Below are 144,179 nucleotides of genomic sequence, written 5' to 3'. Positions count from 1 at the left end.
CCTGGCTTGCTTAATATCATTGTAATTTACAGAAAAAAAGAGAAATTTCCACTTCTCATCGTCTGTACATTAATTCTTAGATATTAGATACTTAGCAGCACTGAAAGTGCTTGGTTCAGGCCTTCATAAGTACAATGTACACTTCCACCAACAGAAAGCTTCCTGGGTCCTTATAAAGGAGTAAGCTGATGATGTCACATGTAGGAAATGAAGCAGAGGCAGGGAGACCAAAGCGAGGCTTTGGCTAACAGGAAGAACAACAGGAACAAAGCAGACTGGAGAGGTCACAGAGCTAGATACAGAGAAACAGTAGGTCTGGACAAAAGGGCAGGCCACAACCGTGACAGATGGACACCAAACACGGTTTTGGACTCGCTAGAAAAGATTTGGTCGTCTGAACTGGTAAACTCCCTTACGGGTCTAGAACTGTCTAAATTGTGGGTCAATGGGTATAAACGGCTGGGGAGAGTTGGTGGCGGGAGGGGAGTTCAAGGGGATCGCCAGCAGGGGGGGTCCAATGTGGTGGGTTCTTTCACCGGGGGTGTCCTTTCGCCGAGGGGGGGGGTTGCTGCACCCGGGGGGCAGGGCGCATCGGCGATCCGCCCCGGGTGTCAGCCCCCCTAGGAACGCCACTGTGGAGGACGTGACGCCCCGTCCCAAAAAAAGGCTTTGGACTTATTTGCTGAACCTGTTGTCCAAGGATGTTCTGTTTTTGTCTACTATTTCTTCTGGACCAACTGGCCTCTTATTGTGTCAGGCTGTACATTTTGTGGGAACTGCTGTCCATGTCGCAAAGGAGCAGGGGAAAAGAAGGAAGGGAAGGAATAGGGAAGGGGAAATTAATTTTTTTTCAGGGGTCGGTAGGTGTGTATGTGGTATGTCTGGGGTTTGAATGGTTGTATGGTTGGGGGTGTTGGGTGTTTTACTTAAAAATCTTACAGTGACTGGCTGTTAGGTGCGCCTCTGGATCAGACACAACCAGAAAGCGTGGGACTTTTATTGGTCACTTACTGCTTATGTATTGTACTGTATTTGTGCGCTTTAGTGTGTTTTGTTGTGCAGTTCTTTTGTCTCGGCCGTTGGCCAGTTTGTTGTTTGTATAAATAAAGGTTTAAAAAAAAAAAGAAGCAGCAGCATAGTTTAGATTAGATAAAAGGAGTGGTAGGATATTGGGCTGCTGAGGCAACACTGCTGCGAGACTCATCCTGAGAGAGCAACGCTTTGCACATGCCGAACCCTTACGGTTCAAATTACACTGGCTGCCTGTTCAGGAGCGCATTGCCTTTAAACTCTGCTCCTTGACCCATAAAATTATCTATGGGTTTGCCCCGGAGTATATGCACCCCTTGATCGACCTCCCGCCCAGGAATGCCAACCCTGCTGTTCGTTCCTTCCTCCACCTTCACTTCCCAAACTGTAAGGGTGTCAAGTACAAGAGGATCTTCGCCTCGTCTTTCCGCTATTGAAGTCCTAAGCGCTGGAATGCTCTCCCGCAACACCTTAAAACTCAAGCGGACCACGCCCTCTTCAAGAAGTTGTTGAAGACCTACTTCTTTGGCAAGACCTACTCTTCACTTTATACCGCTGCTTGATGCACCCTCCCTGGCTCCTACCCTGCTAGTTCACCCTGTTAGATGCTTCTCCCCCTGCATACTCCTTGTATGCTCTTCTAAGTTTTCCTATTCTGTATTTTATTTAATGTTTGTAAGCCACATTGTGCCTGCATGAGTGGGAAAATGTGGGATATAAGTGAACAATAAATAAATAAATAAATGCATCATCAAGTGGGATTGAAGAATAGCAAGAAAGGGAGCCTCAATATTGCCAGGAGAGGGAGTTCCAGAGATACCACGGAAATGGTACTTTTCTTTATTTAAAAAAATCCCCAAACTCAAGGACAACTATTTTAAAGCTTCTAAAGCTTACAACAGAACTGACATCTCTGGCCTTGGGTACGTAAAAATGAAAACTGTTTACATTTCATGTCGGCCTACAAATGTGGAAAAAAAAAAAGAGTGAGATGTATTGTAGGAAATAATACTCATGTGAGGCCCCATCACTTTCCTGTAGTGCGCTCAGGTTTTACCGAGTACCTTTCATCTGAGTCAGCTGAGCCAGCCTGGGTTTTACCTCATGGCATTTCAGATTTATAATTACACTTTTCCCTGAGAAAAGCAGAAACTACAAGTTCATAAATGCAACGAATTAAAAACCAGGGCTAGCTGAGACTGTCCAAATGATATAGTGCAAACTGGTGCCCGGATAGAAATTACTTCCCAGGAGGCCAGGGACAGGAAGTTTGCTGAGAGCTGATACAGCCTTGGAAGGGAAAAGGAATTGGTTGGCAGGCAGAATAGGGACTTCCTGGTCATAGATTGTTCATAGTGTAAACACATGTACTTATCCAAGCTCTTTTACAGATCCCTCACTGTGTGCTTCACAGTCAGGCAAAAAAAAAAAAAAAAAATCAACCCCACTGTATTTATTTACTCCCTTATAAAGCCACTACAATCCCAGAAAATCTACAACAAAAATAACTAATAAAAGCCAAAGTAAACAAACAATCTGGTCTTGATAACTTTCCAGGCTTCCAAGTAACCCTGCAGCGAAGAGTAAACTCCATTATCCTTTGGTTATTTGCAGGCCAAGTCTCCATTTTTCACAACTCAACCACTTCTCCTTTCTTAGAGACTAGTAAAAAAGGCCCGTTTCTGACACAAATGAAACGGGCGCTAGCAAGGTTTTCCTCATTTAGCAGTTGCCGTGAGGTGCGATGCCCCCCCTCCCGGCACCATCCCACCCACGGCGATGCATCCGGCCGCAGCCATCCGACCCACCGTGCCCATCGCACCCACCTTTGCGTTGGTTTGGCGGCGGGGGACCCAGAACCCCGCCACCATAAGTCCTGTGTGCTGACTATGGCGTCATCGTCGGCGTTGGTAGCAGTGCAGGGCGGAGTTCTGTGCGTCTGACGTCATGCACGTGCAGGACGTCAGACGCACAGAAGCCCTGCCTCCACAGGCTAGGAACGCCGAAGATGACGCCGTAGTGAGCAGACAGGGCTTGTGCTGGCGGGGGTTCGGGTCCCCCGCCAGCAAAGCAACGCGAAGGTGGGTGTCTCAGGAGGGGGTTGTTGTGGGGGGGGGGGGTGCTGGAGGTCCTTGTGTTCAGCTGCAGCTTTAGGGGGGGGGGTCAACCGTTTGTTTAGTTGATTTTTTTTTCCTGCCTTCGACGTCATGACGTTTGACGCGAGAGCGGGGCACGGGTCTGTGGGGTGGCTTCACCACCATGAATCCACGAACCGTTCTGGGAGACTGACTGACTTCAGTGACGTCAGTGTCCTCAGAACGCTGAGGTTGCTTTTTATTATAGTAGACTACAAAATACAAGTAGGTTACCTGATATTATAGTGGACAATGGTAAGAGGATCACCATAAAGGACTCCAAAGCATAAGGTCACCAAACAGATGAAGAGGAATCCAGTTAAACTAATATGGAAATATAATGTTTAATTTTTACAAAATATTTCTAAAAAGCAAGGAAAAGACCTCAAATCGCCCAACCGCTTACTTTCAATTTTCAGCGGCTTTAACTGGGGGTGTGGTGTTCATCACTGGTCATAAAAACCTTGCTTGAAACAATTACTGCAATTTTTTAAGTTATTCCCCTCCCCCAATTTTTTTTTAACAAATTTATTCTTTTTTATTCTTATTTAGAAATATTTTTTAAATATATTGCCAAATCTCAATGCTAACTTCAAATCCTATTTGGTTCAGTGGCGTACCAAGGGGGGGCGGTGGGGGTGGTCTGCCCCGGGTGCACGCCGCTGGGGGGGGTGCCATGTGCCTGTCTGTTTCGCTCGTTCCGTGCTCCCTCTACCCCGGAACAGGTTACTTCCTGTTCCGGGGCAGAGGGAGCATGGAACGAGCGAAGCTGACAGGCACGCGGCACACCCCCAGCAGGTAAAAATGCACCCGGGGGGGGTGTCCTTTTGCCGGGGGGAAGTGTGGCCTTTCGCCGGGGGGGGGGGGGGGAGGTGGCCTTTCGCCAGGGTTGGGGGGGGGTCGTGCTGCACCCGGGGGGGGGGGGGCATCAGCCACCCTAGGAACGCCACTGGTTTGGTTCACAAAAACCTTTACTAATACTTATGAAATGCTGTGAAGCAGCTATTTTCAAACATAAAGTAAAGTTGAGCATTTATCTGTTGCCCGACGGTGGCCCCATCCGTTTCGCTTACAGGCTTTTTCAAGGGCTGTGCTTCGACAAAGAAAGCATTGAAAATGTTTTTTTCCTCTCTGTTGTTCTGATCACCTACAGTCCTGCCATTGGGGAGGGTGGGGTGAGGTTTCATTATCACAGGAGTGGCCTAGTGGTTATTGCACCGGTCTTGCAATCCAGAGGTGGCCAGTTCAAATCCCGCTGCTGCTCCTTGTGATCCTGGGCAAGTCACTTAACCCTCCATTGCCTCAGGTACAAACTTAGATTGTGAGCCCTCCTGGGACAGAGAAATACTGTAACTCACCTTGAGCTGCTACTGCAAAAGGTGTGAGCAAAATACAAATAAATAAATAAAATAGTGAGGGACTGGCAAACTCTGTCAGATTCCAGAACCTGCCTGTTCCTTGTGATTGAAAACACAATACCCCCCCCCCCCCCCCCCCCCACTGGAAGCAATGCAGTTGGAGGACTCCTGCTTAGCTTGGTGAGAAGGGTGTGTAGAGCCAAAGACTACCAAGGAATGCCTGAGCAGGCCCCACATTAGTGGATTTTAACCTATGTTAGTGCTTACCACAGCTTAGTAAAAGGATTCCTGACTTACTGCTAACATGTCACTCAAATTATAGTACTGGTAGTTCACAGTTTAAAAAATATATATTTTATTGAGTATAATTGAAAATACAAAAATATATAGTTAAAGTCAGGTATAAACAAGTCACAAATGTATAATAGTAACAAGAACAGTACAACAAGTACTACAGAGAAAGCATGAGTACATTGAGAGGGGCTTAATCGAACGGGGCGCCCAAGTTTTCATGAGGGCGTCCTCGCAGGATGGCCCCGTGAAGGGGCGGCGAAACCTTTATTATTGAAACAAGATGGGCGTCCATCTTTCGTTTCGATAATATGGCCGGGGACGCTCGAATCTCAACATTTAGGTCGACCTTAGAGATGGTCGACCTAAATGTTGAGATGGTCGACCTTAGAGATGGTCGTCCCCGGTTTTCAGCCGTAATGGAAACCGAGGACGCCCATCTCAAAAATAACCAAATCCAAGCCCTTTGGTCATGGGAGGAGCCAGAATTCATAGTGCACTGGTCCCCCTCACATGCCAGGACACCAAGCAGGCACCCTAGGGGGCACTGCAGTGGACTTCACAAATTGCTCCCAGGTGCATAGCTCCCTTTGGGTGCTGAGCCCTCCAACCCCCCCCCCCCCAAAACCCACTCCCCACACCACTACCATAGCTCTAAGGGGTGAAGGGGGGCACCTACATGTGGGTACAGTGGGTTTCGGGTGGTTTTTGGAGGGCTCACATTTACCACCACAAGTGTAACAGGTAGGGGGGGATGGGCCTGGGTCCACCTGCCTGAAGTGCACTGCACCCACTAAAACTGCTCCAGGGACCTGCATACTGCTGTGATGGACCTGAGTATGACAGTTGAGGCTGGCAAAAAAAATTTTTAAGTTTTATTTTTTAGGTTGGGAGGGGGTTGGTGACCACTGGGGGAGTAAGGGGAGGTCATCCCCGATTCCCTCCGGTGGTCATCTGGTCAGTTCGGGCACCTTTTCACGGCTTGGTCACAAGAAAAAATGGACCAAGTAAAGTCGGCCAAGTGCTCGTCAGGGACACCCTTCTTTTTTCCATTATCGGCTGAGGACGCCCATCTCTTAATCATGCCCCAGTCCTGCCTTCGCTACGGTGCTGACACGCCCCCGTGAACTTTGGTGATCCCCACGACAGGAAGCAGTTGAGGACGCCCAAAATCGGCTTTCGATTATGCTGATTTGGGCGACCCTGAGAGAAGGACGCCCATCTCCCGATTTGTGTCGGAAGATGGGCGCCCTTCTCTTTCGAAAATAAGCCTGTGAGTGTATATCCAGGATCAAAGTATAAATACTCTCGGATAACAAAGTGGCTTACCTTTGTGAGTTATGTACTAGATAAATAATTATGTAAAGTTTTCCATTTTAACAACTTAATGAGATTTCTGGAAAGTACAACTTAAATTATTTTCATATTTCTTATACAATACAACCCAATTCCACCACATTTGTAAAGAAAGAGGTGAGTTATCCTTCCAATGATTAACAATGAGTTTAAGGGCAATAGATATTAGAAAATCAAATAGAAATTTGTCCGATTCATCAGACATTTCAAGTAGGATAATTGATTTCCATATAATAAGTTTCAAGGAGATAGTAGTTGACAAGTGAAGGATATCAGATATTTTACTCCAAACCTTGGACCAAAAAATTTGGAGATTGCTACGTTCAAATAACATATGAGAAAGTGTACCGATTTCTTTGGAAGATGGCCAACATTGATCCAACGGAGATTGACCACTGGCCCTTGCTTTCCTGGGAGTCCAAAGTGAACGATGATAAATGAAATATAAGGATTGAGTGATTGAAGTGGACATAGAGACTGTAGAGCCATGGATCCAAAATGAGTTCCATGATTCTTCTGGTATGTGGGTGTTCAAATCCTTTTCCCATACTTGTTGAGTGGCCAGGCTATAGTTTCTTTTATTTAACTTAAATATCTTGTCGTTCACAGTTATACTACCACTAACTGTCCTGATAACTGCCTTCACTCTGTGTAGAAAGTTTCAGTAAATTGCCCCAGATTTCAGGACCCTTCTCCACACCCCACTTGACCTCTTCCTATACCCCTTATTAAGAACCTCTGGTCTAGGGTAACTCTATAGGATTTTGACTGAAGGTTGTAGTGGGACTAGAATATCATTTATTGAAAGCTGTGTGAGGGGACAGGACTGTTCTTTTACAAAGCTGGAGGAAAAAGAGGCCTTCGCGAGCCCTCGTCCTGTGCGCTAAGCCCACTTTCTACCACAGCAGTAAAATGGGCGATTTCTCATTTTTTAAAATTAATGGCCATGCGCTAATGTTCCACAAATAACGGATCAATGGATCATTGACAAAAAAACCCATCCATCATGTCAATGATTACACCAATCACCAAAGCGTTTTTCAAATAAATCTCCCTAAAGCGAGTAGTGGAGTGTTGACCCTGTGACAGATGAGACTTTTTCCCCCCATCTCTGCATATATATATATATATATATATATATATATATATTTAGTTTATACGGTGAACTATTGGTTCATTATTTGTTGAATTGTTGTTTTGATATGAATGGACTGTATTGAGAGCCTTTTGATGGATTAAGTATGCGCTAATGTTGCCATTACCGTATGCCCGTTAAAACAGATTAGTGCTTGATCGCTTACCGACACCTGTTTTGTAGGCGGTAAAGGTTCATGTGCTAATCGTGGGCTAATCGGCGCACAGTGCGCTAACTGATCAATGCTGGCATGCCCACTCTCCATCAAGACACCCCCCTCGGCCATAAAAATAAATTTTTTTTTTTTAGCGCGTGGTTTGCGTGTGCTAATCTCAGATTTATCAAAGAACCTCCTGCGGTATGCCCTTTTAACCCGTGGAAAGTATCCACTAGCACTTTCTGCAGCTTAGTAAAAGGACCCCAAAAGAGAACAGTAAAGCATCAGTCTCGGAGGGGTGAGTTTTAGACTGTTATCAGCAATCCAGGCTGCGATCTTCCCCACAGAATGATGCAGTGCGCAGCTGCTGTGGCACCGAGCCAATGGAAACATTCATCCGCTTGAGCTCATCCCGTTTGCTTATGTTCCAGAGATTTGATTCATTGCAGAGATACTTTTCCTCTTTTTTTTTTTTTCCTGTTACTGTCTTTCATCGTCTTAAATCCCTGTTAGTACTGCCTTTAAAATATCTTATACAGGTTGTATACAATGGAGAAAATATTTAGATTGATTCCTTTTATTGATCTGACAGATGGAAGATCGCTTTTGACATCAGAGAAATCTCTACACAAATAAAGACACACACGCCCTTAAATGTGTTCCCTGCTGAAATACATGCAAACTCACAAAATGTAAATATTGCTTCAAGTATCATATGTCAGTTAAACCTGGACACATGAATGGTTAAGTGAAGTGAAATCTTACAGATTGATAGTTGCAGCCCTGGACTGTGCATTACAGAAAAGATGTTTCACAGCAAGCCTAGGAAAAAATGAGCAAAATGGACACATGTAGATTCTGGAAACAGTTACTCATCTTGTGTAAACTGCTTAGCTAATATTTTTATTTCTGTTATATTAAATAAAAGTGGAATGCAAATCTTGGCTGTGAGGTTCTAAATGGCAGATAAATTCAATGGGCCTGATATTCAGCCGGCTGTGATCAGCATTTTGCCGACCACTGCCAGCGTCATACACAGAAATTCAAAGCTAGGCCCTGTCCAGGCTCTGGCACTGAATTTCTGGATATAGGGGTCCAGCAAAAACATAGCCATTAAAGTGTGATATTTGCTGTCTGAGGATGTGTTAACACTACTACTACTACTACTACTACTACTATTTAGCATTTCTATAGCGCTACAAGGCATACGCAGCGCTGCACAAACATAGAAGAAAGACAGTCCCTGCTCAAAGAGCTTACAATCTAATAGACAAAAAATAAAGTAAGCAAATCAAATCAATTATTGTGTACAGGAAGGAGGAGGGTAGGTGGAGGCAGGTGGTTACAAGTGGTTACGAGTCAAAAGCAATGTTAAAGAGGTGGGCTTTCAGTCTAGATTTAAAGGTGGCCAAGGATGGGGCAAGACGTAGGGGCTCAGGAAGTTTATTCCAGGCGTAGGGTGCAGCGAGACAGAAGGCGCAAAGTCTGGAGTTGGCAGTAGTGGAGAAGGGAACAGATAAGAAGGATTTATCCATGGAGCGGAGTGCACGGGAAGGGGTGTAGGGAAGGACGAGTGTGGAGAGATACTGGGGAGCAGCAGAGTGAGTACATTTATAGGTTAGTAGAAGAAGTTTGAACAGGATGCGAAAACGGATAGGGAGCCAGTGAAGGGTCTTGAGGAGAGGGGTAGTATGAGTAAAGCGACCCTGGTGGAAGACGAGACGGGCAGCAGTTACCTCTTCAGACAAGCTTACCCAAATAACCCAACTTAATTCTTCAACTTAAACCACACTACCCATACTCCAATCCTCTCCCACACATCCCTTCCTATTGCCCTACTCTTTACAACTGGATCATCTCTGTGATACTTGCACCATACCTTGTGTTATCTCTGTTGTACTTTGTACAACACCTTGTACCTTACTTTGTGTTATCTCTATGATACTCTGTACCACATCCTGTAAGCCGCACTGAGCCTGCTATTGAGTGGGAAAGAGCGGGGTATAAATGCCATAAATAAATAAATATCTGGGTTTAAAAAAGGTTTGGACAAATTCCTGGAGGAAAAGTCTGCTATTGAGATAGACATAGGGAAGCCACTGCTTGCTCTGGGATTGGTAGCATGGAATGTTGCTACTCTTTGGGATTCTGGAATCTTGATACTCTCTGGGATTCTGGAATCTTGATACTCTTTGGGATTCTGCCAGGTACTTGTGACCTGGATTTGTCACCGCTGGAAACAGGATATTGGGCAGTGGTATGCTTGTAAATGTTTAACAACAGACTCTCTCCCCGGTCCCCCTCTGCGCCCCCCCCCCCAAATTGCAGAGCTGGCTATAGCTGGGGAGAGAGCCTGGAAAAAATTAAATGATCCCAGGTTCCAATCTAATTCATGTTTAATGTGCGATAAAATGCCATAAATAAGTAAATAAATATAAACTTTTAATGTTGAGAACCTGATTCTCAAAGTGAACATATTCCAAACACTATAATGAAAATAAAATGATTTTTTTCTACCTTTGTTGTCTGGTGACTGTTTTTCTGATCATGCTGGCCCAGTATCCGATTCTGCTGCTATCTGGCCTCTTAACTCCGTTTCCAGGGCTTCCTTTCCATTTATTTATTTCCTTTCCTCCTTTCTTCTTCATTTCTGGTCCTCAGCTTCTGCCTATTTTCTTCATCCATGTGCAGTTTTTCTCCTCTCTTCCTTTTCCCTCATCTCATCTCCTTCCTCACTCTTCCCTCCCCTCCATCCATGTCCAGCATTTCTTCTCTCTCCCCTCCTCTCCCCTGCCGTCCATGCACCCATACCCAGTGACCCTCCTTTCCCCTGCCCTGCATCCACCCATGTCCAGTGACCCTCCTCTCCCCTGCCCTGCCGTCCATGCACCCATACCCAGCGACCCTCCTCTCCCCTGCCCTGCATGCACGCATAGCCAGTGACCCTCCTTTCCCCTGCCCTCCATCCACCCATGTACAGCAGTGACCCTCCTCTCCCCTGCCCTGCATGCACCCATACCCAGTGACCCTTCTCTCCCCTCCATCCACCCATGCCCAGCGATTCCCTTCTTTCCCCTGCCACCCCCTCCCGAGTTGTTCAGCGAATTCTCCTCCCTCCCTCCCTCCCTCCCTCTGGATGCGGTCCCTCACCGACTCCTTGTCCTTCGAATTCTTCGGGGCAGGCAGTCTTGCCTGACCGCTGCCAGTGTTGACTCTCCCCCGCTGCCGGATCCCGCTTCAAAATGGCCACCGAGACTTCAGGAGAAGTCTCGCAAGGCCGCCTATGGAAGTCTCGGCGGCCATTTTTAAAGCACGAACCGGCAGCGGGGGAGAGTCAGCGCTGGCAGCGGGCAGGCAAGACTGCCTTCCCTGAAGAATTCGAAGGAGAAGGAGTTGGTGAGGGACCGGATCCAGAGGGAGGGAGGAGAACCAGCTTGCGCTTTTTAACAACCGGCTCGCAAGTCAGAAGAAAATTTAACAACCGGCTCTTGCGAGCCGGTGCAAGCCGGTGCGAGCCGGTTCCAGCACACCACTGGACTCACAGAAACAGAAGCCTGCGCGGCCACATTGATGATCTGCAAGGGCAGGCTTCTACATGGAATGTTGCCAGTGGAGGAGTAGCCTGGTGGTTAGTGCAGTGGAACATGGAATGTTGCTACTATTTGAGATTCCATTGCTACTATTTAAGATTCTACATGGAATATTGCCAGTGGAGGAGTGGCCTAGTGGTTAGAGCACTGGTCTTGCAATCCACAGGTGGCTGGTTGAAATCCCACTGCTGCTCCTTGTGATCTTGGGCAAGTCACTTAACCCTCCGTTGCCTCAGGTACAAACTTAGATTGTGAGCTCTCCTGGGACAGAAAAATATCCAGTGTACCCAAATGTAACTCACCTTGAGCTACTACGGAAAAGTTGTGAGCAAAATATAAATAAATAAATGTTCTATAATTACACCTGCAACTTTTCAGAACACCCATGCCCCCTTTTGAGATAGGCATCATGACTTATAGCAGGGATGTCCAACCTCAGCCCTCACCAGGTTGGGTTTTCAGGATTTCCCCAATGAATATGCATGAGATCTATTTGCATATAATGGAGGCAGTTCATGCAAATAGATCTTGTCACAAACCTGGAGTGTTATGTGCGGAGCCAGACACACGCGCGGCCACAGCGCTGTTGATCCCTTTCCCCCAGGGCGCCTACAGTCTGGGCGCGTTTACAGTGACGTCAGATGCCTTCAGCTTAAAACCAGGAACCTTGCATTGCTTCTTTGCCTCAGCTACAACCTTGTTGGATAATGCTGGTGCGTTACTTCTTGCAGACTTGTCCTGATTTGACCTCTGCCTGAACCTGACCTCGATTTCTGATTGCTGCCTGCCTAGACCTCTGCTTGGTCCTGACTGTGCTTCCTGCTTGCTGACCGCCTGGATCTCTGCTGAGACCTGACCCTATCTGCGGTGGCTGTCAGCCTTGCTCCCTTGCTGCCTAGTCTGGTCCCCTTCCTGGTAGTCCTTCCTACCCAGATCCTCCAGAAGTCCTGCCGGCCGCCTGCACCCAGGGGCTCAACCTCTGGAGAACAGCGGCTATCGCAGGTGAAGCACTGAGCTTTCCGACTGCCTATTCTAGAACTGATCCCACACCTTTGGGCCTGGAACTTCTGCTCTAGGATCTGCACAAGGGCTCATAACCGGCCGGCTGTGCCCAGGTCGCTGGCAACAGCCCAGCACAGACAGTGACAGATCTCATGCATATTCATTGTTATACCCTTGTGAGTAATTTCTTCAAAAAGCTACAATATATATTAACTAATCCCATTAACTTGTCTGAATTGTTTTAACTGTATAACAGTTATTTATTAATTATGCCATCTTAAGTTCACAAATCAGTAAAATCTCCCATATCCTCCCTGCTTCACTCATCACACATTCATACCATGCATCACTTTGTTACATTATTACACTATATACACTTTATGAGTGATTCCAACAGTTTACTAGCCACAGAAATCCTTCATATACATAAACAATACTATCTTAACACTGTTATCTTAGTAGTCTCTTATCTTTGAGTCGTCTTCAAACTCCTACGGGAACTCAATAACCTCGTTCTTTCAAGTTTTTTTTTCAGAACATTAGATTTCCATCATATTCATTGGGAAAATCCAGAAAACCCGACTGGATTGCGGCCCTCGAGGGATGAAATAGGACAACCCTGACTTATAGACTAGCGTGCAGCCAGATATGCACATAAATGTTAATGAGTGCCAATTAACATCAATAATTGGTTATTAGTACCCAATTATTGACAGTTAAGGGCTTGTTACTCAATTACTTTGCTCACCATATAGGATCCAGGGGATAATGTGTATAGTATAGTGTTGTATAGGTCTAATAGCGCTATAGAAATGATAAGTAGTTAGTATCATTTACTATGTACATATTGTCCCAAAAGCTGGAGCAAAGTCACAATTAAAGCAGCCAGACCAGGCATAGGAGGTAAAATATAGTAAAAGTGTTTTATTTAAGGAGACTTGTCCAGAGTGAAAAGTTTTTCTACTACTAATCATTTCTATAGTGCTACTAGACATATGCAGTGCTGTACAGGTACTTTCTCCATTCCTAAGGGGCTCATACTCTAAGTTTCTTTTTTTTTTTTTTTTTTTGCACCTGGGACAATGGAGGGTTAAGTGACTTGTCCAAGGTCACAAGGAGCTGCAGTGAGAATTTGAACCCAGGTTACCAGGATCAAAGCCTGATGAACTAACCAGTGGCATTCCTAGCATGGATGGCACCCGGGGCAGATCTCCGATGCGCCCCCCCCCCCCCCCCCCCCGCCTGCAAAATGACACCTTCCCCCCCCCCCCCCCCCCCGGTGAAATGACACCCCCCGGCTGCACGCCGCTGGGAGGGGGTGCTGCGGCGTGCGCCTGTGGGTTCCGACTTTGCGAACTTCACTCGTTCGCTGCAGCTCCCTCTGCCCCGGAACAGGAAGTAACCTGTTCCGGGGCAGAGGGAGCTGCAGCGAATGAGCGAAGTTCGCAAAGTCGGAGCCCACAGGCGTGTGCCGCGGCACCCCCCAGCGGCGTGTACCCGGGGCGGACCGCCCCCACTGCCCCCCCCTTGGTTCGCCACTGGCACTAACCATTAGGCTACTCCTCTGCTCCAAGACTTGATATACCACCTTTCTGTGGTTTTTGCAACTACATTCAAAGTGGTTTACATAGTACATACAGGTACTTCTTTGTACCTGGAGCAACAGAGGAGCTGTAGGGGGAATCAAACTCAGTTCCCCAGGATCAAAGTCCACCGTACTAACCACTAGGCTACTCCTCCACTCCATTTTCTGGCTAACAGTTCACCTTTTTTTTCTTCTATTTTATTTTTGAAAATAGCCAACTTTTCCTTTATTCGATGGCTTGAGTTTGCGCTTTACCACTTTTGTTCTAACAGCCCCATTCCTTCACTGCATTTGCCTTCTAGAGTTGTCAACTGACCTGGTTTCGAGACAGTTTCAGTCTCAAGAATGTCTGACCTCCCCCACTCCCCCCCCCCCCCCCTCCACCATTGCATTTGAGTATTCTGTAGTTCTGTTTTAAAATAAAAATGGACTGCAGATACCACATTGCACTGGAATGGAAATTGGAGACCCAAGACTAGCTTCCTTTAGAAATTGGGGTCATCAGTTAGGTCTGCTTTCCTCCGCAAATCTCACTCCCGCTTTCTAATGTTGACATTTGTACATGGAATTGGGGTGTCTTCCTGCCTTAAAAGGGTTTTGGATAAGGCATCATGCTGACTTCCTCTTCGGGGAAACTGTCAGCACTGCTCAGGGAAATTCTGGATCAGGTCTCCTGATTTCCTGTTCTGACCCTCCTCCCTTTCATGAGCATTATCAAAGTTATCCTACTCGTTACTGGGTGGCAGAAGAATTTTAAAAACAGGATGGTGCCACAAAACATGTTCATAAATAGGGGCAATACAAAATTATAAATATTTTGGGAGGAAAAAAAAAGTAAAATGAAATAAAGAGCCAGGGTCAGCAAAGGGAGGAAACAAACAGAGAAACAGGAAGGCTGTCATTAAAGGAGCTTCTGGTTCTACAATAGGCTTTCTTATCATTTTTATCTGCAGCACAGTTCTCCTTCCTGTCTCCTCAAATAGATGGTTTTCTTCTCCTTTTCCTTTATTTTGTCATATGGCAGGACTGTGCACTTTCGGATCTCAGAAGAGACTGGTTTATGGGTTAGGCAGTACAATACCTGTAGCATCCCCTACCTAGGCTGTCTTTTTCTTTGAGTCCAGCTTCTTGCCGATTACAACTGCAGTTTTCAAGTGTCAGTGAGACTTATTTTGTTGCTCAGACTGTTGGTGTACAGTATATTGAGATTACAAGAACCCTGAGTCTGTCAGGGTTTTAAATTTGGTAGTGCTGTCTACTGGAGCTCTGATGAAGATATTGCATGCCAAAACACGGCCGCTGTTGGGTTATTTGATTAAGCTCATCCTGTATACTACATTGGAAAGTGATTCTTTATATGTCTCCTGAATTTTGTGAATAAACTGAGCCTTTGGCCACTCTGGAACTTTGTCTTAGGGCCTTCCACTTTTTTCTGCTGGTCAGCATTGTTTTAAATACTGTCTGCAAACTGGCAGGACCGGCTGAACGCCATCGTGTCAGACTTCTTACAGTGCATTTCCAAACATTGGAATCTTTAATACTAGATGAATCTTTTTATTCAAATCTAATTAAGACTCCTGACGCAGGCCTATTAGGCCGAAACATGGCTCGTGTCGAGTCTTGGATGATAATAAACGTTTGATCCTTTCACAAGGTCTGGCTATTGTTTTCAGACACCTTCGCCGTGTTTGTCTTGTTGACTGCGAGGGTTTGTTCTTCTGTTTTCTTGTTGGCTTCATTGCCTGTATGCAGAAAAACAACGGGGTTTGACCTCAGCATTAACCATGAAAGGTTTTGTAGACGTGGCCATGAATTAGAACTCATAAACTGGTTTAAAAACAGCTTTCATCCTGACTGCAGTTAAGCAGTTCTTGAGAGCCATTCTTGATAGCTGGTCAAGCAGCCTTTTTAGGAAAGACTCTGTAGGGAGCAATTTTAACTAATGAACCAAACGGAAGGGTGGAAGGAAGTGATGTATCAAGATATTCCAATGTATTGTAAAACGTGGTTTTAATAAATCAAGTCCCGAGTGGGTGGGTCAGTTCCTCTTTAAGATGATTGTGAGTTTTCCAGGGGGAGGGAGAAAATAGGAGGGTGAACAGAGGGGGGGGGGAATGTTAGGGGGTGGGGGGAACAGGGAAAGGGAGGGGGGATTGGAGAAACAGAATAAAAAGTGAAAGCAGTAGGCCCGATTTGTTTGATAGTTGATTGGAAGGGAATTACATGACTGGTTGTACATATTGAATATCTGATGTTGACAAAAGTGTACACTGTTTTCAATAAAAACCGTTGAAACATAAATCAAGTCCCGAACATGTAAACTGAACACAGTCTGTGTTTCGGCTCTACAAGCCTTCTTCAGGAGTAAACTGCTGAGTCTGGACAAAATATATAAAACCAAAGCTGTGAACTATCAATATGCTCCTTTCTTTCTTTCCTCCAGAGACAGTTCGTTTTACCCTTACGTCCTTACATTGTACCGTTCCCTTGGAATTTTGTAACTCAAGTGCATGACCCTGCGTTTTTAGCATTAAATCTTAGTTGCCAATTATAGGACCAGGGATTTGTCTAGGATTCAGAAATCAGTCTGCCGGTGGAATTAGTGCAAAGCTTCTTAGAAAAAAACAGGCTTTTTTTTACTTTACTAAAGTGTGTTAAATGTTGCAGTTGCTGCGGCTTAACACAGGAAATTACTGAGTGATAACTGCAAAACTAACGCAGCGAATGTTGGGAGTGTTCCGGCATTTTGACCTACATGTTCTAAATTAAAATTGTATTTATTTATTTAGATTTTGCTCACACCTTTTCCAGTAGTAGCTCAAGGTGAGTTACATTCAGGTACTCTGGATATTTCTCTGTCCCAGGAGGGCTCACAATCTAAGTTTGTACCTAAGGCAATGGAGGGTTAAGTGACTTGCCCAAGATCACAAGGAGCAGCAGTGGGATTTGAACCAGCCACTTCTGGATTGCAAGAGTGGTGCTCTAACCACTAGGCCACTCCTCCTAAAATGCCTAGTAGCATGCAGTACCTGCTCAAAGTTAATTCTGGGGGCACTTGCAGGCAGATGATCAAAAGCAAACGCCGGCGCTAGAGGCTGTTAGCGCCATACTAGCGCTGGCGTTTGCTACCGCCCCATGATCAGAGCCCATTGCTCAGGGCAGGGGTAATCAGGGCCTGGTGGTCCCATGGACCTCCAGCCCCTGTATTCGACAGGTTCGGGCTTTTGACAGCCCAGACCTGTCAAACAAGTGCAGGAGGATTGTGCTGAGCGCATGCTCAGGCACAATTCTCCCGCACTTCTACCCCATGATCAGAGATAATTGCGCTGCTTAAATTTGCATGCATTATCTCTGATCGTAGGTCTAATAACGCCCCGCGCTGTTCCAGCACTATTTTAGAGCTCTGTTTGGAACAGCGCGGGGCTTTTGATCATCTGCCTATTAGCGCCTTCTATTAGTAGGCAGCAAGTGGGCCTGCGCTGACTGCAAAATGTTGGGAACACCCATTTCTGCCACCAGAAGCACTTAACACATGTTTTGCTGTGCGTTAACTGCTAGAATACAGCAAAACTTGTAAACATGGTTGTGTGCTAGCAGTTACTTTGCAGTAAACTGCCCTTTCCTCCTAATTCTGTAAAAGTGGCCAAAACTGGCAATCGCGCAAATTTGGACGCGTGCCCAATTTGCACATGCAAGTTAATTAAATAACAAGCTAATTAGTGCCAATAATTGGCTTTTCAACAAACAATTATTGGCATTAATTATATTTAATTGAACTTTACTCACATAAATTTGGGCATGGGATTCATGCCTAAAAGTTACGCACGATCTGAAAAAAAGAGGGCACGGAAATGAGAGGTCATGGGCATAATGTGGGCGTTCCTAAAATTAACACACATTGTTATAGAATAACGGGGTAACGGGGATATACACCTAATGTAAGCGTGTACATTTGCACCACATTTCAGTTGGTGCAAATGGCCTTGCCTAAAGTTAGGTGCGATGCCTTTAGGTGCACTTAACTTTAAGCCCGGCTTATAGAATAGTGCTTTTTTCAGCATAGATGTTTTGTGTGTATATATAGAATCTAGCACTGTATGTGCTTAACATAGTTTAGTACAAGAGTCCCCAAGAGGCTTTGCTAACAACCAACACCTCTCTCTCTCTCTCTTTGGAAACCATAAACCTGCCCTCTTTGATCTCATTTCTGCTAGAAATGATTAGTCTGAAAACTGCAGAGGTGTAAATGATTGAATCCATACCGACTACATTACCAGTTGGTACGTCTGGAGCTTAGTAGCTTTTGCAACTTCAAAGCATTTTGTCCTCTGGGTTCTGTATGATTTTCCTTTTCATTGGAGATATTCCTACACTGTGATGGAAAGTTTAAGCGTAGAAACAGAGAAACATGACGGCAGACAAGGGCCAAATGCCATCCTCAGTAACCACTAACTCTTCCTTTCATAAGGGATCCCACATGCCTGTCCCAAGCTTTCTTAAATTCTGACACAGTCCTCGTCTCCACAACCTCCACCGGGAGGCCGTTCCACACATCCACCACCCTTTTGGTGAAAGAGTATTTTCTTAGATTCCTCCTAAGTCTATTTCCTCGTAACTTCATCGTATGCTCCCTCATTCCAGACTTTTCCTTCATTTGAAAAAGGCTCGCCTCCTGTATATTGACGCCTCTGAGGTATTTAAAGTCTCTATGTATTCCCTCTCTCTCGCCTCTCTTCCAGTGTATACACTTTCCTTGTGTTTATGCAGTCATAACACCTACAGCAGCAGGGATTTTATCTGTGCAGTGAGGGTGGGGTGGGGCTGTGTTGGCCTGGTTGTTTCTATTAATGATAACATTTTGTGGTATTTCAGCTTCTATTGTAACCTATGAATTCTTATATTTCCTCCACACTCCCTGCAATTTGACCACTTCTATCAGAAGAAATTTCAAGCATGCAATAAGCACTGCTCATAGTAATCCTAGACCACTGTGCTTTCAGAAAATCTGGATGACAGCTTAAGTTGGTGGTGCATCAAAAATTTGCCACAGCCATAAGACAGAACAGAAGAACAAATTAAGCACAGGCTAATTATTAAATAAGAGGATATTGTACTTCTAAGCTCATATTAGCTAATCAGCGCTGTTAATTGGATATTGTAAGTAGTGTACAATGCCATACTTTGCATTGCTATTTGAATATTTTTACTGCTGTAATTGTCTATTGCTCTTGTTTGATTTATTCTTACTGTACATCGCCTTGAGTGAATTCCTTCAAAAAGGCGGTAAATAAATCCTAATAAATATTCTTCATGTGATAAAGTGCAATTCAAACATGTGTGGGATAAACACAAAGGAATCCTGTTTAGAAGGAATGGATCTACGGAATCTTAGCGGAGATTGGGTGGTGACGCCAGTAATTGGGAAGCAAAACGGGTACTGGGCAGACTTCTACGGTCTATGCCCTGATCGTAACTGAATAGATATGGATGGGCTGGAGTGTAAATTTTAAGGGGCTTAGATGTTAGCTTCAGAACTTAGTACAAGAACAGTGCTGGGCAGACTTCTATGGTCTGTGCCCTGAGAAAGGCAAGGACAAATCAAACTCGGGTATACATATAAAGTATCACATACCATGTAAATGAGTTTATCTTGTTGGGCAGACTAGATGGACCATTCAGGTCTTTATCTGCTATCATTTACTATGTTACTATAACTTTCTCTTGGCCATGTGGGTGGGAGAAAATGACCACCTGCAAGTACATAAGTATTGCCATACTGGGAAAGAACAAAAGTCCATCAAGCCCAGCATCCTGTTTCCAACAGTGGCCAATCCAGGTCACAAATACCTGCCAAGATCCCAAAAAAGTACAAAACATTTTATACTGCTTATCCCAGAAATTGTGGATTTTCCCCAAGTACATTTAATAATGGTCTTTGTTAAACTCCGCTAAGCTAACCGCCTTTACCACATTCTCTGGCAACGAATTCCAGAGTTTAATTACACGTTGAGTGAAGAAAAATGTTCTCCAATTCATTTTAAATTTACTACTTTGTAGCTTCATCGCATGCCCCCTAGTCCTAGTATTTTTGGAAAGCCTAAACAGATGCTTCACATCTACCCGTTCAACTCCACTCATTATTTTATAGACCTCTATCATATCTCCCCTCAGCCGCCTTTTCTCCAAGCTGAAGAGCCCCAGCCGCTTTAGCCTTTCCTCATAGGGAAGAAGTCCCATCCCCTTTACCATTTTCGTCGCCCTTCTCTGCACCTTTTCTAGTTCCACTATATGTTTTTTGAGATGCGGCGACCAGAATTGAACACAATATTCGAGGTGCAATTGCACCATGGAGTGATACAAAGGCATTATAACATCCTCATTTTTGTTTTCCGTTCCTTTCCTAATAATACCTAACATTCTATCTGTTAATGCTGTGGTACAAAGTTTTTAAAACTAAGTGGCAAAGACTATGGAGATTAGTTGATAAAATTTGCTTATTATATTTTTATTTTGCCTAACACTAACCTGCAATTCCTCCTTTAAACCCCAATCTTTAAGTTCCCAAAGCACAAAGCAAAATAGCGTTCACTTACCAGAGAAATATCCTCTTCTCTCAGAACTTCTCAGAAAGAAAGTTCAGTGGGACCTTTCCTCTTTATATAGTTTTGAATCTAAGGGGCCTTTTTTAAACAGACTCTTTGAAGCTGACTCGGCAACCTATGCAAGTATTCTACTTCTCCACACCTTAATTAACACTTAATTGAGGTCACTGGATGAGCTACCTCTCCAGCAGCCAAGGAACAGAAAATAATTGCCTCTTAGAACAAGAGTTTTTGGCTGTTTAGTTTCTACCTCTAGAAAAGGGTTCAGTTTAACAAAAGAGAGAGATGAGCATGCCAGGACTGCGGAAGCACAGAATCACTGTGTCCACCTCTTTTTGCATCCAATCTCACACAAAAAAGGCTATCTGGATGCTAACCCTCTAACACAACCTTGTTGTGTGCGCAATTTTGCGCAAAGTGCACAAAGTTGTGTGCATAAGTTATAGAATAGTGTTAGCTATTAATTAGCTGCTAATTGGCATTAACAACCATTATTGGCTATAATTGATATAGATTGGTGCTAATTGGCAGTCATTAGCTGGATCTATCCCCGCCGCTTCCCCATGGGCTCTGTCCCCGTCCCCGTTACCACGTGTCCCCATCCCCATGTCATTCTCCACTCCAAAGTGATTAAAGAAGGGAAACGTTCACAAAATAGTAAAAGGATACAACTGTAGCTGGCCCCCAGCAGTCCACAGTGTAAACAGTTTCAGGGGAAGGCGGTAGAACTAGAGGACATGAAATGAGATTGAAGGGGGGGGGGCAGACTCAAGAAAAATGTCAGGAAGTATTTCTTCACGGAGAGAGTGGTGGATGCTTGGAATGCCCTCCCGCAGGAGGTGGTGGAAATGAAAACGGTAACGGAATTCAAACATGCATGGGATAAACATAAAGGAATCCTGTTCAGAAGGAATGGATCCTCAGGAGCTTAGCCGAGATTGGATGGCGGGGCTGGTGGTTGGGGGGCAGGGATAATGCTGGTCAGACTTATACGGTCTGTGCCAGAGCTGGTGGTGGGAGGCGGGGCTGGTGGTTGGGAGGCGGGGATAGTGCTGGGCAGACATACGGTCTGTACCAGAGCTGGTGGTGGGAGGCGGGGCTGGTGATTGGGAAGTGGGGATAGTGCTGGGCAGACTTATACGGTCTGTGCCCTGAAGAGGACAGGTACAAATCAAGATAGGGTATACACAAAAAGTAGCACATATGAGTTTATCTTGTTGGGCTTCATAGGGTCTTTCAGCCTCACTTCCAGCAACTCAAAAAAACACACCAATCACTCTGGCAGTTACCATTATAAATATAATTTACTGAGTGGATTATAATTAGAAGAAAAAAATTCCAAAAATCATATACAAAAAAAAAGAAACAGAGAAAAAAAATGCTGGGTACTTGACTCAGGTAATCTTCTCATAATAAAATACCTTATACAGGGCTTGAAGAAAAGAGCAGAACCCAATGCCACCCCACAACTGACCCAGCCCAACTCCCACCCAATTATACTTGGGCTTGTTCAGTTGTGGGGGGGGGGGGGGGCACCCAATACTTTTCAAGGCTTTGTATCTAGGGCTTGAATCTATCCTCTTTCTTGCTTTTGACTTTCTCTTCCTAGTCTCATCCCTTCTGCCTGACTGCCACTTCCATCCCTTTTTTTTTACCACTTAGTGCTTCTCCCCTCCTCCATGCAATGAAGCTATTATGTAGTAAATCTAAAAGAAATTAGAGAAAATATTTCTTCACTCAACATGTAATTAAATACTTCCTGACATTTTTTTCTTGAGGAAAAATGTCAGGAAGTATTTTTTCACGGAGAGGGTAGTGGATACTTGGAATGCCTTCCTGCGGGAGGTGGTGAAGATGAAAATGGTAATGGAATTCAAAAATGCATGGGATAAAACACAAAGGAATCCCGTTTAGAAGGAATGGATTCACAGAAGCTTAGGGGAGATTAGGTGGCAACACCGGTAATTGGGAAGCAAAGCTAGTGCTGGGCAGACTTCTATGGTCTGTGCCCTGAAAATGGCAAGAACAAATCAAGGTCAGGTATACATATAAAGTAGCACATCAATGAGTTTATCTTGTGGGCAGACTGGATGGACCGTACAGGTCTTTATCTGCCGTCATCTACTATGTTACTGTTTCAATCACATCCAGGGTATAAAAAGGTGCCCGGATTGAGTAGCTACCCAGTGGAGGGATTAAGGCATGACCCCTCTATAATTTATTTTATTTTATTTATTTGTTACATTTGTATCCCACATTTTCCCACCTATTTGCAGGCTCAATGTGGCTTACATGGTACCGGAGACGCATTTGCAGACTCCGGTGTAAACAAATACAAAGTGATGTTGTGGTAAGATAAAGTTCATGTGACACAGCCACATTAGGGAATCGTACAACAGAAGAGTTGTGTTATGTCCATTACGTACTTTAGTTTTGTTGTGTTGCAGAGATCAGGCATTTATGGTGGATTGGTAGGATATGCCTTTTTAAACAGGTTAGTTTTTATTTTTTTCCGGAAGTTTAGGTGGTCGTACTTGGTTTTCAAGGCTTTTGGTAAAGCGTTCCACAGTTGTGTGCCTATGTAGGAGAAATTGGATGCGTAAGTTGATTGTAGGGAGAGGTTGGCTTAGATTTGAAAAGGTAGAGACCTAGGGCGGGATTTGCTTAGAAGAACCAGTGTATTTTGTAGTATAACTCAAGGGGTGAGTGGACCAATATGGTGCATCTCATGTTAGCTTCTGGGAAGTCTAGTCAGAATATCAAGAACTGAATCCCGGTGCAACCCTAGCACCTAGGGCAGAGTTTTCTGAGAAGAGTTTTGAGAGAACTTTGGTAATTATGAACTCGCACAATATTTTCAAGAGAACAGCACAGGAGTTTGGGCACCATCCAGCTCTTTATGAAAACAGAACAGCAGCAAGTCCCCAGAAAAGGTGATGGGGAGTGTGGGGAGGTCTCAGGATGGAGCAAAGTCAAGATAGTGGAGGTTGGCTGGTGGAAGGAGGTGGTAGGGGGCTGAGATGGATGGGAATGGGGTTATGAGGATTGGCATTGGTGGAAGACGGTAGGAGGAAGATGAGCTAGGGGACAGGTAGAGAAAGAATTGGGGACGATGGAGTGGAAAGTCCACAAGCAAACTTTGTTTTAATTACACTAGTTGCTCTAAGTACACCTGATTGGTTGGACTGTCAGCATTTTCAGAGGGGGATGCTTTCACCTTTACCCAGGGCACCAAGCTGCTTTGTCTGGTGAAGGACCTCACTCTGACGTCCACGTTGTTTTCTGCCACAGTGGCCACCACTTGAAAAATAGTGATCACTATTCTACATTAAAAGGCAGCTTAGAGGGTCCAGGGAGAGTTGTTGTTAAAGAGATATTAGTCTACTATTTAATCACTGAAATCTGTCCTGTATGTGCTGAGTTGAATTATGGAGATTGCTGCTGCCTTAAAAAGGCACAGGGGGATGTGATGCCTGTCACCAACATATCTAAAGCAGTTTAATTAAGAAATGGTTTACAACAAGCAGCTCTGCTTTCCTCCTGAATTAGTTTCCCTGAGGTAATTCTGCCTGATTAATTAAATTCTGTACTTCTTTGGACACTAATGGATTTTAACCACATGGCTGCAAGGAAGAAGGAACCTCTTAAATTGTATTCCAGAGAGATTCAGCCTAGATTACTGGTGGAAAGAGCACAAGATAGAAATGTTTCTATTCCCAGTCAGTGCAGGAAGTGCTACAGCAGAAAAGTGATTTGGGACAGTTTGGGAGTAAAAAAACAAAACAAAAAAGTCATAGATACGTATAGAGGACTCAGTACTGAACAGTAGACAGCATAAGAACATAAGCTTGCCAATTCCACAAATTCACCATGCTTTCCATGAAACATAGTAACATAGTAGATGACGGCAGAAAAAGACCTGCACGGTCCATCCAGTCTGCCCAAAATAAACTCATATGTGCTACTTTTTGTGTATACCTTACCTTGATTTGTATCTGATTTTCAGGGCACAGACCGTAGAAGTCTGCCCAGCACTAGCCCCGCCTCCCAACCACCAGCCCCGCCTCCCACCACCGGCTCTGCCACCCAATCTCCGCTAAGCTTCTGATGATCCATTCCTTCTGAACAGGATTCCTTTATGTTTATCCCACACGTTTGAATTCCGTTACCGTTTTCATCTCTACCACCTCACGCGGAAGGGCATTTCAAGTATCCACCACTCTCTCCGTGAAAAAATACTTTCTGACATTTTTCTTGCCTGCCCCCCTTCAATCTCATTTCATGTCCTCTAGTTCTACCTCCTTCTTTCCATCTACAGAAAAGGTTTGTTTGCGCATTAATACCTTTCAAATATTTGAACGTCTGTATCATATCACCCGTTTCTCTTTTCCTCCAGGGTATACATGTTCAGGTCAGCAAGTCTCTCCTCATACGTCTTGTAATGCAAATCCCATACGATTCTCGTAGCTTTTCTTTGCACCACTTCAATTCTTTTTACATCCTTAGCAAGATACAATATTTCCTGAAGTTACATCTGAACTTTATCTCCTTTCACCTTTATCCTATGCCCCCTTATTCCATCCTTTCAATTGAAAGCAACTGTCCTCCTGTGCATTTATGCCATGGAGGTGTTTAAACGTCTCTATCATTTCTCCCCTCTCCCACCTTTCTTCCAAAGTGTACATATTGAGACCTTTAAGTCTGTCCCCATATGCTTTATGACAAAGACCACTGATCATTTCAGCCTTCTGGACTGACTCATCCTGTTTATACCTTTTTCAAGGTGAGGTCTCCAGAATTGTACAGAATATTCCAAATGAGGTCTCATCAGTCTTATACAGGAGCATCATCACCTCCTTTTTCCTACTGGCCATTCCTCTCCCTATTTGCCATCGTCTTGTCTATCTGTTTGGCCATCTTAAGATCATCACATACGATCATCATACCCAAGTCCCGCTCCACTTTCGTGCCAGTGGCGTAGCCACAGGTGGGCCTGGGTGGGCCAGGGCTCAGGCCCATCCAACAGTAGCACATGGTAATGAAAATGCTGCCCTCCACAATACTGGCACCTTCGCATGCTCAGTTTTCAGCGCATGCCTGCTGCAGACTACCAAGGTGGAGATGTAGAGAAGCAGGTTTGGGGGGAGGTGTGCAAGTGAGACTGGGGAGAAATAAAAACTAAATAGTGTAATTGTTAAAATCTGTAAGTGGTTCAAAGTTTTTTTTTTTTCTCTGAGCTTGTACACCTAGAGGAGAGCATGACTGCAATGATGTTTGCATAATTGTCAGGTAACCCGAGGCTACAGCTAAAAGCCATTTAATTGGCTAATGGTTCCAACAGTAGTTTCAGAGGAAGTTTAGCTGACGTGTAGTGTAGAAGAGCTGGTAAGTGTTTGCTTTTATATAAAGGATTCTCCTTGGCTAGGAAGAGTCTGTGATATGTGAAAATATATTTTGCTTTAATGAAATTGCTAAACTTTAGTCAAAGACTTATCAATGATCAGAAAAAGAAAGTCACCAGACAACAAAGGTAGAGAAAAATCATTTTATTTTCATTTTAGTGTTTGGAATATGTCCACTTTGAGAATTTACATCTGCTATCTTATTTTGCAATGTATAGCAATTTGTTTCTAAGAATATTGCTGACAATTCCTGTCATTGTAGCAAGTGGTGAGCGATCATTTTCACGGTTAAAAATCATAAAAAACTAGTAAAAAATGCCCGTTTCAAAAGGGAAGGAAACGGGCGCTAGCAAGGCCATCCCCCACCCTCCCTCCCTCACTGTTCCAGACTCTGCCGTCCCTCCGTTTTCACCCCCCTTTCCGTGACCCAGTCGACCCCCCTTCTCAGCGAAAACCATCCCCCACCGCCGTCCAGTACCTGTGCTGATGGGGGACCCCAACCCCCGTCATCCAAAGTCCTGTGCTGGTAGCTGGAGAAAGAGGATCCCCCTGGAAAGTACTGGCTGAACCCTATGGACTTATGGTGAACTGTGTGTTCAAGGAAGAAAAGCAGGCTGGGACCCCTGAGGAAGGCCTGCTGGCCGAAACACGGACCGTGTAGGGTCCTATTAAACTTTTCTGGCGCTCTAACTCCCTTGTTTTTGGTCTGTTTTGGGTTGTCTTCTGCCTTTTTTGTGTTTTGTTTTGTCTTCACGGGAGATTTGGACTTCTCTTTTTGTATGTGTGTCAAAATATTTCATCATTTTGACTTCAAAAATCTTACATTCCTAGATTGTCTTAAAATTTCCTTTTAGTATTCTCACCATAAAATCATTGATGCAGTGTTATGATTTAGTAAAGTGCTGTCCCAGAGAGGTGTCTTTTTCCCCTTTAAAAGTTCTCTTGCTACTTGTGTCAAATTTCACTTTCTATTTTCACACCTATGTTTGTCATGGATGAGATGTGTGACTGTACCAAAACCACAGCTGGTTTCCCTTTGAACTTCTGTAAAAATAAAAGGTTAACAGAAGTGGGAAGCAGCACTTAACAACACAGGAAGTAGGGTGACACCTTCTAACGTCAGAGCTTTTGTTCTGCAAGTCAACATGCCTGGTGTGCTGTAGATTAATGCAATCTCATTAAGCAACTTCAGCGCATCTGAAAATAAAATTTTGCATTAAAGTTTCCTTAAGACCCAACTTAAAACCTTTTCCTTTAAATGTCAGTTAGAATGTTTGATGTCATTCGGGACCATGATTAAATTGCAAGTTTGAACAAAATCAGCCAAATGATTTTAGTGTCCCAGATATTATCTGAAAGATTTACAGAATACAATTTTAGATGGTTTTTCTCACTAATCCTTAACTCTAGGAGGGAATTTTAGTATCAGCGGATCCCCCCAATTGTAATGGACACCTGCAGAGAAGACCTGTATAATTCTGGAAGTTCAGATGCTATATCTAATCTGTAGGGTGAACTAATATAGTGTTTTCCAAGTCCAGTCCTGGAGTATTCCTTGCCAGTCAGGATTTCAGTATGCAAATCTCTTTCATGCATATTCATTGGACTTTGGAAACACTGATCTAATGCAAGGTATTCCAGCTAACAATTAATCATTACTGTTTGTCTAATTTATTTTGCAAATTAAAAGATTTGGGGGGGGGGGGGGGTTCAGTCACGTAAACGAGCAGAATAAGATGCCCCCCAATACTTGTTTATATTTGATTTTAAATAAGTTTACATTATTGAAGAAAGAAAAAAGGAAGGCAGGCAGATGGGTTATTTTACTAAGCTGTGCTATGTGTTAGCACGAGCTTACCACAGTTTAAAAGGATTTACTGCAGAGACGCGCTCAGGTGTCCTGTGGTAAGTTCCCAATCAGCACATGATACCTGGGGGGGGGGGGGGGGGGCCTCATGAAATGTAAAAAGGAAGGACTTGGGGGAGCAAGAAGAGCACTAATCTGGAATGGATGGGAGAGAAAGAGGGCACCTGGCTAGATGGATGGGAGGGGACAGAGAGAGGGGTGGATGGCGCCGATGGAAGGGAGAGAACGGGCAGACCGGATGCTGGATGGAAAGGGGCAGAGAGAGGAAGCAGAAGCTGGATGGAAAGGAGCAAGAGCGAGGGGGCATACGCTGGATGGAAGACAGGGAGAGAAAGGGTAGCACTGCAGATGCATGTGTGGCTGGATGGAAAGGGGCAGAATCCAGATGGAATGGGGCAGACCAGATGCTGGATGAAAAGGGATAGGGGCAGAGAGCGGGGCAGACACACTGGATGGAAAGGGGCAGAGAGGGGGAGCATACGCTGGATGGAAAGGGACAGACGCTGGATAAAAAGGGACAGGGGCAGAGAGAGGGGACAGACTCTAGATGGAAAGGGGAAGAGAGAGGATGCAGATGCTGGATGAAAAGGGACAGGGGCAGAGAGAGAGGAGGCATACGCTGGATGGAAGGGAGAGAAAGGGCAGACGCACATGTGCAGCTGGATGGAAAGGAGCAGAGAGAGGGGACAGAGCAGATAAGTAGAAACCTGAGACAACAAAGGTAGATAAAAATGTATTTTTGTTTTTTTAACTTTATGATAAAGTAGTATTGTAGTTGTGTTAATAAACATTTATAAATAGAAAATGGAAATAAGGCCTTCCGAAAAACCCCTCGGCCAAGTTAGATGACGTCACAAACTTTAGACTGGTTGCCTGACTCCATCCCGCTACTAGTCAAAGTTATGGAAGGACTGGTCACCTGACATCTAACGGAATACCTACTGGCGCCTCACTCAGTTCTGCACTCTTCCCAATCAGGCTTTAGACTGCACCACTGCATGGAATCAACATTCATCTCACTAGTAACCGACATCAACTAAAAATTACCAAAAGGAACAAAATTTTGATACTTCAGGTCAGTATAGCCAGTGCCTTTGACGTATTGGACCACGACATTCTCCTTTACCTCCTGCACAGCATTGGGCTCAAAGGTCCTGTGCTGAGTTGGTTCTCCAGATTTTACCAAGTCAAGATAGTCAACCAAATATCCCCATCTTGGTCACCAGGCTGCAGGGTACCACAAGGCTCACTACTATCCCCAACACTATGCAACATCATGATGACCCCCCCTTGGCAACATACTTGAGAAGAACTGTCTAAAGACACACATCTCTGCAGATGACATAACCTAACGGACATCATGACTATGATCCAGACTAGTCTAGACGTCATGGTGTTATGTTGCAACTCAAGCCCGGTAAGTTTAATGCATCTAGGTACAATAGGGCTCGCACATGCGCAGAAAGCTCTATTAGAGCTTTTAAAAGGCCGGGTCAGCAACGTCACCCTGACACTTCAGCTGTGTGGATATGAGATGTGAAGTCCAGGAGAAGTAGTTACTACTGTATCCAATGCAAGGTTATGATTTAGATGGTAAGCTCTTTTGAGCAGGGACAGACGTTCTTCTTCATGTTCAATTGTAAAGCGCTGCGTATGACTGGTAGCGCTATATAAAACTACTACTACTATTTAACATTTCTAAAGCGCTACTAGGGTTACGCAGCGCTGTACAATTTAACATAGGCCAGTCCCTGAAAGAGCTTACAATCTAATGGACAAATGTACAGTTAGTCAAGTAGGAGTCATCAAATTGGGGCAGTCTAGAATTCCTGAAGGTATAGAGGTTAGGTGGGCTTTGAGTAAGGATTTGAAGATGGGTAGGGAGGGGGCTTGGCGTAGGGGCTCAGGAAGTTTATTCCAAGCATAGGGTGAGGCGAGGCAGAATGGGCGGAGCCTGGAGTTGGCGGTGGTGGAGAAGGGTACTGAGAGGAGGGATTTGTCCTGTGAGCGGAGGTTTCAGGCGGGGACGTAAGGGGAGATGAGGGTAGAGAGGTAATGAGGGGCTGCAGACTGAGTGCATTTGTAGGTGAGAAGGAGAAGCTTGAACTGTATACGGTATGTGATCGGAAGCCAGAGAAGTGACCTGAGGAGGGGGGTGATATGAGTATAACGGTGATTTAATAGTAGTAGTATTTCGTTCTGACAGTTCCTCTGTATACATCCATATGCTGCACAATCAGGCGTGTTTCCACAGCTGAGATTACATATACAAGCTACCAACAAGGAGGAGGTGGCTGAGGCTAGTTAGTTTGGTCATCAAATATGGCGGCTCGGGCGGCTTCAACGTCTTAACGTCATGCCTTCTCCTGTCTTTATTAAACCTCCCCGTCCCTCTCTCCTTTGACGCAGCTTCCTGTTTCCGGTAAGGCGGGATGCCTCAGAGGGAAAGAAGTTGTGTCATAGGAAACGGGGCACCGGAGAAGGAAAGCTGTGTGGGATTGTTGGTGGGCGACCTCAGGTACGAGTTGACCGGGAGGAGGTGAAGGTGCCGTATCGATCTGCCGATGCGCGCGAGGGCAACAGAGAGCGCGTGACTTGGTCTCTTTGCGCTTTTGTTCTTCTGTAGCGGTCAATAAAGATTTTTTGGGTGTGGATTGGGTTTGTCACTCTGAAAAACGACTGCTAAAGTTAGGCTAGAATCGCGGGCAAGACTTAGACGTTTTCTTTTCTTGTCTCAGGTCTATGTATTTGCATTCCTGAGCGTTTGTAGCCATTGCTAATCATGACCTGCTGTCTCACCCTCTTAATGCATGATTTGCCTGCCACTTTCCTTTCCATTGTTTGTTATAAAATTAATTTGTAGTAATTTTATGACAGGAGTCCTGAAAGATGCGTGAAGGGTGCCTGTTTGTGCAGATAATATATATATATTTTTAATTTTTCTTACATTTGTACCCCGCGCTTTCCCACTCAATGCGGCTTATATATTATATACAGGTACTTACTTGTGGGTTATTGTGTTCTTTTATACAGTAAGTACTCGGAGCCAAGTCTAATAGTATGCTGATCTGGACACTACTCCACATATAGATGTGCGTGTTATGTAAAATGCATAAATAACTCTCTTTGCATTGAGTGAACTATGCCCTGAGAGCTCCTGTGTGCAGTGTGTGTATAAATACACGCATTTTCATAAAAGCCTTTTTCTATACGTAAAAACCTTAATATAACTATCCATACAGCATCGTAATCGGAGGTACTAGGCAATGTAAGGGACACTAGGAAGCTATCTCTGTACTTACAAGAAAATGCACAAAGCAGTGGAAGAAAAAGGGCACAACTTACTAAGATTTGTTTCTTATAGAATGGGAGAGAAACCCTAGTAAACCAGGCCAAAGTAACTTATCTAAGGCCATGAATGATAGGATTTAAACGCCAACCTTCAGGTTCCAAGACCATTGTCATAATCAAGCTCTCTTTACAATAATCTTGAATTTATTTCCCCATATCTTCTTTCTCCAGCCCCTTCAGTCGTTGTGTGTCCTGAAATTAGGAGTCCAGAAGAATGGCGGCTAATAAGAGCAAGAATCAGAGTTCTTTGGTCTTGCACAAAGTAATCATGGTTGGCAGTGGAGGTGTGGGCAAATCAGCGCTGACACTGCAGTTTATGTATGATGAGGTAAGAGAATTTTTATTTTTAAAACATTTTGTTCAGAACCTAAGGTTCACCCACATTGTTAATGTTTGCTACATTCATATCTTGCATGCCTAATTAATGATACCATGGTCACTGAAGAACTGTGAAATACAGGTGGGTTGCTGACAAAAGCCAGTGTTTTATTCTTGTTAAGATGTTCTGGTAGGGACTAGACTGCTGACTCTGTGGCAATGCTGTGCATGGCCATATGACTAATCTGGGTTCAGTCCTGGCTGAAGACTCTACTCTCTGGTCAGCTGCTGTGGAAGCAATGCTCCTAGCCCTTTGAGTAGTAAGAGGAATGTTCAGGGAGGATAATAAAATAGTATAAGAAATAAATAGATGTTTTGCTTTGGTCTTTTTACCAAAGAGGTTGCTAGGGAAATTCTCACACCAGAGCTGTGCTTTGAAGATGTTTATGAAGAAATGAAGTAAATCACATTTTTCCACTTCTGTAGTAGAGGTATATTGACAAGCTTAATACAGTAGAGTCTTGATTATCTGACGTAAATGGGACCAGCCTGTTGTCGGATAATAGATTCAGAATGCAGCAACAAGACATAGAAGGTTGCAAGCGAAGTGACCACATCACACCATTTTTGCAAAAACTTCATTGGCTACCAGTACAATACAGGGCTAAATGTAAAACTGTCTGATCTTCAAGGCCCTGAAAGGAAATGGCCCCAAGTATCAGAAGGATAGGATGATACTTCACACACCGCCAAGGACACCAAGGACTTTCACTAACTACACCCTCTCCAAAAGACATTACACAATGTGATACCCGCAAGCGAGCCTTCTCTGGAGTAGCCCCCACACTCTGGAATGCATTGCCTGAAAGGCTTCGCTTAACACAAGACTATCTCTAAGTCAGGAAGCAGGTGAAAGCTTGGCTGTTCAACCAAGCCTTTAATGGAAGAAGTAACTAACTAACTTGTTAGTCTCACTCACACACACACAAGGATTGACTCGGGCTGCACATACTGCAGCGGGACATGTTTATCCACGCCTAGCCTAACTGAGATAATATTTAACCATCTCTCTGACCTCATGTGCAACTTTCTTCAAATCAGTCACCTTACTTTCAAATTCTTCCTACTTTCTTACTCATCTATATGTTACAACTTTGCCTTACCCTTCACTACCAATTATAATGTACATATTGTGTTGTCATTGCAAGTAGTATACCATGCCATATTTTGTATTGTTACTTGAATGTTTTTACTGCTGTAATTGCCTATTGCTCATGTTTGATCTATTCTTACTGTACACAGCCTTGAGTGAATTCCTTCAAAAAGGCAGTAAATAAATCCTAATAAATACAGAAAACAATAGGAACCCCTCAATGCATAGAAAATATACTTTATGCATGAAGAACAGGCGTAGGGTATCTTTAAAATATTGTTTTAATGCTAATCGGCAACAACAACAACAAAAAAGAAAAATTGTACAGCAGGCAATTTGAGCACAGATACAATACTGTACAGGTACAGAACCAAGCAAGGGAAACCATATTTATCAACTGCATATATTGAAATGCAGAGCCCCATTTCACAGGATCACTGCATTTTCAGCCTTACTTTGTCACGGACACAGGATGATGAGCCCTTGGACAGCAGCCATGGCAGACAAGTACCCTGGGCTGCCACAAGACAGGAGTTAAAGCAAGAACCAAGGCAGGACTAAGCAAGGCAAAGCATGACTAGACAGAAAACAAGGGACAAGGCACAATAGACAAGTCAAGGACAGGATCCAGATGAGGCAAGGCAGCGGGTCTAGAAATGGAACCCAGACAAGGCAAGACAAGGAACTAGGTTAAAACTGTGTCCAGACAGGCAAAATGAGGGCAAGGTAAGAATTGGATCCAGACAGGAATGGACAAAATGAGCAAGACAGGTAAGACTAGGCACAGAAGGGAAGCAAGGCACAGGAAGACCTCTTGCGTTTTTTTTTTTGTTTGTTTGTTTTTTTTTTAGGAGGCAGGAAATATCTGTTTCTGTCAATTCTGAATGCTCAAATGAGCTAGATTGTTTTTTTCGGGTGTACCGCAAGATTCATTTTGTGCTATGATGATTAAAACATCTTTCTGTTACCTCTGTGTAGACTCAACTGTTTTCAGTTTACTTATAAAATATATAAATATGACATTCAATTTTTGGTGGAGCTTGTCTGTTGATGATAAGTTAGTTATTCTTTATTTGAATGTTGTTTATCGGTGGTTTATATGGCAAAAATACAGATCTTAATTCTGTCTTCCTTTGTTCGATAGTATTCTTCCTGACGTAGTCATTGGCAATGTATCAATCCCAATTGTTAACTGTATTAGAAATCTAGATGTCGCGTTAGATTCTAAGCTAACAATGAAGATGCTTGTTGGGAAAGTAATTAAACAAGAATTTTACAGACTAAGGTTGACTAGGTGTCTGCGAGATCTTGTTACCTTCTTGAACTTCCTGTTTAATTATTCAGAGTATTGTTGTTCATGTTTTGATTACTGTAAGGGTCTACTACTGGGTTTGTGTGGGAATATTTTAAGCCTTGCAGGTTGCTCAAAACGCAGCAGCCAGAGTCCTTTATGGCTATTCCTAGTATATGCTTACCGCTCCTATTTTAAAAATGTTACATTGGCTCCCTATTATACAGAGGATTGCTTTTAAAACTTTATTTTGCACTTTGAAAACTAATAGTAATCTGGTTTCCCCTATTCTATCCTCTTCTTTACAAGCATACCAACCTGTAAGAGCTTTGAGGTCTTCTAACGCCAACCTTTTGGATGTGCCATCTTTTCAGGTTATCAAGCTAGATGAATATTGCAAGTCTTCTTTTTAGTTTGACTTGATATATACCGCCTTTCATACGATCAAAGCGGCTCACAATAAAAATCATACAATTTATAAAAACAATAGTAAGGGGCCCAAATTATGGAACGCGTTGCCCATGTACATAAGGTCTTTGACGGCCTTGGATCAATTTAGGAGGGAGCTTAAAACATTGTTATTCTTAGAAGCATTTACAGGCAGATGATCAAAAGCCCCGCGCTGTTCCAGATAGCGCTGGAACAGCGCGGGGCTTTACCGCACCGATGATCAGAGATAATGTATGCAAATTTAAGCAGCGCAATTATCACCGATCATGGGGTAGAAGTGCGGGCGAATTGTGCCTGGGCATGCACTCAGCACAATCCTCCCGCGCTTGTTTGAAAGGTCTGGGCTGTCAAAAGCCCAAACCTGTCAAACACAGGGCTGGAGGTCCATGGGACCACTAGGCCCTGACTACCCCTGCCCTGAGCAACGGGGCTGGAGGTCCGGCGGACCTCCGGTCTCCCCGACGATCCCACTCCCCCAGTTTCAGGGAGGGCTGGAGATCCGGTGGTTCTCCAGCCCCCCCAACCCCCCAGAAAATGGTCCCTGGTGGTCTAGTGGCCACCGGCCAAACCCCCTCCCAGCGAGCGACGGGGGGGGGGGGGCCCAACCCCCCCCCCCCCTCCCAGCGTTGTCCGACCAATCCCTGGTGGTCCTTGGTGGAGGAGTGGCCTAGTGGTTAGGGTGGTGGACTTTGGTCCTGGGGAACTGAGGAACTGAGTTCGATTCCCGGCACAGGCAGCTCCTTGTGACTCTGGGCAAGTCACTTAACCCTCCATTGCCCCATGTAAGCCGCATTGAGCCTGCCATGAGTGGGAAAGCGCGGGGTACAAATGTAACAACAACAAAAAAAAAAGACAACCCCCCTCCTGGCCCCCTACCTTGGTTGGAGGAGGGACGTCCTGCCTCCCTCCTCTTCCTTGTGTTGACGACGCTGCAAAATGGCAGCGCCCCGTGCATCCTGGGATGCGCTGGGCGGGGCTACAGACCATGTAAGGGAATCGCTCCCTTACATGGTCTAGCCCCGCCCAGCGCATCCCAGGATGCACTGGGCGTGGCTGGGCGCCGCCATTTTGCGGCGGCATCAACACAAGGAAGAGGAGGGAGGCAGGCTGCAGCTCTCCTCCAGCTAAGGTAGGGGACCAGGAGGGGGTTGTCCTTTATGCTGGACCATCAGGGATTGGTCGGACAACGCTGGGAGGAAGGGTAGTTGGGGTGGGCTGGAGGTCCGCTGGACCTCCAGCCCCCCCCCCCCCCCCCCCCCCCCCCCCCGTCGCAGGGTGGGAGGGGGTTTGGCTGGCAGCCACTAGACCACCAGGGGCCATTTTCTGGGGGTTTGGGAGGGCTAGAGACCCACTGGATCTACAGCCCTCCCTGAACTTGGGAGGGGGAGGTGGGATCGTCGGGGGGACCAGAGGTCCGCTGGACCTCCAGCCCCCTGTTGACAGGTTTTCTTTGGGGGGGGGGGGGGAACGGGGGCCTGCCAGTATGCAACTGCATGCTGGATTGGGCTCACCATTCCTCCCCAATGATCTGCAAACCCTATCGCCAGCTCGAAGCTGGCGTAGGGTTTGCCGTGGCCAGCAACCCAAATCATTGGCGATGAATGCGCTGAACCCTGTTTAGCATGCTACTTGCGAAAAGAGCCCTCGAGTGTGTTGTTTCACGCGCTCGAGGGCTTTAATCATGGGGCGGTAGCAAATGCCGGTGCTAGTATGGCGCTAACAGCCTCTAGCACCGGCGTTTGCTTTTGATCATGAGGGTATTAGTGACCAGCAAACCTCTGTTTAGGTATGAGTCTTATCTGATTTGGTAAACTAGTGAGTAATGTGTAGTTGATGTTGGTTTGCTTACTGTGTGTGGAGTCCTTGGTGTAGTGTGTATGTGATGGTTGTTTTTGTTGTTTTTATTTATTACTACACTAGGAAAAAATGCCCGTTTCTGAGCGGAATGAAACGGGCGCTAGCAAGGGGCCCCCTCCCTCCGTCCCTTGAAGCTACTTGCCTTGTTCGCTGTGGGCCGTTTTGGCCCTCGAGTGTCAATAGCTCCGCCCTCGACGTCATGACACGCGTCATGACGTTTTGACGCGAGGGCGGTGCAGACACTCCAGGGCACACCGGATATCTCGCGCGCCTCAACTTTCGTGGAGGCTTCAGAACGTTGGGGTTGCCTTTTATTTATATATATATATATATATATATATATATATATATATAGATTTGTACCCATCATTTTTCCAATAATAACTTTGTTCAAAGTGGGGCTTACATAGACTATTCTGTCAAATAATATTTAGGTTCACATCATTCTTATTGATTAAATGGGACAGATGTGGCCGGAGCTACCTTTCTGCTTCAAAGAAGGATTCCATATCATCAAGCTGATCAATCCATAGACTGGTGGGTTGTGTCCATCTACCAGCAGGTGGAGATAGAGAGCAAACTTTTGCCTCCCTATATGTGGTCATGTGCTGCCGGAAACTCCTCAGTATGTTCTCTATCTCAGCAGGTGGTGGTCACACACAGCAGCAGCTCTGGCTAGGCCTCCAAGCCTAATCCTTAGGTTTTGTTGAGGCCTGGGGTTGAGGGCTCTTTTGAGCAAGTGCAAACCTGGTGGTGCCAGGTCCCTCCTTTTCTCCCCCCTCCCGCTGGCTCCGTTTAAAAAAAAAAAAAAAAAAAAAAAATATTTTTAAACGTCTTTAAAGGCGTTTAATTCGACGTTTCTTTAAACGTTCATTGCAGCTACTCACTGGGACACCAGTTCGTTACAGCTCGGAGCGGCAAGCAGGTAATTTTACCTTTTTATAGCGGGCAGGGGGTTCCCCGATTCTTCTCGTGGCAATGGCGTCGGAGGGCGAGGGCGCAAAGGGTCGCTCCCCGGATCGCTGGAGCGCTTCTAGAGGGGATGCGGGGGTTTTACAACCTGATTCGCCCTTGATGGGTGATAGTTTAGTGACCGATGAATGTCCCGGTCGTTCCTCCGGCGTGGCGGTTTTTTCCCGCCATAAACGCCCATCCCCCGCTCCTCGCCTCCGCCATCTTGGCCGGCCACGCGGCTCGGACGGCTTCTTCGGGGCCGCCCTTGAGGTTGGAGACATTAATGCCATGAACGCCCTTAATTTGGGCGACGGCACAAAAGCGGCTAAAGTTAAGCGCCGTTCTTCCCGCGCGGCTCCTTCACGGAGTTTCGCGCCGGACGCCATTTTGGATGCGCAGCATGTCTCTCCCCCGCTATTGCGAGCGCCGGTTGAGAGTGCGTCTAGGGCTGTTGCCCAGGCTGCGGAAGTGCACAGTCTGGGGGGTTTCTCCCCCGAGTTTGTTTTGCTGCTGCATCAGGCTTTCCTCATGCAAAACGCTGCCCCTGCTCCCTCTTCTGATAAAGAGGTTGAGGTTCCCAGAGGTAAACGCCCTCGGGTTGATTTCCAGGCCTTGGAGGACTTTTGTCTCCTCCGATGTAGATGAGGGCAGCGTGTCTGAGGTCTCCCAACGATCCTTTGCGGATTCCTTGGAGGAGATAGATCCCCGCTCGGATGGAGCGGATGACCCCTCTGCAGCGCGGCTTTTTAGCCCAGAGGATTTGCCCAACCTGTTGTTACAGGCCATGGACACTTTGAAGATTTCCTCTCCGGAGGACGTCTCTCCCTCAGCCCCTGTTGGCTCTGCCATTATGCTGGGGACGAAGCGCCCGCCTAGAACCTTCCACGTGCATGATGCCATGCACACCTTAATTGCGGCTCAATGGGATGTCCCGGAAACGAGCCTTAAAGTGGCTAGGGCTATGTCCCGCCTCTATCCTTTGGCTGTGAGTGAACGTGAGGCCTATCTGTGGCATACCGTGGATTCTTTAATCACTGCGGTGACTAAGAAAACGGCGTTGCCGGTGGAAGGTGGCACGGCCCTAAAGGACGCCCGAGACAGAAGATTGGAGGCGGCCTTAAGGTCGTCCTTGGAGGCAGCTGCTTTAAGTTTGCAGGCCTCAGTTTGCGGCTCCTATGTGGCCAGGGCGTGCCGGACTATGGTGCAGCGGGCTTCCCCCTCGGATCATTCCTTGAGGGCTGATTGGCCGGCCCTGGAATCGGGCTTAGCCTATTTGGCAGACTTGCTGTATGATGTCTGGAGAGCCTCAGCTAAAGGCATGGCTCAGACAGTCTCTGCGCGGCGGTGGCTTGGCTGAAACATTGGTCTGCTGACCACGCCTCTAAATCCCGCCTGGCTAGATTGCCTTTTAAAGGCAAGCTGCTCTTTGGGGTCGAGCTGGACAAAATCGTGACCGATCTCGGCACGTCTAAGGGCAAGAAATTACCAGAGGTCAGGGCTCGGGTTAGTACTCGTCCCGATACCTCCATACCGCCCGGGCAAGTCGGGTTCCTCTGCCCCCTCTTCCTTCAAGAGGAATTTCTCCCCCAAGCAGCATTCCTTTCGCAGAGACCGCCGTCCCGGAGGTGCTCCCTCCGGTCCTCCCCCAGGGTCTCGTACCCAATGACGGGGCCTTGGTCCATGCCCCAGTGCAGATTGGAGGACGGCTGTCCTCGTTTCTGGGCGAGTGGACCACTATAACTTCAGACGCGTGGGTGCTGGAAGTCATCAGAGACGGCTACAAGCTAGAGTTCTGCCAACCCTTAAGAGACGGGTTTGTACTCTCTCCCTGCAAGTCTCCGGTCAAGCTGTGGTAGTGCAGCAGACCTTGGACAACCTGATCCGCCTGGGTGCGGTCGTTCCGGTGCCAAAAAATCAAATTGGCAAGGGACGTTACTCCATTTACTTTGTGGTTCCAAAGAAAGGAGGTTCTGTCCGGCCTATCCTCGACCTCAAAGGGGTCAATCGGGCCTGGAAAGTGAGGCACTTTCGCATGGAGACTCTCCGCTCTGTTATAGCGGCAGTGAAGGCAGGAGAGTTCTTGGCTTCCTTGGACATCAAGGAAGCGTACCTGCATATTCCCATCTGGCCTCCTCTCCAACGCTTTCTGCGTTTTACAGTCCTGAGACGACACTTCCAGTTCAGAGCCCTCCCTTTCGGGTTGGCTACTGCTCCGCGGACCTTTTCCAAAGTAATGGGGGTCATAGCGGCCTTCCTGCTAAAGGAAGGAGTACAAGTCCATCCTTATCTGGACGACTGGTTGATCCGAGCCCCCTCTTATGCAGAGTGCGGCAAAGCTATGGACCGGGTAGTTGCTCTTTTGAGCTCCCTGGGATGGATCATCAACTGGAAGAAGAGCCAGCTGCGCCCGACTCAGTCCCTGGTGTATCTGGGAGTTCGATTCGACACCCAAGTGGGCAGAGTGTTCCTGCCAGACAATCGGATTGTCAAGCTTCAGGCTCAGGTGGACTAGTTCCTAGTAGCCTCTCCTATTCGGGCTTGGGACTACGTGCAGCTGTTGTGCTCTATGACGGCCACGATGGAAGTAGTGCCCTGGGCCAGGGCTCATATGAGACCACTACAGCTATCTCTGCTGCTGCGCTGGACTCCGATGTCGGAGGATTATGCTGTGCGCCTTCCCGTGGACCCAGCAGTGCGCAAGGCGCTGAGCTGGTGGACGCAGACAGACAAGTTGTCTGCAGGATTGCCTCTGGTGACCCCGGAGTGGATTGTCGTCACGACAGACGCCTCTTTGATGGGCTGGGGAGCCCACTGCTTGGGAAGGACAGCGCAGGGGCTCTAGTCTCCTGCAGAGGCAAGTGGTCTATCAACCTCCTGGAACTCAGAGCCATTCGCTTGGTGTTATTGGAGTTCATCCCGGTACTCGTGTTGAAGCCTGTACGGGTCCTGTCGGACAATGCCACGGCTGTGGCCTATATCAACCGCCAGGGAGGTACCAGAGCGCCCCTCTAGCCAAGGAGGCTATGAGTCTTTGCCAGTGGGCGGAAGCGAACCTGGAGCAGCTTTCAGCGGCCCACATTGCCGGAGTCATGAATGTCAAGGCGGACTTTCTCAGTCGCCATACCTTGGAGCCCGGAGAGTGGCAACTATCTGCTCAGGCGTTCTTGGACATCACGAAGCGCTGGGGCCAGCCGAGCCTAGATCTGATGGCGTCATCGGCCAATGGCCAAGTGCCGCGCTTTTTCAGCAGAGGACGGGACCCTCGATCCCTGGGAGTAGATGCTCTTCTCCAACAGTGGCCGACACAAGAGCTCCTCTATGTGTTCCCGCCCTGGCCCATGTTGGGCAGGGTGCTAGACCGGGTGGCAAAGCATCCCGGCAGGGTAATCCTGGTGGGTCCGGATTGGCCCAGACGTCCCTGGTATGCGGACTTGTTCAGGCTCTCAGTCGACGATCCTCTGCGGCTGTCAGTGGAGCAGGGCCTGTTACATCAGGGTCCCGTGGTGATGGAGGATCCCTCTCCCTTTAGTCTTACGGCCTGGCTATTGAGCGGCAGCGTCTGAGGAAGAAGGGCTTCTCAGACAAGGTCATCGCCACTATGCTGAGAGCGAGGAAGCGCTCTACTTCTACTGCTTACGCCAGGGTTTGGCGTATCTTTGCAGCATGGTGTGAAGCGGGCTCACTTTCTCCCTTCACTGCTCCAATTTCTTCAGTGTTGGCGTTCCTGCAAGAAGGTCTGGAGAAAGGCCTGTCGCTCAGTTCCCTTAAAGTCCAGGTAGCGGCTCTGGCTTGCTTCAGGGGCCGCCTGAAGGGTGCTTCCCTGGCTTCGCAGCCAGATGTGGTGCGCTTTCTCAAGGGAGTTAATCACCTGCGCCCTCCTCTGCACTCAGTGGTGCCTGCGTGGAATCTCAACCTGGTGCTAAGAGCATTGCAGAAGCCGCCTTTGGAACCCTTGTCGAGGGCATCTCTGAAAGACCTGACGTTGAAAGCAGTCTTTTTGGTGGCTATCACTTCAGACAGAAGAGTTTCCGAGCTCCAGGCGCTCTCATGTCGAGAGCCTTTTCTGCAGTGCACTGAGGCAGGAGTGACTATTCGCACAGTGCCTTCCTTCCTGCCCAAGATTGGTTCTCGCTTCCATGTGAATCAGCAGCTCTGTCTCCCTTCCTTTCGTAGGGAGGACTACCCAGAGGAGTACTCCGCTCTTGAATATCTGGATGTGAGACGAGTCATCATCAGATACTTGGAAGTGACCAATGATTTCCGGAAATCGGATCATCTGTTTGTCCTGTTTGCAGGTCCTCGTAAGGGTCTGCAGGCTGCTAAGCCTACAGTGGCAAGATGGGTCCAGGAAGCCATTGCAGCGGCTTATGTGGCCGCGGGGAAGGTGCCGCCTATCCAGCTGAAGGCTCACTCCACGAGAGCTCAGGCGGCCTCGATGGCAGAGGCCGGATCCGTCTCCTTGGAAGAGATATGCAAGGCGGCAACGTGGGCTTCGGCTCATACATTCTCCAAGCATTACCGTTTGACTGTGGCTGCACGGGCGGAGGCCCGGTTTGGAGCTTCAGTGTTGAGGTCAGGGATTTCTATGTCCCGCCCTGGGTGAGTACTGCTTCGGTACATCCCACCAGTCTATGGATTGATCAGCTTGATGATATGGAAGGTAAAATTATGTATAATCATACCTGATAATTTTCTTTCCATTAATCATAGCTGATCAATCCATAGCCCCTCCCAGATATCTGTACTGTTTATATTCTGGTTGAATTTTAGGTTCAAGTTTAGCCTTCAGTTACTTCAGGAGGACTTCGTGTTCAAGTTCTTCTTTCACTTGGATTCTTCAAGAGTTGAGACGACTTTGTGTTACAGTGAGCTGCTGCATTCCTCTCCCCTCCGTTTTACGGGGCTGGATTGAGACATAAATTCTGCCGGCACTCCCTCCCGCTTCGTGCGGCTGTAGGGCAGCTTTGTACCCCTCCCGCTTCGGCGGTGTTAGGGTCAGTCAGCTCCTCCCGCGGTTGCGGTTGCAGGATAAGCCAGATCCCCCCGCATCGGCGGGTGTGGTGTCCCTCCCCCGCTCCGCGGGGATGAGCTGGACGGATTCCCCTCCCCCACTTGTGTGGGGATGAGCTGGGTTAATTCCCCTCCCCCGTTTCGGCGGTGGTGAGCTGGGCAGAGTGTCCCTTCGTGGGTGTAATTCTCTAAGTGCTGAGTCCTGCGGATGGAGCTTTGATATCGACATACTGAGGAGTTTCCGGCAGCACATGACCACATATAGGGAGGCAAAAGTTTGCTCTCTATCTCCACCTGCTGGTAGATGGACACAACCCACCAGTCTATGGATTGATCAGCTATGATTAATGGAAAGAAAATTATCAGGTATGATTATACATAATTTTACCTTTTCTGAAGAAGAAAGCTTTAAGGTATTTTCAAAAGTTAATGTAGTTATTAACGCATTTTAGGATGTCGGACGCGTGTTCTGTGTCTTAGTGGATAAATGGGTGAAACTCGTCGCATGTGTTGTATGGTACTTTGTACCTTGGTGTTGGGAAAATGAAGGTGTAAGTAGTTTCTTGTGCTTATGATAGCGTTTCGATCTGGTAGTACTAGATAGCTCATATGATTTGTCACTTCATCACTGTGAATGTACTTATTGTTAACCGCCAAGGAATCTATGGATTGTGCAGGTTATAAATGTTTTAAATAAATGAACAGGAATACAGTAGGTGTACAATACAGTATTGCATAAAACTCATTGTGCACAAGAGTCTTACCATGGTTCTGTTTCTGCAAAAGCATGGCCTTGGATCAAAAGTGGATTCTTGCATCCCTGGCAGGAAAAGCAGGCTCTCGGGTCACATACTGCAGGTCCAAAAATTTCTGCAAAAGCATGGTCTTAGATCAATAATGGTTCCCTAGCAGGAAAGCAAGGTCTCAGCTCAAAACATCTTTAATGTTCACTTTCTTGAGCACTTCCTTTTTCTGCAAAATGTTTCTGCTCTATAGACAAAACAACTTTTTCCTCTTTTGACTGGCCAAGAATTGATGCCATGCTGTAAAAGTAAGGTGTCTGCTGAAAACGTCTTGTACTTTTCCCTTGCTGCATAAGCAGAGTCCCAGGCTCAAAAATTATGGTTCCATTGTATAGAACCATTTTTATTTTATTTTTATTTTTCTTACATTTGTACCCCGCGCTTTCCCACTCATGGCAGGCTCAATGCGGCTTACATGGGGCAATGGAGAGTTAAGTGATTTGCCCAGAGTCACAAGGAGCTGCCTGTGCCTGAAGTGGGAATCGAACTCATTTCCTCAGTTCCCCAGGACCAAAGTCCACCACTCTAACCACTAGGCCACTCCTCCACTCCATGTGCTTAAAAAAACAAAAAAGTTTTCTCACTGGAAAAGTGGGGTCCTAGACCCAAAAACTCATGCATAGAAGCATGGGCTCAAATCACAAACGGGAAGAGAAGCCACTCGCTTCACTGCAAGGTTCCCTTGAAGAGATGCACGATGTTGGATCTAAAACGTGGCTTCCTTGCAGCACATGAAGCTGGGAAACAGGAAGAGAAGCCACATGCTTCTAAAGGCAATGCAATGACGTCACCGGGTGGGGTCTGTCGTTTATTGCCGGATGGTCGTATTAGCGAAGGTCAGATAATCGAGACTGTACTGTAGTAGCAAATTGACAGGACCGGATGGCATTCATCCCAGAGTTTTGAAAGAATTCAAATATGAAATTGTTGCCTGCAGTCTGATCTAACGTTAAAATATGGCACCATATCTGATGGCTGGAGGGTTATATGTATAATACCTATTTGTGAAAGAGCTCCCAGCAGTGACAGACGGTCGTTGCTGACACCAGTTCTGGGCAAAAGGGTGGCGGTTGTCAAGAATAAAATCACTGAGCGTAATGGTAAACATTGATTGAAGGGGTTCAACATGGATATAGCAACAGGAAACCACGCCTTTTGTTAGAATTTTTTTTGAAAGTATAAATATGTGGATGGAGAAGAGCTGGTCAACTTTGGGTGTCCTGCTACACAAAAGTACATTAATCTTTCCATCTTGTCTAAAAACAAAATGTGTATTTTGTAGTCCCAGCTCCTGATCTGACCGTGTCCTGCAGTCAAAGGTAAAGGAGGGTGGGACTGCCTGTGTTTCAAATAGTATGGGGTTGTCTCCTGATTTTTGGAGGAAAGAATGGGAGGCTGTTTCTAGTGGCTAAGAGCCTTCTTCGTGTTGTCTGCCAGAGGAAGTCGGTGTAAGAGGAGAGGTGCTGCAGAAGCCCAGGGGGTTAGGGGGACGGTATCAGGAGAGCACCCTCCCTTATAGCTGGGTAGGTCCTAGTGAGAGGAGAGCAGCTTTAATCCATAGGTAGGAGTTTCTGAAAGGAGAAGCAGATAGCTTGACTGTTGACTTAACAGTGGGAGGTGTGGTTTTGGCAGGGCCTGCTGATTAGCACTTGAGTAGGTGAGATATCCGGGGGGGCTGAGCAAATGGATGCAGTGGGGTCTATGCGAGTGTTAATTCCCTCAGGATGGTGCATGCCAACTCGGCCACTAAGAGGCAGAGTTTGAGGGATTAGTCTCCTGGTGCTTCCTGAGCACGTTGACGGGATTTTGTATTTTACTCTCCGTGGGAGGAGAGTGCTTCCCTAGGAGATACATAGGGGCTCATTTTCAAAGCACTTACATTTACAAAGTTCCATAGGTTACTATTTGTAAGTCTGAGTGCTCTGAAAATACACCTCATAATGAGGTGGAGATTGTGGAACAAAAGTTTTGGAAGTCAAGGGTAAGCTAAAGTGTTCAGACCCATGAACTGTGAAGGGATGAAAGGAATCTTGGAGGTATACCTTAACAAAATCTGTGGTGAGGAGATCTATTGGAGGGGGAGCTCCTACTCAGGGCCCCAGAAGAGAAAAATGGAAAGGAGTTTAGAGGGATAGCTTTTTGTCTAAGGACTTGAAATAAGGAAATGTTTTTTTTTTTCTGACTGGGTTGTTAATTGAGTTTGCCCTTTATAATTTATTCTTGTTTTTTTGTTCAAATTTGCCATGTATATGTTTTATGGAATCATCAATAAAGGTATTTTATCTAAAGATACCCTTTGGTGTCCACATGTCTTTATAGAATACAGGATGATTATTATATCTCTGTACCTCATACCAGCATAGATGTATTTGCCTCCTCTGTCCCACCTGGATTCTTGAGATTGGAACACTAGTTATTTGTCGTTTCCAATCGTGTGCCAATGCTTTCCTTTTTTTTTTTTCTTCTATGTAGCACCTCCAGAATTACTCTGTACTCTTAGCAAGAGGCAGGCCTCACTTGGATTTTCAAAAGAAAATTGTCAAAATTCTTGTATGAAAGACTTTAGAATAGAGAATGACGTGGCGACAAAATTTGTCCTGCCCCGTGAGCTCTGTCGGATCCCATCTGCACAAGCCTCATTCTGATTTTACATTTAAATCATTTTATTAAAGTATAAAAACGAAACAATATTCTGTATAACTGTCATTTTATAAATCACAAACAATACAGAACAAGGGTCAACAGTTTATTTATTTATTGTGAACATTTGTATCCCACATATTCTCACCAAAGCAGGCTCTATGTGGCGTATTTTACTAAATATGCCCTCCACTATCAGGAAAACTGATCAAGCCAAATTACTACAGAATGCAACATAGAAAAATCATGCTAACAGGATACCTCGGTCACACACACACAACAAAAATGCCAAATATATAAGAGCTGACCAAAAATGATAAACACATACTAACCTAAAACCACAAAAAGTCACACTACAGAAATAAAAAGATATGCATTTCCTCCTATACAGTGTTAGGAGATGCAACTAGGACATCTGCCCCCCTGGCCAGAGAGAGCCCTAAGCCTATCCCTATCCCCTCCACCTATGTCCAGCATCACTCCTCTGTGTCCCTATGACCCCCCTCCCCCCCACAAGTCCAGCATTCTGCATTCCTGTTCACCCCGATGTCTAGCATCTTCCCTCTGTGTCCATATACCCCCTCCCATGTCTGGCATTGGTCCTCTGTGTCCCTTCCTCCTCTGCAGGCCCAGCACCGCTCTCTCCCTTCCCTCCAGCCCTGCCTTTCTCCCCTCTCTTTAGCTCCCCCTTTGGGTCCAGTAGCCCCCCTCCCTTTCTGTGGATCCACTCCACAAATTCTAGAGTTTGGTTAGGAGCTGACTCCATACCTCTTTGAAATTCTAAGTCATTCAGGATTTTTACTTGTTGCATACATAGACTTTTCTTTAAAAAAAAAAAATTTTTTTTTTTTTTTTTTGAAATATTGGTCTGTGGATACAAAAGGTAAGACCAAGATGACTGCTACCTCTTATTGCCTCTGTAGTGCTCTGCAGAGCTGCACAGATACACACAGGAGACCATTCCTGCAACACAATCCCCGCAACACAAAGTTTATAATCTAGTGGGGATCAAAGGACTTGTTGAACTGGTCCAGAAGACCTGGAGTCAATTCTAGGTTTGGAGTTTTGTTTCTCTACTCATTTTTGGGAATGAAATAGATGTTTTGGAAGATCTGAAAAGTCTTGAGTGACTTTTAGAAAGATGAAACCTCTTTTCCTTTCTTCTTACAGTTTGTGGAGGATTATGAGCCGACCAAAGCTGACAGTTATAGAAAGAAAGTAGTTTTGGATGGCGAAGAGGTGCAGATAGACATCCTTGATACAGCGGGGCAGGAAGACTACGCAGCCATCCGTGACAATTACTTTCGCAGCGGAGAAGGCTTCCTTCTGGTTTTTTCAATCACTGAACATGAATCGTTTACAGCAACAGCAGAATTCAGGTAGGTGATATGCTGTTGCCAGAGTATTTTCTTCGGATAAATGTACTTGGATAAAGTGTTTTTCAACACATCAAATTCCACCCAGTTCCACATGGGAATACATTCACCAAGGCTCAGCTTTATGCTTGAAAGGCAGGTCACGGGACAGAAAAAGGGAAGCATGACATGCATTTCAAGACTGAGTCATCGTACCTCTTCCCCCTCAGCAGCACATGCTGAGAAAACAGATGTTTTCCCAGAGTTGTGATGTCAGCTAAGTTAAGGTGCTTAGGGCATTCAATTATGTAGTACAGAGATCAGCAACTTATTGTTTTGTCTGATGCAAAACAAATGGGCAGTAAGGCTGTTGTGATACCGTGTTGCTGCTCTCTGCCATTTACAGTGCGATGGAAAATGCCAGCATTGTGAGCATTTTCAAGCTTGAGAGCCATATTTGCCTGTTTCAGGCATTGCAAGGTTAGAGCTGGTCTGAGTTCTGCAAATTGCTCACGGTGCTGGCATTTTTTAGGGATTATTGGGCTGGATTAGAGGGCTACATTACTCATGCAGGAGGTGACTGATCTGTTATTTATTTGGTGTCTTTGACTTGCCATGAATGCATATTCAAATTTGATGCTCAGCAGTTGCATGTATAGGAACAAGAATATGACCACGGTCATAGCAACAATGAAAGACGGAAGGACAAGACACGTCGTTAAGCTAAGTACATTTACATAAAACTAATGTAAATTTGAGAAGGAAGAGTTGAGTATAAGAATCTAAACAATTCATACAGACTAGGAGGTTTTTAGCTGATGATGAAGAAGGCCTAGCCCTCCTTTTGCAAGTGAGCAGGTGCTTCTCGAGGCATTTTCCTCCTTAGAATTGTCTCTTGCTTACCTAAACTGGTTTTTGTAGAATTATATGAAGTAAGAACAAGAATAGCCATACTGGGTCAGACCAGTGGCCCATCCAGCCCAGTATCCTAACAGTGACCAATCCAGTTCACAAGTACCTGGCAGAAACCCAAATTGTAGCAACACTCCATGTTACTAATCCCAGGTTCCGCATGTCTGTCTCAATAGCAGACTATGGACTTTCCTATAGAAATTTGTCCAAACATTTTTTTTAACTTGGATAAAGCACGCTAACCACTTATCACATCTTCCGGCAACAAGTTCCAGAGCTTAACTATTTGAGTGAAAAAATATTTTCTCTTATTTGCTTTTAAAAGTATTTCCATGTAACTTCAGTGAGTGTCCTCTAGTTTTTTTTTTTTTTTTGAAAGAGTGAAAAATTGATTTTGTAGACCTCAAATATTTCTCCCCTCACATGGGTTTTTTTCCAAGCTGAAGAGCCCTAACCCTACTGACAACTCTCCCATGCTACTCATCCATGTTGGTACAAATGATACTGCTAAGTATCCTAGTGAACATATCATACGAGACTTCATGGCTTTGGGTCAGAGGGTGAAGCACCTAGGTGCGCAGACAGTGTTCTCGTCTATCCTCCCTGTTGAAGCTAAAGGCCGAATGAGAGAAGCTCGCATTCTGGAAATAAATGCGTGGATGGTGCCGACAAGAGTGCTTTGGTTTCCTAGACCATGGGATGACTTTTCCAAGAGATGGGAGTAACTAGCGAGATAATTAAATTTGCTGATGACACAAAGTTATTCAAAGTCGTTAAATCGCGACAGGATTGTGAAAAATTACAAGAGGACCTTACGAGACTGGGAGACTGGGCGGCTAAATGGCAGATGATGTTTAATGTGAGCAAGTGCAAGGTGATGCATGTGGGAAAAAAGAACCCGAATTATAGCTACGTCATGCAAGGTTCCACGTTAGGAGTTACGGACCAAGAAAGGGATCTGGGTGTCGTCGTCGATAACACACTGAAACCTTCTGCTCAGTGTGCTGCTGCGGCTAAGAAAGCGAATAGAATGTTGGGTATTATCAGGAAAGGTATGGAAAACAGGTGTGAGGATGTTATAATGCCGTTGTATCGCTCCATGGTGCGACCGCACCTTGAGTATTGTGTTCAATTCTGGTCGCCGCATCTCAAGAAAGATATAGTAGAATTGGAAAAGGTGCAGCGAAGGGCGACTAAAATGATAGCGGGGATGGGACGACTTCCCTATGAAGAAAGACTAAGGAGGCTAGGGCTATACAGCTTGGAGAAGAGACGGCTGAGGGGAGACATGATAGAGGTATATAAAATGAGTGGAGTGGAACAGGTGGATGTGAAGCGTCTGTTCACGCTTTCCAAAAATACTAGGACTAGGGGGCATGCGATGAAACTACAGTGTAGTAAATTTAAAACAAATCGGAGAAAATTTTTCTTCACCCAACGTGTAATTAAACTCTGGAATTCGTTGCCGGAGAAAGTGGTGAAGGCGGTTAGCTTAGCAGAGTTTAAAAAGGGGTTGGACGGTTTCCTAAAGGACAAGTCCATAAACCACTACTAAATGGACTTGGAAAACTCCAAAATTCCAGGAATAACATATATAGAATGTTTGTACATTTGGGAATCTCGCCAGGTACCCTTGGCTTGGATTGGCTGCTGTCGTGGACAGGATGCTGGGCTCGATGGACCCTTGGTCTTTTCCCAGTATGGCATTACTTATGTACTTATACTGAGCGATGATGATGGTCATCTATCAAGGAAGGGACGGAGTGTCTTAAGCAACATTCTGGCTAAAGTACTAAAGAGGACTTTAAACAAAAATTGATCGGAATGAGTAAAAAAAAGGTCACAAAGCCATAAATAACTCCAAGGAAGGTAGGGCATCAAATGCCCCTATAGAAGAGGAAAAAAGAGTAACTTCTTGAGAGCCTTGTATACCAATGCCCGCAGTATGGGAAACAACTTCTAGATTTAGAGGCTACGATGATGGAAGCAGACTTGGATTTAGTGGCAGTCACGGAAACATGGTTCACGGAGAACCATGACTGGGATATTGCTATATGTGGCTATAGTCTATTCAGGAAGGACAGATTTGAAAAAAGGGTGGAGGAGTGGCATTATATGCTAAGAATGATAGTAAAGTGATGGAACTGCAGGACACGGGTGCAGAAGAAGCACTGTGGGTTAAACTGGAAAGAGGGAAAGGAAAATGGATCTATATCGGAGTAATATATAGGTCACCCTCACAGAGGAAATGAACAGAGACTTAATTGAAGACATCCACAAGATAGCTAGGAAAGGGGAAGTGTTACTGATAGGTGACTTCTATATTCTGGATGTTGATTGGGGTGTCCCTGCTGCGGGGTCATCTAGAAGCAGAGCTCTTGGATTCCCTACAGGAAGAATTGTTTCAGCAGTGGGTAACGGAACTGATGCGGGATGGAGCTATTCTGGACCTGGTGCTTGCAAATGGAGAGAATGTTTCTGACGTCAAGGTGGGAGACCATTTGGCCTCTAGTGATCATCGAATGGTGTGGTTCAATATTAAAAGAGGGGAGAGGGCTCGTTCGAGATTGAAGGTCCTAGATTTCAAAAGAACTAACTTTGCTGAGGTGGCGGAATTTCTCAAGGAACAGTTAGGATGTTAACAGTTGAAGGAAGTAGAACAGCAATGGACAAGACTGAAAGGAGCTATATTAAAAGCAACTAACCTGTTAGAAAATTACATAAAAGTAAGAGGAAAAGAAGGCCACTCTGGTTAAGGGAAAGGAGGTAAGCCTTCACACGTTATAAAATGACTCAGAAAGATGAAGACGGGTGAGAATACCTGGATAAGTAGAGAAGCTGAAAAAGCTGTCAGGAAAGCAAAGAGGCAAATGGAAGAAAAGATAGCTAATATGGTAAAATTGGGGGATAAGACCTTTTTCAGATATGTAAGTGACAGGAGGAAGTGTCATAATAGCATTGTGAGGATCAAAGCTGAGGGAGAGAAATATGTGGAAGATAATTAAGCAGTTCAACTTTATCCTTATTTCTGCTCTGTGTTCATGGATGAAAGTCCCAGGGTAGGACTGCAGAAAACAATTGCTAAAGGGGATGGATATATGGTAGACCAAGACCCGGAGGACTGTTCGTGAGGAGCTAGCTAAACTAAAAGTAGACGGAGTGATGGGGCCTGATGGGATACACCCAAGGGTGCTCAAGGAACTAAGTTCTGGTGGCTCTGCTGACTGACCTCTTCAATGGTTCCTTAGAGACTGGAGTGGTACTGGAGGACTGGAGAAGGGCGAATATGGTTCCTTTGCACAAGAGTGGAAGTAAGGAGGAGGTCAGGAATTACAGACCTGTCCGTCTGACCTCGGTGGTGAGTAAGCGAGTGGAAACGCTACTAAAGCACAGAATTGTGAGATTTCTCGAACTGAATGGCATGCAGGACCCGAGGCAGTATGGCTTCACTAGTGGCAGGTTGTATCAGACGAATCTGACTGACTTCTTCGACTGGGTGACCAAACAGTTGGACGTGGAAGGGGTGCTAGATGTGGTATACTTAGATTTCAGCAAAGCCTTTGACACAGTTCCGCACAGGCGACTGATAAATAAATTGAGTGCCCTCAGTATGGGACCTAGAGCAACTGGTTTAAAAATTGGTCGAATGGAAGGCGACAGAGGGTAGTAGTGGTAAATGGAGCTTGCTCTGAAGAAAAGGATGTTGTCAGTAGAGTACCGCAGGGATTGGTCCTTGGGCCAGCTCTTTTTAATGTCTTTGTGAACAATATTGTGGAAGGGCTGTCTGGTAAGGTTTGTCTCTTTTGTGGATGATACCAAACTCTGCAAACCCTGTAGGTCTCCAAACTTTTGTGGATGTGGACACCCTGGAGGGTGTGAATGACATGAGGAAGAACCTAGCGAAGCTTGAGGAATGGACCGATATTTGGCAACTAAGATTTAATGCTAAAAAATGCAGGGTCACAAGAATCCGAGGGAATGGTACAATATAGGGGGTGAAGTGTTTCTGTGTACAAAGGAAGAGCGGGACTTGGGTGTGATTGTGTCTGATGACCTTAAAGTTTCCAAACAGGTAGAAAAAGTGATGGTCAAATCCAGAAGGGTGCTAGGGTGCATAAAGAGAGTGATGACCAGCAGGAAAAAGGAGATGATAATGCCCTTGTATAAGTCTCTGGTTTGGCCCCATTTAGAGTACTGTGTGCAGTTCTGGAGACTGCACCTACGGAAAGATATCGACAGGATGGAGTCGGTCCAGAGGGTGGCTACAAAATTAGTAAGCGGTCTTGAACACAAAAAATATAGGGACAGGCTTATGAACCTCAACATGTATATGCTGGGAGAGAGGAGATATGAGTCGTTTAAATATCTCAAGGGCATTAATGTACAGGAAGTGAGCCTTTTTCAACTAAAGGAAAACTCTGGAACTAGGGGGCATGCGATGAAGGTAAGAGGGAATAGGCTTAGGAGTAATCTAAGAAAGTATTATTTCATGGAAAGGATGGTGGAAGCATGGAATGGTCTCCTGGTGGAGGTTGTGGAGTCAAGGATTATGTCAGAATGTAAGAAGGCATGGGATAAGCACGTGGGATCGCTTAGGAAAAGGAAGAGTAGAGGTTACAGAGGATGGGCAGACTGGATGGGCCATTTGGCCTTTATCTGCCGTCGTGTTTCTATGTTTCTAACCTCTTTAGCCTTTCCTCATATTGGAACAGTTCAATTCCCTTTATCATTTTGATCGCTCTTCTTTGAATCTTTTCTAATTCCGCTATATCTATTTTTGAGAGAGAGCGACCAGAATTGATTGCAATGCTCAAGGTGATGTCGCACTGTGGAGCTATAGAGGCATTATAGTATTCTTGATCTCCTTTACCATCCCTTTCTTAATAATTTCTAAAGTCCTAGCATCCTGTTTGCTTTTTTGTCCACAGCTACTACAACTGGGCAGAAGATTTCAGTGTACTATCTACAATAACACTTAGATTTTTTTCTTGGGTGCTGACTCCCAAGTTAGACCCTAGATTCAGGTAACTATGATTTGGATTATTCTTTGCAGTGTGCATCACTCTGCATTTGTCTACATTGAATTTCATCTTCTATTTGCATGCCCAGTCTTTCAATTTCCTAAGGTCTTCCTGCAATTTTTTACAGTCCACATGTGTTTTAACAACTTTGAATAGTTTTGTCTCATTTGCATATTTAATCACCTCGCTTGTCGTTCCAATTTCCAGATAATGTATAAATATTTTAAATAGTACCCGTCTCAGTACAGATCTTTGCGACGCTCCACTATTCACTCTCTTCCATTGAGAAAAATGGCCTTTTAACACTACCCTCTGTTTTCTGTCAATAACCAATTCTAATCTACAACAGAACATTCCACTGCTTTGTCTGGAACAGAAGTCAGGCTTACCGGTCTGTAATTTCCTGCATCAGCCAGGAACCCTTTTTAAAAAATCGGCGTTACATTGACCACCCTCCAATCTTCAGGTACTAAGGATGATTTTAATGACTGGTTACAGATCAAACAGTAGATCAGAAATTTCATGTTTGAGTTCTTTCAGTACTCTAGGGTGCATGCCATCCAATGGTCCAGGTGATTTACTAGTTTTTAATTTGTCGATTTGGCTCAGTACGTCTTCCAGGTTTATTGAGATTTCTCTCAGTTCCTCCACATTGTCACCCTTGAAAACCATTTCTGGTTCACGTAGATCCTCCTTACATCTTCCGTAAAGACCGAAGCAACTGCTATGGCCTGAGTGCCCCTTTGTTCCTTCATGATCTAATAGTCTCATGGATTCCCTCACAGGCTTTCTGCTTCTGATGTACCTGAAATAGTTGTTACTATGAGTTTTTGCCTCTGTGGCAAGTTTTCTCTTCATATTTTCTTTTAGTCTTCTTTATCAGTGCTTTTGCAACTAACTTGGCATTGCTTATCTTGCTTCTTATATACTTCATTCGGGTCCTTTTTCCAGTCTTTGAAAGATGTCCTTTTGGCTCTAATAGCTTCTTTCACTTCACCTGGTGGTTGATGATTGCATTAAAAATATTTAAACATTAAAGCTCTATCTCCTTTTTAAATATTAGTGCCAGCAGCCTGGTTCCATCCCGGTTAAGGTGGAATCTATCCTTTCGGAACAGGCTTCTTTTCCCCCCAGAATGCTTGGAGCTCTGCCTGCCTCTTGGGTCCTGCACATGAAAACAGGAGCATTTCTGGAAATGCTACCCTGGAGGATCTGGATTTTAGCTTTCTACCTAAGAGTCTAAATTTGGCTTCCAGAACCTCCCTTCCACATTTGGTCTATCATCTTCTCACTAGCAGGCAAGTGACCAAGTGATCCTCGCATCCACCAGCCACCCAACTATCTACATGTCTGATGATCAAATTACCAACTACAATAGCTGTCCTAACCCCTCTCTCATGGGCAGACACTCCTGGTCACTCATTCTTGGTGTGTGAGGCTATTCTTCTTGGAGTAGTGGCCTAGTGGTTAGGGTAGTGGACTTTGGTCCTGGGGAACTGAGGAACTGAGTTCGATTCCCACTTCAGACACAGGCAGCTCCTTGTGACTCTGGGCAAGTCACTTAACCCTCCATTGCTCCATGTAAGCCGCATTGAGCCTGCCATGAGTGGGAAAGCGCAGGGTACAAATGTAACAAAAATAAAATAGCTACTATTGGAGATTCTACATGGAATGTTGCTATTCCACTAGCAACATTCCATGTAGAAGGCTGCGCAGGACGTATGTGCAGGACGTCAGACTCGCAGAAGCCTGCGCAGCCACATTGGTGAGCTGCAAGGGCCGACTTTTACATGGAATGTTGCTAGTGGAATAGCAACATTCCATGTAGAATCTCAAATAGTAGCAACTCTTTGGTCCTGAGGAACTGAGTTCGATTCCCACTTCAGGCACCGGCAGCTCCTTGTGACTCTGGGCAAGTCACTTAACCCTCCATTGCCCCATGTAAGCCGCATTGAGCCTGCCATGAGTGGGAAAGCGCAGGGTACAAATGTAACAAAAATAAAATAGCTACTATTGGAGATTCTACATGGAATGTTGCTATTCCACTAGCAACATTCCATGTAGAAGGCTGCGCAGGCTTCTGTTTCTGTGCGTCTGATGTCCTGCACGTATGTGCAGGACGTCAGACTCGCAGAAGCCTGCGCGGCCACATTGGTGATCTGCAAGGGCCGACTTCTACATGGAATGTTGCTAGTAGGACTCTGGGCAAGTCACTTAACCCTCCATTGCCCCATGTAAGCCGCATTGAGCCTGCCATGAGTGGGAAAGCGCGGGGTACAAATGTAACAAAAATAAATAAAAAATGTATCCCCTGTTGAACAGGTCCTGGCTACAGGATTACTTCTATTTCACCAGAGTGATGCTCTCCTTTAAGGAGACCTCCCTCCTTCAAGGCAGCACAGGAGCAGGCCAGACTGGCGGTGGGACTTCTCTACAGTGTCCCTGTAGGTCTCCTTTATAAATTGACTATAAATGAAGATTTAACTAGGCCTTGCTGTGTCTTCTTAACTGTTAATGTTTAGAGTTTAATACTCAATGTTTAGAAGGCTTGCAGCTTTTACACGTGTGAATACCCTAACTGGGTAAATAGTGGTTTTTGGAAAGCTCTTAATACATGTAAAAAGTGCTACATACCAATGTTTCTAAGGGGCATGTGTGACGTTCCAGTTTTACAGTGGCAATACATACATAATTTTATTAAAAAGTATGGATATCTGTATTCATGCTTTCAGTGAGGCAGGCGTTGTCAGGTAACTGCATTCTTGGATCTGTGGAATTGCACTTACCTCTCTGGAGTTTAGACTCCCCTCCAATATTTACTATGGCGTGTGCCTGACTCTTTAGACTGTGCCTAAACCATCAGTTTTGTAAAGTTTGGCGTTCATGCATGCAAGTGCTGACATTACACACGTAGGTTGCAAAGTTGGAAATAACGTGTCATACCCCAAGTGGTACCACTTTCAATGTCTCTTACTGAGTGGCTGTTCTGCTGCACTTGCCAGCATTTGAAATTGTATTCTTGCATGTTTTTATATGTGTTTTATGAAAGGCTCTTTATTAAAATAAAAAAAAATATGGACATCCAAGCTGGGACATTCATACTTTTCCAATTGCCCATCTAGATGCTGTTCAGGGAGCGCTGCTTTCCTTATTAGTGATGGTCTGCGGTGTCTCTAGCATAGGCCCACTACAAAAGCAAAATATTTTGTTTCTGTTGCCTTTGAATATGCAGCATGCATGCACTGGAGAAAGTTTCATCCTGTTTTGGTAGGCAGGCTGTATGGGAAGGTGGTATGCTGTGAGTTAGATGCATTATGCATTCAGGTGTCCATTTAAAATCTAGAAAAACAATAAATTGTATTGTTCCTTGTCATGCAGTTGTTGCCTTCCATGCTATATCTGATTATCCAAGGACAAACAGGATAGCATTTTGTCACAACGTGGGTGATGTTACCAACGAAGCCTGGTGTGGGGAGCGCTATTCCAGTTTAGAGTTTCTGAAAGCTTTTGAGTGACTCACCTGCCGCTGTCGCACAGGACTGCTTCAGCCTCCCATTTTTCTGCAGAGCCAATCCGGGTGCATGTCGCTGGAGCTTGTGTCCAGCATTATTTTAAAAATTTCAACTAGAGGACGTGAGTTGAAGTTTCAGGGTTGTAGTTGCAGGAGTAACGTTAGGAAGTGCATGTATGGAGAGGGTAGAGGATGCCTGGAATACCCTCCCGATGGAGCTGGTAAGAATAAGAATGATATATAAAAACGGGGAGGGGGGGGGTTCTGTTTTTGTTTTAAATACCTTCTCCTGTTTTTGGTACTCATTGATCCATCCCTACATTCCTTCCTGTTTTACTTTTGCACGGCTGTAAGGGTTGTTTCGTTTGTTTGTTTGTTTTTTGGGGGGGGGGACGGGACGGGACAAAAACAGTGACAGAATTCAAAAACATGGGATAAAGAAAGGATCCCTATATAGAAGGAATCGCAGCAAAACTTAAATGACCTTTACACAACAAGGCATCCAGGGGTGTAACCTACACAGAGCGACGTCCCTTCATCTCTGAGCACTCTAGAACCCTTATCCACACTCTTATCACCTCTCGTCTTGATTATTGTAACCTGCTTCTCACCGGTCTCTCTCCTCTTCAATCATTCCAAAACTGTGCTGTGCGACTCATTTTCCGCCAAAGTTGCTATGCTCACATTAGCCCCCTCCTTAAATCACTTCACTGGCTCCCTATCCGTTTCCGTATTCAGTTCAAACTTCTCTTATTGACCTATAAGTGTATTCACTCTGCTGCTCCCCAGTACCTCTCCACTCTCGTTTCTCCCTACGCCCCCCCCCCTCGAGTACTCCGTTCTGTAGATAAATCTCTCTTATCCGTCCCCTTCTCCTTTATGGCTAACTCTAGACTCCGTTCCTTTTGTCTTGCTGCACCCCACGCCTGGAGTAGACTTCCTGAGCCTGTGCGTCTAGCCCTGTCTTTGGCCGTTTTCAAGTCCAAACTTAAAGCCCACCTCTTTACCACTGCTTTCGACTCCTAACCACTACTCACTTGCCCTGTCCTTCAACCTCACCTATTATTCCCTTACCCTTAATTGTTCTGTCTGTTTATCTGTCTTATCTAGATTGTAAGCTCTTTGAGCGGGGAATGTCTTTTTTTGTGTATGGTGTACAGCGCAGCGTATGCCTTGTAGCGCTATAGAAATGATAAATAGTAAAGCCTAAACTCTAAGGCACAGAGGGGTGGGACCTCCATAGGGAGGCAGGCACAACCACCCTGTCGGGCAGATTAGATGAACCGTACCAGCTTCTATTTGCCATCATTTACTAAGTTACCAACAGAACCTGACACAGGAAATGCTAGTCCAGCTTTAGAGTTCTAGAAGCTTTTTGATATAGGTTCACTGTTTTCATCTCCACCACCTCCTGCGGGAGGGCATTCCAAGTATCCACTACAATTTTTTTTTCATGGAGAGAGTGGTGGATACTTGGAATTCCCTCCCGCGGGAGGTGGTGGAGATGAAAACAGTAACAGAATTCAAACATGCATGGGATAAACATAAAGGAATCCTGTTCAGAAGGAATGGATCCTCAGAAGCTTAGTGGAGATTGGGTGGCAGAGCCTGTGGTGGGAGGCGGGGCTAGTGGTTTGGAGGTTGGGCTAGTGCTGGGCAGACTTCTATGGTCTGTGTCCTAAAATGGCAGATACAAATCAAGGTCAGGTATACATATAAAGTAGCACATATGAGTTTATCTTGTTGGGCAGACTGGATGGCACGTACAGGTCTTTCTCTGCCGTCATCTACTATGTTACTGTGTGCTGTCTCACTCCTCTGGACTTATTCCTGCACAGAGATCTTCATTCACTATTACTACTTATTTCTACAGTGCTGTACACTAAACACACATATGACAGTACCTGCTCAACGGAGCTTACAATCTAATCAAGACAGACAACAGGACAAATAAGGGGATTAGGGAATTCTCCGAGGACAAGTAGGCTAATATTATCACAGTTGGATAATGCGACGCCTCGTTGCCCGGTCCGGAGCTTGTATTGTCTTATCTACTTGGCCTCAAATCATGTTCGAGAGCTTTCACTTCTTCTCCTGACTTGCTTCTATCCAGTATGCAGGGCCTCTTAAATCCATTTGACATTCAACTGTCCTTTCCAGGCAACGAGGAGAGGGAGTCTACAGAAATTCCATTTGACTTTTCTCTGCTGCTGTCCAAGAATGAGCCTCTATATGAGAATATTTCATATCCAAAGCTCATCAAGATAGCTAAAGAAATTTCTATTGCTGCTTCAGCAGCTCCTGCTCACGCTGTCTCCTGTGTCAAAATGGCTTCCGAGACCTCCAGCGGTAGTCTTGTGAGACTGCTGCTGGAAGTCGTGGCAGCCATTTTGAGATTGGAGCCGGTCTGAGCAGGAGTGAGTGGGGCTCGTTTCTTCCACCAATGACATGGTATTCCTGGGAGAGTGGTTGCTGCCTATAAGTGGGTCCGGGATGGGGGTTCTTTCTTGTTGGGGGCTGGGGCAAGGTTAGTTTCATTTTCGACTTCAGTTTCTGCCGATCCCTTGTGGCCAATTTGGCTGAAAATGAAAATCCTGGTTTTGGTCGGGTTCTAATTGCTAGTTTTGCAGATTGGGGTATTGGACATTCAGGCACAGAGGTTATAAATTGTAGTACTTTTTGGCAAAATTGAATTTATGGACAGGCTCACAGTATATGTATATAAGTGCCCTCATCTTGGCACCTTCAGCATTTATTAGAGATTATGTTACATTTGTAGATCCTAGAAGATATAAAGTATGATTTGTGAGTTAAAGGAGGTTACTTATGAGTCACTGTACCTTACAAAGTTTTCTTAATTGTAAGATTGCCATTGCTTATCTTCAGATTGAGACCTCAGCTAGTGCAGTGGATTTTTTGGTATAAAGTTCTATATTCGTACCAAGTTTTGATTGTAGATATTTGTATGAGGCAGAGTCGGGGAGAAGGTGTCACTAGTAATATCTGTATAAACCTGGACTTTACAGCAGCAAACCCTGGCTTAAGTTAGGCGCAGGTGTTCATTTATCAAGTACAGATATAATATAAGTAATGTGACTGGATCACGTTATCCAGAATGAGAAAACAAGGGCACCCAGGCTATAAATTAAGAAAGAAACAGCAGTGGTATGTGGGCGTAGTGAAAATTTGTAAAGCGGCCTCCTCCTGTATGGGGCCCTTAAGGAATCTAGAAATACAGTGGTGGAAATAAGTATTTGATCCCTTGCTGATTTTGTAAGTTTGCCCACTGACAAAGACATGAGCAGCCCATAATTGAAGGGTAGGTTATTGGTAACAGTGAGAGATAGCACATCACAAATTAAATCCGGAAAATCACATTGTGGAAAGTATATATGAATTTATTTGCATTCTGCAGAGGGAAATAAGTATTTAATCCCTCTGGCAAACAAGACCTAATACTTGGTGGCAAAACCCTTGTTGGCAAGCACAGCGGTCAGACGTCTTCTGTAGTTGATGATGAGGTTTGCACACATGTCAGGAGGAATTTTGGTCCACTCCTCTTTGCAGATCATCTCTAAATCATTAAGAGTTCTGGGCTGTCGCTTGGCAACTCGCAGCTTCAGCTCCCTCCATAAGTTTTCAATGGGATTAAGGTCTGGTGACTGGCTAGGCCACTCCATGACCCTAATGTGCTTCTTCCTGAGCCACTCCTTTGTTGCCTTGGCTGTATGTTTTGGGTCATTGTCGTGCTGGAAGACCCAGCCACGACCCATTTTTAAGGCCCTGGCGGAGGGAAGGAGGTTGTCACTCAGAATTGTACGGTACATGGCCCCATCCATTCTCCCATTGATGCGGTGAAGTAGTCCTGTGCCCTTAGCAGAGAAACACCCCCAAAACATAACATTTCCACCTCCATGCTTGACAGTGGGGACGGTGTTCTTTGGGTCATAGGCAGCATTTCTCTTCCTCCAAACACGGCGAGTTGAGTTCATGCCAAAGAGCTCAATTTTTGTCTCATCTGACCACAGCACCTTCTCCCAATCACTCTCGGCATCATCCAGGTGTTCACTGGCAAACTTCAGACGGGCCGTCACATGTGCCTTCCGGAGCAGGGGGACCTTGCGGGCACTGCAGGATTGCAATCCGTTATGTCGTAATGTGTTACCAATGGTTTTCGTGGTGACAGTGGTCCCAGCTGCCTTGAGATCATTGACAAGTTCCCCCCTTGTAGTTGTAGGCTGATTTCTAACCTTCCTCATGATCAAGGATACCCCACGAGGTGAGATTTTGCGTGGAGCCCCAGATCTTTGTCGATTGACAGTCATTTTGTACTTCTTCCATTTTCTTACTATGGCACCAACAGTTGTCTCCTTCTCGCCCAGCGTCTTACTGATGGTTTTGTAGCCCATTCCAGCCTTGTGCAGTTGTATGATCTTGTCCCTGACATCCTTAGACAGCTCCTTGCTCTTGGCCATTTTGTAGAGGTTAGAGTCTGACTGATTCACTGAGTCTGTGGACAGGTGTCTTTAATACAGGTGACCATTGCCGACAGCTGTCTGTCATGCAGGTAACGAGTTGATTTGGAGCATCTACCTGGTCTGTAGGGGCCAGATCTCTTACTGGTTGGTGGGGGATCAAATACTTATTTCCCTCTGCAGAATGCAAATAAATTCATATACTTTCCACAATGTGATTTTCCGGATTTAATTTGTGATGTGCTATCTCTCACTGTTACCAATAACCTACCAATTATGGGCTGCTCATGTCTTTGTCAGTGGGCAAACTTACAAAATCAGCAAGGGATCAAATACTTATTTCCACCACTGTACATCTTGTCTCAGAATAATTAGGACATAGAAAGGAAGTCAACATTCTGAAAAGTGTGGCTATTAAATAACCTTTAGTTCTTTTTCAGTGTAGGGATTCATGGTTTTTCGTCTTCACTTTTTGTCTATATTCCTTTTTCTTTATATTTTTTTTTTCCTGCCCTTACCTAATATACCGCTAAATTCCTCAAATGGGTCAAAAGCACTGTGCAACACTAATACTTATTAAGTAATCACAAATATAGTTTGCACTGATCTCTGACCAGTTTTTCTTTCACCCTTCTCTCCCTTTTGCATCCGCTTTGGCATCGTATCTTAGTGCTGGAATTTTTTTTTTTCTTCTTCCTTGCTTTTCTTTTCTGGTTACCGACGAGATTAATTTGTGATGCCGGCCCAACTTACCTCAGCCATGGCTTAAACCATCTTTGATTTCCCTCCCTAAGGTTGTAAGCATTTGTTACAAACGCACGCTTTCTCTTCCAGCCAAATTCTCCCCCGTACCCATCCTTCGTCCATCTCTTGTCTCTTGTAACTCAGAAGAATGGATACGTCTGGAGGTAATCCTGGCTGGAACCTCAGAGACAAGGGCTGGATAAACCAAAGCATAAAGGAGGAAGTGGTGGAGGGGGGGGGGGGGGGTTGAGCAGGGTGGAAGAGGTATGGGGAGAAAAATGATTTATGGAAATTGTTTGACTAATTGTAGTTTGGAATGTTACGGGAGCCACTGGCTCCAGCGTGCTGTTAAATTGATTGTTTAATAAAAATTTATAAATTAAAAAAGAAATGTGTTCTCTTCTTCCAGCCCCACCTCTCGTGCCATTTGCCTATTGCTCCTTTTCTCTGCTTTATCTTCATTCTCTCACTTTGTGTCCCTATACCTCATTCACGTACTCCCGGGCTTCTTGTTTTCTTGATCCTTTTCTTCCTCTTCAATCCCTTTAATCCCCTCACTTTCTCTTTCATTTGTCACATATAGAACGCTCCGCTAGGGATATACTATTTGCATGTAACATACTAAAATTCCCCCACCATTTTTCATTGTGGTTTTTTTTTTTTTTTTTTAATTCATTTTGAAATGAAACAAGCATATTTCATTTTGTGTTTTTGTTTGAGTGAATGCACACATAGCGCTCTCTTCACTCAAGCTGTTTTTTCCTATGCTGAGAAACTTTGACCCCTCTTTCCTGGAGATTACGCTTTTCTTTATCATTGTTTCCAAGTTCAGCTCTCCTTAACTATTTTTGAAAAATGTGATCATAGCTTCCTGGATCAGTGGGTTGTGTGTTTGGCCTGGCTGTAACTTTTTTTTTTTTTCTTCCTTTTTGCTTCCAGGTCGATCAGAAATGGTGCTGTGAACCCCAGCACAGACAGAGTCTCCTTTTTACACACCTATACTGGTGTTTTCCTTACATTTAACTGCCTTCATACCGTTCCCAGCCATCATAACATCCTGGATCAGGTGCTCCACACTCTATTCCAGAACCTGATACATCCTGTCTGACCACTAAAGTGTGGTTCCTGTGCAGTGGCTGGGCTAGGACCACTGTCTCGACAGAATTCATGGCCCAGTAAGCAAAAACTGGACTTGGTAGGCCAAACCCAGTCTTTCACTTAACAGTACTTGAGTTGGGGGGAGGAGAAGAGAGGCTGATATTTGGAAATGCTTGGTTTCCTACCAGGCAGGTGGTAGGGGTAGCCTAATGGTTAGTGCAGTGGGCTGAGAACTTGAGGGGGGGGGGGGGGGTTCATTCCCACCACAGTCCATTGTGATCCTGGGCAAGTCACTAAGTCATGGTAGTATTTTCACCACGCATTGATTAGCACAGGCTAAATGCTAGAAACACCCGTAGGAATATATGAGTATCTCTAGCATTTAGCACATACTAATCAGCGCACTCTAAAAATGCTACCACGTTGGTAAAAGACCCCCCTCCCCGCCCCATAACCCTTCATTGCCCCAGGTACAAAAACGTAGATTATGAGCCCCCTAGAGTCAGAGAAAGGAGCTGCATGATGCATGTAAACCGCTTTGGTTGCACCACAAAAAGCTGTGTTATTAAATTCACTACCCTGTACCCAGGGGTGGGCAACTTGCAATCAGTGAGTGACATGCGGCCTATGAGACCACGGAAATTATACCGAGAAAACAACCCACAGAAACGTTATTAACCAAAGCTTGTTGTTGGAGGATGTAACAATGGGACAAGACTTGTTTGACAGTGTTGGCAACCGTTTAGAAAGACAGAAGTATACCATTCTGGCAATAATTTATGTTGTCATCACATTGAGTTTTGTTGGTCGTGAATTATATGATGTGCTTGTTAACTTTTCTGTGTGTGGCTCACTCGGGACAGTACTATGACCCTCAACATATAAGGTTGTCCACCCTTGATCTACCTTCTACCCTTTAACTATGCTGGCTAAAAAAAAAAAACCAACATCTTCTCTTTGACTTTGGCACTGGTTTTCTTTCACTTCCTAAAGCCGAACAGGTCTCTGGAATTTTTAAAAATCTTTTAGTTCCATGCTATGCTGGTATTTCCCTGATATGTCTGTATCCTTCACATATAGTATTGAAACTAGATTGGAGGGAGGAAAAGTTCAAAAACGGCATATCCCATGAGGAAAGATCTGTGGTGTTGGGATGTTACTTTTATATCCGATGGGTTGGTTTGATGAGAAAAGTGACATATGTGAGGACAGAAAATGTGGTGACCTAGACGTATATACGTGGCTTGTAGGTGAGAGAGAGCAAGTCCAGAGACAGGCAGCTTAGACTGCAGAGGAATGTAAGCAGATTAGCGTTAGTTATTAACAGAATGAACAGCGGTTACCAGGGTAGTATTTTACAGTGATCAGTGAAGGTCTGTGTTCCATCATGGAGGGTTTGAAGACTGAATTTAAAACACATTGTGAGACACTTGCTGTGTTGTCACCCTTGGGTTAACTTCTACAGTAGAGGATTTTGAAACATGGAAACATAAATACAAAATACAGATCTGTGCAGAAAGTTTTGCACATGAGTGACTACTGGATTAACAGCAAAATTCCCTCGCCCAGCCCACGCCTGAATACCATATGTATGTATGTGTAAAAATATATTTTTTTGGCATTTTATGGAACATGTAAAGCTGCTTAAAGCTCAACAGGGAAGGAGGTCATATAAATCAGGGATTCTGCCTTAAGGAAGCCCATGTGATTTTGAGCAAATTGTTTCCCGTGCTTTTCCCTACAGAGTCTTTATCTTTTGAAGTCACTCAGCATGATATCTTCTGGGCAGTGCCCATGAGGTTTAACCCGTTCTTTGTCATACATTTAGTAGTAATTATTACAAAACTGTCTGGTCTGTAAGATCATGTCTCTCTTACATATCTGTACAGCACTGTATGTGCCTTATAACCCTATGTAAACCATTAAGTAGTAGCAGCTTGGCAAGATGGGCTTACTGCTAATTTCTGTGCTGTTTACCAGTTAAAATCATCTACATGCAGCGCTAATACATTAGAAAGTTTGGGATGCGTTTTCTAGAGCAGCCATGGTTGAACAATGTGCAGTGACAAAGCATCGAGCTTCATGGGCACTGTCCAGTCAGAAGATGATATGCTGATTGGACTTCAAAAGACTCTGTCGGGAAAAGCATGGTAAACAATTTGCTCAAAATCACATTCCTTATGGCGGAAGATTTATACGTCCTCCTTCCCTCTTAAGCTCTGAGCAGCTTTACAATAATGGTTGATCTAGAGATACTTTATTTGAATCACGTTCCTTAGAATGCCAAAAAATATTGCACTGTTGATGCAAGTAGTAAAAGCAGTTAACATAGCTGTGCTTTAAATTAAAGTCCATCAGAAGAGTCAGGGAGTTTTGAATTACAGGATTTGAACATAGCCAGGGATGGAGCAAGATGCACCCACTTGGGAAGATTGTACTCGGGCACGTGTTACTGTAGGGTAGAAAGCACAGAGTCTGGAGCTGGTAATGGAGGGAAAGGGGACAAGTAAGAGCAGCTTGCCCAGGGAACAGAATTCACAAAGAGGGATGTAGGGGGAAATAGGCGAGGTAATTTGCAGTTGCAGAATGAATGTCCTTGTTGGCGAGAAGTTTGATCTGAATGTGAAAGCATTTGGAGAGCCAATAAAGAGAAGAGAAGTAATATGATTAGAATGACGCTGGCGTAAAAGTTGTTCCACGGCTGAATTCTGAGTAGACTGAAGCAGAGAGGAAGTTCCGTGGCAGGAGGAGGCTTCAGCTAAAGGTATAGTTTGTACAAAGTGAATAGTCGTCATCCCGTCTGCATTATGCAAGCTTGTAAACATAATATAAGATCATAGAGTTGCCCGCTTGGGCAAAACCAATTTCCATCTAGCTCAGTATCTTGTTTCCAGGGGTGGCCAGTTCAGGTTACCAGTACCTGATAGACTCCCAAAAAGATTCCTTGCCACTTAACACCAGGGCTAAGCTGTGGGCTTTTTCCAGTTCTACTTCAATATTTTATTTATTTAGATTTTGCTCACACTTTTTTTCAGTAGTAGCTCAAGGTGAGTTACATTCAGGTACTCTGGATATTTCTGTGTCCCAGGAGGGCTCACAATCTAAGTTTGTACCTGAGGCAATGGAGGGTTAAGTGACTTCCCCAAGATCACAAAAAGCAGCAGTGGGATTTGAACCACCCACCTTGGGATTGCAAGACCGGTGCTCTAACCACTAGGCCACTCCTCCACTAGCAATATTCCATGTAGAATCTCATATAGTAGCAACATTCCATGTTCCACTGCACTAACCTCTAGGCTACTCCTCCACTAGCAACATTCCATGTAGAAGCCTGCCCTTGCAAATCAGCAATGCAGGCTTCTGTTTCGGCAGGACGTCAGACTCACAGAAACAGAAGCCTGCGCGGCCGTGTTGCTGATTTGCAAGGGCAGGCTTCTACATGGAATGTTGCTAGTGGAATAGCAACATTCCATGTAGAATCTCAGATAGTAGCAACATTCCACCTAGAATCTCAAATAGTAGCAAAATTCCATGTAGATTCTCAAATATTTAGATTTTGCTCACACCTTTTTCAGTAGTAGCTCAAGGTGAGTTACATTCAGTTGCTCTGGATATTTCTCTGCCCCAGGAGGTCTCACAATCTAAGTTTGTACCTGAGGCAATGGAGGGTTAAGTGACTTGCCCAAGATCACAAGGAGCACAAATGTGTCCAAACCTTCTTAACTCAGCCACGTTAACTGCTTTCTGCTGTATCGCTCGACCAAGTTCTAATCTAGTCCACTGCCTTAGGTCCCAACTCTAGTCTGCTCGGTTTATGATGTGTGAGCCCCTTAGTAAAAGGGTCCCTTGGTGAGCCCTCCAGGGACAGAAAAATAGCTAATGTACCTGAATGTACACTGCTTCAATAGCTTCGGGCTTTCAGGCAATATATAAATACTACAACTAGTTCTTTACTACCACATGCACTGGCAGTGAGTAAACAGGAGGAAATATTTTACTATGTAACTTCATGGAGCGTCCCCTAGTCTTTATACCTTTTGAAAGTGTACCCATTCCACTCCATTCAGGATTTTGTAGACCTCTGTCATATCTACTACTACTACTACTACTTGACATTTCTAAAGCGCTACTAGGGTTACGCAGCGCTGTACAATTTAACATAGAAGGTGTTTATTTTCTCAGAATCTGCCTTTGCTAATCAAGCAGCGGAAGCAGTGGCCCGTCTCATCTCTCTGGGCAAAGTTACATATGCCCTCCAAATATCTAGCTTTCCCAACCTTGAATCTGCTCATGGCAGTTCAGTACAGGCTCAGCCGTAGCTAAGTCTGTAATTAAAGAGGAACCCAGTTTCAATTAGTTAAAGAGATACAGTGGTGGAAATAAGTATTTGATCCCTTGCTGATTTTGTAAGTTTGCCCACTGACAAAGACATGAGCAGCCCATAATTGAAGGGTAGGTTATTGGTAACAGTGAGAGATAGCACATCACAAATTAAATCCGGAAAATCACATTGTGGAAAGTATATGAATTTATTTGCATTCTGCAGAGGGAAATAAGTATTTAATCCCTCTGGCAAACAAGACCTAATACTTGGTGGCAAAACCCTTGTTGGCAAGCACAGCGGTCAGACGTCTTCTGTAGTTGATGATGAGGTTTGCACACATGTCAGGAGGAATTTTGGTCCACTCCTCTTTGCAGATCATCTCTAAATCATTAAGAGTTCTGGGCTGTCGCTTGGCAACTCGCAGCTTCAGCTCCCTCCATAAGTTTTCAATGGGATTAAGGTCTGGTGACTGGCTAGGCCACTCCATGACCCTAATGTGCTTCTTCCTGAGCCACTCCTTTGTTGCCTTGGCTGTATGTTTTGGGTCATTGTCGTGCTGGAAGACCCAGCCACGACCCATTTTTAAGGCCCTGGCGGAGGGAAGGAGGTTGTCACTCAGAATTGTACGGTACATGGCCCCATCCATTCTCCCATTGATGCGGTGAAGTAGTCCTGTGCCCTTAGCAGAGAAACACCCCCAAAACATAACATTTCCACCTCCATGCTTGACAGTGGGGACGGTGTTCTTTGGGTCATAGGCAGCATTTCTCTTCCTCCAAACACGGCGAGTTGAGTTCATGCCAAAGAGCTCAATTTTTGTCTCATCTGACCACAGCACCTTCTCCCAATCACTCTCGGCATCATCCAGGTGTTCACTGGCAAACTTCAGACGGGCCGTCACATGTGCCTTCCGGAGCAGGGGGACCTTGCGGGCACTGCAGGATTGCAATCCGTTATGTCGTAATGTGTTACCAATGGTTTTCGTGGTGACAGTGGTCCCAGCTGCCTTGAGATCATTGACAAGTTCCCCCCTTGTAGTTGTAGGCTGATTTCTAACCTTCCTCATGATCAAGGATACCCCACGAGGTGAGATTTTGCGTGGAGCCCCAGATCTTTGTCGATTGACAGTCATTTTGTACTTCTTCCATTTTCTTACTATGGCACCAACAGTTGTCTCCTTCTCGCCCAGCGTCTTACTGATGGTTTTGTAGCCCATTCCAGCCTTGTGCAGGTGTATGATCTTGTCCCTGACATCCTTAGACAGCTCCTTGCTCTTGGCCATTTTGTAGAGGTTAGAGTCTGACTGATTCACTGAGTCTGTGGACAGGTGTCTTTCATACAGGTGACCATTGCCGACAGCTGTCTGTCATGCAGGTAACGAGTTGATTTGGAGCATCTACCTGGTCTGTAGGGGCCAGATCTCTTACTGGTTGGTGGGGGATCAAATACTTATTTCCCTCTGCAGAATGCAAATAAATTCATATACTTTCCACAATGTGATTTTCCGGATTTAATTTGTGATGTGCTATCTCTCACTGTTACCAATAACCTACCCTTCAATTATGGGCTGCTCATGTCTTTGTCAGTGGGCAAACTTACAAAATCAGCAAGGGATCAAATACTTATTTCCACCACTGTATAGTGTATTAGTATTAATTAGCATTGATACATTACCCAATAATGAGGATACCAGCAATTCAGTCAATCATACAGTGGAACAGAATCACACGACACATCAGCCTTCGGTGGTACTCTGTCTCTCCTTCTGCGTCTTACACTTCTCGGGGTGCTTCCTTTATACTGTCTCAACCCAATGGATTCCAGTGGGATCCAGCTTTGTCAGCAGAACTTGCTATTCCTTATCAGTTGATAAGGAACCGATAAGGGTGACTTCATTAGGTCCCAGGTTCCAACTATACACAAAAGGGGTGCAAAGCACAGGTGGCGAGATGACTTCATCAGTCATTCTGCTCTTCTCAGCTATTCTCAGCTCCCCCTCCCTCTGAGTACTCTCTAACTATGTACATTTACCCCCTTATCTACTTTCATTAGCCCAAAACATCTTTCATGACTCTTCACTGATGCCAGTCCCAGGCATGTTTATAAGAGCAAAGGACCCCCTCCCGTGCCAGCTCCCTGAGAACTCAGTTCAGCTTGTGCTGCAGAAAAATGTATTTTGTATCAGAGATGACTTTGGATTTTTAAGAGAAGCCCAGCTCTTATTATGAGCCATTTGCTTGTAGAGGCCTAGCTCTTTAGCCTGAGCCATTGACCTGTATTTTACTGCGAGCAAGGACGGCCATATATATACAAAGGACAGTCCCTGCTCAAAGGAGCTTACAATCTAAAGGACAAATGTACAGTCAGTCAAATAGGGGCAGTCTAGATTTCCTGAAAGGTATAAAGGTTAGGTGCCGAAAGCAACATTGAAGAGGTGGGCTTTGAGCAAGGATTTGAAGATGGGTAGGGAGGGGGCTTGGCGTAAGGGCTCAGGAAGTTGATTCCAAGCATAGGGTGAGGCATATCTCCCCTCAGCTGTCTCTTCTTCAAACTGAAGAGCCTTAACCTCCCTTAATCCCCTTAATCATTTTGATTGCCCTTCTCTGTATCTTTTCCAGTTCCACTATGAGCAGCTCTTTAATCTCTTGAGTTGTGGCAACCAGAACTGCACAGAATATTCAAGGTGCAGTCTCACCATGGACTGATATTGACATTCTTTGTTTTGTTCTTTTCCTCCTAATAATTCCTAACTTGTTTTTTTTCTGGCTGTTGCCTCGCACTGAGCAGACCAATTTCAATGTATCGCCCACAATGACACCTAATGTGGAACCTAGCCATCATGTAGCTGTAATTTGGTTTATTCTTCCCGTTGTGCATCATCTTGCATTGGCGAATCTTAAATTTCATCTGCCATTTGAATGCCTGGTCTTCAGCCTCTCAAGGTCCTCCTGTAATTTCTTACATCCCACCGTGTGATTTTTAAAAATTTTGAATAGTTTTGAGTTATCTGCAAGATTTGATCACCTCAACATTGTTTCCATTCGCAGATAATTTATAAATTGTTAAAACAAGGCTTGACAGACTCCAGGCACCACGTTGCCATGGCATCGAAAATTTGCACCCTGGCACCTGAGATTTCTTGCCCTGAATGATGTGTTTGGTCATGTTTCAGAAAGCAGCATGTTTCCTGCTTTCTATATAAGCTTTGAGCCATGTGAGAATTCTCGTGATTTTTAAGTCTCTGGAGACTTGAAACTACAAAACCAACGGTGCAGCTGAAGTGTACAGCTGTTTTCAGGTGCACAAAAAAAGTCAGCTGGGTGAGAGGAATAGGTGGCTGGCTCCAAGAGAGACGGGGTGAAGGCTAGGAGGAGTATGAGAGTGAGAACGACTGGGTGAAGGTTGAAGGGGGGGGGTATAAGAGAGAGAGAGCAACTGAGTGAAGGATGGAGGGGGGTATATATGAGAGCGTGAATGGGTGAAGGAAGTATATGAAAGAGAGGGTGAAGGCTTGGGGTGGTATGTGTGAGAGGGACTGGGTGCTGGTGGGGGGGGGGGGGAATGGCGTGTGGGAGAAGCAGTTACCTCTTGGCTTCGCCTATCAAGTTGATACATTCTCACATTAGCTGTATGATATCATTGTACAGTGTCTTCCCCCCTCCCCCCCCCCCCATAGGACTTGGATTTAGATAAGCATCATGGTAAAAACTGGAATTTGTATGAACTTCAGTTATGCTAGAATCTGCCCATCAGCCCCATTTTCCACCATTTTTCTGATGCTGAATATTCTTTCAACAAGGTTGTGCTTTTCCATCCATTTGTTTTTTTTTTTAGCTGACCTCACCACCTGCTTTTCTGCCATTTTTTTTAGGGAACAGATCCTGCGTGTGAAAGCTGAAGAGGATAAAATCCCTTTGTTGGTTGTGGGGAATAAATCTGATTTGGAAGAAAGGAGACAGGTGCCTGTGGAAGAAGCCCGAAGTAAAGCTGAGGAGTGGGGAGTGCAGTACGTTGAGACTTCAGCCAAAACTAGAGCAAATGTAGACAAGGTACAGGGCGTACTTGTGATTTGCTGATGGGGGGGGGGGGAGGGTTGATGAACGTATTTATTTATTTGCTGCATTTGTACCCCACATTTTCCCACCTATTTGCAGGCTCAGTGTGGCTTATAATGTTCCTTCATGGCATTTGCCACTCCAGAGTAAAAAGGTACAGTTGATATTAAATAGGGTGCATGGGTTACTACTACTACTTGACATTTCTAAAGCACTACTAGGGTTACGCAGCGCTGTACAATTTAACATAGAAGGACAGACCCTGCTCAAAGGAGCTTACAATCTAAAGGACAAATGTACAGTCAGTCAAATAGGGGCAGTCTAGATTTCCTGAAAGGTATAAAGGTTAGGTGCCGAAAGCAACATTGGTGGGCTTTGAGCAAGGATTTGAAGATGGGTAGGGAGGGGGCTTGGCGTAAGGGCTCAGGAAGTTTATTCCAGGCATAGGGTGAGGCGAGGCAGAATGAGCGGAGCCTGGAGTTGGCAGTGGTGGAGAAGGGTACTGAGAGGAGGGATTTGTCCTGTGAGCGGAGGTTACGGGCGGGAACGTAAGGGGAAATGAGGGTAGAGAGGTAATAGATTATGTAATTAACATAATGGATCGTCTTTACAGAGTAAAAGAGACAATTGGTATTACCTAAAGAAGATTAAATAGATCAATAGTACGTCATTTCAGAGTATAGATGCAATTTGTATACTACAGAGAATATAGATGATCTACAAGAACTAAGCATAAGGAGAAAACATTTTGGATATCAGTAAGAGGTGATGTATTACAGTTCCTGTTATGGGTCATTGTGGTATGCCTTGTTGAAGAGAGAGGTCTTCAGTGATTTGCGAAAATTGATTAGATTGTGAATTATTTTCAGGTCCATTGGCAATGTATTCCACAGCTGCGTGCTCATATATGAGAAGCTAGATGCATGGGTTAGTTTGAACTTTGTATTCTTACTGTTTTTGATGTGAAGGAATTCTATCAATTGGAATGATTACTAGTCTCTGAGATTGCTGATATCAGAGTACTACAATAATTAGAGGTAAAGGTTATAGCAGAGGCCCATGTTAGAAACTGGGGAAGGGACCCCAAATCGTGCTTGCAGGCTGTGTCTCCTTCTGTTTGTGGCAGACTTGGGGGAGGGGGTCCCCTGTGGCATGGGGTCCACGGCAGTTGCCTTGGTTTCCACTCCCTAACATTCACCCCGGTCACAACCATCCTAGAAGAACTTTGAAAATAAGTCTATTCCTTATCATCCTTCTAGACCAGTCCAGACTGCTGAATTGTGCTCCTCAACCAGCAGATGGAGGCAGAGAACACTAATTTGCAGTGACGACAATATCAGTATTAGGAATAGTGCAGCCCTGGAACTTGCTAGTATTGTCTGTCTCCAGCAGATGGTTGCAGTTTGGTTTGGTACGGTAGAACTTTTGGACAGTCTACTTCCCTGAGGTGTAGGCTAAGGCCCATGGCCCAGGTCGAGTTCCAGTGTCTGGTGTGAGTTCTCAGGGATTGGTTTGCAGGCCTTTTCCTAAGTGTCCTTGGCCCACAGTCCTCCCAACCTGCAGGTCCCAGTCCTAGTGGGATAAGTGCCTTGCCAGGGAGGGAGTGGAATTTGGTAGCATGCAGGAAGGGATAACTTTTGGTGATGTTGTTAGAGGTACTATAAATGATAGGGCCGCACAGTCCAGGTGATTTGCTACTTTTTAGTTTGTCAATTTGCACAATTATATTTATCAGGTTCACTGAAATTTGTTTCAACTCCTCTGAATCCTCATCATGAAATATCATTTCTGGCACTGGTATCACTCCCACATCTTCCTCAGTGAAGACCAAAGCAAAGAATTCATTTCATCTCTTCCTTTTGTCTTCTCCGAGTGCTCCTTTTACCCCTTGGATATCTAGTGGTCTAACAGCTTCAGCGTTTGGGTTTTGTTTTGTATTTCAACAGGACAAAGAAGCTTTGTTGTGAACAAAATTGTGTCTTCCACTTTTTAGAAATGCCATTTTGTTTCTAAACAAGAAACGTTTGTTTGTTCTCAGGTGTTCTTTGACCTGATGCGGGAAGTAAGAACAAAGAAGATGTCAGAGAACAAGGACAAGAATGGCAAGAAAAGCGGCAAGAGCAAGAAAAGTTTTAAGCAGAGATGCTGCTTACTGTGAAGCTTCGAGGAGGTCGCGGCCAGTACCTTTATTACCCACTAACTGGGGAGCCAATCTCAACGCCCACATTTGTTTTCTAATGGGGTGATGCAACCTGGAGCATTTGAGCGTTGGTTACCTTTTGATCGGTTTGCTCTTTTCCTCCACATCTCTGTTCTTTCATTTCATTTCCTTTCTTTTCCGATAGACGGGGGGGAGGTAGACAGTAACAAAAGCAATGAATTCGTTAACTAACACCAATTTAGAACACAAGGACTCTAGCTTCCCTCATTTTACTTGAAATGAGAACCAGATGCTTCCACTCGTTTTCTCAGTTTTACCCTTGTTCAGTTGATTTTTGTACAAGAACGTGAACTAGTCCGATGATAAAAAAACGTTAGTATCTTCGATAGCATTACAACAGAGCCCTTGTTGAACTGTCTTTGCTGGGGGCCTTGAGAAATTTCCTTTTTTTTTTTTTTGAGGAATCTGTTGGGGCTTAAGCAGCCATGAAATTGGTAGGTCATGGGGTGTATTTTTTCTACCTCTAATTGTATTATAGGATTTGGTCCACGGATAATGTGGAGTGAAAGTTCTTGCATGCCAAAAGAAAGCCATGTCCGATGCACGCGTATCACACGCTGTGTTGGGTGTCTCTACGATGGCTGTAACACTGATGGTTGAAGGAAACATGCCTAGGGGACTTCCACAGGCTTTTTCTCATTCTGTGTCAATATGGGGGAAAAGTCTTAATAAATAAGGCCGGAAGTGTTTTCTCTTGTACTGTTGCGTTAACACTCCTGAATGACATAGGTATGTAATTTTAGATTAAGAGGAATTAAAAGAAGTGAAAAACAAAACACTATCATCGGACAGCGGTTGCTGTGACACAGGTCTAACGTTTGTCATGAATGTGACACAGAAACGCTATCCAGGCTGTTTTAAAGGAGCTTGTAGAAAGGCAGTGGTGCACAAGTTGATTTTTATGTTCAAGGCCCTAATTATACGGTAGCTTGCCCTTGATGTATAAAAACAGTTTGATAGGTGTTTGCTCTCACGTAGAAACATGTAAAAGTGCCATTTTATAATAACACCTGCAAATAATGGTCCATCTGTAATCATGATCCTGACCCTTGGCTACAATCTCAAACACACAGGATTGTGATCGCTCGCTGCAGTTTGCTGGAAAATTGAGGGCAAGATTATTAGGCTACGTACCTAATAAAATAAATGACCTTGTTTTATTTCTTCAGTTTTTGGTGATTAGGATCTGATTTGCTGTGTAGAGCAGAGGTGGGGGGTTTAGGTGGTTCTCACAGAGGTGATTTTGTGTTTGCCTACATCTTTTTTTTTTTTTCAACAGAAGAAATTGTTAGTTTTTAATTTCTGATGGTATCTAATTGAAAAAAAAAAAAGACTGCTTAAATGCTGAGCAGAAAATCGGAACACCAGCATTTTAAAACTGTACTTAAGAGAGTGGCAAGTATTTAAACAAAGCTGGCACATGCTCAGAGGTTTAGGTGTAGCCCAGTCAATTATTCCTCTAGATGCTTGGAACTTGGAGGATTCGCCTTTCACCAATTCAGTCTAGATCTTGTATAAAATGTAATTGTGTTTTTGTCTTGGTTACTGAGCCTTGTAGCAAAAGGGTACCTAGGTATTCAAATGCTGGTTGAATGTACTTCCTTTGCTGCTGTAGTAAATACAGGCAAAAAGTCCCATACCTAGCAAGCTTTGAGGTCATGCCAGCATGACAGATGACTTGTCTTCCTGTTGTGTTATCTGTACATTGTTGAAATTCCTCTGTCTGAGAAGAGATCTGATGGGCTATCCTGTCACCAAGAGCCATCCTCCGATTATGCTTTTCATCTTCAGATTTAAGTATTTGCTTCAGGTTTTTTTTTTTTAAATTAATTTTGGGGTCCTTTTACTAAGCTGCGCTAAAAAGTGGCCAGCGCTGCTGTCAGCCTATGAGTTCCCTGTGCACTGCGGCCACTTTTAGCGTGGCAGTGAAATGGCAGTATTTGTGGGGGGTTTTTTTCCATAATGGCCACGCGCTAATTTCCCTATCGGCGTGTGGCCGTCACCGCTGGGAGCCCTTACACCGCTGGGAGCTTCTGCAGTACTCCTGCAGTAATTGGGTAGCACATGGTAATATGCTCACACTACCCAATTAGCATAGGCATGCCTATTCTCCGCCTCTACACCCTCCTCCCGTGGCAAAAAAATATATATTATTTAATGTGGGAGTAGTGCGCTGCAGAGGCGTAGCCAGACTTCGGCGGGAGGGGGGTCCAGAGCCCGAGGTGATGTGGCACATTTTAGCCCCCCTCCCGGCGGCGCCGACCCCGCCGCCACCACCACCAACAACTTTGGACCCCCCCCTGCCGACGACCCTCTCGACCCCCCCCCCCCCCCCCCCCGCTGCCAACCCGCCGTCGCCTACCTTTGCAAGGCTTCGTTCTGTTTTTTGTGAGTCTTACGTCCTGCACGTACAACGTGCAGGATGTCAGAAACGGAACGAAGCCTTGCGCGGGAAGAAGAGGACCTTGGCTGGTGGGGGTTGGGTCTCTCACCAGCAAAGGTAGGCGACGGCGGGTTGGCAGAGGGAAGGGGGGTCGAGAGGGTCATCAGCAGGGGGGTCCAGGGCCAAATCTACGGGAGCCCAGGCCCCATGTGGCTACGCCACTGGCACGCTGATAGCCAAACTACTGCAGAGTGCCTTAGCGCTGCCCGAGGTAGTGCCTTTTTACTGTGCGGTAGGCTTTTACCATGCCTTAATAAAAGGGCCCCTTTGATTTGATAAAAGAAATCATTGGTGGTTCCTGAGCCTCAGGCTGAGTGTGGCATTTTTGTATTACTTATCAAGAAAAGGGTAGGAGTGATGCTAAAGAACTTTTTTTTTTTTTTTTAAACTTGGCGAGGCTTAATGACTTTGGGCTACCAACTGGTGCTGTACCGTCAGGTGTAGACTGACCTAATTTGGGTTTAACCTCAGTGACTCTTTAATAGAGAAGCTGGACTACAAACCCACGTAGGCAGTAGGTGTCGAGCTATAACTGGCTCAGCCTGTACCGTTTTTTGGCATGAAGCTTGTTGATCATGAAGGTAGAAGCAATCTGATGAACACGCTTCCATACTAACATTTAAAAATAATGAACAACTTGGCCCCATTAAAATAAATTATATATATATATATATATATATATATATATATATATATATATAGGGGCCGATATTCAGAACGTGGGAGTTATCCGGGCTAACTCTGCGGTCACTGCTGAGCCTGGATATTCAGTGCCAGGCTGTTTTCTGGTGACCAGCATTGAATATCTGATTTAATTTTCGCTCGTGCAGACTTAAACAGGCCAAGGGCGCTGGCCTGTTAAGCTTGAACCGGCCAAAGATATTCCAGGTATTCACGTGGCCAAATATGGCTGCCAAACATGATGAAAATTGATGGATAGCCCGTTCTATCGCCCATAACCAGCTATCTGCTAGCCACTAACTGTGAATTTTCAGCAGGTTATGGCCGGCCATGTCCTACTGAAAATTCACAGATATCTGGCTATGGGGCATTTCAGCAGCCAGGTGCCTATCCTGGCTGGTTAAATGCTTTTGAATATCGGGGTGATAGTTTTGTTTGCTTTTTTTTTGTGTGTGTGTGTTACACCTTTTGGTAAGAAAAGGGGCTGCAGTGAAGATGATCATTCCTTGCCATGTGTATTAGAGTGTAAGAGTTAACTGTTGGCAGTGACTGGCGGAGGGAAAAGTGATCATCGGGTTGTATTGGTTGCAGTGATTATATTTGTTAAAAATAACCATGGTGCGAGTACACAGATTTACCACTAGATCAGGTGCTTATCAGCACTATGGTTATTTGCATATAGATTTTACTTTTTCATTAGATGTTTTTAATATGCAGCAGTTAGAATAATGTGAATGTACTGCAGTTCATGAGATTTTTTTTTTTTTTACTACTATTGGCAGAAAATGTGATGGGACTGTTATTTATTATCTCAGCCCCAATTTACAATGTCAGAACATGTAGTTTTCTTGTAGAGAAAAAAAACAAAACTCCACCTGCATCAACCAAAGATTTCATGTTTTTGTTCTTTTGAAATCTTGGCTTACAAAGTGCAAATCTTGTCATTCCCCTCCTCCCCACCCCCCCTTTTTTTTTTTTTTTTAACTTGTACAGTTTGAATACTGTGCCTCACTTACATGCTGCTGTTTTTAGTGATCTGTGCTTCCCATTGTTGTTATAAGGAAAGCAGCATTCACAAGGAAGGTGAAAGAAATCCACACTTTGCCTTTGCAGAAGTTTTTGGAACATGGCCACTTGAACCGGTGTTCACACTCAAGAGGGAGATACTTTTTTGATGAAAACAAGCAACGATTGACAGTTTTTGCCCCTGAAGGCGCATTTGTAATAATCCCTTTCATATTCCTCCTCCCTTAAACCCCCTCCATCGAGAACGACAACAGCAAAAGACAATACAATGCCAGGGAACTGGTGTCTATTATTTTCCCATTTTCTGTATGGAAATTTTCCCATTAAAGCCCACGGCAGCTGTTCCAGTGGCTTGATTTGATATGACAACTCACACCCTTATTAAGCAGATGGAGCTCTTGGTATCCACACCCAAGAGTAGAAAACAGAAGGGGGCTTGGAATATACTTCAGGCATAGGCAGCTCCTTGTGACTCTGGGCAAGTCACTTAACCCTCCATTGCCCCATGTAAGCCACATTGAGCCTGCCATGAGTGGGAAAGCGCAGGGTACAAATGTAACCAAAATAAAATAGATACTATTGGCGATTCTACATGGAATGTTGCTATTCCACTAGCAACATTCCATGTAGAAGGCTGCGCAGGCTTCTGTTTCTGTGAGTCTGATGTCCTGCAAGGGCCGACCTCTACATGGAATGTTGCTACTACTGAGATTCTGTTGCTACTATTGGAGATTCTACATGGAATGTTGCTATTCCACTAGCAACATTCCATGTAGAAGACTGCGCAGGCTTCTGTTTCTGTGAGTCTGACGTCCTGCACGTATGTGCAGGATGTCAGACTAACAGAAGCAGAAGCCTGTGCGGCCACATTCGTGATCTGCAAGGGCTGACTTCTACATGGAATGTTGAAATAGCAACATTCCATGTAGAATCTCAAATAGTAGCAATAGTGGAGGAGTGGCCTAGTGGTTAGGATGGTGGACTTTGGTCCTGGGGAACTGAGTTCGATTCCCACTTCAGGCACAGGCAGCTCCTTGTGACTCTGGGCAAGTCACTTAACCCTCCATTGCCCCATGTAAGCCACATTGAGCCTGCCATGAGTGAGACAGTGCGGGGTACAAATGTAATAAAATAGCTACTATGGGAGATTCTACATGGAATGTTGCTATTCCACTAGCAACATTCCATGTAGAAGGCTGCAGGCTTCTGTTTCTGTGAGTCTGACGTCTTGCGTGGCCACATTGGTGATCTGCAAGGGCCGACTTCTACATAGAATGTTGGAATAGCAACATTCCATGTAGAATCTCAAATAGTAGCAACAGTGGAGGAGTGGCCTAGTGGTTAGGGTGGTGGACTTTGGTCCTGAGGAACTGAGTTTAATTCCCACTTCAGGCACAGGCAGCTCCTTGTGACTCTGGGAAAGTCACTTAACCCTCCATTGCCCCATGTAAGCCACATTGAGCCTGCCATGAGTGGGAAAGCGTGGGGTACAAATGTAACAAAAAAAATATATATATATATATATATATATTGTGTAGTTTGCTGATTGGAGGAGGGGGCAGAGTAAGGAAATCATATTGGCAACTTTTTTTGTGGGGGTGGCAATTCATCATTAACACCTTCAACATTTGAGAGGCACTGCCCCCTGTATCAACCTCAGACTACGCTTATGGTGTGGAGGCTTATCTTTTATTCACTTTTTTTTTTTTAAATAAAGCATTCACAGGTGGTTCCTTTAATTATACTTGATGACTAGCTTTGAACAGCACAGCCTTGGGATTGATCTGCAGAAGTCTAACACCGATATGAAAACACAAGAGGCATTTTGAGTTGAGGATGAACATGGGAGCATTTTTTTGCATCATTAGCTCAATAACTGTGAAAGATGACTGTTATATGAGGGACACAGCCCAACACCCTTGAATGGGATGAAAGTTATGAGCCGTGTCTGCTTTGATTCTGATTGATTAAAATAAACCTTGGGTAAATAGTTTACCAGAATTTCAGATTAAAAGTAGTGCCAGCAGGAAGAAGTGTTTACATTGACCATGTTGTTTCTGAAAAAAAATGTGTGTGCTTTTTTTTTTTTTTAAAATGCTGGAGCTAAGACTTCATTCCTCTGGATTTTTTTTTAAACGGTAACTCAATAAGATGGTTCTAAATCCAAACCACAACGGTGGCTGACTTTTTAGTAAAATGAAATTCATTCAAAGGATAAAGCAGATAACCTTTGTGCTGAGACTCATTACTGTGAACCTCAACAGTAGGCTTATACAAAGGGATCGTGTGTTTCTTGAGGTTTGTAGGAATGCTGATGGAAGAGTATTTAGGGTTATTTTGCCATGTAAGAACATGTCTGCCATTAGCTTTAGGGTGACCAGCTAGAAATTTTCAGCAATTATTCTCTGACCCAATTTCAATCACTACTCGTTGGCATGCTGTTTTCTTCTTTAATTCCCACCTCAAAGAACTAATATGCATACCTGACATGAGAATACTAATATTTTGAATAATTTCCTTACTACTAAGCCTAACTTCTTAGGCTTCTCTGATGGAACTTTAACATTTGATACTGTGGAAATAATGCTTCTGGGATGGACTCTGGCTGAGTTCACAAACTGCCTTGATGAAACAATAAAACTTGAGCTAGACTTAATGTAAATTAAAACTTTTTGCCCCCCTTTGAAATATATTATATAGCTTTACAAATCTCATATCATTTTCTTATTAAAAAAATCCCTTTTATAAAAAGTGCATTTAGCCATTTTCTGTTTGTTTTCATTTTACTAAACTGATATGTATTAATATTGTATAATAAAAACTGGTACCTTATTTTCATTATGCTGTACGCTTTTATTACCTTGACTGGAGATTCGTTCTATATCCTTAAAATGAAGTGTCGGCTTGAATATTCTCCCCCATCTACCAAAGGATTAACATGTTTTGATTGCTGCTAATTTTGGCTGGTTTCCAAGGCTGCTTATGTCAGGGCAGTGAGGAATGCCTTGTTCCGATTAGGTCTGGAACTTTTCATATAAATCCAATGTATTTCAAAGTTGAATCCCTTACAGTGGTGGTGCTGCTGCTATTGTTTCAAACTTGACTTATAATGATTGATGATAACTGCCACAGTCGTTCATCCAAAAAGGTGTTCACTGCATGCACTGAAAGGTAGACCAGTTCTGCCAAATTCCCATGGGGGTCTTCTGTGAAGCTGCAGCAGTGGTTTTTAGCTCACAGTAGAAATCGGCGGTAAACGCTAAGACACCAGTTATATTCCTGTGGATGTCTCGGTGTTCACCGCCAGCTGAGTTCTAGTGTGAGCTAAAAACACTACTGTAGCTTAGTAAAAGACCCCCCCCCCCCCCCCATCCCCTTAGTTGCTGCAAAGTAGTCATTTGGGCTTTACCCAATGCTTGTACCATGCTCTTCAGCTAGTTGTGTCTAAAACAGGCAAAAAAAAAAAAAAAAAAAGGCACATAAGAACATGAGTAGCCATACTGGGTCAGACCAGTGGTCCATCTAGCCCAGTATCCTGTTCCAACAGTGGCCAAGATGGTTCACAAGTACCTGGCAGAAACCCAAGTTGTGGCAACATTCCATATAGAACCCCAAAGAATAGCAAGATTCTGGAATCTTAAAGAGTGACAAGATTCCATGCAGAATCTCAGAGTAGCAACATTCCATACTACCAATCCAAGGGCAAGCAGTAGCTTCCCCATGTCTCTCTCAATAGCAGACTATGGACTTTTTTCTCCAGGAGCTTGTCCAAACCTTTTTTTTAAACCCGGGTACACTAACCACTGTTACCACATCCTCCGGCAGAGAGTTCCAGAGCTTAACTATTCGTTGAGTAAAAAAATATATATTTCTTCCTATTTGTTTTAAAAGTATTTCTATGTAACTTCCTTGAGTGTCTCCTAATCTTTGTACTTTTGGAATGAGTGATAAATTGATTCACCTCTACCCGGTCCACACCACTCGGGATTTTGTGGAGCTGTTATCATAGCCCCACTCGGCCAACTCTTTTCCAAGCTGAAGAGCCCTAACCTCTTCAGCCTTTCCTCATATGAGAGGAGTTCCATCCTCTTTAGTCCCGGTTCAGCAATTGAAATATTGAAGTGCTCTGCCAATACTTTTGTGCGCTTATCAGATATAAAGGCAAGTATAACAATTTAATAGGAATCTTTTAATTTTTTTTTATCTCCAAATGTTTTTAAGCATAAATAAAAAATCAGCCTCATCCTGCTGGACTAGTTCAGACAAGTAGGCTGTATCGAAGTACCAGCAGATGGAGGCAGAGAACACAAATATTTCAGTCACATCTGGATAAGAGATGCTGCAGTCCTGGAGTAGGAAATTCACAGGTTCCGTAGCTCTTGTGCTTTGCTGAAAAGTCTCGGCAGTATTTCTCAATATGAAATGGCATCTGGCCAGGAGAAAGTGCGACCTCGGATATCATGAGATGATACGCTTTATGTATATCATTATCACCTGCTGACATAGCACCAAGCTTATGTCTATTTTTGAGTGAGTTTTTGTCCCCATTAGTTTCAATGGTAAAAGTCCTTCGGGACGTTCTCATATTCTCCATGTCTACCCACCTTCCATTTGGATATTTTAAGTACCTTCATTTGACAGTCATCAAAAATGTATGTCTATACAATCTTCCAACAATTAATGAACAAGGCTTCCCTATACATCATGCCATAACTGAACGTGTCGCAGAGGATTCAGCTACATGAAATTATGAGCCACCAAAAATCAAACTATCAAAAATAGATATTTTATCTAGATACCAACTGAATTTTAGCATTGAAACCATCCTGAAGTCTGGGTTCGGGTTTCAGCCAAAAATGCTAGTGCATATTAGGCTGAAACTGAAACTCTGCTCGGGCCACCTGACCACCCGTAGGCCCTTCCTCCCAGGGTCTACCTTAAGAAACCATAGTAGTATAGTGGCCTCGGGAGAAGGAACAAAGCCCACTCTTTGCTTTAAGCTCGGTTCTGGTTTAGATATGGGTGGGGTTTCTGGGTGGTATGACTATTTAACTGGCGGTTTAAGACTCGGTCGCCATTTTGGATTAAAACTGTCGTCAGAACTAAACGCTGAGGCAGCATTGGTGAGTTACAGTTAGTGGGATATTGTTAAATTTAAGATTTCAAGCAGTTGTTATTAATTTGCAGCATTGTTTTGTAGTACAAAATCCTGAAGCAGCTCTCGAAACATGAACCATGTCGGTGTGGGTCCGTTACTATTATTCAGCGGAACTGCTTGAGAAACCTAAGTAATGCTTTTTATTATATGAAGTAAAAATTCTAGAGTTGCTATCATTAATTTTCATAAAAAGTTTACGTAAGACTGATGATGATTATAATGAATCAGTAGGTGATATCCTAGTGCAGTGGTTCCCAAACCTTTTCCTGGAAGCACCCCAGCCAGTCAGGTTTTTGGGATATCCAAGATGAATATTCATGAGAGAGATTTGCATGCGCTGGAGATGGTGCAGGCAAATCTCTCTCATGACTATTCATTATAGATATCCCAAAAAGCTGACTGGCTGGGGTGCTTCCAGGGAAAGGTTTGGGAACCACTGTTCTAGTGTGAAATGAGTCACTGCTGAGGTCAGTTGTCATACCCATTTATAGGATAGCACCTAAGTGTTTCTATGAGGATCTGCAAAGGGGGTGTAACAATGGGAGAGGAATGGGCGGTCCCTTAAAATGTGCTCAGTATTATAGAATTCGGGAGATCCGTGCCGGGATTTACACCTGGTTTCAGTTGCTGTAACTCCTGTACAAAGTTGAGCGCAGATCCCGACGTTACGTACTGTTCTGTAAAGGGCATTGTGAGGGGTCTGAAAAGAGTCTAGTTCCGGTAGTGCCGAAACAGGGATGGGGGAGAAATTTTCCCTTTAAATGTAATGACTCTTCTTCACTAATTCCTGCTAGACAAGTTCGACCTCTAGTGGCCAAAGCGCCAGTGAAACCACTAGTTAGGGGAAGAAACTACCACCCCCAGAAACCACTAGGACACCAGCAGGACTCTCAGGAAATGGGAGGGAGGAGTGAATGATTGGGAAATGAGTTCTGATCAAGGGAATGAGCAGCAGCTGGGGGAACTTGGGGGGCGCAGGAAGACATGGAATGGGATAAAGAGGACAAGGGGAAGGAGGAGTGCATGGAAGTCTCAGGTCTTGCTCAGACCCCAGTAGGAAAGGTAAAGGGTTTTGTGGCGTCAGTATGGCCTAAACTGTGGACAGTTGGAGCAGAGAAAATAATACAGCGGGGAAGGAACTGGTGGAAAAAGCTAACCCATTAACTACCTGAGGATTGAAGGTAGTGCTGGTGAGGGTTATGCTATAATTGAGAACAAGACAAGGATTTACTGCTTGGTGATATTCTGAATTAAGATTGAACTGTGCTGAGAAGGTGAATGTGAAATCCTGAACTGAATCTTTCATTGTTGGTGATGAAACTAAGTGAAGACTAAGGCTGTATTAAAAGGTTCTGAGAAAATAAAGACCTGTGTTTTCAAGAACTATGAGAATGCTGAGATTTTGTGTGACCTTGCCGGGAGCAGGCAAAAAGGCTCAGGCCAGCCGGAGAGCAGCCAGACCGGGACGAGTACCAGACTGAGGAGAAGTGGTTTGGATCACATACCTTGGAGAGAGACGGCTAAGCTAAGCAGGGTTAGCCCTGGCCTCCACGTGGAAGGAGGACCCAGGTTACAGCATCCATCCCGGAGCACCTGTCGTAGAATACTGATCAGCGCAGATTTTCTGCGCCATTTACTGAATCCAGCTGTATCTGCTTAGTTAGGCTTAATGTTCAACAGGCCATCCAGATAACATTTTAGTGATACTGCCGGAACCCCATTTGCTCTTCCTCTAACCTGGCCTATTTTTTTATGAATAATTTTGGATGTTAAATTGCAATCTGTAAAACATTTTGCAGACCTGCCCCCCCCCCCCCCCACCCACCCACCCTGCATAGAGTATCTCTTCAATGACAATCAGTGGAGGAGTGGCCTAGTGGTTGGAGTGGTGGACTTTGGTCCTGGGGAACTGAGGAACTGAGTTCAATTCCCACTTCAGGCACAGGCAGCTCCTTGTGACTCTGGGCAAGTCACTTAACCCTCCATTGCCCCATGTAAGCCGCATTGAGCCTGCCATGAGTGGGAAAGCGCAGGGTACAAATGTAACAAAAATAAAATAGATACTATTGGAGATTCTAGATGCAGGACGTCAGACTCACAGAAGCAGAAGTGAGGTAATTAAATTCGCCGATGACACAAAATTATTCAGGGTCGTCAAGTCGCAGGAGGAATGTGAACGATTACAGGAGGACCTTGCGAGACTGGGAGAATGGGCGTGCAAGTGGCAGATGAAGTTCAATGTTGACAAGTGCAAAGTGATGCATGTGGGTAAGAGGAACCCGAATTATAGCTACGTCTTGCAAGGTTCCGCGTTAGGAGTTACGGATCAAGAAAGGGATCTGGGTGTCGTCGTCGATGATACGCTGAAACCTTCTGCTCAGTGTGCTGCTGCGGCTAGGAAAGCGAATAGAATGTTGGGTGTTATTAGGAAGGGTATGGAGTCCAGGTGTGCGGATGTTATAATGCCGTTGTATCGCTCCATGGTGCGACCGCACCTGGAGTATTGTGTTCAGTACTGGTCTCCGTATCTCAAAAAAGATATAGTAGAATTGGAAAAGGTACAGCGAAGGGCGACGAAAATGATAGTGGGGATGGGACGACTTTCCTATGAAGAGAGGCTGAGAAGGCTAGGGCTTTTCAGCTTGGAGAAGAGACGGCTGAGGGGAGATATGATAGAAGTGTATAAAATAATGAGTGGAATGGATCGGGTGGATGTGAAGCGACTGTTCACGCTATCCAAAAATACTAGGACTAGAGGGCATGAGTTGAAGCTACAGTGTGGTAAATTTAAAACGAATCGGAGAAAATTTTTCTTCACCCAACGTGTAATTAGACTCTGGAATTCGTTGCCGGAGAACATGGTACGGGCGGTTAGCTTGACGGAGTTTAAAAAGGGGTTAGATAGATTCCTAAAGGACAAGTCCATAGACCGCTATTAAATGGACTTGGAAAAATTCCGCATTTTTAGGTATAACTTGTCTGGAATGTTTTTACGTTTGGGGAGCGTGCCAGGTGCCCTTGACCTGGATTGGCCACTGTCGGTGACAGGATGCTGGGCTAGATGGACCTTTGGTCTTTCCCAGTATGGCACTACTTATGTACTTATGTACTTATGAATAGCAACATTCCATGTAGAATCTCAAATAGTAGCAACAGTGGAGGAGTGGCCTAGTGGTTAGGGTGGTGGACTTTAGTCCTGAGGAACTGAGCTGGATTCCCACTTCAGGCATAGGCAGCTCCTTGTGACTCTGGGCAAGTCACTTAACCTTCCGTTGCCCCATGTAAGCCGCATTGAGCCTGCCATGAGTGGGAAAGCGCAGGGTACAAATGTAACAAAAATAAAATAGATACTATTGGAGATTCTAGATGGAATGTTGCTACTATTGGAGATTCTACATGGAATGTTGCTATTCCACTAGCAACATTCCATGTAGAAGGCTGCGCAGGCGTCTGTTTCTGTGAGTCTGACGTCCTGCAGACTCTCAGAAGCAGAAGCCTGCGCGACCACATTGGTGATCTGCAAGGGCCGACTTCTACATGGAATGTTGCTAGTGGGACTCTGGGCAAGTCACTTAACCCTCCATTGCCCCATATAAGCCGCATTGAGCCTGCCATGAGTGGGAAAGCGCGGGGTATAAATGTAACAAAAAAAAAAAATTATAAAATAGACATGGCATTAGGAAGTGCAGTGAAATTGTGGAGGCGCTTCCAAAGGTATCCCATAGGTGGCGCTGTTGTCCCAGTTTTTTTTCCCCCACTCTTGGGCCCAACAAGATCCGTGAACTGCAGGCAGGACCTCCTCGGGCACGGTGCACGCTGCTTTGCAACCTTACCTGTACGGAAATCCTTGCTTTTCTTCAAAGATGCAATTATAAACAAGGAAAATTAACTGTAACTGCCTACCACTGACAAAGAGCTAAAATCAAAGGGCCTGGCGGAAGACAGAAGGGCAGAACAAACGAGCAAAAACAAACACCCACCTACACAAGAGATCAAGGATTGATCTAAAAACTATAAAAAAAAAATGAAAAAGCTAGATAAAAGAGGAGTTGGTTATAAGACAGGAAAGAAAGGGGCTCGGGACTTTCCCAGTGCAAACGGCCTTTGCAAAGATTTTTTTTTTTGGGGGGGGGGGGAGGGGAAGCAAACGACAAAGAATGTTGTGGCTTGTGGAGGAGGTGAGAGAGTGTTGCAGAGAAGCAGGGGCTTTAAACACAGACGTGCCTTTGTTGGTGCTGCGATCAGAGGGAGCTTGCTGGTTTTATACGGAGCCCTGGGTGCTTGCTTGCTTGTGTTTACTGTTAGTTTTTATTACAGAGACAGGTTAGAAACAGTCGGCTCCCTCTCCAGCCTGTCAGGCTTTTGTATATACAGTATACCTGAGTGTGCAGGCAGAGGCCAGAACACGGATCCCTCACTGCAACAAAGCACAAGAGTCAAACCATTGTAACCCAAAAGTTCCTGACCCCCACCCCCAGCAGAGAAAAATATTCGTTTCCCCCTAGCGTGGAAGGCATTTGTACAAAATAACAGCATAAAGCAAATAACAGATGATTAAATAATAATACAGATAATTTTAGGGGAGGTTTTTAAGGAGAGCACTTTTTTTTTCTACCTGGATGGGTGACGGGAGATTCCCTGGGCAGACCCCCTCCCCAAAATAGGACAGAGTATCACAAGAGTCCCATCAGTGCCAAATATTGTATCTGTCCATCATAGGTTGAAGTCCTGCCTGCCTGCAGAATATATTTTGTAACTGCCAGAATTTAAGTGGGGGGGGGGGGGGGGGGGGGGAGCGAATCCGATGCTTCCTTTCTGCCAGTAGTCGCTTTAAAACATTTGGTTCAAGGGACCGGGATGGTTAATATTTCCAGATCAGGAAGTTACTGCGATAGCCTAAGGGGGCAAATGGCTTAATCTCCTAAATAGTGAAGGAGGCTGGTATAGGTTGCAGTTCCCACGTGGTTTTTAACTCCTGTATAAAAGTTTCAGTGTAAGGGCCCAATGTGGGGATTGCAGCAGGGCAAGAGGGGAAAAAAAAAAATGCGATCTAAGAAGGCAGAAGATCATATCTCGTGAACATAAAGAGAGGAGAATCTTCTTTTCTGGGGAGAACGCCCATGGATTGCAAGAAATGAAAGGGAGGGAACATTAAGCGGATGCTAAGCATTTAAAACCCGTGAGATAGTCGCGTAAATATAGAAGATTCGTTTTCCCTACTTGGAGCTGCTGGACTTTGCTGTTCTTTACTTTTTTTTTTGTTCCGTGCGCCCGGGGAATCAGCTTCGTGCATTTGCTTTCCGCCACACCTGAACATTTCCCCAAATCGGAAACCAGAGGAGAAACAAAAAGGGACGACGAACAGGAGCCCGGACCCAGGGTGGGGGAGGGGGTTTGTTGATTTAAAGGTGCTTGCACGTGCAGGTGACCGCCCCCCTCCCTCGGCCCCACATAGGCTTCGTGGCTGCAGAGACTGCACTCACTGGGCTCGGTGGCATTTACGGGACTGACACGCAGCAGCAGCAGCCGCCCCCCCCCCCCCCATGCCGGGACCCTGCTGCACGCGCAGCTGATCGAGCTCCCCGGCTCTCGTTGCGGTGCAATCGGAATCGGGAGCCGCCGATCCCCCCCCACTATGGCGTGGCCGGTGCTGCCGCTGCTGCTGCTCTGCGTGGGCTGCACCGGCAGCTCGCCCACCCGGGCCACGGAGCAATCGCAGCAGGGCTTCCAGCAGGACACCTGCTCCTCGTGCGGCTTCAGACCCCCGAACCGCGACTTCCTGGAGGCGGTGAAGCGGCACATCCTGAACCGGCTGCAGCTGCGCCAGCGGCCCAACATCACACACGCGGTGCCCAAGGCGGCCATGGTCACGGCGCTGCGCAAGCTGCACGCGGGCAAGGTGCGCGAGGACGGCCGCGTGGAGATCCCCAGCCTGGACGGCCACGCGACCCCTGGCCCGGAGCTGCACGAGCAGAGCTCTGAGATCATCAGCTTCGCCGAGACAGGTAAGGAGGGAGATCCCGCTTGCAAATTGTGCAGGGCGGGGGAGGGAGGGGAGATGCGCGGCTAACCTGAGCGCTTTAGGGGGGGAATGCAAGAAATAAGTGCAAGTTGGTGCCCCCCATCCCCCCCCCCCCCAGCAAGGTGCGCTTCAAAGTTCTCAGGGTGTCAGGTTCGGGGGGGCGGCTGTCACTCATCCCGCTTGCAAATTGTGCAAAGGGGGGGGGGGGGGAGATGCGCGGCTAACCTGCGCGCTTTAGGGGGGGAATGCAAGAAATAAGTGCAAGTCGGTGCCCCCATCCCCCCCCAGCAAGGTGCGCTTCAAAGCTCTCAGGGTGTCAGGTTCGGGGGGGGGGGCGGCTGTCACTCATCCCGCTTGCAAATTGTGCAAGGTGGGGGGGAGATGCGCGGCTAACCTGAGCTTTAGGGGGGGGTATGCAAGAAATAAGTGCAAGTTGGTGCCCCCCATCCCCCCCAGCAAGGTGCGCTTCAAAGCTCTCAGGGTGTCAGGTTCGGGGGGGCGGCTGTCACTCATCCCGCTTGCAAATTGTGCAGGGGGAGGGAGGGGAGATGCGCGGCTAACCTGAGCGCTTTAGGGGGGGAATGCAAGAAATAAGTGCAAGTTGGTGCCCCCATCCCCCCCCAGCAAGGTGCGCTTCAAAGTTCTCAGGGTGTCAGGTTCGGGGGGGCGGCTGTCACTCATCCCGCTTGCAAATTGTGCAAAGGGGGGGGGGGAGATGCGCGGCTAACCTGCGCGCTTTAGGGGGGGAATGCAAGAAATAAGTGCAAGTTGGTCCCCCCATCCCCCCCCCAGCAAGGTGTGCTTCAAAGCTCTCAGGGTGTCAGGTTCGGGGGGGGGCGGCTGTCACTCATCCCGCTTGCAAATTGTGCAAGGGGGGGGGAGATGCGCGGCTAACCTGAGCTTTAGGGGGGGGTATGCAAGAAATAAGTGCAAGTTGGTGCCCCCCATCCCCCCCAGCAAGGTGCGCTTCAAAGCTCTCAGGGTGTCAGGTTCGGGGGGGGCGGCTGTCACTCATCCCGCTTGCAAATTGTGCAGGGGGAGGGAGGGGAGATGCGCGGCTAACCTGAGCGCTTTAGGGGGGGAATGCAAGAAATAAGTGCAAGTTGGTGCCCCCATCCCCCCCCAGCAAGGTGCGCTTCAAAGCTCTCAGGGTGTCAGGTTCGGGGGGGGGGGCGGCTGTCACTCATCCCGCTTGCAAATTGTGCAAGGGGGGGGGAGATGCGCGGCTAACCTGAGCGCTTTAGGGGGGGGGGAATGCAAGAAATAAGTGCAAGTTGATGCCCCCCATCCCCCCCCAGCAAGGTGCGCTTCAAAGCTCTGTCAGGGTGTCAGGTTCTCTCTGGGAGGCATTAGTTCGTTGTTTTTCTTTAGTGGGGTTTTTGGTGTGTTTGTTTTGGGGTTTTATGGGGGGGGGGGGAGGGGAAGGAAGAGGGTACATGAAGATCCCCGGGAGCTGCATTTCATGAAGGGCAAAGGAGTGCTGTTTGCACTTTCTGCATGAATGTAGACCAGCTGAATCCGGGAGAAGTTTGCAAATCCTTACAGAAAAAAAGTATTGGGGGAAAGCCCCATCCATTGGGAGGGGGGTCAATTTTGCACCAAGGGTGACATTTATAGTGTTAAGCAAGCACTAAATGCCGGCTGGGACTGTTCCTTTAACTGTAACAATAAACTATTCCGGCAACACATACTGTGTTTAGATAAGATCTGAGCCGATAGGTTGACACTTCACAGCAAAGTTCACTTGATCAACCTGCAAATACTGGCACTTAGGAGAAAAGTAAATTTAACCTATAATGGGCAAAAAAAAAAAAATCAGCTGTTGAATATAGTCTGCTGGTAATTTATGACCTGTTTTCTAATACTGGATTTATGTTAAGGTTGCAGAAAAATCCAACTTTTCCCAGGTATTATTTTAATGTTATACATGAGCAGCTTAGAGTCAGTAGCAGGCCTAGAATGAGAATCAAGTGCCATTAGGAGCTAAAGGGTAAATTCTGAGTATGTTTCCATGGTTGGTTGAAAAAAATGGAACAGAAAGCCTGTAAAGTCACTGCCAACCTTCCCCCTCCATGGTCACCGAGCTTATTCCATCTGTTTCTGAACTCCTGGGCGCTGAATGCACAGTCTGTCTGCTTTGCAACACAACGTTTTGATTAAGGTTGCTGAGGTTCCGGGATGCCATTTACTGTTAAAAAGTTTAACTTCCCCCTCGATTCCTCTACAGGCATCTTTAAAAATTACACCTTGCAAACCTACTTGGACTGTAAGCAGAGGTCCATCTGGGTGCAGGGAATAGAGTGTGGGGCTGATCAGATTCACCCCAGTCTGCTTTGGTTTCAGACCCTGCAACTATGGCAGTGAGCAAGATGTTGGGTATCTGATACTACTACTAGTTATCATTTCTATAGCGCTACGTACGCAGCACTGTACACTTGAACATGAAGAGACAGTCCCTGCTCGACAGAGCTTACAATCTAATCAGGACAAAGAGTAGCAAAATTCTATGCAAAGAGTAACAAGGTTCCGGAATCCCTAAGAGTAGCAAGATTCCAGAATCCCGAAGACTACTACTACTATTACTTATCATTTCTATAGTGCTACTAGACGTACGCAGTGCTGTACACTTGAACATGAAGAGACAGTCCCTGCTCGACAGAGCTTACAATTTAATTAGGACAGACAAACAGGACAAACAAGAGATAAGGGAATATTAAAGTGAGGATGATAAAATAAGGGTTCTGAACAAGAGAACAAGACTTAGGAGTTAAAAGCAGTATCAAAAAGGTGGGCTTTTACCTTAGATCTTCTGTGTACCTGAAACACATTTTGGGAAATAAGTGGGTATAAGTGTTAGAATAGGATGAAATTCTGGCCTCTCAGGCTTGTGTTACTTGAAGTAACCGGTAAAGCCTGCTCTTTGTTGAATTAACGTTCCTCTTTTGTCCTATGCAGATGATCTCACAGCTTCCCGAGTCCGCCTGGCTTTCATGATTTCCAATGAAGGGAACCAGAATCTGTTTGTCATCCAGGCCAGCCTGTGGCTTTACTTGAAACTGCTGCCCTACGGCTCAGAAAAGAGCGGCAGGCGAAAAGTCCGGGTCAAAGTCCATTTCCAAGAGCCGGCCAGCAGCAGCAGATGGAACTTGGTGGACAAGAAAGTTGACCTGAAGCGGAGCGCCTGGCACACATTTCCCCTGACTGATGCCATTCAGGAACTCTTTGAGAAAAAGGAGAGGAGGCTGAATTTGGAAGTCCAGTGTGAGGGCTGCGAGAATTACGCTGTCGTGCCAGTGTACGTGGACCCCGGGGAGGAATCCCATCGGCCCTTTCTGGTGGTGCACGCGAGGCAGGCTGACAACAAGCACCGGATCCGGAAAAGGGGCTTGGAATGTGACGGAAGGACCAGTCTCTGCTGCCGGCGACAACTGTACATTGACTTTCGACTGATTGGCTGGAATGACTGGATCATCGCTCCTTTGGGTTACTATGGGAATTACTGTGAGGGGAGCTGCCCAGCATACTTGGCCGGAGTCCCAGGGTCAGCTTCTTCCTTTCACACGGCCGTGGTGAATCAGTACCGAATGCGAGGGTTGAACCCAGGTGCTATGAACTCGTGCTGCATTCCAACCAAACTTAGCACAATGTCAATGCTGTACTTTGACGATGAGTACAACATTGTGAAAAGGGACGTTCCCAATATGATTGTAGAGGAATGTGGTTGTGCCTGATAAAGAAGAAATGAAAATAGTTCCCAGGCTACATGGAAACCAGAGGAGTGTCCCTGTGCAGCCTTTGCATCTGGCAGTGTGGACCTGCATCATTTCAGCGTGAAGCTGTGCATGCTGGGCCCTTAAATTCTCCCATCCCTTGTCTGAGCATCTTGTGAGAAGGATTTTTAGACCGAAGGGGATGATAGACAGGATTTTTGCCAGCCTGGGCAAGTGAACGGGGAAGCAGGTATCTGACCATTCAGGTCTGACTCGTCCCAGAGACTCCTGCTTAATTGCACAGCAAGAAACGGAGATGTGTCCCTGAACTTTGAGTCAAAAATGACCAAACGTAAAAGGACTTGTCACTTTGCTTCATTATATCCAAGGAAGCTGCACTCCACCTTTTGTACCAAGGTGATAACTTCCTCTGAGAATCCCGAAATACAATCTCTGCTTCTCTCACAGCACTTCCAGCAAAAGACATTTTGCCAGGGACTAGCAGGGAGCTTGGAACTCAGATTCTTGTTGCGTTCTGTGCAGGGGGCACCCGGTGCCTCTTTCAGGGCCTGGGGATCCTTTGGTGCTTTCACTGATCCCTGGACCAACTCTATGGCACTACAAAGGGCATTTTGCATTTTTCCATTCTCTGTTACACTTCTGCAATCTGTCAAAAGAAAACCCAGCACAATGCTAAAGTTGCAATCGCTGTCTTAAGAAGCACTGCTGGGGGACCGATGAAATTCAGCGTTGAAATTCAGCATTCCCAGAATAAAAAACAAACTGAGCAAACCAATGGACCTTAAAAGGGATCCCGCAGCCCAGGAAAGGATGAAGGCGTCTCTTGAAGCGCTTCAGTGCGTTTGGTAGCCAGAGGGCTTGGAGGGGAGAGAAGCACGTACTCGGCTTCTGTCCCGTGTGATATCCAGGTGGGGTGTGGGGACAGGAGGGCCACAGGATCAAAAACAAACAGAATAAAATGACACAGCATAGCACTTGCAGAATTCCCCAGATTCAAATCTGATAGCACTTGCCCATTTCATTACCTTGAACCACGGCACTTCCCGGTGCACTGAAAAATCGTCCATTCTCTACTTAAATGTGTGCCGCTGAAGCTATGCAATAAGTATTGACCCAGACTAAGCAAGCTGGACTTCAGATGTCTCTATTATTTTTTTTTTTCAAAGAAAATAATATTTTTTTATACTTGAAATGTTTCACTTCCTTCCCCCCCCCCCCCCCCCTCCCTCGTTCCTCGAGCGAATGGTTCATTTTGAATGTTTGCACTGAGTTTTAGTAGCATGCTTAGGTAAAGTGAAACAAACTGCCGTTTGGAAAAAAAACATACAAGACAAGCAAATGTTATTTTTATAGTTGCAAAAAAAAAAAAAAAAAGTAAAGAATACATTTAAATGTATTACACATAATTTTGGAACCAAAGAGGCCAACTTTGTAGGTAGAAATCTTATTGAGTGGCAGGGCCATGGCGTGTGTGAAATGCAGTCCGTGTGACCTGTCTGCCCCAGGCCTGTCAATTATTTCAGGGTACAAGTGGATTCTGTTGTCCATTTCAACACGTCTTTTTCTGTTCAATGCACGTTTGGAATGTAGAGCAAAACACAACTCTTGTAGAATGCAGAAGTGAATTCCTAAATTCAAGGTTGTATGTTTTATTTAATAAAACTGCTGTCTAGGGTTTCTGTTACGTAATTTAAAACCAAACCATTTTCACTTAACTTGTTGGTTAAAAGTGTTTAATGTACAGTTGAAATAAATTGAAAAGAAAATCCCCGAATGGTGACTGTTTCTGGGAAGCCTGAGGCACCGAAGGGAGCATCCCGAAAGGGAAGTGGCCGCTGGTGATCTCTGTCATACTGGGCACGACTTGTTTAAAGGCGTAACTAGGTGAGGCCCCAGGGGAGCGACGGTTCCCCCCAATGGACTTTCAGCAGTCCATGCCTGTGTAGTGCGTGCACACGTCTACGCAGTCTGCTCTCCGTTCCCCTTGGCGTCACAACTTGGCTACGCTTTTGGACATGTTTATGGGGTGATACACCATATGGGATATGAAGCTTGCTGTGCTCCCCATTTTTGAATAGTCCTTTCCTCTAGAATGGGTCCCTTCTTTGCCATACAGATAAGGCTCCTGGTGGCCAGTTATAGTTCAAGGGTAAAATCTGTAACAAAACTTATGCATTGTTTGCTTGCATTTGTGTTTCTTACTGGGGTCGATATTTAAATGGCAGTGGTCAGCATTTTGCTGACTTGTTGCCAGAGTTATTCCTGGATAATCGGTGCTGGGTCATGTCTGGGCTTCGGCACTGAACATTCAGTTTTGTGGATCTGGCTAACACATAGCCATTTAAGGCTGCTCTTCAGCAGTTAGCCGGATCTGGGTTACCATATAAAGGGGCTCTTTTGCAAAGGTGCGCTAGCATTTTTAGTGCACGCGTTAAATATGCGTATGCTAAATGCTAGAGGTGCCCATATATTCCTATGGGCATCTCTAGGGTTTAGCGTCGCTAATGATTGGCGCGCGCTAAAAATTCTAGCGTGCCTTTGTAAAAGACCCCCCCCCCCCTCCAAAGATAGGACTGACTTTTATGTGGTCCCATTTATGCAGTTAACCAGCCAACTGCTGACACCACCCCCTAGAACACCCCCAAAATAGTCGATTTGTAGTTCGGCACTAATTGGTTATTGTCAGCGGCAGGGGCGTAGCCAGACTTCGGCGGGAGGGGGGTCCAGAGCCCGAGGTGAGGGGGCACATTTTAGCCCCCCTCCCCGCCATTGCCGCCATCATCACCACCAACTTTGACCCCCCCCCCCCTGCCGACGACCCTCTGGACCCCCCCCCCCCCCGCCACCACCATTGCCTACCTTTGCTGGCTGGGGACCCCAACCCCCGCCAGCCGAGTTTCTCTTCTTCCTTCATTCTGTTTCTGAGTCTGACGTCCTGCACATTGTACGTGCAGGACGTCAGACTCACAGAAACAGAACGAAGCCTTGTGATCTGCAGGGCTTTGTTCTGTTTCTGTGAGTCTAGAGGACGTCAGACTCAGAAACAGAACGAAGGAAGAAGAGGACCTCGGCTGGCGGGGGTTGGGGTCCCCTGCCAGCAAAGGTAGGCGACGGCGGGTTGGCGGCGGGAGGGGGGGGTCGGGAGGGTCGTCAGCAGGGGGGTCTGGGGCCAAATCTACGGGGGCCCAGGCCCTCGTGGCCCCATGTAGCTACGCCACTGTTCAGCGGTGCTAACCGGTTCAGTGCCACTGAAAATGACCAGTTACCCCTGAACAGGCAGTTTTACCGGACATGAGCTGTTTCTGGCAGGTGAAATCATGTTGAATATTGAAGCCACTCTTGCCCGAAAAGAGCAGCTTTTACTGAAAGTAAACGTCAGTTCCTTTAACATTTTCAAAACTACTTCCCAAGCTTTGCGTTCCTTTGTTTTTGCATTATTTCTTTGTTTCTTCATATCAGTTTTCTTTATTTTATCATTTTTTTTCTCCTTTGCCTCCCTCTCATGTCCTTCTACTGTTGCCCATTTCTCACTCACAGGTTCTTCCGTTTTTTTCCCCTCTGTCCCTTACTCTTTTCCTTCCCCTGTCTCCTCTCTTTTCGGCCTCTTGTCTTCCTTCACTTTTCTACTGTTTCTTTTTTCCCTCCCTCCCTTTCATCTCTCATTCCCTAATCCATCTAATTTTCCATTCTTCTCCTCCTTTCATTCTTCCTAGTCTTTATTCCATCCTCTTTGGCTTCTTTTCTGCTGAATCTTCTCTTCTATCTTATTTTTCTTCCATTTTCCCCCCCTCCTTTCCAAGTTCTCGCCTGCTACTTCTTTCCCCTTCCTAGGGTCAGTGATTGATGTGTTCTCTAGGCCAGTCCGTAGCAGGAGCAAGAATTGAATCAGAGTGGAAGTGATACTGTTTTCCCAGAGCCATGTGAAAAATTCAGGGCAGCCCATCTCGCAACCAGTAGCTGGTTGCCCATCTGCATTCAAAATCAGAGGGGGAGGCTGAGGACCAGGCCCACCACCTGTAGCATTGAAAGGGGGTGGTGTGGTCCAGACCAGCAATGCAGAGAGAAAGGAGAGAAACGGAGTCCCCAACCATCAAGAGGAAGGAAGACTTGGTGGGGTGCGGGAATACTGTAGGATCCATCTGCCACCCTTTCCGTGAAAAAATACTTCCTGACATTACTCCTGAGTCTGTCCCCCTTCAACCTCAAATAGATTTTGAATGCAGATGGGCACTCAGCTTCATCCCAGCACTGTCGGTTGGGGGCCAGGTACTTCTCCTGCAGTCTATCCCCTTCCCTCCTGAAACTACTGGTTTCTGGAGGGGGGGGGGGGGCTGCACAGACTGCTGTTAAAGTATACAAGAGCTTCCCTTGACAAAGCGAATAGACGCGAAACAGGCTTCTGTCGGGATTGTATGTATACCTGAGTCGAAGTTGAATGCAGTTGAGAGACATCTTGTTAGGACAGAGTGATGTTTAATACACCATGACCGAATTATACTGCAGCTTTCAGCAGTGCGAAGATAAGTAAAAAAAACCTTACTTTATGCACCGGTTGAAGCTTAAGTGCTAAGTACTAAAGAAAGACTGTATATGTGTATGATTAGATGGTAAATTGAGAGAAATTAAAAGAAAAAAAAGAAGAAAAGTGTATAACACTGATAGATGAAGAGGTGGCATAAATATATATATATATATATCACAGACATGAAGGTTCAGCAAGTTCAATGTACTATCGGAGGTTGGGGGTAGTCAATGATTATAAAAACCGGCACTATACTAGAAGCTCGCTAACAGTGTGATATTTTGTGCCGATAGGTATATGTGAGACATCCCCGATTAATATTAGTACTTCACAGTAAGCTGGTTTACACCACCTTACACTTACGGTTGTATATGTTTTTAAGAGAGAGCGGTGGTACGTTGCCATTTACCTGTTTGTTGGTATCCCAGAAATAAGCAGTGGATTTTCCCAAGTCAATTTATTAATGGTCTATAGACGTTTCCTTTAGGAAGCTGGCCAGACCTTTTTTTGAACACCGCTAAGCTAACCGCCTTTACCACATTCTCTGGCATAAGTATTGGCATAAGTACTTTGTAGCTTCATTGCGTGCCCCCTAGTCCTAGTATTTTTGGAAAGCGTAAACAAACAATTCATGTCTACCTGTTCCACTCCACTCATTATTTTATAGACCTCTAACATCTCCCCTCAGCTGTCTTTTCTCCAAGCTGAAGAGCCCTAGCCGCTTTAGCGGGAGACTGGCTGAAGCTATTTAAAAAGCAATTTCTTGGAAACATTCAGCTGCAGTCATGCCATTTCGTAGGAAATCAGATAGCAAACTGCACTGACTGAATTCATGTAGTGGGTGGGGCCTGTCAGAAATGTAGTCAGGGGGAGCAGACCTTTTGTAAAATAGGTGCCACATAAGGCTGAAAGGCCAATCCACATAGGTGCCATTTCATTCAAAATCCGTTTGGGGGAGCAACTGCCCCCCTTGCACCCCCTGTAGCTACGCTTCTGGGGCCCGTGACATCTTTCATACGTGGAGGGGCATAATTGAACAAAAACGTCTATCTCCATGGGCGTTTATCTCCGAGAACGGGTCCGTGAAGGGGCGGACCGAACCGTATTTTCGAAAAAAATAGACGTCCATGTTTTATTCGACAATTTGTGAGCTGGGCGTTTTTGTTTTTCAGTGATAATGGAAAATGAAAGCGCCCAGCTCAAAAACGAATAAATCCAAGGCATTTGTTCATGGGAGGGGCCAGGAGTCGTAGTGCACTGGTCCCCCTCACATGCCAGGACACCAACTGGGCACCCTAGGGGGCACTTTTACAAAAACAAAAAAAAAGGTAAAAGAGCTCCCAGGTGCATAGCACCCTTCCCTTAGGTGTTGAGCCCCCCAAATCCCCCTCAAAACCCACCGCCCACAAGTCTACACCATTACTATAGCCCTAAGGGGTGAAGGGGGGCGCCTACATGTGGGTACAGTGGGTTTGGGGGGCGGTTTGGAGGGCTCCCATTTACCAGCACAAGTGTAACAGGTGGGGGGGGGGGATGGGCCTGGGTCCACCTGCCTGAAGTCCACTGCACCCCCTAATAACTGCTCCAGTGACCTGCATACTGCTGCCAGGGAGGTGGGTATGACATTTGAGGGTGAAAATAAAAAGTTGTGAAACGGCATATTTTGTGGTGGGAGGGAGTTTGTGACCACTGGGGGAGTCAGGGGAGGTCATCCCCGATTTCCTCCAGTGGTCATCTGGTCATTTAGGGCACTTTTTGGTGCCTTATTCGTGGAAAAACAGGGTCCAGGAAAAGTGCCCTAAATTCTCGCTAAAAACGCATATTTTTCTTCCATTATTGGCGAAAGGCGCCCATCTCTGATCGCCCGATAACCACGCCCCAGTTCCGCCTTCGACACGCCCCCATCAACTTTGTCCGCATCCGCGACGGAGTGCAGTTGAAAACGTCCAAATTCGGCTTTCGATTATACCGCTTTATTCGTTTTTGTGAGATAAACGTCTATCTCCCAATTTGGGTCGCAATATAGGCGTTTTTCTTTTTCAATTATAAGCTGGATAATAGATGACGGCAGAAAAAGACCTGTATGGTCCATCCAGTCTGCCCAACAAGCTAAACTCATATGTGCTACTTTATATGTATACCTGACCTTGATTTGTATCTACCATTTTCAGAAGTCTGCCCAGTACTAGCCCCCCCCCCCCCCTCCCAACCACTAGCTCAGCCTCCCAACCACCGGTGCTGCCAGTTGACACCAGTTTGCTTCTAAAGTGGTGCAAGGCCTGTGGTTAGCTGGAACTATTTCGCTGTACAGCCACCAGCACGGCAGGTGCAACTGGGATCACTTCTGCCCTCACTTTGGGCCCTGGATATCACAGGTAAGCTTGGGGGATGGGTGGCAGAAAGCCTGGAGGTGTTTAAAAAAAATGGAGGCGTACATTTAACCAGTGCAGGGAGGGGTGCTGGTTTATGTTAAGGGCCTCTGCACAAAAAGGACATTTAATTCAGCGGTGGAAGTTAACTACAATTCGACAGGACAAGTTTTGTTTTGTTTTAAACAACTTTATTAACTTTTCAAATAAAGAGAACAGTGGCTGAATTAATGTCCACCAAGTGTGATAAAGCCTTGCAAGCGTCTTCCTATGCCCCATGCCCGGCTCCATTTTTTTCACAATGGGTTGATCAAGTTCTGCTTTTACTCTTGCATCCCGTGAAGCTTGTTTCCCTAAATAATTCTGTTGTTTCATTTCATTTTATTATATTTAAGAACCCACCTGTTGCCATAGTTGTACAAAATTGAGGCCACGGCAGTCAGTGGATTTTTTTTTTTTTTAAATGCCAGCTGTTGTAGGGTGACAAAATCTGGATATTCAGCAGCGATATCTGTATAGTGGCTGCCGTGGAATATCTGGATCATCTGGATAGCAGCCATATTCAGCCCCTGTTTGGAAAACTTATCCAGATAGCATTTAGGATAGCTTTTGTGCTGTCCTTAACTATCCGGGTATCAGTACTGCATAACCTCTTACTCCACTGAAGCTCCACCCACAGAATGCCCCAGCACTCTCTAGTTTGCCACCCCAAATTTGCTTCTCCCCCACCCCCACCCCACTCCTTTCCCTCAAGCTTGCCTGTCAGCACCGGGGAAAATCAAAGGAAAGGGCAGCTGGCACAGAGCCTCATATTGAAACTGTCATGGGCCGATGCTCAAAATGTAACGTCGGTGCAAGAGACGATTAGCGCCAGCTTTGTCATCACAGAATGCTCAGTGCGTGCTAAAGATTAGCGCAAATAGCATGCAAATGTAGCCAAAGTTGCAACCCCCAGATAACCTGAGCTGGTGAGAATCCTCAAGCCCCACCAGCAAAAGCGGTTCTCCACCCACGGCCTGGAAGTTGCTGGCACTTTCCATGGTCCACAATGCTCTGGCTCCCCCCCCCCCCCTACTTAAATGCACAGTTTAGTAAAAACAGAGCGTTTGCAGAGGTAGCCTGGAGCAGCCACAGTGGCATCAGTGTGTGGGTTTGCCACGTCCCAAGGCCACCTTTTACCACTGCCACTAAAAGGCTTTTTACTTTTAAGTGCGGTAAGTTAGACATTTGCCACGTGGCCATTTCCTGGGGGATCCCTTACTGCCTCCTATTTAGGAAGTGGTAGGGGCACCAGAATTGGCACATGGTCGGAGTCAGAACCTGTGTTCCTTCTAAGATGAGCTCATGAGCAACAGGGCCGCTGAGAGACTGGGCCGGGGCAAGGCTGCCCCCGGGGCCCCGCCCCTGTCCCCTCCGCCCCCCCCCCCCCGAGGTCATTGTCACCGCCCCCCCTCCACACACAACACGCTCAGCTCGATTGCAACTGTCTGTTCAGATGTGCACTGTAGCAGGGCAACAACGCCAGTGGCACAGTTAAGGTGTGGAGGAGTGGCCTAGTGGTTAGGGCGGTGGACTTTGGTCCTGGGGAACTGAGTTCGATTCCCACTTCAGGCACAGGCAGCTCCTTGTGACTCTGGGCAAGTCACTTAACCCTCCATTGCCCCATGTAAGCTGCATTGAGCCTGCCATGAGTGGGAAAGCGCAGGGTACAAATGTAACAAAAATAAAATAGATACTATTGGAGATTCTACATGGAATGTTGCTATTCCACTAGCAACATTCCATGTAGAAGGCTGCGCAGGCTTCTGTTTCTGTGAGTCTGACATCCTGCACGTACGTCAGACTCGCAGAAGCCTGCGCGGCCACATTGGTGATCTGCAAGGGCCGACTTCTACATGGAATGTTGGAATAGCAACATTCCATGTAGAATCTCAAATAGTAGCAACAGTGGAGGAGTGGCCTAGTGGTTAGGGTGGTGGACTTTGGTCCTGGGGAACTGAGTTCAATTCCCACTTCAGGCACAGGCAGCTCCTTGTGACTCTGGGCAAGTCACTTAACCCTCCATTGCCCCATGTAAGCTGCATTGAGCCTGCCATGAGTGGGAAAGTGTGGGGTACAAATGTAAAAAAAAAAAAAAAAAGGTGACAAAATTAACACACCTCTCCTAGTGCTACTCTTGTGCTTCAGCATTTTCATCATAACCACTCACAGATCACTATTGAACCTGCCGTCGTCAGTGCTTCTTAAACGCCAGCAGCTGCCATTGGCTTTTTATATCTGTACCCGGATACCAGAGCTGAATATCTGGGTATTTAGCAACCACTGGCATATCTCCAGGTACTGGTGATAACAGCCCAGTGCCCAGATAACTACCCAGTTAAAGTTATGACAGCCTTTTCACTGTCTAAATATTGCTGTACTAGGTAGTTCCTGGCTTGGCTGAGACTCTGCTCCTGGACTGCCCAGATAGTGCTGAGGTGGTCTGACTGGATTTTCAGCAGCGTTATCGGGGGTTTCTGAAAATCCAGGTATGATCCTGTGAGTGGCATTTTTCTAGGTAGAAGTTGCTGCTACTGAATATCATGAACCCCTGAGGAGGGAAGTTATCAATGTGGGCATTTTACCACTAACTTGTGCTATTTTAGCATGGATCCAATTTTTGTGCAGTGAGACCTAATTGCTAATAACTGGAGTTAATAGTAAAATAACCCAGTTTAACAGTATAGTTCAGGTTGATAAATTCCCCTCTTAATTAAGGAAAAAAAAAAAGAAATGTCTCTAGAAATCAAAATCACTGCTATATGTAATAAAAGTGAGTCAAATATAGGACAATCAAACCATTGTGACATCACTGATGAGGTTGGCTCTTAGGCATTGGTGGAATGAGGCATTATGACATCACAATATCAGCTCTGGTTGCCAGAGATAGAAACTCTTCTCAAGGGGAAATTATTTATATTATTTATTTGTTACATTTGTATCCCACATTTTCCCACCTATTTGCAGGCTCAATGTGGCTTACACAGCTCATTAGAGGCGATCGCCAATACTGGTAGGGACAATACAAAGTGAGGTTATGGTAGAGTAGTGAACAGTGTGATAGACACATTAGGGGTCATAAGAAGGAAGAGTTGGATTATGTCCAGTACGAACTTTTATATTGTTGTGTTGTGGAGTTAAGGCATTTAGGTTGGATCGTTAGGGTATGCCTTTTTGAACAGGTTAGTCTTTAGGAGTTTCCGGAAGTTTAGGTGGTCCTATGTTGTTTTCACGGCTATTACTAGTAAAAAAGGCCTGTTTCTTTTTTTTAATTTTATTTATCATTTTACCTAATTACATTCACATTTATCACATAAATGTAAGGAAATACAGAAATTAATATAAAAAGGAAAACATTTTCTCTCAACAATATATATTTACATAATTGTCTACAATTGGAAGATCCAAGATCAGGAAAACAATCTTAAAGAAAATAAGAAAAACTCAAAATGGTTAATCTTACACTTCACATTTTCTGAGGGAGGAAGGTTAATCGGTTATTGCAACTGGTACAGTGGTAACTGAAGGAAGTTGCTGCAGAGGATTCTTCATCTGTTTCCACAAACTCTATAATTTCTTAGGTTCAAACAAATAAGTAATAAGGAAATAAAACACTTACAAGGGAATTGTGCTAGGAAGGTCCCACCTAGGGCAATGATTCCTGGCTTAAAAGCCAAGACTTCACAGCTCCCAGTCTACGGTTCACTTGATGTGTCAGGAAATATATTCATCTTTAAACCCAAAAAACTATCAACCATGTATCGGAAATACAATTTCAAAACGTTGTTCCTATCTAATCAAAGACGAAAGTCACTAATAATATAACTCTTATCTATAACTTCTGAATTTTCCAAAATGTCAGTTAAACACATCTCTTTTCTCTGAAAGAAGATTTTAAAGGAAATATAATTTTAGTCACCAAAAGGTGGCTATCAGAAGATATTAGCAAAGTATCAGAGAAATATTTCTTCAAGAATTCAGTAGCTGATATATAGGATATTATAGGTAAATTTATCATTCTCAAGTTATTTTCCCTTAATTGGTTCTCCAGAAATTCCAGTTTTTACAAGAAAAATAACTATTCTTCATTACCAAATTATCTAATTTTCATAGGGAAGCCATTTCAAAGTCTCTTTTTATATCTTGGACTTCCACTTTGTTAGATAGGTATTAATATAAATTCTTTAACTCACATAGTGAAAAATTTTAAACATCTGAAGAAGACAGTTATTCACATTCTGCTGCAGTTCCTATAGTATGTCCTTTATGACATTATTGGCTTCACCAAGTCCAATTTCTCCACTGAAACCGCTCCAGATATCTTCGGGGGGAAGAGCTCACTCTCCAATTTCCCAAATTGGTTTATTATCCGGAGTCGATGCTGAGCCAGGACCTCTTCGGGTCACATGAAAATCCTAACCCACTTTGGGCGTTTCCATTATTGACCTCCATAGTGAAGCATTACTATTTCCGGGTCTTGGAGGGGTCGTGCCAACAGGGGGACTCAAAGTCACTCCCTCCACTGAGATTCGGCAATAAAGCCTTGCTGTTCCCCGAAGCAAGAACCGATATCCCCGACGTTATTACCCCGAATCTCTCCAAAATAGACTGAGAAGTGGTGGGAACCCCAGCCGTGTTCGAGGAGGACAGCACCTTTTCTCTTCCCCATTCTCCGGGGAGCGCGCCTTCTTCTTCAGGCATTCTAGTGTAAAACGGGAACTCAACTAGCGTACGTCCTCCCTCAACGCCATCTTGGATCCTCCAGGTTGGGACACTCTTTGTCTGGTTTCTCCTCAGAGGCCTGTCTGATATGGGTAACCCTACAGCATAGCCCTCTGAGTCATTGAAACACGGAAGCCCCTCCACCACTTGCAAGGTGGTGTCCCTTCGGAGGGGAAAAAGGCCCATTTCTGACACAAATGAAATGGGCACTAGCAAGGTTTTCCTCTGCTCCCCTGCAGCCACCCATGTCCAGCGACCCTCCTCTCTCCCTACGCCCACTGCAGCCACCCATGTCCAGCGAACCTCCTCTCTCCCCTGCCCCCCCCTTCTGCCACCCATGTCCAGTGACCCTCCTCTCTCCCCTGCCCCCGCCTGCAGCCACCCATGTCAGGCGACCCTCCTCTCTCCCTTGCCCCCCTCCAGCCACCCATGTCCAGCGACCCTCCTCTGGACATGGTTCAGCTGTGAGGCATGTTTTTTTTCCCCCCGGGTTTTGAAGTTGACATCATAATGGCTACGGTGATGTCAGCCTGATCTACGGAGCCTAGCAGACCAACTCGGAATGAGCCACGGTCCCAGGCAAGTCAGAACGTTGGAGGTGAGAATTATTATATAGGATGCTTTTAGTATATTCACATTTATGTTTATTAAAATGTTTGTGGCTATATCATTCTTCCTGAAAAGAATAGAGTGGTTTACAGAAAAAGACATGACAAAAAAAGTATCACAAGTACAGCAGAAGAGAACAAAAAGAATAGATAAGCTAAAAAAAAAAATGAATAAAAGAGAGACAGAATGAGCAGTAATCAAAACATAAACATAATAACAATTACAATTGCAGTGGGCCTTACCAGGACGACCACTCACCCTAATGTTTCCTTCAAAGTCTAGTCATTGAACGCTAATGTAAAAAAATGTAGTTTTTGAATGAAGTTTCAGCCCTGAGGAATTGAGCTAATGAGTTCCATGGTACTAAGACAAGAAATTAGTACCCTAATTTGGTTTTTATCTGTTCTCAGGTGTATGATTCCTGTTGTTGCTTGCCCTGAGCTATCACTGGAAAGGCATGCATGGAGACTGAGGGAAAATTGTACAACACAGGGCAGCCTGCATTGGTATTCCGAATGCGGATGGCAGATACAATGCCTGATATCTATTGTAAGACTCTGCTCTTGCATTGTTTGGCTGTCGTGTTGGCCTCCAGAAGCTTTCTTGGCACTAGTACTGATTATTTTTGACATCAAGTGATTCTGAGTCTGTTGTCGATATTTTTTTTTCTTCTTTAGGTTAAATTGAGATCTGCATGTACTAGCGTCTATGGAGCTGGCTCAGATCCAAGATCTTACTACAGGTTAGAGAAGCAGAGATGGTGTACCAAGCTCTGACTCAAGAGGAGGCTTGATGAGAGCAGTTACGCCCTGGTGGATGGTACCTGAAGGTTTTGGAGCATAGAAAGTTCTGGGCTCTGTTTCTTGTCGAGATCACTGTCCCTGGAGTAAGAAGACAGGGAGTAACTGTTGGAGAAGCTGTTAAGGCCTCCAAGCAGGAATTTTCACAATAGCCTGTTGCGGAGATGTTTGTTCCTTGTCCTGCTCTTTTGGGAACTGCCCAGATCCATGTGCTGTGAAGAAGTGAATGTAGTTTCAGGAGCAGAACACAGTGGCAGAACCATTGGTGCGACAGGGTCACCCAGGAGCAGTGCACTTGTGATGTGGCTGGCAGGGATCCTCAAGCCCTGCCAGCTAATGACTCCAGGCACCTCTCTTTTCCCTCCTCCGCAGGTGATCCGGTATCTCTCAACCCCCTTCTCTGTACCTTTTAAACACTTCAGTTCTTGGTTGGAAGTAACCAGTGACTCATACACACTGCTCATGCTGCCACCAGACTCTTCCCTGTAATGTGGTCCCACATATGCGGAAACAGGAAGTTGCATCAGAAGGAAGACTCTGGGGCTGGCGTGAACAGCATATGTGAATTGTTGTTCCCTGCTGGTGAGGAGCTGGGGGGGGGGGGGGGTGGGAGGGAGAGATGCCAGGTCTACCCATGGGTTTCAGGCTACGCCACTAACATGGCAGTGGAAGGGGTCTTGCACTGAATCTATCAGCAAGAACTTGGAGAGAATTTAGAGACAGTGAGAGTCTGCCGAAGCAGAGGAACACTGAAATCCCACGAAAATAGACAAACAAAAAAACTGGGAAGTAGATCAGGCTGTCCAGGAACAACGCGGAGACTTCTAATGATGATAAAACTTTTATTTCAGAGACTCGACAAAGACCTGTGTTTCGGCGGTGAGCCTGCTTCAGGAGTCTTCGTATAAAAATATGTGTATCACAAATGGATAATCATGAATTGGTACAAGGAGTAAAAACAATGGTCTGTACAGATAACTCGCTGTTTCTTTCACTGCGTTTGTGTTACAAAGGTCTTATTTCTGGGATGAGCAGCACAAAATGTATTGAACTTTTTGGGGATCTTGCCAGGTATTTGCGACCTGGATTGTCCACTGTTGGAAACAGGATGCTGGGCTTGATGGACCTTTGGTCTGTCCCAGTGTGGCAATACTTATGGCATTTCTGATATTTCCTGAGGGATCCAACAGTGGAGCAAAGAGCGTCTCTGGTCTTGAGATGGTAAATCTCTCAGTCTTATGGGGACAGAAGGCCCTGATCTTAGTTCCAGGACAAAATAAAGATCGACACAGCAATGCTGAGAACTGGGTTGCAGTGGTGCGCTGGAGCCGGCTTGCTCCGGCTCCCAAGATCCGGTTGTTAAATTTTGGCCGGACTTGCGAGCCGGTTGTTGGAAAGGGCGAGCCGGCTCTCCCTCCGCCCTCCGGATCCGGTCCCTCACCGATCCTACCTTGACTATCGAATTCTTCGGGGCAGCAGGCATTGTTGCCTGCCCGCTGCTATCGCAGACTTTCCTCCGCCGCCTGTTTGCGCTTTAAAAATGGCCACCGAGACTTCCAGAGGCGGCTCGCGAGACTTCTGTAAGTCTCGGCGGCCATTTTGAAGTGCGATCGGGCGGCGGAGGAAAGTCAGCGATGGCAGCGGGCAGGCAACACTGCCTGCCCCGAAGAATTTGATGGCCAAGGTAGGGTCAGTGAGGGACCGGATCGGGAGGGAGGGAGGAAGCAGGAGAATTTGCGGAACAAGTCGGGAGGGGGTGGCAGGGGAGAGAAGGGAGCTGCTGGCCATGGGTGGATGGAGGGCAGGGGAGAGAAGGGTCGCTGGCCATGGGTGGATGGAGGGCAGGGGGAGAGGAGGGGAGAGAGAACAAATGCTGGACATGGATGGAGGGGAGGGAAGAGTGAGGAAGGAGATAAGATAAGGGAAAAGGAAGAGAGGAGAAAAACTGCACATGGATGAAGAAAATAGGCAGAAACTGAGGACCAGAAATGACGAAGAAAGGAGGAAAGGAAAGAAATAAATGGAAAGGAAGCCCTGGAAACGGAGTTAAGAGGACAGATAGCAGCAGAATCGGATACTGGGCCAGCATGATCAGAAAAACAGTCACCAGACAACAAAGGTAGAAAAAAATCATTTTATTTTCATTATAGTGTTTGGAATATGTTCCCTTTGAGAATCAGGTGCTCAACATTAAAAGTTTATATTTATTTACTTATTTATGGCATTTTGTCGCACATTAAACATGAATTAGATTGGAACATGGGATTATTTAATTTTTTTTTTCCTGGAGAGAGTAATGCATTGCCCCCCCCCCCCACCCACTGGCTATAGCCAGCTCTGCAATTTTGGGGGGTGCAGAGGTGGATGGGGGGCGCAGAGGTGGATGGGGGGTGCAGTGGTGGATGGGGGGGCGCAGAGGTGGATGGGGGGCGCAGAGGTGGATGGGGGGTGCAGTGGTGGATGGGGGGCGCAGAGGTGGATGGGGGGCGCAGAGGTGGATGGGGGGTGCAGTGGTGGATGGGGGGCGCAGAGGTGGATGGGGGGCGCAGAGGTGGATGGGGGGCGCAGAGGTGGATGGGGGGGTGCAGTGGTGGATGGGGGGGCGCAGAGGTGGATGGGGGGTGCAGAGGTGGATGGGGGGCGCAGAGGTGGATGGGGGGTGCAGAGGTGGAGGGGGGGCGCAGAAGTGGATGGGGGGTGCAGTGGTGGATGGGGGGGGGGCGCCGAGGTGGACCGGGGAGAGAGCCTGTTGTTAAAAATTTACCAGCACACCACTGGTTGAGATGCTGTGCCAGGGGGTACCCAGCAGAGTGGAAAGGAGAGAGCTGCCCAACTGGAGCTTTATCCAGACGTCTAAAGGAGTCCTGAGGAGGTGAAAGGAAAAGGAGGGATTTCAGCGTGTGGTTTCAAAAAAGGCCTTTGAGGTGTCAGGGAAACCTCAGGTCAAAGGAAGGGAAGGAGGGTGTCCCAGAATGGGGTGGATGTGGGAGAAAGAATCGAAATAGCAACCAGAGAAAGGATCTGTCTTTGGCTTTGTATGCTGTGAAGCTGTATCTGAATCAGCTGTTGCAGAAATGTTTGCTTTGAAGAAAGGTATTCCAGTAAGGCTTTCAGTGTGGAACTCCACGATTGTGTTTGAAGTTGTCTCCTTGAGTTCGTTAGCTACATCTTGAGTCCTGAAGTGGAGAATCCCTGCCAGAGTTTGGAAAAGGTCCATGAGACTTAGCCCAGGAATCAATGGAGCCCCCTTTTCAAGAGTCATGCCTGGAAGGGGGGGGGGGGGGGGTTACACAAGTCGATCCTCCTGCCAGAAGGTATCCAAGTTCAAATCCTGCTTCTGTCACTGACAATCTTGTGGCCTTTGGCAAGTTACTGTTAGGCTGTAAGCTGGTTGGGGCAGAACCTTAATCGTGTCTGAATACTTATCACCATTGTACAGCATTGTATATGTCCACTAGTGCTATTTCATATACAAGGAGGATCTTCATTTATTTATGTAAAGATTTATATATTGCTCTTACAAATTCATTTACAAACAAACCGGGAAGGTGGTAGAACTAGAGGATATAAAATGAGACTCCAGGGGGGCCGACTCCGGAATAATGTCAGAAAGTACTTTTTTACAGTTAGGGTGGTAGATACTTGGAATGCCCTCCTGCGGAAGGTGGTGGAGATGAAAACAATAACGGAATTAAAAAAATGTGTGGGATAAACACAAAGGAATCCTGCATACTACTACTACTACTTATCATTTCTATAGCGCTACAAGGCATACGCAGCATTGTACACCATACACAAAAAAGACAGTCCCTGCTCAAAGAGCTTACAATCTAGATAAGATAGGCAGACAGACAGAACAATTAAGGGTAAGGGAATAAAGAGGTGAGGATAAAAGGACAGGGCAAGTGAGGGTTAGGAGTCAAAAGCAGTGGTAAAGAGGTGGGCTTTACGTTTGGACTTGAAAACGGCCAAAGAGGGGGCTAGACGTACAGGCTCGGGAAGTCTATTCCAGGCGTGAGGTGCAGCGAGATAAAAGGAACGGAGTCTGGAATAGAAGGCATGGAACCAAACAAGCTTTAGTGGTGATTAGATGGCAACACCAGAAACTGGGAACCGAAATCAGCGCTGGGCAGCAGTGGCGTTCCTAGGGGGGCTGACACCCTGGGCGGATCGCCGATGTGCCCCGCCCCCTGGATGCAGCACCCCCCCCGGAACAGCGCAACGCGGCCCTCCCACCTGCGAACCCCCCCCCCCGATCCCCCGGCGAAAGAACCCCCCCCGGGTGCACGCCGCTCGGGGGGTTGCCACGCGCGCCTGCTGGCTCTTCGTTTTCATGCTCCCTTTGCCCCGGAACAGGAAGCAACCTGTTCCGGGACAAAGGGAGCATGAAAACGAAGAGCTGACAGGCGCGCGGCACCCCCCCAGCGGCGTGCACCCGGGGCGGACCGCCTCCACTGCCCCCCCTTGGTACACCACTGCTGGGCAGACTTCTACGGTCTGGGCCCTGAAAATGGCAAAGACAAAATCAAGATCAAGTATGTGTATCGTACCTTATACTATGAGTTTATCTTGTTGGTCTGGCTGGATAGACAATACAGGTCTTTATCTGCCATCATCTACTAGGTTTCTATGTTACTGTGTAATCTGTTCAGAGCACTTTCTTAGCTTTCATACTGTGCCTCTCTCCAATCCTCCCACTCCAACCTCCCTTTCCACCCTCTTTCCCTCCCTAGTCCTCTTCCTTTCTCCCAGTGGCGTAGGAAGGGGGGGGCGGTGGGGCGGTCCGCCCTGGGTGCACGCCGCTGGGGGGTGTCGGCGCCTCGCTGGTTCCTTGCTCTCTCTGCCCCGGAACAGGTCGAGCTGCACCCGGGGGGGGGGGGGGGGAGGTGCGCAGCGGCGACCCGCCCCGGGTGTCAGCTGCCCTCATGACGCCACTGCCTTCTCAGTTTCTACCCTCTCCCTAGTCCTCTTCCCCTTTCCTCCCTTGGCACCCTCTCCCCCTCCCTAGCCCTCTTCCTGGTTAAATGGTGATGTGAAAGAGGCTAGTTGAGCCAAAAGAACATCCTTCAAAGAATTGAAAAAGGATCCGAATGAAGAAAATAAGAAGCAACATAAGCACAAGCTAGATGCAAAGCATTGATAAAGAAAGCTAAAAGAGAATATGAAGAAAAACTTGCCAAAGAGTCAAAAACTCACAGTAACAATTTTTTCAGGTACATCAGAAGCAGAAAGCTGGTGAGGGAATCCATGGGATTATTAGATCATGAAGGAGCAAAAGGGAGACCACAGCGGAGATATTGAATGAACTCTTTGACGCGGTCTTTACGGAAGAAGATGTAAGAGATCTACCTGTTCCAGAAATGGTTGCCAAGGATGATAATGCAGAGGAACTGAAAGATACCTCGGCGAACCTGGAAGATGTACAGGCCAAATTGATAAGTTAAAGAGTGATAAATCACCTGGACAAGATGGTATACACCAGGGGCGTATCTGCGTGGGGTCACAGGGGCCTGGGCCCCCCGCAGATTTCGCCCCGGCCCCCTACCGCCGTTAACCCTCCCTCCCTCCCCTACCGCCGTCAACCCTCCCCCCTACCGCCGTTAACCCTCCCTCCCCCGCCTACCGCCGTCACCTACCCCCGAGGTCCACTTCCTCCTGCCGGCTTTTTAAAATATTGCTTCAGCTGGCGGGGGACCCCAACCCCCCGCCAGCCCAGCCGCGGTCTTCTTTAACTTCTTCATCCTCGTCATGCTGTGAAAGCTGCATGCATCCTTAGTTCCAGTTGGACGGAGTCTGACGTCGTAGCACGTTGTAACGTCAATGTACTGCGACGTCAGACTCCGTCCAACTGGAACTAAGGATGCATGCAGCTTTCACAGCACGACGAGGATGAAGAAGTTAAAGAAGACCGCGGCTGGGCTGGCGGGGGGTTGGGGTCCCCCGCCAGCTGAAGCAATTTTTTAAAAAGCCGGCAGGAGGAAGCGGACCTCGGGGGTAGGTGACGGCGGTAGGCGGGGGAGGGAGGGAGGGTTAACGGTGGTAGGGGGGAGGGTTGACGGCGGTAGGGGGGGCGGCAGCCGGGGGGGGGCTATAATGTGCCCCCTCACTCTAGCCCCTGCCCCCCCTACCGCCGAAACCTCAGATACGCCCCTGGTATACACCCCAGGATACTGAAAGAACTCAAACATGAACTTGCTGATCCGCTGTTAGTGATCTGTAACCTGTCATTAAAATCGTCCGTAGTACCTGAAGATTGGAGGGTGGCCAGTGTAACACCGATTTTTAAAAAGGTACCAAGGGTGATTCGGAGTATCACTCCATTGTATAACCTCACCTTGAGTATTGCATTCAATTCTGGTCACCGTATCTCAAAAAAGATATAGTGGAATTAGAAAAGGTTCAACGGAAGAGCAGCCAAAATGATAAAGCGGATGGAACTCCTCTCGTATGAGGAAAGGCTAAAGAGGTTAGGGCTCTTCAGCTTGGAAAAGAGAAGGCTGAGGGAAGATATGATTGAGAACCGCTAAATCCTGAATTGTGTAGAATGGGCAAAAGTGAATCCATTTTTCACTCTTTCACAAAGTACAAAGACCAGGGGGACACTCAATGAAATTACAGGAAACTACTTTATTAAAACAAATAGGAGGAAATATTTTTTCACTCAACGAATAGTTAAGCTGTGGAATTCGTTGCTGGAGGATGTGCTAACAGCAGTTAGTGTATCTGGGTTTAAAAAAAGTTTGGACAAGTTCCCGGAGGAAAAGTCCAAAGTCTGCTATTGAGATACACATAGGGAAGCCATTGTTTGCCCTGGGATTGGTAGTATGGGGTGGTGCTCCTCTTTGGGGTTTCTGTCAGCTACTTGTGACCTGGATTGGCCACTGCTGGAAGCAAGATATCGGGCTAGATGGACCATTGGTCTGACCCAGTATGGCTATTCTTACGTTCTTATGTTCCCCTCTCCCTTAACATGCGCTTCCTCTCCTTAGTTCTCTCCCTCTCTCTAACAGTGGCGTAGCAGGGGGGGCTGCCACCCGGGGTGGGGCGGTTCGCCATTGCACCCCCCCGGGTGCAGCACGATGACACCCCCCCCCCCCCCCCCGACGACCAGCTCCCGCACCCTACCTTTAAAAAGAATACCGGGAGTCGCGCCTGCCCTGCACATAAAAGAAATGTGGACCGTCGACTCTTCTCTCGCTCTGTCTGTCCCGCCCTTGCGGAAATAGGAAGTTGCGTCAGCGGAGGGCGGGACAGACAGAGCGAGGGAAGAGCCGACGGTCCACATTTCTTGTACGTGCAGGGCAGGCACGACTCCTGATATTCTTTTTAAAGGTGGGGGGGGGGGTCGATTCGCCGAGGGGGGGGGAGCTGGCAGGGAGCACCCCCCCCGAGCTGACACCCAGGGCGGACCGCCCCTCCCGCCCCCCTTGCTACGCCACTGCTCTCTAATCCTCCCTTTTGAAGCTCTCCCACTCCCTCCGCACGTAGAACTCCCAAAAGAGCAAAAATAATTATTCATACAAAAAGGAAGGTTGGAAAACGACTTTATTCTCATGATGCAAAATAAGTTCACATTGTTAATATTTATTTATTTATTTATTTATTTACGTGAACATTTATATCCTGCATAATCCCACCAAGGCAGGCTCTATGTGGCTTACAATGTTAGGTGAAAAGTACAACATAATAGCAGTAGTGCAAAGCAGAGAATAAAGTAGATGAGGGGAAGGGAAGGAAACAGCAGGGGAAGGAAGGCGGAGATGTAGAAGATCAAGCAGCTGAGGAGAAGGATCGATCACATAGGTAGGTCTTCAGGGATTTCTTGAATAGACTGTGATCGGTAGTCTCTTTTATCGTTGAAGGCAGAGCGTTCCAATAACGGGGACACTGGAAACAAAATGAAGAGGCAAAGATCAGCTTGTATCTTAAATTCCTGCAGTTAGGAAAGTGGAGAATGACGTAGGTGCAGGACGACTGCACGGAATTTCTGGGTGGGAGGTCGATCAGGCTGAACATGTAGGCTGGAGCGTCCCCGTATACAATCTTGTGAGTAAGAGCACAGACTTTGAATTCAATCCATTGGCTCTTTGATCGGGAGCCAGTGGAGCTTCTCACGAAGGGGCGTTGCTGCCTCAAATCGAGATTTGCCAAATAGCAGCCTCGCCGCCGTGTTCTGCGCTGTCTGGAGTTTCTTAAGGGCATGCTCCTTACAACCGGTTGTAAATTCCATTGCAGTAGTTGAAATGGCTCAAGACGAGGGAATGGATTAGTGTCCTGAATAGGGCAAATGTGAAGCAATTCAGATTTATACCCAAGTGTGCTGCAGAATCGTGATAGAATTTTATGCCTCTTGCCACAGAATCTTCCCCTGAGCTGCCACAGAAAAGTGGAGGCTGTGGGTATAAGACACACAAGTTTATTCTGTAGCCTCGGGCTAGCACTCGTGTTACAATAGGGGTTCTCAACTCAGTCCTCAGAACACACCTGGTCAGTCAGGTTTTCAGGATACCCACAATGAATATGCATGAGATAGATTTGAATAGAATGGAGGTAGTGCATGGAAGTTTATCTCATGCATATTCATTGTGGGTATCCTGAAAACCTGACTGGCTGGGTGTGACCTGGGGACTGGGTTCAGAACAACTATTTTACATAGACACAGAGAAGCATGCAGGCAGAGATAACAGTGCACATGTTCTGCTGGACGGTACACTTGGATGTCACTTACATCATATATGCAGGGCTTTTTTTGAGGGGGTACTTGGGGGTACTGAGTACCGGCACCTTTTCCATTGTCTGCTAAAATTGACCCATGGTCCCCAAAGTTTTAATGAAAGAGCTCAGGCTCTACACACCAATTCTGCCTTGCCATAGATTCTGTGACTGGTTGCAGGGGGCCTGGCTATTATGGGGTGGGTCCCTCAGTGATCACCCCACCCCTGAAGGGTGGCCTAGCATTTGAGTACTGGCACCTTTTCTCTAGAAAAAAACATACTGTTCTTTAGGATTCTAGAATCTTGCTATTCTTTGGGGTTCTATATGGAATGTTGCTACTCTTTGAAATTCTGCATGGAATCTTGTTACTCTTTAGCAGGGCTTTTTTTTGAGAGGGTACTCGGGGGTACTGAGTGCCGGCACCTTTTCCATTGTCTGCTACAATTGACCCATGGTCCCCAAGTTTTAATGAAAGATCTCAGGCTCTACACACCAATTCTGCCTTGTCATAGATTCTGTGACTGGTTGCAGGGGGCCTGGTTATTATGGAGTGGGTTTCTCAGTGATCACCCTACCCCTGAAGAGTGGCCTGGCATTTGAGTACCGGCACCTTTTTCCGCTGGAAAAAACACATTGCATATATGTATGTAATTTACATGTTAGAGCAGGGGTGGGCAGCCACAGTCTTCAAGGGCCTCAACCCAGTCGGGTTTTTCAAGATTTTCGCAATGAATATATAATCCCCTAATAGGTTGGGGATTATTAGAAGAGTAAGCCCTGTAAAGAGTCACTGAGGGGAGTGACAGGGAAGTCCCTGGGTGGGAGGAAGCCCAGCCCCTAGGAGTGTTTATGAAATAAAATTCAGAAGAAAAGTTCCCCTGGAGAGAAGAGTGACAGGGGAGGTGGAGTTAAGGGATAATAAAAGAGGAGAATTTGAGGTGGAAATATCCTTGGTTTTGCCTCTGACTGAGGGTGCCCAGTGAACTCTGATTGCAAGCCCCAGCCAAGTCACCAGAAAGGGGAAGGGGGATCCTTGTACACCACTTACAACTGGGCAGAAATTAAAGAACAGTTATTGCTGTTCTCACAACCCCCCCCCCCCCCCCCCAGAAAACTGGAGAAGGAGTGAGACTGGGGAGTCCTATCCAGGAGCGGGACTTAGAGCAGAAAGTGTCTGATCAAAGGATGTGGTGTGACCAGGGGCGTAGCTAGGGGGGGGGGCATGGGCCCCTACAGATTAAGCCCTAGCCCCTTCTACATTTGACTCCCCCCGCCACCCATGATCTTCCCCTGTCTCCGCCAGGTACCTTTGCTGGCGGGGGTCCCCAACCCCCGCCAGCTGAAGAGTCTTCTTCAGCGCCGGTCGACTCCGGCGCCTTCGCTGATGATCTCTTTCTGACTCCTTACGTCCTGCATGGGGCTACATACAGGACGTGCACGAGGGACGTAAGGAGTCAGAAAAAGATAATCAGCGAAGGTGCCGGAGCCAACCGGCGCTGAAGAAGAGTCTTCAGCTGGCGGGGATTGGGGACCCCCGCCAGCAAAGGTACCTGGCGGAGACGGGGGAGGGTCGTCGGTGGCGGGGGGGTCAAATGTAGAAGGGGCCAGGGCTTAATCTGTGGGGGCCCATGCCCCCCCTAGCTACGCCCCTGGTCACACCACAGCCTTTGATCAGACACTTTCTGCTCTAAGTCCCGCTCCTGGATAGGACTCCCCAGTCTCACTCCTTCTCCAGTTTTCTGGGGGGGGGGGGGTTGTGAGAACAGCAATAACTGTCAGCCAAGGTACTTGATGGCGGCAGGGATGGGGGAAGGGCGGCGGGGGGGGGGGGGGGTCCAAAGTGGCAGGGGGGTCGGTAGCTGGGGGAGGTGGGCTAAACGGTGCCCCCCACCTCGGGCTCTGGACCCCCCTCCCGCCTAGGTCTGCCTACGCCCCTGGGTGTGACCCACCAAGGAGAGATGGAGAGGAGGAGAAATTTAAGATAAGTACATAAGTAATGTCACATTGGGAAAAGACCAAGGGTCCATTGAGCCCAGCATCCTGTCCAATCCAGGATAGCAGGGCCAGGAGGATTTGTCTATATGTAAATAGCCCTGATTTGAGAGATTCCCTGTACATACACCCTAAGGAGGAAACGGAATAGTTTTGACACTGAAATGGTATGGGTGTTGAAACATTTGGATTGTATCGAAGGAAAGTGCAGGCTACTAACTGCCCATTGCAGACCTGTTCAATGAAAGTTAAGTTTGTTTATAAAACCTCCAGAAGTGCAGTTTGGTTGCTGGACTGAAGAGTGGTGCGGAACCCTATCGGGTAAAGTGTCTCCCAACCCCATTCCAGACCATTGACCTACTCCCAGTTCGCCTGGAATTTGACTGAAGGCTCAAGTGTGGCAAGAATGGCTTGAATGAGCAGGGGATTTTTTTATGGTCTCAGCGTCCAGGACCAGTGCTGGACCCGGGCTACAAATATGCATGAGATCTATTAACATACAATGGAAGCATGCAGATTCATTGTGGAAATCTGGAAAACCTGACTGGCTCGTGGCCCTCAAGGACTGTGGCTACCTACCCCTGTGCCACAGTGAGTATATTACACTGTGTCCCCTGTGCAGTATACATTAGACTTGCTGCAGCCCTAATGCGATTTATCTTGTCTACGGTAGCTGTTTGTACTGTTTAGCCGCTATATAAATATTTTTCTTTACACTAGTTTCACCACCTCATCTCCCTTTCATGTTCCTCTCCTCTCTCCTTTGCCATTTTTCTCACTATTGCTGTCCTTTATCCTTCACATCAAAGTTTTCTTTTCTTATTTCAGTCCACTTTATTGCGAGTAGGTAGAAGAAACCCTCTTTTTTTTTTTTTTTGCTTCTTTAAAATGATTCACATCAAAAGCAGCGTTGCGGACAGTTTGCTCTGGTCCCACTGCAGTTCTCTCCCTGCAAGAACCGGCAAAGGAATGGGTTCAAACCAGGAGAAAGTGGGTGGCTGAAAAAGGGGTTGCAGGGGGCTGGGCGGATGAAAAGCGCAGCTTCAGCTGAGTCTTTCTATGGGGTTACCATAACCTAGGATTCTCCTTTTGTGCTTCTAGCTGGAGGCTGTCCAAGAAGCTTTCAGCTCCTCTGGAGGCAAATGACCTTTGGCAAAAAAAACGATCAGGCGTAGGAATGGGCCTAGAATTAATCTCCAGAACACAACCCATCCAGTAGTCTCCACACATCTCCACTGACTTCATGTGAGCCTGAGGCGACTACTGGAATTTTAATTACTGCCATACAAGCAAAAGACATTTTTTTAAAGAAAACACGTGCTGTTACCCTATTAAACAGAGAGAATAAGGTTGTTTGGAGCAACTGCCCCAATTATGCAAAGCTCTCTGTATTTTCTCCCTGACACTGGGGAGGAAAGTTAAAATACCCCAGGGCAATGCTCACTTGTATGACTAGCAGCTATGTGGAGGCTTTTTCCAGGCCCACTGACCTTGGCAGCCATCCAGGCCATACCGTCTCCTGAAATGGACCTTCTTAAAGGAAAAGCTGGTCTTTTTCTACTTTGTGAAAGTGAGAGACCAAACTTGCCATATCCTTGCTGGGCTAGGCAAGCAACCCTTCTAAACACTGATTATCAATAGCCACCCTTGCTAGAGTGAGTGTGGATTTAAAGATGTAGGAAATAAACACTGTAGTTCTGTCAAAGTATCTATATTGTGTTCAGGGTCCCTTTGAGGGGGGGGGGGGGGGCAAAGTCTCAGTCATTGTTCAATGGTGACGCCTACTGCCTGGATTTAAGATGCATAACTACTCGTTTACTACAATTTGTAATATTCTTCTCCAGACTCTGTAATTGTATTTACTATGTAAGCCGCATTGAGCCTGCAACATGTGGGAAAGCGCGGGGTACAAATGTAATAAATAAATAAATTAAATAGTTACAAGGTTTCAGGGAGCGCAGTCTGTGGCCTCAATCCAGGTCACATGGGGGGGGGGGGGTGTATCAGTGATAAACTCAGTAGAGGAGTGGCCTAGTTGTTAGGGTGGTGGACTTTGGTCCTGGGGAACTGAGGAACTGAGTTCGATTCCCACTTCAGGCACAGGCAGCTCCTTGTGACTCTGGGCAAGTCACTTAACCCTCCATTGCCCCATGTAACCTGCATTGAGCCTGCCATGAGTGGGAAAGCGCAGGGTACAAATGTAACAAAAATAAAATAGATACTATTGGAGATTCTACATGGAATGTTGCTACTATTGGAGATTCTACATGGAATGTTGCTATTCCACTAGCAACATTCCATGTAGAAGCCTGCGCGGCCACATTGGTGATCTGCAGGAATGTTGTTAGTGGAATAGCAACATTCGATGTAGAATCTCAAATAGTAGCAACAGTGGAGGAGTGGCTAGTGGTTAGAGTGGTGGACTTTGGTCCTGAGGAACTGAGTTCGATTCCCACTTCAGGCACAGGCAGCTCCTTGTGACTCTGGGCAAGTCACTTAACCCTTCATTGCCCCACGTAAGCTGCATTGAGCCTGCCATGAGTGGGAAAGCGCGGGGTACAAATGTAACAAAACAAAAGGTTTGCTAAAAAAGTATTATATTGACAGCGTCTGATAAAAGCACCTTTCGAGCCAGGACCTCTTTGAACAGTGATCTCACAATCCCCAAGTCCCTGTTTTCAGTCAAAGAGGTTTAATGACAGGAGTCGGCATGAGCCTATCTGGCCCATTATCTTGACTGAAGGCAGTGAGCAGAGCTTGCTGCCATATTGGTCAGAGCAAAACAACAGCAAGCTCTATTAAAAACAATAGCAAACGTATGAGGTTTATATAGTCTTATTAAACCTCCTTGGTTTTACATTCTTTCTGTTAGGAGGGGATCGGGGTGGGGGAGGGATGTAAGGGGAGTGGGGGGGGGGGGGGGGTTGGGGAGTTTTCGAGGGGTCTGTGGATGGGGGGAGGGGGTTATATTAAAAATGTATTTGTCAGTGATCCAGAGCTTGTTTTTTTTATTTGCAGTGCTGTATTGTGGATTTCAGTGCTATGCTATATACCTTTGTTTTTGCTTATGATGAAAATTAAGATATCTCTACATAAAAACAATAGCAAACTTTTATGACTGAATATTTGTGTTTTTCTGTTTAAATTTGACAGCTTTTTTATGCATTTGAAAGCTTCCCATATGCAGTTATATATCATGAAATAAAATTGGAAATCATTAAAACAGCATTAAAAATTATTGTAGCTGGTAGAAACAGCAGTAATAAATTCTCTGTATTTTGTGCTCATTTTTCTACACTGTTTTCTACAATACAGTAATACATGGCCATGTCTCAGTGAGGATATCCTGTTTACTGATGGGTTTCTTCTTAAATGTTGTAATCTGCCTTGGGAAGCCTGGTGAGTAGTATATCTCACCGGCATTTGCCAAACTAATTGATCTTGACAGGTGACAGGTTAACCAATCAGAAGTGAGGTCACACCCATGCTGTGCCCAACCCACACCCATTCCCCCACCCACTCCCCACGTGATGCCATAACCCTGCCTATTTTGAGTAACCATGCCCCTTGCTCTGCCTGATTTGCACAGCCTCACCTTCTTTTGCATAACCCTGCCCCAAACCCTCACCTCTTTTGGTGATGTCATAGGAAGTGATGTCATAGCCACGCCCCTTTTTCCAAGATGGAGGCTGCTACTGGACACATCACCTCTCCTGTTTCCACTACTAGCTGCCATTTTGGATGGGGTAGTCAGCCAAACACCCCCGACCCTGCCCCCTATAGTTGTGGAGGAATGTGTGCAGCTTAACCTTTTTTCTCACAGGAAAGAAAATAGGCATTTGTTTTCTTTCAAAAGGATACCTTGTGCTTATTTTAAGCTGGATCAAGTTAGGTCTGTCTGTTTTTAAGAATGACAGGCTGAGTGCTGAATGACATTCATTTTAGGCTTTAAAACAAAAGGCTCAACCCCAGACTCCTCCTCCTCCTCCTCTTCGCTTTAAAGGGCACATAGACAAAAGAACTAGTGTGAACGCAGTGTTCTGTGCCCTCCTCTCACAGCTCTCCTGCCTTTTGTGCCTGAAGAGCTGTTTGCTTTTAAGACATGTCAAAGAAAGAAATGTATTTTTTAACTGATATAGGGAAAAAGCAAAATTACATTTTTTAGGCTTTAAAGGCTACATAGACAAAAGAAGTAGTGCTGAATATTAAAACAGAGACGGAAAGATGTGCTGCTTCATAGTAACATAGTAATATAGTAGGTGATGGCAGAAAAAGACCTGTACGGTCCATCCAGTCTGCCCAACAAGATCACTCCCTTAGCTGCCATCGCAAAGTTGGCACCGAATCCAACCTATGGCCACCAGTGCAGGAGAGATTCAGAAGACAGTCTCACCACATTAAGTACCAGGGAATCAGGCAAATGCCATGGTGGAGGTCGATTTTGGTGCAGGGTGGTAGGAGAGCTCGCTTTCAGCATCCTCTCCGCATTCGGGCATCATGTGACTTCAAAAAGCGCTATTCCTCAAGCCACACTTAAAGTTAGGCATGGTTTGTAGAATAGCGCTTATGCCCGGGAATCTAGCCTAACTTTAGGTGCGGCCATTTGCACCAACTGAATTGTGCTGCAAATGTATGTATCTAAATTGGGTACGTATCCTCCCTCATTCTATAACAATGTGCGTAAATGCTAAGAACACCCCCTTTCCGCCTATGACCCTCCCATTTCCGCGTCCCCATTTTTTTTTACTCAGGCATAAAATTTAGGCACAGATCTCATGCCCAAATTTACGCATGTAACTTCCAACTAAATCTAATTAGTGCCAATAATTGCTTGTTAAAAAGCCAAAAGGAAAAAATAAAGTTCCTGAAGAGCTGTTTGCTTTTTGAGATCAATCCGTCTGCAACCCCTTTCCCCGCCTCCTTTTCTGTATGTAGGATCAGAGCCTGGCAATCTGTATCAGCAGCAGATATCCCCACACATTTTATGCTGTTTGCAAGTTTGGCTGCTTGAAAAAAGGTAAAGTGGTGATTATCATCACTGTGTACCCTGTCCCTCCTCACTGTACGTATACACAGCCCCCTCCCCACCAGGACATGTGAGAAAGCTAGGGAAGATCAAGTAAATGAGTTAACTAGTCCAGGCATGTCTGGACAAGTATACAGGCAGATCATAAGGAGCCTAAAAAGAACAACACGTGACCAACAGCTATAAAATAAAAGCTTTACCGCTATTCTAACTACACCACCCCAGTTACGCTCCCTCTTTCGGGGGCATAGGCGCCCGGTATAAGAGGCTTGGAGAGGCTAAGCCTCCCCCCTGCTGCAGCAGAATGGATCAGCTGTGGAGTCCAGCTGCTCTGAGGGGATTAAATTTTTGATTTACCTCCATCCTCACAGCAGGAGCTGCAGTGAAAGCCCTCTAGCAGTTGTAGAAATTGGTTTATGGTTTGTTTACCTTACTGCTGGGAAAGCAGGGGGGGGGGGGGGGGGGGTTGGCTGGAGGTGTCCTGGGTTGCCAGGGAGATATTTAAGGAGGATGACTTCCTGACCTGCACTGAGGACAGATGGCAGCAGAACGGATACTGGGCCAGCATGATCAGAAAAAGTCACCAGACAACAAAGGTAGAAAAGATCATTTTATTTTCATTATAGTGTTTGGAATATGTCCACTTTGAGAATCAGGTGCTCAACATTAAAAGTTTATATTTATTTACTTATTTATGGCATTTTATCCCACATTAAACATGAATTAGGGTGTTTTGTGGCTCGACATGAGAATTGTGATGATATGATCCCTTGTTTCATATTGTTGACAGTCTGCATTTTCTGTATGGGTGGTATATTGGTGTATTAGGTTCTGCCCAGTGTAATATTTATGGTACAGTAAGGTTCTGCGTGTGTTTTTGGACAAAGTTGTGCATAGTGTTTTGCAGTTGAGCGATTGTGGTTAGTATATGCTTTGAGCAACCACTTTATTCTTTGACATATGATACATATCTAATATCTAAATTTAATAAAAGGTATTAATTGTGACTTTTATTTGTATTTATTTATTTTTTCTGCGTGTTATCAGACAATTATGGATTTAAGCTCCACCCCGCCCCCTTTAGCCTCCCCAAACAGTTGGGCCACCGACCGCCTATGTTCGGGGAGATCAGAAAGACCAAGAGCTAAGCGTGGATTCCTACGAAACCCCTAATATACACTCTGCTCAGTGTGCAGCGGTGGATATGAAAGCAAACAGAATGTTAGGTATTATTAGGAAAGGAATGGAAAACAAAAATGAGGAAATTATAATGCCTTTGTATCGCTCCATGGTGCGACCGCATCTCAAATTCTGTGTGCAGTGCTGGTCACCGCATCTCAAAAAAGATATAGTGGAATTAGAAAAGGTACAGAGAAAGGCGATGAAAATGATAAAGGGGATGGGACGATTTCCTTATGAGGAAAGGCTAAAGCGTCTAGGGCTCTTCAGCTTGGAGAAGAGACGGTTGAGGGGAGATACGATAGAGGTCTATAAAATAATGAGTGGAGTGGAATGGGTAGACGTTTACTCTTTCCAAAAATACCAGGACTAGGGGGCACGCAATGAAGCTACTGTACAAAGTAGTAAATTTAAAACAAATTGGGGAAATGTTTCTTCTCTCAACATGTAATTAAACTCTGGAATTCGTTGCCAGAGAATGCAGTAAAAGCTTAGTGGGGTTTAAAAAGGTTTTGGATTACTACAGAGCGCCGTGGCGCACCGTGAAAGGATTGAAGGTATTCTTAGGAAAAACTATCATAATAGCAAAGCAATGCATAATGGCCAACTGGATTACAAATAAATGTCCGACTTTGCAAGAATGGAGGTTGCGTATGATTACTCTGATGCGAATGGAGAGGATGGCAGTCTGGGATATTCCTTCAAGGACTGGAGAGAATTGGCAGCAATGTTGGTGTTTATTTCTGAGTACATTGACCCCGGCGGCGAGGAGCCGACTGTTGAACAGATAACTATAAAGAGCCTGAGCCACATTGGATTTAGACAAGTTGGTTCAGGATACCAGGGAGTAGGGGGGGGAGGGGGGGAAAAGCAAGGGGAAGGGATAGGGGTGGAAGGGGGGAGGGTGGGGTAAGGATGTGCGGGTAAGGGGGGGGAAAAGGAGCTGGGAACCTGTTAGAAGTAATGATGTTAGCATGGTTATATTTGTGAAAAGTTTAAGTTGTAACAAATGGTTTAAATATTCACAGTGTCAATGTTTACTTCCGTAATAAAAATGATTTAAACATAAAACATAAAAAAGTTTTGGATAGCTTCTTAAAAAAAAGTCCATAAGCTATTATTAAGATGGATTTGGGGAAAATCCACTGCTTATTTCTAGGATAAGCAGCATAACATGTATTGTACTGTTTTGGGATCTTGCCAGGTACTTGTAACCTGGATTGGCCACTGTTGCAAACAGGATGCTGGGCTTGATGGATCTTCAGTCTGTCCCAGTTTGGCAATAGTTATGTTCTTATCCTCGGTGGCAAACCACACTTGCCTCAGACAGGGTAAAAGGTATGGTTCTCATCAGGCAACGTGAAGATGAAACAAAAAAGTGAGGAGAATGGATGAGGATACCAACTGGTCTCCTCTCTTCAAAATATGAGATATACAGTGGGGGAAATAAGTATTTGATCCCTTGCTGATTTTGTAAGTTTGCCCACTGACAAAGACATGAGCAGCCCATAATTGAAGGGTAGGTTATTGGTAACAGTGAGAGATAGCACATCACAAATTAAATCCGGAAAATCACATTTTGGAAAGTATATGAATTTATTTGCATTCTGCAGAGGGAAATAAGTATTTGATCCCTCTGGCAAACAAGACCTAATACTTGGTGGCAAAACCCTTGTTGGCAAGCACAGCGGTCAGACGTCTTCTGTAGTTGATGATGAGGTTTGCACACATGTCAGGAAGAATTTTGGTCCACTCCTCTTTGCAGATCATCTCTAAATCATTAAGAGTTCTGGGCTGTCGCTTGGCAACTCGCAGCTTCAGCTCCCTCCATAAGTTTTCAATGGGATTAAGGTCTGGTGACTGGCTAGGTCACTCCATGACCCTAATGTGCTTCTTCCTGAGCCACTCCTTTGTTGCCTTGGCTGTATGTTTTGGGTCATTGTCGTGCTGGAAGACCCAGCCACGACCCATTTTTAAGGCCCTGGCGGAGGGAAGGAGGTTGTCACTCAGAATTGTACGGTACATGGCCCCATCCATTCTCCCATTGATGCGGTGAAGTAGTCCTGTGCCCTTAGCAGAGAAACACCCCCAAAACATAACATTTCCAACTCCATGCTTGACAGTGGGGACGGTGTTCTTTGGGTCATAGGCAGCATTTCTCTTCCTCCAAACACGGCGAGTTGAGTTCATGCCAAAGAGCTCAATTTTTGTCTCATCTGACCACAGCACCTTCTCCCAATCACTCTCGGCATCATCCAGGTGTTCACTGGCAAACTTCAGACGGGCCGTCACATGTGCCTTCCGGAGCAGGGGGACCTTGCGGGCACTGCAGGATTGCAATCCGTTATGTCGTAATGTGTTACCAATGGTTTTCGTGGTGACAGTGGTCCCAGCTGCCTTGAGATCATTGACAAGTTCCCCCCTTGTAGTTGTAGGCTGATTTCTAACCTTCCTCATGATCAAGGATACCCCACGAGGTGAGATTTTGCGTGGAGCCCCAGATCTTTGTCGATTGACAGTCATTTTGTACTTCTTCCATTTTCTTACTATGGCACCAACAGTTGTCTCCTTCTCGCCCAGCGTCTTACTGATGGTTTTGTAGCCCATTCCAGCCTTGTGCAGGTGTATGATCTTGTCCCTGACATCCTTAGACAGCTCCTTGCTCTTGGCCATTTTGTAGAGGTTAGAGTCTGACTGATTCACTGAGTCTGTGGACAGGTGTCTTTCATACAGGTGACCATTGCCGACAGCTGTCTGTCATGCAGGTAACGAGTTGATTTGGAGCATCTACCTGGTCTGTAGGGGCCAGATCTCTTACTGGTTGGTGGGGGATCAAATACTTATTTCCCTCTGCAGAATGCAAATAAATTCATATACTTTCCACAATGTGATTTTCCGGATTTAATTTGTGATGTGCTATCTCTCACTGTTACCAATAACCTACCCTTCAATTATGGGCTGCTCATGTCTTTGTCAGTGGGCAAACTTACAAAATCAGCAAGGGATCAAATACTTATTTCCCCCACTGTATATATTTTTTAAAAAACGAGCATCTAAATACTCCTCTCCTAAGAGCTATCCTTAGGAGAGGAGTATTTAGATGCTCGTTTTTAAAAAAATATATATATCTCATATATATTATTTTGAAGAGAGGAGACCAGAGAGATTTGTTTCCTGTTATTTCCCTTGGAACAAATATTCTAAACTACATCATTCAAGGTTATAAAGACCCCTGAAGCAGGCCATTGTGCCGAAACACGGCCGTGTCAGGTCGCTGTTATGCACATGTAATTTTTTAAGTGAATAAATATAAAACAGTTGGTATCCTCATCCATTCTCCTCACTTTTTTGTTTCATCTTCACGGTGTCGTGAGGATTTTTTACCTCCTTTTTTGCCTTCGCTTCGTCTCATCAGGCAACAACATGATGGTTAAAACTTTTACTTACAGCCTCGTGTGTGGAAACAGTGAACTCTCAGATTGGAGCAGGAATGGTGGCCATCTTTGGTAACTGTAAACTGTCTTTCTTGGCTTTTATCTGACTCCTGGCTGGAAATTCAAAGCATCCTGAAAGTCTCTTTTCACTCCAAATTCAGGTTCTACGGTGGGTGCTCTCTGTAAGGGAGTGGCCCTGTTGCAGGCTGGTCCACCAATGGATTTACACCCAGGGCCCCCACAGAACATTTATTTCTCCTGGTCCTCTCCTTTCTTTGCTCCCTTCTTCCTGCATAAATGAGTCCTGCCCATGTTCTGCTCAGAGTCCACCTACGTGTAAACCTACCTCTAAAATACATAGGGCCTGGTATTCAGCAGGGTCATGTCTCGGCTCTGGCCATTTCCGGAGCTGGCTAAAACATAGCCGATTAAGTGCAGTATTTGGCACTTAACTGGCTATGAAGAGCCACATAAAGATAGGACTGCGGTTATCTTAGACTCCACCCCTGGAATGCCCCAAAAGAGCTGGTTTTGGTTTGAGCAGTAACCGGGCATTTTCAGTGGCAACTATCCAGTTAAGTATTGTGAAAATGCTTGGTTAGACCCAGAGAGGAGACTTAAATGGTCAGGAGCCTCTCCTGGTTGTTTAAATCAATTTGAACGTCAGGCCCATGGCATGAAAGTTGCCTGTGGATATCTGGTATTTACAGAATAGCGCTTAAGTGGGATTATGGCATTTAAGTGTCAATGTGTACATATACTGCCATTCCTGCTTATTTTCGAAGGAGATGGCCGGCGATCTTCTGACACAAATCGGGAGATGGCCGGCGATCTCCTAAACCCGGCCAAATTGGTATAATCGAAAGCCGATTTTGGCCGGCTCCAACTGCTTTCCGTCGCAGGGCCGGCCAAAGTTAAAGGGGGGCATTTGAAAAGTACCTCATGAAAGACTCCTGAGGAAATTAGAAAGTCATTGAATAGAAGGTAATGTCCTATTGTGGATTAAGAACTGGTTAAAAGATAGAAAACAGAGAGTGGGGTTAAATGGTCAGTATTCTCAATGGAGAAGGGTAGATAGCGGGGCTCCCCAGGGGTCTGTGCTTGGACCATTGCGTTGTAACATATTTATATTTATAAATTTATAAATTTATAAATTTATTTATAAATTTATTTATAAATGATCTACAAATGCACTCAGTCTGCTGCCCCTCACTACCTCTCTACCCTCATCTCCCCTTACATTCCCGCCCGTAACCTCCGTTCACAGGATAAATCCCTCCTCTCAGTACCCTTCTCCACCACCGCCAACTCCAGGCTCCGCTCATTCTGCCTTGCCTCACCCTATGCTTGGAACAACCTTCCTGAACCCTTACGCCAAGCCCCCTCCCTGCCCATCTTCAAGTCTTTGCTTAAAGCCCACCTCTTCAATGCTGCGTTCGGCACCTAACCCTTACCGTTCAGTGAATCCAGACTGCCCCAATTTGACTGCCCCTATCGGACCGACCGTTCACTTGTCTATTAGATTGTAAGCTCTTTGAGCAGGGACTGTCTCTCTTTGTTAAATTGTACAGCGCTGCGTAACCCTAGTAGCGCTCTAGAAATGTTAAGTAGTAGTAGTAGATGAGAATAACTAGTGAGGTAATTAAATTTGCTGATGGCTTAAAGTTATTTCAACTTGCTAAATTGCAAGAGGACCTTATGAGACTGGGAGACTGGACATCCAAATGGCACATACTGAAAAGAAACCCCAGAGATGGCTGTATTTTCAAAGGGAAAGAGCGCACAGAGAATCTCTTCAAAAATGAACTTCCATTTCCACAGGTAATACATGTAGGGTTTCAATATTTATTTTATTATGTATTTATTTATTTTGGTTCTTCTATCCCACATAATCTGAATACCAATTACTCAGCTCTATGTGGTTTACAACAGTTAATTAAATGCAGATACAAATATTAATGTAAAGATTGATCCGTTAAAGCAACTTAGCTAGAGTTCATAGGCTTTTACAGAAACACTAGAATTCGATAGATAACATACTCATTTCATGAATGTTTCAAAGAGAAAAGTTTTCAGAAAGTTTCACAATATTAAATAGTTGGAAATTTGTGTAATTTCAACTGGTAAATCATTCCACCATTTAGTGCCTATGTGAGAGAAATCTTTGCATAATATAGACTTGAAATTGATGTTTTTATAGTTAGGATAATAAAGTATAAGATATTTTCTGGATTTTACGGACGCATTTCGAGCTGGTAAATCAATTAAACCCAACATGTATTCAGATGCCAAACCATTTATTATTTTGTAAATGAATGTGCAGGTTTTGAAGATTCTTCTAGCTCTGATTGGAAACCAGTGTCGTTTGGAAAGTAAGGGAGAAGCTCTGTTGAATTTTGAAGCTCTCGACACGTGGCCGTGTTTAAGGTAGTTTGCATTTTTTTTGATTAAAGATTCTTTATTCCCTAGGTAATATGCATTGCAGTAGTCCAGTTGTGATAGGACTAATGCTAGCCAAATTGTTCAGAAGGTATTGGAGGGGAAAAAGGATCTAATTCTTTTAAGCTTCTATAATGATCTGAAGGTCTTAGATACCACGGTGTTAACTTGGTCTTCTCCTGTTAATTGATGATCTATAACGATTCTGAGAATTTTCAGAGATGTTTCCAGTGGGTAGATTACTTGGTTGACGGTGAAGCTGGACTGGGAAGGGGAAGTTATTGGGATTATGGATTATAAGAAATTTGGCTTTCTCCCTATTTAGTTTTAGGTGGAAAGATGATGCCCAGTTCTCCATCAGGTCTAAGGTGGTCTGAATTATGTCTAGGATATCATGTAACTGAGTATCAAAAGGTATGTAGATGGCCACATCATGTAACTATTTCAGGTTCAAGCCCACCCTTTGAACCATTAGATTCCCAGCGAGTCTCACTCCTTCAGCTGCATAGCTTAACATAGAAATGTAGTGATGATGGCAGATAAAGTCCTCTTCCTCTGTCTTTCATAGCATTTTTCTGCATTTATGCTTTCGTTTGGCAGTTCCCTCTTGCTCTTTGTAGAGTTCAAGCACAATCACTCAATGGAGCTCTACATCTCATGAGATATCATTTGTAACTACCTATGGTTTTACTCTTGTTTATCTCTCTCTTTCCTCCTGTTTAGCAAAACATTACATCAAAGTTCCTTGGCAAGGGACCACAGACTGCAGCTCCTTCAAGAAGACAATATGTGTGCAGCTTGGCCATTAGGTGTCACTGTTGTGCAAGACGCCCTACTTCTCTGCGTACCTCCTTACTTTCCTTCCAGGAAATGGAAATGTTACCTCAACAGCGTCCCCAACACAGTACATCATCTGAGATCAAAATGGAATTCTCCGTTTGTAGTGATTTTACATTAATTCCCAGGTCTGTACTTGTGAGTCAATTCTCTTATTCAATTCTGCAGTCAGATCATCAATCTTTATATAAATAACATGCATTCTATCAAAGCTTCTTTTTTTTAAATAATATTTTCATTCATTCTGACTGTATTTGCCTTCAAGTTCTCCAAAGATTCAGGGATCAACTCTGATTCATAAAATAAAAGAAACTTCTTTGTGCTTCTAAGTCTCAGATTATTGGGTGGGATGGGAGAAAGATGAGTTGTACTAATTGTTCTTCATATTATGAAGCCATTGATTACAAATTCAAACATGAAAATAGTTCATGTAAATTTCAGGTTACTGCCAATGAGTGAGTCATCGGATTTGTAATTTGACAACAGGCCTAAATGCCAAATATGAAAATGCTGAGCAATAAGGAATTTCTTCTTTTTTATTAACAAACCAAATCCAGTGCAAAATTGATCATCTCAACTTACTCTCTAACAGGTGAAACCTAACTGAAACACAAAGCAGATTCACTCAACTCAGCTTAACCCAACCAAATTCAATCCATTCCAAACCAAACAAATGCAGTCCAACCTGGCCCTATCCAACGAGCCAAATTATATGCAATGTAATCCAATACATCCCAAATACAAATAAACCTAACCCAACCAAATGTAATACCAGTCCAACCCAACCCAACCCAACCCAAATCAGTTTAACCCAACCAAACACAAAAATACATAGAAAGAAAGGTTATATTGTTTGAAAATGGTTAACCCCCCCCCCCCCCCCCCCGTGATATAAAATATAAAGGCTTCAGGCTCAACAGAATCAAATTTTCAGTTGTTTTTTTGGCATTGTAATGATTGGCAGTGATTTTCAGTGTTTGGATATGACTGAATTTAAGTTGCTGGAAATGTTTCTGAATTTGAACATAGTTCCACTGTAAGCTGTATGCTGATTATGCTGTACTTGTAGTCAGTTGTTTTGGATGTACATATTTATTATTTATTTATTTGGTGGAGATGAAAACGGTAACGGAATTCAAACATGCGTGGGATATGCATAAAGGAATCCTGTGCAGCAGGAATGGATCCTCAGAAGCTTAGCCGAAATTGGGTGGCGGAGCAGGTGGGGGAACAGAGGTTGGTGGGTGGGAGGCGAGGATAGTGGAGGGCAGACTTATATGGTCTGTGCCAGAGCCGGTGATGGGAGGCGGGACTGGTGGTTGGGAGGCGGGAAATACTGCTGGGCAGACTTGTACGGTCTGTGCCCTGAAAAAGGCAGGTACAAATCAAGGTAAGGTATACACATTTGAGTTTATCTTGTTGGGCAGACTGGATGGACCATGCAGGTCTTTTTCTGCCGTCATCTACTATGTTACTATGTTACTATGTATTATATCCTTTGAAATGTCTCCTTCCGTTTCCCTATCTTCAACCTTTCTTTTTTGTTTTATAAACTATTGAAAAAAATTAATGCTCACAACAGCAGCATCAGAGAGATTGCAAATTAGAATGACATTGAATATGTGTCTGTTATAAATGGATTATAATAAAGTGCAAAGGGTCACAGATTTATTTATTTATTTATAGCATTTATATCCCACAATATCCCCACCCATGGGCAGGCCCAATGTGGCATACAACAGTCTACAAAAGCATACAACAATTCAACAATCCTGAAATCTCACCACACTCATACCTCTACTCACAGAAAAAAAAATGTATACCATATGTTTTTTGCTATTGTATATTGCCCTTTAGCTTCTCGTTGTTTCCTGCCAATGTTTCAACGTTCTCTTCCATTGATATATTCCTTAACGATACTTTGATTTTGTCTCGTATAACTCTTCACAATGTAATCCATAACCGAATTGTAACATAATGTATTTCCATCATTCATAATGTATTGTAAGCCACACTGAGCCCGCAAAAAGGTGGGAAAATGTGGGATACAAATGCAATAAAATAAATAAATAAATAAACAAACAAACATACATGTCATAAGAGCGTAAGAAAGAGAGAGTAATAGCTAAGGAGGGAAAAGGGGAAAGAGTAGCGATGAGCAGTATGTCACTACGACAGTTGTAATTCAGAAGTAAAAGATGCCAGTCGGGTTTGGAGCGTAAGCTTTTCCAAAAAGAAAGGTCTTGAGGCGCTTCTTGAAGGTCGGGTGATCAGGAGTAAGTTTGACCAAGTGAGGCAGCCCATTCCACAACTGAGCGCTAATATAGGAGAGGGTGGATGTGATATTCTGCCTTTTTGTAGTACAGCAAAAGTGGTTTACATATATATAAATCATTTTCACACTAAAATAGTGAGTTAAGTGACTAGTAGAATTCAGTGCCACCTGTCAGATACATTGGATTTAGAGAAAATTAGATGGCATATTTTCTTCCTATGTACATAATAAGCATGGTAATATAGTAACACAGATTACCACTCCAACCTGCTGGTTCCTATCCAGTTGGTTTCTGGGGAATTCTAGCCTCTTGGTACCAGCCCAACTACCCTGTGGTCTGCAGAGACACTAGAGTAAAGTGTTTGCTGTTGGCTTCATACTTTATCTTCCTCCTTGGATCTAGCAATGATGGGGTACTTGCTAGGCTACTAGTCACTTAACTCACTATTTTAGTGTGAAAATGATTTATATATATGTAAACCACTTTTGCAGTACTACAAAAAGGCAGAATATCACATCCACCTTCTGCTAGGCTGTATAGAGAGAGGTGTGATCAGCAGAAGAAAGGAAGTGTTGATGCCCCTGTACAAGTCGTTGGTGAGGCCCCACCTGGAGTATTGTGTTCAGTTTTGGAGGCCGTACCTTGCGAAGGATGTTAAAAAAATGGAAGCGGTGCAAAGAAAAGCTACGAAAATGGTATGGGATTTGCGTTCCAAGACGTATGAGCAGAGACTTGCTGACCTGAACATGTATACCCTGGAGGAAAGGAGGAACAGGGGTGATATGATACAGACGTTCAAATACTTGAAAGGTATTAATCCGCAAAAAAATCTTTTCCGGAGATGGGAAGGCGGTAGAACGAGAGGACATGAAATGAGATTGAAGGGGGGCAGACTCAAAAAAGATGTCAGGAAGTATTTTTTCACGGAGAGGGTGGTGGATGCTTGGAATGCCCTCCCGCGGGAGGTGGTGGAAATGAAAACGGTAAAGGAATTCAAACATGCATGGGATGTGCATAAAGGAATCCTGTGCAGTAGGAATGGATCTTCAGAAGCTTAGCCGAAATTGGGTGGCGGAGCAGGTGGGGGAAAAGAGGTTGGCGGTTGGGAGGCGAGGATAGTGGAGGGCAGACTTATACGGTCTGTGCCAGAGCCGGAGGTGGGAGGCGGAACTGGTGGTTGGGAGGCGGGAAATACTGCTGGGCAGACTTGTACGGTCTGTGCCCTGAAAAAGGCAGGTACAAATCAAGGTAAGGTATACACATATGAGTTTATCTTGTTGGGCAGACTGGATGGACCATGCAGGTCTTTTTCTGCCGTCATCTACTATGTTACTATGTCATCTGTGTCAGTTCATGGAATGCCTGGATGGATACTGTCTCCATTTGGAGCACACTGTGATTCTTGACAAAGAAGAGAAACTTTCTTTGGGTGGTGGATACATGGAATGCCCTCCCGCGGGAGGAGGTGGAGATGAAAATGGTAATGGAATTCAAACATGCATGGAATAAACACAAAGGAATCCTGTTTAGAAGGAATGGATCCATGGAATCTTAGCGGAGATTGGGTGGCAACACTGGTAATTGGGAAGCAAAACCAGTGTGGGCAGACTTCTACGGTCTACGCCCTGATCGTGACTGAATAGATATGGATGGGCTTGAGTGTAAAATTTAAGGGGCTTCAACGTTAGTTTTAGAACTTTTAGTACAAGAACAGTACTGGACAGACTTCTATGGTCTGTGCCCTGAGAATGGCAAGGACCAATCAAACTCGGGTATACATATAAAGTATCACATACCATGTAAAATGAGTTTATCTTGTTGGGCAGACTGGATGGACCGTACAGGTCTTTATCTGCCATCATTTACTATGTTACTATATGATAGCAGACGAATCTCTAAACATCTAGCATGGCTGTTCTGGTTTATCTTGAGAAAAGAAGAAAAAGATTTTAGATTTATCTCTCGCCTTTTTTAGTTAGCTGAAGGCAAGTTACGATCAGGTTCAGTAGGTATTTCTGTCCCTGGAGGGCTCAAAATCTAAGGTTGTACCTGAGGCAATGGAGAGTTAAGTGACTTGCCCAAGGTCACAGGGAGCCACAATAGGATTTGAACTGTGCTCCCCTGGTTCTCAGCCCACTGCTGTAACCATTAGACTACTCCTTCATTGTATAAAAAGTCCATAGAACATTTATTTATTTATTTGTTACATTTGTATCCCACATTTTCCCACCTATTTGTAGGTTCAATGTGGCTTACTTGGTACCGGAGAGGCATTTACTGACTCCGGTAAGAACAAATACAAAGTGATGTTGTGGTAAGATAAAGTTCGTGTGGCTTAGCCACAATTAGGGAATCGTACAACGGAAGAGTTGAGTTATGTCCATTACGTACTTACGTTTTGATGTGTCGCAGTGATCAGGCATTTAGGTTGGATTGGTAGGGTATGCCTTTTTAAACAGGTTAGTTTTTAGTGATTTCCGGAAGTTTAGGTGGTTGTGCGTCGTTTTCAAGGCTTTTGGTTATGTGTTCCACAGTTGTGTGCTTATGTAGGAAAAGCAGGATGCGTAAGTTGATTTGTATTTGAGTCCTTTGCAGCTTGGGTAGTGCAGATTTAGATATGTTCTTGTTGATTCTGATGTTTTTCTAGTTGGTAAGTCGATCAAGTCTGTCATGTATCCCGGGGCTTCACCGTAGATAATTTTGTGAACCAGGGTGCAGATTTTGAAAGCAATGCGTTATTTGATTGGGAGCCAGTGTAGTTTTTCCACGGAGGGGTTTTGCGCTTTCAAATCGCGTTTTTCCAAATATAAGTCTAGCTGCCGTGTTTTGAGCGGTCTGAAGTTCCTTTAAGGTCTGTTCTTTGCATCCCGCATAAATTCCATTGCAGTAGTCTACGTGGCTTAGTACCATTGATTGTACCAGGCTGTGAAATGTTTCCCTCGGGAAGAATTGTTTCAAGCGTTTGAGTTTCCACATTGAATGGAACATTTTCTTTGTAGTGGATGCCACTTGGCTCTCCAGTGTTAAGTTGCGGTCTATTGTAACGCCGAGGATTTTCAGGCTGTCTGAGATAGGAAGGGTGTAGTCTGGGGTGTTGATACTTGTGGGGTTTTCCACGCTGTGTTGGATGTTTCCTTGGGATGTGGCCTCTGAATTCATTGTCCTTAGCCAGGACAGGCGATGGGTGATTTTGGACAGCATCTGTATCTACTGTAGCCCCTAATGGTAGGCTGCTCTTTCGGGCCATGCATTCAAGGTATATGTTCTTGTTCTTCAGTCTTCTGGATGTGATGTTCTGTCACACTACGATGCAGGTGGATTCTGATCCCCCTGTGTGGATCAGCTAGTAGATGATTCTTGGAATACATAAGGCTGGGATGATATATTATAGTCAGAACTTTTCCACAAACTGCTTCACCTCCTTACAATACAAGGTAGAGAACAGTAGTGTAGTGAGCTCTTTCATTTGTCTCAACTCAGCATCCTCTTTACCAGGCGTTGTCAACCACAGATCTCGAGGGCCACAACCCCGTCAGGTTTTCCCGATTTCAACAATGAATATGCACAAGATCTGTCTGCATTCAGTGGAAGTAGTACAATCCCATGTATATTCATTGTGGAAACCTTGAAAACCCTACTGGCTTGTTGCCCACCCATTCTCTATATTCAGAGGAGAAAGAACCAGGGGGATGATGTACCCTGTGAAACCTTGTTTCTGAAGGTGATTCTGATGCTGTTGCAAAAAAAGTTGCGAAGTTTGGTGGCAAGTTCAGGGACCCCTTTCCATTTTCATCACTCTTTGGAGGCCATTTTAGAAGTATCCACTGTTTTTAATTACCCCTCTCTAGACCCCTGCAGGACCCTTGCCCACGGAGGTGGAGAGAGGGTTTCAGAAGGCTCATAATAAGTCTCCTAAATATGACCTCTGTTTTCTGGCTCCTAATTTCCAAGGACATCCTAGGGCATCTATTCTCCCACATGATGTACTAGAGTTTAAAAGATAGTCTATTTATGTGATATAAGGTGTGAAATGAAACAGAGAAATTAACACAGAGACTAGAGAATAGTGAGATAGAATTTTACTTGTGTGTCTGTGAAACAGTTTAAAGAGAAAGAAGAGATTGAAACTGAGACTGGAAAAGTTTAGTGAAAGAAATAGTCTTTTATTCTCACCCAATCAGGACTTCAAGTTGGTACATACATCAGTCAGATTCTGGGTTCAACCGGCCAGAGCTTCGCCGTTGTCCGAGTCAAGTTGGGGAGGGACTCCGGCTACAGCTCTGATGCACACCTCTTATATAGCATTTACAGTCCATACAACTCAATTGGAGAGGGACTTTTTTTCTAATCTTTCTTCATCTCTGAATCATACTTAACCACAGGTCAGGTGCCCACCTGCCCCTCCTTTCTAAGATTTCTTCATAATGCCAATTTCAACACTTGTAAAACCTCTTTCCTAATATTGAGAGAGATCTGTGTCTTTGTATCTTGTGACTCTGGGAGCCATCTTATGAAGACAGACTCCATCTTAACAACCAAACTTCTTATCATTTCTGTCATTAATTCCTCCATCTTAAGTGTTACACTTAATTTGAAAGTTGTACCAGGTTTCAATAAGACTCACCAAGCAGTCCTGCTCTTGCAGGCCCTCAGCTATAAGGCCATCATCTGATTCTCAGGCCTATTCAGTGCTTTTCAGCTGTTTAAGTTATGTAACTTGGCCCACCACTATTCCAGTGGATGGGTCTCACGCTGGGACACATATTAACACCACTTATGGGAGTGAAGGGTGATTCTATAACTAGACGTGCATGAATATGTGCCCCTTTGCTTGCTTAAGTGTGGTGAAAAGTAGCGCTTGCATGTAAAAGCCCTATTTTATAAGGGTATACATAAGTGCTAATAGTACGCAAATACAAGGGAGGGTACATGTGGACTGAGGGACTCGGGTATTCTCTCAACCTTCCCTTCTCCTCTACCGCCACCCCTGCCACATTGAAGTATAACTTTGTTGGCGGGGATACCAAGCCATGCTAGCCGAAGAGGTCTCCTGCGTGAGTCCCACTTGTGCTTCTAGAATCTCTCTCTAAACAAATGCATCCCACAGAATTGGTCTCCTGCCAGTCCTGCCATAGCAGCGCTCAAGTCAGAGGGGCACTTCAGCTGCCAACTTTGGCACTCCTGTACATGCTCAGTTCAGTCATGTTGAATTGAGCTTGTGTGAGAGAGCTGGCCTTGATGGCTGAACTTAAGTGCTGCTGAGACAGCACAGTCAGGAGACTTCTTCGGCTAGCGGGGTTTGGCATCCCTGCCAGCCATTAAAACAGAGGGGGCCTGAGCAGATGGTGAGGGGGTCCAGTCCCCTGAGCCCCCCCTTCACCGTGGTTACACCACTGTGTGGGCAAAACATAGGAGGGGTATGGGCAGGGCTTCCAGTTATACATGTAGGGTTAGAGAGGGATATAACCAGTAGAAAAAAGGAGGTGTTGATGCCCTTCAAAAGTTGTTGGTGAGGCCACACGTGGAGTATTGTGTTCAGTTTTGGAGGCCGTATCTTACTAAGGATGTAAAAAGACTTGAAAGCAGTTCAAAGAAAAGTGACAGAAATGGTATGGGATTTGCGTTGCAAGACTTACAAGGAGAGACTCATTGACCTGAACATGTATACCTTGGAGGAAAGGAGAAACAGAGATGATATGATAGACATTCAAATATTTAAAAGGTATTAATCTTCAAATAAATCTTTTCCAGAGATTGGAAGGTGCTACAACTAGAGGACATGAACTGAGGCTGAAAGGGGGCTGACTCAGGAATAATGTATGTCAGGAAGTATTTTTTCTTGAAGAGGGTGGTAGAAACCTGGAATGCCCTCCCTCGGGAGGTGGTGGAGATGAAAACGGTAACAGAATTCAAAAATGTGTGGGATAAACACAAAGGAATCCTGTTTAGAAGGAATGGGTCCAAGCAAGTTTAGCGGAGATTAGGAAGCAACACTGGCAATTGGGAAGCAAAGCTGGTACTGGGCAAACTTTTACGATCTGTGCTCTGATTGTGGCTGGACAGATTTAGCTTCAGAAGTTGGAGAACAAGGACAGTGCTGGGCAGACTTCTATGGTCTATGCCCTGAAAATGGCAAGAACAAATCAAGACTAGGTATACATATGAAGTATCACATACCATATGTAATGTGTTTATCTTGGACAGACTGGATGAACCTTAGAAGTCTTTATCTGCCGTCATCTACTTTGTTACTATGTTTCTATATACATAGTAACATAGTAGATGACGGCAGAAAAAGACCTGAATGGTCCATCCAGTCTGCCTAACAAGACAACTCATGTGTGCTACTTTTGTGTATACCCTACTTTGATTTGTACCTGTGCTCTTCAGGGCACAGACCATATAAGTCTGCCCAGCACCAGCCCCTCCTCCCAACCACCGGCTCTGGCACAGACCGTATAAGTCTGCCCAGCGCTATCCCTGCCTCCCAACCTCCAGTCCCACCTTCCCACATTTGGGTGCCCACAGTTACGCCAAATCTATGGCTGAAGTATCTGTAAGCAGGGGCGTAGCCAGACTTCGGTGGGAGGGGGGGTCCAGAGCTCGAGGTGAGGGGGCACATTTTAGCCCCCCCCGGCGCTGCCGACCCCCCCGCCATTGCCGACCCCCCCCCCCCCGCTGCCGCCGCTGCCGCCACCACCACCACCAACTTTGACCCCCCCCCCCGCCGACAACCCTCTCGACCCCCTCTCCCGCCGCCAACCCTCCCCCGCCGTCGCCTACCTTTGCTGTCGGGGGACCCCAACCCCCACCAGCCGAGGTCCTCTTCTTCCTTTGTTCTGTTTCTGAGTCTGACTTCCTGCATGTTGTACGTGCAGGACGTCAGACTCAGAAACAGAACTAAGGAAGAAGAGGACCTCGGCTGGTGGGGGTTGGGGTCCCTGCCAGCAAAGGTAGACGACTCGACGGCGGGTTGATGGTGGGTTGGCGGCGGGAGGGGGGTTGAGAGGGTCGTCGGCAGGGGGGTCCAGGGCCAAATCTATGGGGGCCCAGGCTCCCGTGGCCCCACGTAGCTATGCCCCTGTCTGTAAGTACCTAAATATATGGTATGCCGATGCCGGGTTAGGCTAGTATTCTATGACAGAATCTGGGCACCTAGATACTGTTATACAATAGACCCTTCACCATGTGGCATCAGAGCATCTAAAAGGAGGTGTGCACTTATAGAACTGCCACCTATAGATTGCATAAACATGTAAACGATGAGTTCAAAAAGCTGTTTCCATGTATAAGTGCTGGCACATCTATGTGGAAGCTGCCGAGTTGATGCCACTCATTTTGTACATGTGTATATTTGCAAAATGGTTGTTCCTCCTTTACGTGTCAACAAATATAGGAACATAGGAGATGACGGCAGATAAAGGCTTGTACGGTCCTTCCAGTCTGCCCAACAAGGTAAACTCATAGCATAAGGTATGATGCGATACTACATATTTATTTATTTATCTGTTGCGTTTGTATCCCGCATTTTCCCACCTTTTTGCAGGCTCAATGTGGCTTACCTTATGTCGTAATGGCGATTGCCATTTCCGGAATGAGAAATACAAAGTAGTATTACATTAAAGTTCATAAATGTTGAAATAAATGATAAAGTAAGTTAGATAGTTCATTTCAGGCAGGCCCGCTGAGAGACTGGGCCGGGCCCGGGACAAGGCTGCCCCCGGGTCCCCCGCCCCGCCCCCACTGCCACCCCCCAGGTTGTCGCCGCCCCCCCTGAGGGGGGCCCGGCGCCACAGTCCCACCCACCTCCGCCACCGGGCCGGGCCCCTTCCACCCGAACCCCCATGAGCAGAAGTGCTGTCTTCTGACTCCGGTGTGCACGGCCCACAGACGCGCTCCTCTCAGCTGATCTTCGCTGTACTCTGCAGGGCTTCTGTGCGTCTGACGTCCTGCATGTGCGGGGGTTTGGTGGAAGGGGCCCAGTAGCGGGTGGGACTGCGGCGCCGGGCCCCCCTTGGAGGCCTGGGTCCGGGAATTTTGTCCCCCCTGTTCCCCCCTCTTGGTGGCCCTGATTTCAGGCGTGAGAGATAAGGAGGTAATGCATTAATGTTCATTAGTGACAAATTGATTGAAGCAAACAGGTATAGAGAGTTCGATTTTGTCTGGTTCTTGATTTTGACTTCTCCTTGCCCTTTCAGGGCACAGACCTTAGAAGTCTGCCTAGCACTGGCCTTGTCCTCCAACTACTGAAGCTGAAGCTATCCAGCCATGATTAGGGCACAGACCATAGAAATCTGCCTGACACTGGCTTTGCTTCCCAATTACCGAGTTGCCATCTAAGCATCACTAAGAACCTTGTTTACTAAGCAGCGTTATAGGCGTGTTAAAGTTTTTAACGTGCATTGACCACGTACGCACGTTAACCATGTACGTGCCTACAATATCCCTATATGCGCCTACATGGTTAGTGCGTGCGTGCGCTAAGTGTAGGCACACTAAAAACACTAACGCACCTTATTAAACAGGGCCCTAAGTTTGTTTGGTTCCATTCTCTTTCCATATAGGATTCCTTTGTGTTTATCCCACACATTTTTGAGTTCTGTTACCGTTTTCATTTCCACCACCTCCCATGGCAGGGCATTCCAGGTATCTATCACATACTACTACTACTTAACATTTCTAGAGCACTACTAGGGTTACGCAGCGCTGTACAATTTAGCAAAGAAGGACAGTCCCTGCTCAAAGGAGCTTACAATCTAAAGGACGAAATGTCAAGTTGGGCAATCTAGATTTCCTGAATAGAGGTAGGTGGTTAGGTGCTGAAGGTGACATTGAAGAGGTGGGCTTTGAGCAAGGATTTGAAGATGGGCAGGGAGGGGGCCTGGCGAATGGGCTCAGGGAGTTTATTCCAAGCATGGGGTGAGGCGAGGCAGAAAGGGCAGAGCCTGGAGTTGGCGGTGGTGGAGAAGGGTACTGGGAGGAGGGATTTGTCTTGAGAGCGGAGGTTACGGGTAGGAACGTAGGGGGAGATGAGGGTAGAGAGGTAGGGAGGGGCTGCAGATCGAGTGCATTTGTAGGTTAGTAGGAGAAGCTTGAACTGTATGCGGTACCTAATCGTACCGTATAAAGCACTTTTTATACGGTATATGTTTATTCTTTTATCGTACATCTTTTCAGTTCAATTAAGTTTTCTGGTAATCACTCTCTAATGCCTGGTCTACCATATATAAAGACCAATGGTCACCAACAACTAACACAGAAGAGTTCCTAGAGGAATGGGACGAAAAAAGCATTAGCATACTGGACAAAATAGTTCCAATGAAAACAAATATTGGACAGAGATGCAAAACAGCCCCATGGTATGACAAAGAACTGAAAACGGCAAAAACCCTTTGCAGAAGACTTGAACGAGTATGGATGAAAAGCAAAAGTGAAACAAAGAAAACAGCATGGAGGGATACGCAAGACAGGCTAAAAAGAAATACTACAAAGAACACATAGGCTCAGACTACAGGGGCATGAAAAAAATTATACAAAATTATAAATAAACTGATCAACACTAAGTCTTTGATGACGGTGAACGATGACCTCCCAGATTCTTTGAAGAGAAGATCCTCAACCCAAGGAACAATCTAACACAAAATGACACAAACCTCAAAACTCCCATAGATGAACTTGACCACCCTCCAGAAGAAGCCCCAGCGGACAGGACATGGACCACCTTCATACAACCCACAAATGAGACAGTAGCACAAATGTTAAGAAAATTCTCCTCTGCCTACTGCATGCTAGATACCTGCTCCAATCACATAATAAAAGTCACCCCTAATCAATTCATAGACCACCTCACCTCTCATCTGACAGGCAAGTTCCAGGAAGGCCTTTCCCTCAGAAAAAAAGGAAATATACTGCTTACACCAATCCCAAAAGACACCAAGTAAAACATCAACGACACCTCGAACTACAGGCCAGTGGCATCCATACCTCTAACAACCAAAATAATGGAAAGCATAGCAGCCAACCAGATAACTGACTACATTAACAAATTCTCCGTACTACATGAATCTCAATCAGGCTTTAGATCTCACCACAGCACCGAAACAGTGCTGATCACACTATTAGCTAACTTCAAAAAGAAATAGCATATGGAAGAAACATTCCCCTACTATAGTTCAACACATCGAGCGCATGTGACATGGTTGACCATCAAATCCTCAAAAGAATCCATGACAAAATTAGCATAGGAGGGAAGGTGCTCAAATGGCTCCTAGGATTCCTAACCACCAGATCCTAATAAGTCCACACATGGACTGCTGTATGTGGAGTCCCACAGGGCATGCTGCTCTCACCAATACTATTCAACAATGATGGACCTCCTTGCCCGAACACTATCCAAACAAGGATTCAACCCACTCATAAATGCCAATGATGTGTCAATCTACATTCCTTTTAAAAAGAATCTGCACAAAATCACAACCAGGCTTACAGATGGCATAAACATAATGGAATCCTGGGCACCAACTTTCAAGCTTAAACAGAACAAGGACAAAACACAATGCCTGATAATCACTTCGCCACACAACACTGCCCACTTCCCAAATATCTCCATCATGGGCACATCCCTCCCGATATCTGACAATCTAAAAATCATTGGAGTCACCATAGAATGCAACCTGACCCTCAGCACACAAATCTCAAACACTGCAAAGAAAATGTTCCAAACTATGTGGAAACGGAAACACATTAAAAATTACTTCTGCACACTAGTACAATCCATGGTCCTTGCCCATGTTGACTACTGCAATGGAATTTATGCCAGATACAGGGAACAATCGCTAAAAACAAACGGCAAACAGCACAAAACACAGCAGCAAGGCTAATCTTCAGAAAAAATCGATTTGAAAGTGCACAGCCATTAATCCAAAACCTACATTGGCTACCAGTCAAAGCATGGACTTCAAAATATGCTCTCTCGTCTACAGAATAATCTTTGGACTTGCACCGGAATATGAGACAAACCTAATAGACCTACCTATATGCAACGCAATCAGGGGCGCTAGAACCTATCTCGCCCTTCACTTCCCCAAATGTCAAGTAATAATGTTCAAATCTTTGTATTCAACCAACTTCACATACTTTTGTCCCAAGATATGGAACACATTACCAAAAGCCCTCAAATGCATGAACAACTACTTAACATTCCGAAAACACATGAAAGCCCACTTTCTTTAAACAACCCTTCTTCGATGAACCCACATAATCAAACTGACTCACAATCGACACACGATGATACCGGATCACGAACAGAAACTGAACAAGACAAGTGCCAACTTATAACAACGTTGTAACATATATAACCGAAGTAACTGGTAAGCCACATTGAACCGACTACCTAATTGGAAAATGTGGGGTATAAATAAATAAATAAAATGTGTGCCCCTAAATGTGGCACTTTAGAGTAAGTTATGAGTGTAAATGTTGGTCCCGCGCATGCCCTACCCATGCTCTTCTCCTGTGAATGCCTCTTGCATTATGCGCTAAGCGAGTTGCACACATTATTTACAGAATCTACATGCACATATGTACATTTTCCCGTGTAAGCGTTAGCATTCTATAAATTAAGCATGCAAATGATCCTTACATTTAGACGCTATGTCATAGATTCAGGGGGTAAGTGGCAGGTTTTACACTCTTAATTACCTATTATGGGCATAGGATTTAGCCTGACAGCATTCTTATAATTAATAGTGTTCGTTTCATTGCCTACTGCTTGCTTTTCTTTCTTAAATAAGTAGTTCCAGATTTATATATCACTTGCTTCTATGAACTGGGGGTACTTAAAGTTTTAACCAGAACCCTCATCCACACTCTTATCACCTCTCGCTTAGACTATTGCAACTTGCTTCTCACAGGTCTCTCACTTAGCCATCTCTCTCCTCTTCAATCTGTTCAAAATTCTGCTGCACGACTAATATTCCGCCAGTGTCGTTATGCTCGTATTAGCCCTCTCCTCAAGTCACTTCACTGGCTTCCTATCCGTTTCCGCATACAGTTCAAACTCCTCTTATTGACCTACTAGTAAAAGAGGCCCGTTTCTGAGCAAATAAAACGGGCGCTAGCAAGGTTTTCGTCGACAACACCCCCCCTCCCTCCCTGGTCAACCCCTTCATTGTTCTGCCATTGCTCCGCCCCCAACGTCATGACGTTTGACGTGAGGGCGGGGCCCGGAGCGATTTCCCACCCCCCGCCTCCCTGCCAACCCCTTCGTTGTTCTGCCATAGCTCCGCCCTCGAGGGCGGGGCACGGAGCGATTTTGGTGGCTTCACCACCACGAACCTTCGAACCTTTTTGAAGGAAGTCAGGGCTTGGCTTCACTGATGTCAGTGTCCTCAGAACGTTGAGGGTGAGTTTTATTATAGTAGATAAGTGCATTCACTCTGCAGCTCCTCAGTAGCTCTCCACTCTCATCTCTCCCTACATTCCTCCCCGGGAACTCCGTTCACTGGGTAAATCTCTTTTATCTGCACCCTTCTCCTCCACTGCTAACCCCAGACTCCGTTCCTTTTATCTTGCTGCACCATATGCCTGGAATAGACTTCCTGAGCCGGTACGTCAAGCTCCATCTCTGGCCGTCTTCAAATCTAAGCTAAAAGCCCACCTTTTTGATGCTGCTTTTAACTCCTAACCCTTGTTCACTTGTTCACAACCCTCATTTTATCATCCTCACTTTAATATTCCTTTTTCTCTTGTTTGTCCTGTTTGTCTGTCCTAATTAGATTGTAAGCTCTGTCGAGCAGGGACTGTCTCTTCATGTTCAAGTGTACAGCACTGCGTACGTCTAGTAGCACTATAGAAATGATAAGTAATAGTAGTAGTAGTCTTCGGGATTCTGGAATCTTGCTACTCTTTGGGATTCCAGAATCTTGTTACTCTTTGGGATTCTGCATGGAATCTTGCTACTCTTAGGGATTCCGGAATCTTGCTACTAGGGATTCCGGAACCTTGTTACTCTTTGCATAGAATTTTGCTACTCTTTGTCCTGATTAGATTGTAAGCTCTGTCGAGCAGGGACTGTCTCTTCATGTTCAAGTGTACAGCGCTGCGTAC

General features: G+C 45.5%; 2 protein-coding genes across 2 annotated transcripts; both read left to right on the top strand.

Annotated features, from left to right (window-relative positions):
- Positions 1–29,927: 29,927 nt before the first annotated feature.
- On the top strand, positions 29,928–74,465 carry RALB (RAS like proto-oncogene B). The gene is made up of 5 exons (XM_030210079.1): positions 29,928–30,027; positions 31,032–31,188; positions 46,507–46,715; positions 70,648–70,825; positions 72,870–74,465. The coding sequence occupies exons 2-5, from the start codon at positions 31,075–31,077 to the stop codon at positions 72,987–72,989; spliced, it is 621 nt and encodes a 206-aa protein (XP_030065939.1). The 5' UTR covers positions 29,928–30,027; positions 31,032–31,074; the 3' UTR covers positions 72,990–74,465.
- A 12,823-nt stretch (positions 74,466–87,288) lies between these two features.
- On the top strand, positions 87,289–93,487 carry INHBB (inhibin subunit beta B). Its single transcript, XM_030210132.1, has 2 exons — positions 87,289–88,365; positions 91,338–93,487. Exons 1-2 carry the CDS (start codon positions 87,996–87,998, stop codon positions 92,111–92,113), a joined length of 1,146 nt encoding a protein of 381 aa, XP_030065992.1. The 5' UTR covers positions 87,289–87,995; the 3' UTR covers positions 92,114–93,487.
- The last annotated feature ends 50,692 nt before the right edge of the window (positions 93,488–144,179 follow it).

This window comes from Microcaecilia unicolor, chromosome 7, assembly GCF_901765095.1.
Source record: "Microcaecilia unicolor chromosome 7, aMicUni1.1, whole genome shotgun sequence".
Lineage (NCBI taxonomy): Eukaryota > Metazoa > Chordata > Amphibia > Gymnophiona > Siphonopidae > Microcaecilia > Microcaecilia unicolor.
Note: the sequence above shows the minus strand (reverse complement) of the source record. Positions and strands in the feature narration are given on the sequence as shown.

Bases quoted from the DNA above. Each gene is read 5' to 3' on its own strand.
- INHBB (XM_030210132.1), top strand. From the start codon at position 87,996: ATGGCGTGGCCGGTGCTGCCGCTGCTGCTGCTCTGCGTGGGCTGCACC. The intron at 88,366-91,337 runs GTAAGGAGGGAG...TGTCCTATGCAG, and splicing joins CATCAGCTTCGCCGAGACAG to ATGATCTCACAGCTTCCCGA.
- RALB (XM_030210079.1), top strand. From the start codon at position 31,075: ATGGCGGCTAATAAGAGCAAGAATCAGAGTTCTTTGGTCTTGCACAAA. The intron at 31,189-46,506 runs GTAAGAGAATTT...TTCTTCTTACAG, and splicing joins TGCAGTTTATGTATGATGAG to TTTGTGGAGGATTATGAGCC. The intron at 46,716-70,647 runs GTAGGTGATATG...CATTTTTTTTAG, and splicing joins ACAGCAACAGCAGAATTCAG to GGAACAGATCCTGCGTGTGA.